Raw genomic sequence first — 144,179 nt, 5'->3', positions numbered from 1 at the left:
AAATGAAGTGGTCTGGGTGCCAGGTCCATCTAGGGTTAACCGTGCAGCTGTAAACATAGCAGTTTTAGAGAAACTGCTCACTGTTTAATAGACATGCCCCTACTCGCGGTCAGTGAGTAGGGGCACAATTTACTAATACTAAGTAATTTTTACATAGTATTAGTAAATTTGGCTGAAAGACCAATTTAGGTCTTTCAGCCTTTAGGTAGATAACTTCCTAATACCGTTGGAATTAGGGAGTTATCTACCGAGCGGCTGCAAGAGAAGTTCCGAAATTCCGAAGTGCCGAATTGCCGAGGTCCCGAAATTACCGAATTTCCAAAGTGTTGAAGTGCCGAAGTTCCGAATTTCGGAATGCTGAACCGAACCGAAATTTTTTCCCATGCACATGCCTACTTAGTATTAGTAAATTTGGCTGAAAGAACAATTTAGGTCTTTCAGCCTTTTGGTAGATAACTCCCTAATACCGTGGGAATTAGGGAGTTATCTACCAAGCGGCTGCAAGAGAAGTCCCAAAATGCTGGAGTCCCGAAGTTCTGAAGAGGCGAAGTGTTGAAGTTCCGAAGTGGCCGAAGTGATGAATTGACAAAGTGCCGAATTGATGAATTCCCGAATTTCGGAACGCCAAATCGAGCCGAATATTTTCCCCATGCACATGCCTAGTGTCAGTCTCATGTCCTGCTTTCTACTTCTGTATTTCTTATTACGTAGATAAAGTATTACTGTATACATAGCTTGAAAGACCGAATGGTCAGTAGGCCTGATTATAATACAAGATACTCATGCTTTGAAACGGTTTAACTCGCATTTTTAAGCATACAATATTTTTCTGTTCTTGTGCCTGACACCAGCTTTTGCTTTCTTTTATAAACATCCTGCACTTAAAAAAGGCAGGTGTAGGCGCTTGCTATAATGTGAACAGGCAGCAGTAAATTTACAAGGATTCCCAAACCCTGCGTAAGATACAGAAATGTGACAAAACAGCAGATGATAAACCAAGCCAAACAGAACTGAAAAAAATCAAACATTCTTATGACTCCAACATTCTTGTGTTTTGGGGAGGGGTACAGAAAGAAAAGAGGGGGGGGGGGAGGGGGGAGGGGGAGAGGGGGAGCCCTGTCTTGATACAACCAATAGGTCACCTTTTTATCCATCACATCGGTGCTTGTATGATGTTGCAATGGTGGAAACGCTTTGGGTATTAATGCAACATTGTGGTGCTTGTGGTAAGATGTCTCTATTCTTCCCATGTGTTGCTCTGTGGAGAGTGTTATTGGCGTCCTGTGGTTGAGCTGTGGTGTGTGGCAGTTTCTTGTTGGGCTGGGGTAGGGGGAAGGTTTTTTTGTGGGTTAGTGAGGCATTGGCGGGGCGGTTGGTGATGGACGGGACCTTGCTTAACCTCTACTGGGAGAGGTGTGGATCTGCATTGCGGCATTTGCCTGTGTTCTCTATGGAATTGGTCTGTGTTAGTGTAATATGTTTTAATTGGTATTACAGACAGTTAAGTATATAGGTGTCTCACTCACACTTTTATGAGCTACTGAGAGCTCTGCTGTTTGGCGCTTTGACGGTCCAATCCCCATCTTGGGATATATGTAGATCCACAATTTTATGTGTCCAGTACAACTCCAGCATATAAAATAAAGCAGACTCTACACATAAATAGGCTCTAAACACATACAACACTGGTTACAGTGATAGTTATAACCATCTCTACACATGATCGCAAGTTTCTCCATTCTCCACACATGATCAATGAAGCTCACACAGAATGACTATAGGGTTCTTGGTCACCTCTCTCACAACGTCCCTTCTCCCCCGACTGCTCACTTTAGCTGGATGACCAGCTCTAGGAAGAGGTTGTTCTAAACTTCTCCATTTAAGAATTATGGAGGCCACAGTGTACTTTGGAACTGCCAGGTGTTGTAGGCTGTAGATCTGTAACTCAACATAATCCAGTCTCTGAGCTGTTCAGGCAGTTCCTTTGACCTCATGGCTTGGTTTTTGTTCTAATATACATTTGCAACTCTAAAGATGTGTGCCTTTCCAATCAATTGAATTTCTAACAAGTCCAATCAAAGAGTAGACACATCTCAAAGAGGATCCACACAAATGGGATGCAGCTGAGCTGAAATTCAAGTGTCATAGCAAAGGTTCTGAATACTTAAAGGGTCACTACAAGCACCCAGACCACTTCAGCTAATTGAAGTAGTCTGTGTGCTGTGTCCCTTTTGCACTTAGTGTTGCAATGTAAAATAGACACGTGCAATTCGTTTCGTTCTGAATATTAATTTGGACGCATTTTGGGAAATTCGGACATTCGGCTACTTCCGAATGTCCGAATAGCTGAATTACCGAATTGCCAAAGTGCCGAAGTTCCGTAGCACAGTATTGCCGAAGTACTAATATACCTATTCAGTGGAAGAATGAAGAATGTATACAAGTTTAAATAAAAAGTATTCAAACATAGCCAGGATTCAGCTGTAAGCATTTGCAACACTTACAACAATCAAGTAACACACATTCATATAAAATGTAAATTACTGAGCCAGTCAATGGAATGACAGGAATGAATAAGTAGATAACTCCCTAATTTCCACGGTATTAGGGAGTTATCTACTAAAAGGCTGAAAGACTTAAATTGGTCTTTCAGACAAATTTACTAATACTAAGTAAAGATTACTTAATATTAGTAAATTATGCCCCTACTCGCTATACCGCGATAGGGGCATGTCTAGTAAACAGTGAGCAGCCTGTGGGTGGGGGCCCTAAATTAGAATAAGGGGAGGGGGGACCTATTGTCCCCCTCTCTGCCCCCACCCATGAGCGGCGGTTGGGGGCCCTAAATACCAATAAGGGGGGGGACCTATTGTCCTCCCGCCTGGCCCCCACCTCTGAGCGGTGGGTGGGGTCCCTAAATTAGAATAAGGGGGGGACCTATTGTCCTGCCCCCGGCCCCCACCCCTGAGGGGTAGGTGGGGTCCTAAATTAGAATAAGGGGTGGCCTATTGTCCTCTGCCTGGCCCCCACCCCTGAGCAGTGGGTGGGGGCCCTAAGTTAGAATAAGGGGGGGCCCTATAGTCCTCCCCCCGATTCCCACCCCTGAGCAGCGGGTGGGGGCCCTAAATACCAATAAGGGGGGGACCTAATGTCCTCCCCCCTGGCCCCCACCCCTGAGCGGTGGGTGGGGGCCCAAAATTAGAATAAGAGGGGGGACCTATTGTCCTCCCCCCTGGCCCCCACCCCTGAGCAGTGGGTGGGGGCCCTAAATACCAATAAGGAGGGGGGACCTGTTGTCCTCCCCCCCCCCCCCCCCCGGCCCAGTTTGTGCATAAAGCAGTCTGTATGCGTGATAGATGTATTGGGCAGTGTGTATGTTTTATGTATTAGGCAGTGTGCCTGTATGTATAAGACAGTTTGTGCATATGTATTAGGCAGTGTATGAATGTATGTATTATGCAGTTTATGGTAATGTGTGTGTGTGTATATTATTTTCTGAAATCTGAGGCTGTTGCATTTCAGACAGCAGCAGGCCAGATATCACGGCCACACAGGTGCTGCCTCAAAACCGCTCTCACAGCCAGGCCTGACAGCAGCTCATACCCACCGGAATGGTCCGGGAGCAACCCGAGCCTCAGGTAACACTATAATGAAAAACTAATGGCAGGTGAACTTTAAATTAAACTGTTGTGCTGCCTAACAGCTGGAGGACTGGAAAAAAGACTGCTTGTTCTGGGGATATATATATCCCTTATATACCATTTTAAAATTTAGATTCCTGTCCTATCAGCTGATGCTGACACGGATTGGCCAGGAAAAGACATTTAAATATTAGAGCTCTCCTTACAGGAAGAGTTTAGGAAGGCTTCGCAAGTTACAGACAGAAAGCTGTGACTAGGATTCATAAACAAAGTGATTTAACGTCTAAATAGCAGATAATTAAGCAGTGAGACTGTAGATGCATGATCTATTCACCAAGACTGCTTCCTTAAGCTAAAATTGTTTTGGTGTCTATAGTGTCCCTTTAAGTCATTTAGATATTTGAATAGTATTCAAAAATACGTTTTTTTTTGCTTTGCCATTATAGGCTATTGTGTGTAGATTGCTATGGAAAAAAAATTAAGGGGTCTGAATAATTCCTGAAAGTACCATAATTATTAAGGAGTAGCCTGTAATTGTGGGAGGGGTTACCCAGCTATAAAACTCAGGCCCCCTCCATTACAGGACTGTCACTGCTGGGTTCATTCAGAACCTTTTACTTCCAGTTAAACTCACCAGGACATCGGTCCCATGTGGTCTTGCTACAGGACAAGTTCTGCTTGCTCCGGTCCACAGCCCCCCTACTGCGGCAGACCTCCGTACCTTACCCCTGTTGGGGCTTCTCCTCCCGCTGGCAGTGCTTGGCTTCAGGTGCCTCACGCTTGCCCAGACTCCTTGCGGCACTAACTCCCATCCTGCCCAGCCTTCCTCGCCGCCACACTGCTTCCGAGTTCTGTTTCCTGGGTTACGAATCGTGAGTTTTCCCAAAAGGGTCTCATACACACCACATTCGGCCGGTGCATGGCGTTCGTTCACACAAATCGACTCATTCATACCATTCATTCATACTTACTTCTTTGTTCGGTGCTATGCATAGTGGTCGGTAGCCGGGCGTTTGGCTGAATCACTATACCCAGCATTACTACCACTCTGCCCTCTAGCGGTGACATTCACTATTATTCAGTACTGTTCTATGTTACAGGTTATGTTACCAGATTCCCTTCCACTTATTCTTAGATTCTACTGAGCCAGTTGGTGCACGCGCTGATCACAAGTACTCATTATACTCCAATTTATGTTATTAGCATGTCCCGGAACTAGATTAGGGACTCTCTATGCCAGATACCCCAGCCAGGCCTTCCACCTCTGCTGGTCCTAGCACCCCAACAGAAAATCTGGAATCAACTAGCCCTTGTTCCTTACATTTCTAGACAATCCCAAGACACACAGCTGAATTGCGGCACTTAGGGATTCCATTCCCAGCCACAGCTCGCAAAGTTGAACTTTACAGACTTTTCATCGCTCATACCTGTACACCCTAGAAAGGTGTAAACCTACAACCTGATAACTACACTGAAATCAAGAGTCTGATGTCGTCCCTCCACCTCAATTTAGGGAAGAGCTAGATTTATACGTGCATAAGTTGGTGGAACTGGGGCAAAAGTACAGTGGTTTCTCATTCTTCGACTCGGGAGGCTGCGGCATGCCTTGCACAATTTAATAACCACACTGACTGGAGTAGGATCTTGTACCATATGCGCTTCTATCTCCCATTCCACCAACGTATGACTAATGGATCCGAGCCTCCCTACCACTAGTCGTTCTTCCACTGCGGAACACAGAGGCGTTAAAGACAAATTGGGTAGACCCATAGTGTACCTGGGCAAGGCTCAAATCTGCAACAATTGTCATTTTGGCAGTTGCAGGGTTAGCTCGTGCAGCTTGCTGCACATCTGCTCCATTTGTTATAGGGCACACACCAAAACTATGTGTCCTAACTGTTTGTACTCAAAACAATGACTAACCAAAGTTTGCATTGACAACCTGGCGTATTACCTCCAGGCACACCCTTCCCCCCACTTAGTTTACTTCCTGGTAAAAGGTTTCACCGACGGTTTCCACACTGGCCTTGTCATACTCCCCACTGGTATTCACGAGTGTCCAAACTTACAGTCTGTCCCTACTTGACTCCATCAGCACAGATGCATTACTCATGAAGGAGTTGGACAACGGGTTCATCATAGGCCCTTTAGCACAACCCCTCTTTTCATGCTGGGGTTCCAATCCCTAGGTGTAGCCACGGGAAAGGTCAATAATAGAAACAGGCTCCACATTCATTATGGAATATTTTCCTTGCATTATGCCACAGTAGATAATGCCATTCATGCCATACTGAAGGCAGGCGTTGGAGCCTGGTTGGGGAAAACTGACATTTCCAACACCTTTAAATATTTACCTATACATCCATCCCTGTGGCATGTGCATGACATGCTATGGAGGAACAGGTATTACTTTGTCACACGTTTGACTGTTGGAGCTAAGTGTAGTCCAAAACTATTCAACGTGTTTGCCAACATGTCATATTGGCTACTCCTCAACATTTGTTTTACATTACCAGATGACTTTCTCACAATAGAAAAACCTCAGTCCACACCTATCAGCATTCACAAGGCAATGGGTCTATTTTCAGCTATAGGGGTTCCGCTTTCTCAGGACAAAACAGTAAGCCCTTCCACAAACCTAATTTTCCTAGGTATTCAAATAGACACAGTCTTGTTACAAGCTAGTTTACCCATGGAGAAGGTACAGTATATCATAGAGTCTGTTGAATTTTTTTTAGCTTAAGGCACGTGTACTAGGGTGGAACTACAATACTTACTGGGCATGCTGAACCTTGAGATGAGAATAATTCCACACGGCCGTGCTTTTATTTCCAGACTGATGCGCCTTCTTCCTCTTCTTCATATGGACAATGGTACCGTGTCCGAATATACACACCAAGGCAGATATGTGGCTCAGATTCCTGTCCCATTGGCATGGGAAGGCCATCGTTATTCCCCCCCCCAACATCTCTGAATTTTCCCCCCTAGTATGGACCGATGCTGCAGCCCATACAGGGTTTGCAACTATCTTCGGTGACTCCTGGTTCAGAGATTCTTGGCCAGTCGACCCTCTTTCCACATTACATCTGCACTATTTGAAGTCTACCCTATCGTGGCCGCCTCTAAAGCCTGGGGGTATCTATGAAAGGGGAAAGTAGTTAAATGCTTCTCCAACAATAAAAGCAGATCCTCATCTTTCACCATCATGAGACTAATTAGACAACTGACATGGATAGCAGCTACATTACAATTTCACATCACTTGCATACACATTGCGAGTCACATCAATACAGCTGCTGACACATTATTTCATTCTAATTTTCAGGATTTCTTCAAAGCACACCCAACAGCTGACATCAGTCCAGTCAACATGCCCTCATAACAAGACTTAATCCTGGACTAATTAGCCTCATGGCATACAACAGATATCTGGCCAGCTCTGCCCTCTCTACTAATACATCATAGGCATACAATAGAGCATTCACTCTCTATTCTAAATTCACTTCCGATTACCAGATCCGCCACACACACACACACTAGACTCTATAGTGGTGTTCATCTCTTTTTGCCACCTAAAACTATCACTAAACACCATCAAACTCCACCCCACCGGTATAAAACATCATATCCTAAGTGCCTTCCGTAGCACGTATCCTGTCATGTCAGCCTATCCTGTCAAGAGTATATTCAAAGACATACAACGTTTGGACAAACTCACTAACACTACTAGACAACCTATTGACGGGCCTACATTTTGCGCCCTATCAGACATTTTAGACTCTAATCCATTTGAAAACAGCACAAATCTTCCAATTAAAACTGCAGCATTCCTAGCCTTTTATGGCTTCTTACATCCAAGCAAATTCACTACTGAAAACATCACATCCACCCGTCGACACCTCCAAATCATGAGTTTATGTAAAAACACTGATCATTATGTACTAACCATTGATCACATCAAGACAAACCAGTTAGGTCCACCTACTGAAGTGAGACAAAACAAAACAGAGCATGTAGGAGCATGCTTCCTGGAGATATAAATAATAGTATTGCTAAATTAAATAAATAATAATTAACCTGTAGCAAAGTAAATGTCCACTGAGACTCTGCAGTACAGTATAATAAGAAAAAATAAATAAAATACAATACAAAACCACCTTGTACGGTAAACCTCCTATCTTGAAATAAGTATTGTACAAAGTCTCACAATAAAAAGGAGCTTTATTAAATATGGCTCTATATATAAACACAAGTCAGCCCCTGTGAGAACAATTGATTGCTGCGATAAGAGAGGCTAAGTAGACTGGCAAAAAGTTAAACTGTCAAAGCCTCTCTCCCTGTTAAGCTTTCTAGACAGGCATAGGAGGAAACATCAAAAGTAAAAATCAAAGTAAGGGAATTATCAAAGCAACATGCTAACCGTTAGTGAAAAATAAAGTGCCCACTGGGAAAGAGGCTTTGACAGTTTAACTTTTTGCCAATCTTTTATTGGTAATAACATTTTCTTTCTCTTATCTGCTATATTGTATATACCTATTTGGCCACTTGACCACCCAACAGGGTTTATTTGACTCATTTAATTAGCCCTTCATGCCTCATACAGGCTGACATGTTGACTGTTAGGTCCTTTTGGTGCTATGTATACCGACTGACTACAGAGCCTCTATTTCCTTGCAGCAATCAATTGTTCTCACAGGGGCTGACTTGTGTTTATATATATATATATATATATATATATATAGAGAGAGAGAGAGAGAGAGAGACATATTTAATGAAGCTCCTTTTTATTGTGAGACTTTGTACAATACTTATTTCGAGATTCATATTATACATTAGAACACTTTTCATAACCCCTCGTTTTTAACCCCTTGGCCTTTTCAGGTCAGTCCTTCAGAATTGGAGCCCCTTCTGCGGCTTCAAGTCACAATGTACCTGCTCATATCATTAAACGATTAGGGTGCTGGAAGTCAGCCGCCTGTTCCAGATATATAACACAGCCAGAACAGGAATTGAGACTAGCATTAGTATATGTATGTATACATCAACTTTTTGACTGTAATTGTGTGAGGGGTTACCCAGCTATAAAGACTCAGGCCCCCTACATTGCAGGTCTATCAACGCTGGGTTCATCCCTACCATCTCTCTCCTTTATTACAATTTAATGGGTGGGCCCTCTTTTATTACAGGCAGTGGTGTATCCTGGTTTTGTGCTGCCCTAGGCAGAACAAAACTCAGGCGCCCCTCTCCCACCTCCCCCCCGCGACACCCCCACCCAACCCTTCCCCCCCCCGTCCCGCCTTCTAAATACACACACACACACAAATTCACTGACAGATACGCATACACTAGCTAACAGACACACACACACAGTCAGACACACACACTCACTAGCAGACACACACACACTCACTCACTAGCAGACACACACACACTCACTCACTAGCAGACACACACACACTCACTAGCAGACACACACACACTCACTAGCAGACACAAACACACTCACTAGCAGACACACACACACTCACTAGCAGACACACACACACTCACTAACAGACACACACCTCACTAACAGACACACACACTCACTGTCAGACACACACACTCTCTGATATATAATATATTATAATATAATATATAATAAAATATATAATATAATGTAATATAATATATATATAATATAATAATATAATATATATATATAATATAATAATATAATATATATATATAATATAATATATATATATAATATAATAATATAATATATATATATAATATAATATAATATATATATAATATAATAATATAATATATATATAATATAATAATATAATATATATAATATAATAATATAATATATAATATAATAATATAATATATAATATAATATATAATATAATAATATATTATAATATAATATATAATATAATAATATATTATAATATAATAATATATAATATATTATTATATATAATATAATAATATATATAATATAATAATTATAATATAATATATAATATAATAATTATATATATTATATATATTATTATATTATATATATTATTATATTATATTATATTATATATATTATATTATATTATATTATATATATTATTATATTATATTATATATATTATTATATTATATATAATATAATAATATATTATATATAATATAATAATATATATTATATTATTATATTATATATATTATATATTATTATATTATATATATTTAATATATATAATATATAATTAATTTAACCTACCCCCCAGCCTCCTTACCTTTGGGAATGCTGGGGGGGGGGTTCTCTATCTCCCTGGGGTCTAGTGGGGCTGCCGGTCGGGCTGCTGGGCTGGTTGCTGGGCGGGCGGCTGGCGAGGGAGCTCTTCCTCTGAGCTCTCTGCTCAGCTCCCTCGCGCGCCGCAGAGTGAGGCTGGGAGCCGGAAGATGACATCATATTCCGGCTCCCAGCCTCACTCTGCGGCGCGCGAGGGAGCTGAGCAGAGAGCTCAGAGGAAGAGCTCCCTCGCCAGCCGCCCGACCAGCCCATCAGCCCGACCGGCAGCCCAGTTAGCCGCAAGGCTAACAAGGCACTTGCCCTGGGCATTTGGGGGCGGCGTTTTTTGCCGCCCCCTGGAAAATGCCGCCCAAGGCAAATGCCTTGTTTGCCTTGCGGCTAAAACGCCCCTGATTACAGGCCTACCTGATACGTCTGTTCAGGCACACCACAACCAACTTGTGCTTACTACTACTTGCTCATTATTACAGCTTATGTCCCCGACTACATAAATATATCATTCTAAATGCTAAATCTAAATATGCCTGGCAACATATAGACTTCATTTGGATTATTTTTTTCTAAAAGTGTGACTGATACCGGGTATGTATTATAACAACAGTAATAGCTTACCTTAATGAAGGCAGACGGGCCACAGGTGATGTGTGCATAATCTGATGTATTGCAAAAGAGGTGGCTAGCCCTGTGAATATCCACAAGACGAGAAATAATGGCAAAATGGCTTAACCTTCACATGCCATTTTCAAAAATCACAGAATGCAAATAGCTCTCTGGAAACAAAACAGCCTCAAAAACAACTACTGTCTGCGGCAGAGCTCTCACTAGACATGCAATGTGTATATCTACCAGGTAATATTTTGTTTCAAATGTTGTGATGTCATTGGAATTGTGACAGTGAAGCATGGTGCCTTGCTTAACCCGTGCCCTAACAATATACTGAAGATTTGTTGTGGCAAAATTATATAAGATATTTATGTATCAGTCAATCAATACTAAATTCAGGGTTTTTTTTTCCCAGTATGGACATGCACTGCCTGGTCAAAAAAAAAGTTGCCACCTGGATTTAACTAAGCAAATAGGTAAGAGCCTCCTATTGGATAGTTACTGCATGGGAGATTATCTTTCAGCTGGCAACAAGTTATTTAACCTCAACTGATGCAATGAGAAGCTTCTCATTTCTTAAACAACCATGTCGAAAGACACATCCCGTGATCGTGGAAAAGATGTTAGTCTGTTTGAGAAGGGTCAAATCATTGGCATGCATCAAGCAGAGAAAACCTCTAAGGAGATTGCAGAAACTACTGAAATTGGGTTAAGAACTGTCCAACACATTATTAAAAACTGTAAGGATAGTGGGAAACCATCGTCTTCGAGGAAGAAATGTGGTCGGAAAAAAATCCTAATTGATAGTGATCAAACCGTAGATAAACAGTAGAACTCGGGACTATGTTTAATAGTGAAAGTAAGAGCATTTCCACACACACAATGCGAAGGGAACTTAAGGTATTGGGACTGAACAGCTGTGTAGCCTTAAGAAAACCACTAATCAGTGAGACTAATCAGAAAAAAAAAGGCTTCAATTTGCTAGGGAGCATAAAGATTGGACTCTGGAGCAATGGAAAGCATGTGGTCTGATGAGTCCAGATATACTCTGTTCCAGAGTGATTGGCGCATCAGGGTAAGAAGAGAGGCAGATAAAGTGATGCACCCATCATGCCTAGTGCCTACTGTACAAGCCTGTGGGGGCAGTGCCATGATCTGGGGTTGCTGCAGTTGGCCAGATCTAGGTTCAGCAACATTATGTGCCCAAAGAATGAGGTCAGCTGACTACCGGAATATACTGAATGACCAGGTTATATCATCAATGGATTTTTTCTTGCCTGATGGCACGGGCATATTCCAACATGACAACACCAGGATTCATCGGGCTCAAATTGTGAGAGTGGTTCAGGGAGCATGATACATTATTTTCACACATGGTTGGCCACCACAGAGCCCAGACCTTAACCCCATTGAGAATCTTTGGGATGTGCTGGAGAAGTTTGTCCAGTGGTCCGACTCTCCCATCATCAATACAAGATCTTGGTGAAAAATTAATGCAACATTGGATGGAAATAAATCTTGTGACATGGGGCGGGGTCAGACCGTCGAGCTGAAAGGAAGCCATCTCATGCAGCTCTGGTCCTGAGCCCGAATAAACATTGATTTCCTGCTCACAAACCGACCATCTGCCCCTCAAATGAATGTATTTGAATGGGGGAACAAGCAAGCATTACGGGGGACCAGTTGTTGGCTGAAGACCCCACAAATATGAGGACTCCTACGCATCGGGTCTACTTGATGGTATGAGCCTGTGGCCTACTGCTGAAGCTGGAGAAACTCTGTTCATGCTCAGTGAATCATCATGATTTGAAGGTGCCTGTCTCTCTCACTTTGCGAGGGCAACCGGAGAGATCACGCTGCGGCCCTGCTTCCCCCCCCGGGGGGGGGGGGGGGGAGGTCATCCCGGTCACTTGTTTTCCTGTTTTTCAGTTTTAAAATGCAAGTCTATAGTTCTCAGCCTTCTTTTGCTGGACTTTGATTATAACTTCGATCCTATGTACCCAACCCTGGCATAGGAGGCAGCGCTAACACTGCGGAAGCACCATTCATGCTTTGCCAGGGAACAGAGGAGAAGACTCTCAACATACTTATCCAGGGGAATGCCCACGCATCACTCAGGTGCCTAGGAGGGACTGCCGACAAGCAATGGCAACATGTGAACCATGCTGTCTCGGGTCGGATAGCAGTGGCCTCTACCTCTAGGTGATCTGGAGGCCTGGAGGAAGTTGCTCTTCATTGTTGTGAGCCTGGCCGGGCTGGACTAGGGGGGCCTGTGGCAGACTGGTGGCCGCGGGGCCCATACTTTGGAGGAATGACTGGAGATAGAGGGGGCACATAGGGCACCATGTCTGACTTGCCAGCACTCTGACGGGACAGTGGAGGTACAGAGTCCGTCCGGTTGGTGGACTCTATGGGAGGGGGGTCTCATAGAATGGGGGGTACCTCGAGTGCCCGCTGTACCGAGGAGCCCATGTTGGGGGACTTTACCTAGTATCGGGTGACAGTAGAGAGGTCGCCACCATCGGGGGCACATGGTGGTGCACCGGGTATGACCCCACAGAGGCTTTACACTACTCCTCTATCTTACCTGGGATAGGTACGAGATACATACCTATGCAGAGGTGGTTTCAATGTATAGCAGTCAGCTATCACCCTGTTAATAATCCCACCTTGCTTAAGTAATACTTAAACATTTATCTCTTAACTGATTAATTTCCCTTTTGTGGGGGAACCTTTTTACACATTTTAAAATTAATTTTTTATGTTGTGTGTATATATAACCTGGCCGTACGTGTTTGGACCAAGGTCCCTCGAGTCCATGAGGGGACTTGGCTAGGGATCTTCACGTTGGGCCCTATCCCACAAACCCTTTTTCATTCTTGGGGGCACCCCCTTTCCTTTTTACCTTTTAAAAATGTTATCTCGTTATATCCTTTCAGATCCCTATGGGGAGATATACATACTACAGTCCTGACACACAAGCTAAGCTGTAGACCCACGACCTCAGCTGCGGCATAGGGTAGCTTATATAACCTATTTAATGTCACCTCTTCTGTCACACAATAAACTACCAGCAACCAACTGTGCACAGGTGTCAACTAACATGCAGCATGCCCATGCACTCTACCCCTTTTCTTGCCTATTTAGGCTCAGTGCTCACAACTGCCCATCTGCCTAGACACTGGGTAATCTAGTATATTGATTTAGTTTAGTATTTTACCTTTTTATTGGTTCGTTTACACGTAACAAAATTGAGGCACCGTTATTTTTAAGTTCGGTAACTTCACCCATGCATTTGCGAATATTGTTGTGTGCCATGATATACTGCAATATGTTTGCATTTCTGACTGCACATGTACTCAAATCGATGTGATCTTAGTATTTCACTTTTATTGGCTTGATTGCGCATAACAAAACTGAGGCAAGGTTAGTGTTAAGTTCTGTAATTACGCCCAGGCATTCGCAACCATCCACAATACATTGTCATACTGCAATATTATTGTGTGCCATTATATACTGCAATTTGATGTGAATAAAAGTTCTTGAATAAAAAATATTGCAGAAGCTTATCGAAACAATGCAACAGCGAATGCGTGCTGTAATCAAAGCTAAAGGCGGTCCAATGAAATATTAGAGTGTGTGACCTTTCTTTGTGGTGTATTATCCTATGCAACATGTAAATTAAAGGAGTTTTTTGAAGCTACATTTTTAACGGCAGTTAATTTAACGGCAGTTAATTTAACGGCAGTTAATTTAACGGCAGTTAATGACCAGGGACAAACCCTGCACGGCTGCGGCTAAAATAACCCGGGTACTCACCTGGACCGGCGATCCCGGTCGTGGGGGACTACCCGAGACCCCAGCAGTCCCCCTGCAGCAGCTCCGCCCTCCAGGGACATGTGATCACCATGATCACAAGGCCACAATAGCAGTCTATGGAGCTGCCAGCAGGGGGACTGCCTGAGCTCTCAGACAGTCCCCCAGACACCTAAAAGTGTAAAACAAAATAAAAAATTATCAAATAAATATATTACATATATTATATAACACAAATATGATTGTATCACAACAATAATTTTGTCAGTGAAAGTGCTGTTTGTGTGTGAAAAATGCAAAAAACTTCACTTTCACTGACAATATCATCAATGTGATATGTTTTATGGTTTTTAAACACTAATATTTGTGTTCAGCGGAGTCTCCCAAGTAAAACAGCACCCCCCATGTACAGGTTTTAGGGTGTTTTGAAAAGTTACAGGGTCCATATAGGGCTTGCCCATTTAAGTTTGCCAGATTGGTTTGCTGGGTCTATGTTGCCTTTTGAAACCATATGGTAGCCCAGGAATGTGAATTAACCCCATCATGGCATACTATTTGCATATGTAGACAACCCAGGGTATGCAAAATGGGGTGTGTCCAGTCTTTTGTAGTAGCCACTTAGTCACGAACGCTGGCCAGAGTTAGCGTTTTTATTAGTTTTTTGCATTTTTACTGACGGTATCATTGTTGTGATACGTTTTACTGTTTTGAAACACTCATATTTGTGTTCAGCGAAGTCTCCCGAGTATAACAGTACCCCCCCATATACTGGTTTTATAGTGGGATTTTTTAAGTTACAGGGTCAAATATAAGGCTTGCCCATTTCATTTTTTTCAATAAAATTTGCCAAATTAGTTATGTTGCCATTGAGACTGTATGGTAGCCTAAGAATAAGAATTACCCCTATGATGGCATACCATTTGCAAAAGTAGACAACGCAAGTTATTGCAAATAGGGTATATCCAGTTTTTTTTCTAGTAGCCACTCAGTCACAAACACTGGCCAAAGTTAGTGTTCATAATAGGTTTTTGCACTTTTCACACACAAACAAATATAAAGGCTAACTTTGGTCAGTGTTTGTGACTAAGTGGCTACTACAAAAGACTGGACATTACCCATTTTGAATACCGTGGTTCAAAAATGTCCCAAATAGGAAATGGGTGCATGATGAAAATTCCATATTGGAAAACTGGAATGCGCACCCTCCAAATAATTTCGGGTAGTCATTTTGTTGTGTTATTTCTTTCTCACATTGTACTTTTTGTAGGCATGGATTCTCAGTTCCTGCAGGGCTGGTGCAAGGATTTATGCCGCCCTAGGCAAAGATCCATTTTGCCGCCCCTTCATGTCACTCACTTACTGACACACACACACACACACTCGCTGACAGATATTCACTCACTGACACACACACATACACTTACGCAGACACACACACACACAGACATTCACTGACAGACATACACACACTCACTGACAGACATATACTCACTCACTGACAGACACACACACACAGACAGACATGCACTTACTCACTGACAGACACACACACACACACTCACTGACATACATACACTCACTGACAAACACTCAAACACTCACCTCCCTGGGATCCAGTGTGGGGCAGCTCCTCACTCCTCCCGCCCGCTGTTTAGTATGCCGGGGCCCGAATGACGTCATATTCCGTCTCCAGGAATCACAGAGGGTGCAAGAGGGAGGATTGAGAGACTGCAAGAAGAGCCTCCCTCTCCCCCTGCCTGCTCCATCCTTCTCGCCTCCGGACACCGGCATTTAGTGGCAGAGCAAGCACCTGTCATCAAGGTAAGAAGGTGCCTGCTCTTCCATACTGTGACAGGGTTCCTATGAGGACCACCTGTATATGTATAATATATATATATATTTTTTTTTTACTTTTTAGCAGCCTGTGGGACTTACTGACAGCTCAGACAGTCCCCCTGCTGGCAACTCCTATAGTCCTATTGCGGGCAATATGATCATGGTGATCACATGGCCCAGGAGGGCCTGGGTGGCCGGAGCAGCTGCAGGGGGACTGTTGGGGTCTCCGGCAGTCCTCCCCAACCATGATTGTCATGGATCGCCGGTCCAGGTAAGTCCAGGGCTCCTATTTGCCACGGACGTACTAGGTACATCCATGGTCCTTAACAACTGCTTTTTTGTTGGACGTACCTAGTACGTCCACGGTCGTTGAGGGGATTGTGACGCACCGTCTGGCACCCCGACCGAGTACCTCCGTCAATTGCTGCTTCCTAGTAATCCTTGAGTATCAGAAGCACCGCACTGGACACCACAGCCACCGTGAACTCCCCAAACCGCTGCAGCTCGGTTGGGGTCTCGCTGTTCTCCACCCACCCTTGACCCAAGACCAGGATCCAGCTTCCAGTGGGTAGACCTCTCCTAGTCCAGAGAGCAAAGCAGGCTGCTCTTACAAGAGCAAGTGTTGTGATCCAAGGGAGTATAGTGATTATAGCAATCCCCAGAGTGTGAATACAGCTCTTCAATCCCCCAAACATGAGCCTAGACTTCATGAAGGGTAAAACAAATGTGTTTAATAACAGCCAGGGGGAGCGTTCACTCGTGTGCCCAGGAGTGAGGGAGGGTATTCCATGATGCCTCGACATCGAGGCATCGTGTAATACCCACAGAGCAACTGGAAGCGATCATGATCGCTTCTATTGCTCAAATTTACTACGGACATGTGAGGTATAACCCCGGATGGACCGCTGACGTAGGAAGTACGTCCTACAAAAAACTGTCTTGAAGGACCGCTGACGTACCTCCTACGTCAGCGGTCCATCCGGGGTTATACCTCGACTATAAAATGTATGCTAAAATTTTGGCAACTTGTTTATCTTCTTTACTTCTAATATTGTTAAAAATCGATCAGATGGGATTTATAGGAGGACATCAAGCTACAGATGCCACTCGTAAAATCATAAATATGATTTTGGTGCCTGGGAATTCTAGGGCCGAATGCCTTCTTGTGTCACTTGACACAGAGAAGGATTTCGATCATCGTAATTGGGGCTTTCAGTTGCAAGTTTTGGAGAAATTGGGTCTACCATTTAGATTTATAAAAGCTGTTATGGCTTTATATTCTAACCCTATGGCAGTTTTACTTCTCTCTGGCTCAGTGTCACAATCATTTACAATCAGTAATGGCACTAGACAGAGGTGCCCTTTGTCTCCCATGTTGTATATTTTGGATTTAGAACATTTGGTATATAGGATTAGAACGGATATAGCAATTAATGGAATTTCAATGCCCAATTTTATCTTGCAAAAGTTAGTTCTTTTTGCGGATGACATTCTCATAGCCGTAACTAATGCTACTCAGTCTTTACCCTATCTTAAGGAAGGACATATTTTTTATGGGAAGGTCTCCTATCATAAAGTGAACTAAAAAAAAAATCACAGGCCCTTTCCAATATATCAGAACCACAATTATCTCAACTTTAAATGTGATATACAAGTTTGATTGGAAGTTGACGTTTATTCAATATCTTGGGGTAAGATTGTATACAGACTCGGCTTTAACAATTTTAAATCTGAAACATATGTGGGAGCAGGTTATAGGGGATAATCAAAGGTGAGGAAAAATTGAACTATCCTAGTTTGGTCACATTTAAAATGATGGCACTTCCACAGTTCCTGTATCTATTTAAAACCACCCGCCTTTTCTCCCCCCCTCTTTGTTAAAAGATATCCAGTCATATATAATTAAATTCATACATGCTCATAAAAAAACTGAGTTACTTTAACTACGTTACATAGTTCTAGACAAAAAGGAGGTATGGGGGTTCCAAATCCGACTCATTATTGTACCACTTCCTTTATATCACAAACCTTGTTGGATTGCTCAAAAGCGGAATCTGTGTCATGTGTTGATCTAGAGGATACTTATCTGAAAAGGGGAAGGGTATGCTGGTTCTTATGGTCAACATCTGAGCTACCCAAATTTCCGGCTTTACGTCCGACTACTAGTTATAGCTTAAAAACATGGAATAATTTGCGAAGAAAGATACCCCAACTTCAACCAATCTCAACATATGGTCCGTTAGAGATTTTAGAAACCATTATTCCCGAATTAGATATCTCAGGCTGGATGATGGCTGGTGTGAAAACTATGGATCATATGCTAAGAGACACCATATTGCCCTTCACGTCTTTACAGTCACAATATAACATTCTATATTGTGATGTTTATAAATATCTTAGGATTCGGCATTGTCTGGCATCTTTAACGCTATCTAGAGGATCAGCGGCAGATGCCGTTTTTTCGAATTTATTAAAAAATTAGCCTAAACACTGCAACACACACACACACGCTGCACTCATACACACACGCTGCACTCATACACACACGCTGCACTCATACACACACGCTGCACTTATACACACACACGCTGCACTCATATACACACACACGCTGCACTCATACACACACACGCTGCACTCATACACACACGCTGCACTCATACACACACACACTGCATTCATACACACACACACTGCATACACACACTGTAAATAAATATTCAATTAATATAATTTTTTTAGGATCTAATTTTATTTAGAAATTTACCAGTAGCTGCTGCATTTCCCACCCTAGTCTTATACTCGAGTCAATAAGTTTTCCCAGTTTTTGGGGGTAAAATTAGGGGCCTCGGCTTATATTCGGGTCGGCTTATACTCGAGTATATATGGTTGGTCAAATGGAATATATTTCATATTCAGCTACTAATTCTTTGTTCAAGTTCTGGAAAATCTGGGGTTCTATATTAGAGGAAAGGGTAAGAGAAGAGGATGGCTGGCTGAGAATAAAACAAAGAATAAACTTGGATAATGACACAGAGGCAGATATTAACATATAGGGAATTTGGAAATAAAATGGATTTGGCTTATAATGTACTATAATCAGTTAAACCAGAAAGTCACAGGTTTTTAATCTCTACTCATGATCTCTACTCTTAACATTAATTGAAATTATGTGTGTGTGTGTATATATATATATATATATATATATATATATATATATATATAATTTTTTTTTTCTGTATTATATTTCTATATTATTTTGATGTAGTATCTTGTTTTTTTTTTAATTTATTTTGGTATATACTCTAATATGTGGCATATTTGTCATCTATACTAAATGACTTGCTTTTCCCTCCCTGTTAATACTCAGCTAATGACTCTCAGAACCATCTTCCATATTCCTACTGTTCTGCTCTGGATTCCCACATAGCTTTGTAGAATGAAGGATGAGGGGATAATAATCACAGTTGCTTAGTTATTATTTGATACTTATTGCTAAACAGTGTATAAAGATATGAACAGAACAAATAACTAGGAAAACTTTATTGGGATTGACCCCTATGGCAGAAAGTCTATTTCAGTTCAGTCATAATTAGTTAAATGCCATTCTTCTTTATATATCAAGCGCCTAGTCTAAGTGGTGATGATATTCCCTTCCTCATTTTCCTTTATGTTTAATTTTTGGCTGGTTATTAAAGTCTTTGTGGGTCATAACCAGCATTAGGGAAGCATAAGGTAGCTCCTTAAATTTATTTTGAAAGTTCTTAAAAAAAAAAAAAGCGGTTTGCAAAAAAAACCTCCCAAAAAACACCTGAATTTCCAGATTTTGGGTGCCCTGGGAAGTAATGTTTAAGTGTATTTTTCATTTTAGTAATAGTATGCATAGATAGCACATTATTAAATCGAAATAAAAATAAAATTTTGGTTGGATGGAAAACTAATAATAATTTACCTAATAATTAAGTTACAGACAAGGAAACTGTGTTTTAAATAAATATATAAGCATTGTAGAATTAGAATATATGTTATCATATTGCCATGATGTTGCCTGGAACATATCACCCTCATTGCAGCCATGTTGCTTCTTTGGACACCCACATACAAATCCATGCACACACACATACATGGCCAGATTAAGAGCCCAGTGGGCCTGGTGCTGACAATTATGATGGGCCTAATTACAAAGTCTTATTAACCAAAAACACTAAAACAGTCCTACCTCCTTAGCGTCATGTATCTGATGGAGATGGTGCTGGAGGGAAACGCAGCTATGAGAAAACACATACTCTATGCTAATCAGAGGCGGCTCTAGACTTTATGAGGCCTTAGGCGAAACGCAAACATGAGGCCCCACTAACAAAAAAGTGTCACATATACACATTGACGCACTGCACGGACGTATTAGCCGCGAGGCAAAGAAGGCATTTGCCTTGGGCGACATTTTCCAGGGGGCGGCAAAAAACGCCGCCCCCAAATGCCCAGGCAAATACCTTGTTAGCCTTGGGGCTAACTGACAATCCGGGCAGGCTGCTGATCGGGCGGCGCTGGCGAGGGAGCACTTCCCCTGAGCTCTCTGCTCAGCTCCCTCGCGCGCCGCCTGCAGAGTGATACCGGGAGCCGGAAGATGACGTCATCTTCCGGCTCCCGGTATCACTCTGCAGGCGGTGCGCGAGGGAGCTGAGCAGAGAGCTCAGAGGAAGTGCTCCCTCGCCAGCGCCGCCCGCCCGACTGTCCAGCAGCCCTCAGGGAAAAGGAGACCCCCCCCCCCCAGCATTCCCAAAGGTAAGGAGGCTGGGGGGGTTGAATTTTTAAAAGAAATAGTGTGTGTGTGTCAGTGTGTGTGTATGTTAGTGTGTGTCAGTGTGTGTCAGTGTGTGTGTATGTTAGTGAGTGTGTGTGTCTGTTAGTGTGTGTGTCTGTATGTCTGTTAGTGTGTGTGTGTATGTTAGTGGTTTGTCTGTTAGTGTGAGTGTATGTTAGTGTGAGTGTGTGTCTGTGTCTGTTAGTGTGTCGTTTAGTGTGTCTGTTAGTGTGTGTGAGTGTGTGTGTGTCTGTTAGTGTGAGTGTGTGTCAGTGTGTGTATGTTAGTGTGAGTGCGTGTCTGTATGTCTGTTAGTGTGTGTGTGTCTGTGAGTGTGTGTTTGTCTGTTAGTGTGTGTCTGTTAGTGGTTTGTCTGTTAGTGTGAGTGTATGTTAGTGTGTGGTTTAGTGTGTCTGTTAGTGTGTGTGAGTGTGTGTGTCTGTTAGTGTGTGAGTGTGTGTCTGTGTGTGTATGTTAGTGTGAGTGTGTGTCTGTATGTCTGTGAGTGTGTGTCTGTTAGACACACACTCACTCACAGACACACTAACAGACACACACACTAACAGACACTCACACTAACAGACATACAGACACACACTCACACTAACATACACACACAGACACACACTCACACACACTCACTCACAGACACACACGCAGACACACACACTGTTAGTTTGTGTCTGTTAGTGAGTGTGTGTGTCTGTTAGCTAGTGTATGCGTATCTGTCAGTGAATGTATGTATTTGGAAGGCGGGGGAGGGGGTAGGGTGGCGGGGAGGGGGGTCGGGGGGGGGTGTCTGAGTTTTGTCCTGCCTAGGGCAGCACAAAACCAGGATACACCACTGACGCACTGTCTACCTGTGTATGTGCCTGAGAGTGTGTCTGACAGAGAGTATCCTTGTGTGTGCGAATGTATGTCTCTGTGAGTATGTTTGTGTTTTTGTCTGAGACCCTATGTGTATGGGGTAGCTGATGGTGAGAGGGAGCGGGGGGCGTGATGGTGAGAGGGAGTGGACGGTGATGGTGAAAGGGAGCGGGGGGGGTGATGGTAATGTGAGAGGGAGCAGGGGGTGATAGTAATGTGAGAGTGAGAGGGGGTAATGTGAGAGTGAGGGGGTTAATGTGAGAGTGAGGGGGGGTTAATGTGAGAGTGAGAGGGGGGTAATGTGAGAGTGAGGGGGGTAATGTGAGAGTGAGGGGGGTAATGTGAGAGTGAGGGGGGTTAATGTGAGAGTGAGGGGGTTAATGTGAGAGTGAGGGGGGTTAATGTGAGAGTGAGGGGGGTTAATGTGAGAGTGAGAGGGGTTAATGTGAGAGTGAGAGGGGGTAATGTGAGAGTGAGAGGGGGGTAATGTGAGAGTGAGAGGGGGGTAATGTGAGAGTGAGAGGGGGGTAATGTGAGAGTGAGAGGGGGTAATGTGAGAGTGAAGGGGGGTAATGTGAGAGTGGGGGGGTAATGTGAGAGTGAGAGGGGGTAATGTGAGAGTGAGAGGGGGTAATGTGAGAGTGAGAGGGGGTAATGTGAGTAGAAGGGGGTGATGTGAGAAGGAGGGGGTGATGGTGAGTGGGGGGAAGCTGAGGGTGGTGATGGAGGGTTATGCTGAGGGTGGTGATGCTGAGGGTGGTGAGGGGTGATGCTGAGGGTGGTGATGCTGAGGGTGGTGGGGGTGATGCTGAAGGTGGTGGGGGGAGTGATGCTGAGGGGTGGTGAAGCTGAGGGTGGGGTGAGGCTGAGGGTGGTTGGGGGTGAGGCTGAGGGTGGTTGGGGTGAAGCTGAAGGTGGGCAGGGGTGAAGCTGAGGGTGGTGGGGGGTGAACCTGAGGGTGGGGGGGGGTGAAGCTGGGGGTGATGGTGACAGTGGTGGTGGGTGTAGCTGAGGGTGGTGGGGGTGAGGCTGAGGGTGGTGGGGGTGATGGTGAGGGTGGTGAGGGGTGATGGTGGTGGGGGTTAAGCTGAGGGTGGTGGGGGGTGAGGCTGAGGGTGGTGATGGTGGGTGATGGTGGTGGGGAATGAGGCTGAGGTTGGTGGGGGGTGATGGTGACGGTGGTGGGGGGGTGAAGCTGATGGTGGTGGTGGGTGTAGCTGAGGGTGGTGGGGGTGAGGCTGAGGGTGGTGGGGGTGATGGTGAGGGTGGTGGGGGTGATGGTGGTGGGTGGTGAGGCTGAGGGTGGCGGGGGTGAGGCTGAGGGTGGGGAGATGGTGGTGGGGGTGAGGCTGAGGGTGGGGTGATGGTGGTGGGGTGAGGTGAGGCTGAGGGTGGTGGGGGTGATGGTGGTGGGGGTGATGGTGGTGGGGGTTACGCTGAGGGTGGTGGGGGTGATGGGGGTGGGGGTTAAGCTGAGGGTGGTGGGGGGTGAGGCTGAGGGTGGTGATGGTGGGTGATGGTGGTGGGGAATGAGGCTGAGGTTGGTGGGGGGTGATGGTGACGGTGGTGGGGGGGTGAAGCTGATGGTGGTGGTGGGTGTAGCTGAGGGTGGTGGGGGTGAGGCTGAGGGTGGTGGGGGTTACGCTGAGGGTGGTGGGGGTGATGGTGGTGGGTGGTGAGGCTGAGGGTGGCGGGGGGTGAGGCTGAGGGTGGGGAGATGGTGGTGGGGGTGAGGCTGAGGGTGGGGTGATGGTGGTGGGGTGAGGCTGAGGGTGGTGGGGGTGATGGTGGTGGGGGTGATGGTGGTGGGGGTTACGCTGAGGGTGGTGGGGTTGATGGTGGTGGGGGGTGAAGCTGAGGGTGGTGGGGGTGATGGTGGTGGGGGTGAGGCTGAGGGTGATGGTGGTGGTGAGGCTGAGGGTGGGGTGGTGGGGGTGAGGCTGAGGGTGGTGGGAGTGATGGTGGTGGGGGTTGAAGCTGAGGGTGGTGGGGGGTGATGGTGTTGGTGGGGGGTGAAGCTGAGGGTGGTGGGGGGTGATGGTGGTGGTGGGGGTGAGGCTGAGGGTGTTGGGGGTGATGTTTGTGGGTGAGGCTAAGGGTGGTGGGGGGTGGTGATGGTGGTCGGGGGTGAGCCTGAGTGTGGTGGGGGGTGATGGGGAGGGAGAGCCTACCTTTCCCTGGTGGTCCAGTGGGCTCCCTGGTGGTCCGGTGGCCCCTGCTCCCGGTCTGCAGCTCCACAGAGCTGCAGACCGTGTAATCTCGCGAGATTCAGAGCGTTGCCGTGGTAGCCCGCGGCAACGCTCTGATTGGCCAATTCTTGCGAGTCACATGGTCTGCAGCTCTGCACACTGCGGAGCTGCAGACCAGTGTCTGCGGTGGCCGGCCTGGCAGCAAGGAGGGGCCTCGCACCCGGCGGCATACCGAGCAAGTCGCCGGGCCCCCTCCTGGTGTCAGGTCCTCGGTCACTGACCGAGGACCTGACACACTCTGCCAACAGGCGGTTTAGGCGGCCGCGAGGCCCCAGCCAGCGCGAGGCCTTAGGCGGCCGCCTAAACCGCCTAATTAGAGAGCCGCCTCTGATGCTAATCTCATGCTTTCATTTTTCAAGTAAACTCATACCCCCTAACAGCAGTGTCCAGTAAAGCAGGAAGTCTAGGGATGGGGTAAAAGGGTGGGCCTCTGACACAAATCACACAACCAGAACTACCGAAAGGGATGAACATACACAAAAAGGGGGCATGTCTGTGTCCCCATGTCTTCCAGTCCCTTAGTGTCTGTGACACCGTGTCCCCATGACACTAGGGGACACTGGGAGACATGGGGACACTGGGAGACATGGGAACAGTGGGAGACCTGGGGAGACAGACTCTTGGGGACACTGGGAGACATGGGGACACTGGGTGACTTGGAGACACGAGGGAACACTGGGAGACATGGGGCACTAAGACACTGTGATACAGAGGGGACACTGGAGACTTAATAAAGACCTGGGCACAGGTCAAAATGTTGCGGTGTCCAATAAACCTGCTTTAATCTATCACAGTGAGTGCCTGAGATTTTTTCTTTTATACTAGGGGACACTAAGACACTAGGAGACTTGGGGACACTGGGAGACATTGAGACACTGGGAGACTAGGGGACTTTGGGAGACTAGGAAACACTGAGACACTGGCACACTACAGACCTTGAGAGACACCAGGGACACTGGGAGACATGGGGATACAGAGATACTAGGGACACTGGCAGGGAGACATGGGGGCACTGGGGGTGCCCCGCGTCCACCAGTGTCCCCATGTCTCTCAGTGTCCCCTAGTATCTCCATGTCCCCATGTTGCCCAGTGTTTGTATCCCCGCGTCTCCCAGTGTCCCTTAGAGTCTTGTCCCCATGTCTCCCAGTGTCCCGATGTCACTAGGACACTAGGGGACACTTAGAGACATTGGGACACTGTGAGACACAGACACTGGGAGAGACATGGGGACACAGATACATAGGGACACTGAGAGACTAGGGGACTCTGGGAGACTAGGGACACAGACACTAGGGACACAGACACCAGGGACACTGGGAGACATGGGGACACTGGCTGGGGGACATGGGGACACTGAGCAAGTAGGGGTCACTGGGAGACATTGGGCCACGGTGCCCCTAGTGTCTCAGGGTTCCCATGTGTCCCTATGTCTCCCAGTGTTCCAATGTCTCAACGTCCCCAAGTCACTCCCCATCCCCATGTCTCGCAGGCTCGGAGCTGCTGTCTGGACTGTGAAGCTTCTCTGTGTGAAACCCACCTGAGGGTCCACAGCCAGTCAGCAGAACATGTCCTTATTGAACCTACAACTTCACTTGGGAACAGAAAATGCTCCGTCCACAAGGAAACCCTGAAATATTACTGCTCTGAGGATGCTGTCTGTATCTGTGTGTCCTGCAGTCTGACCGGAGAACACAGGGGACACCAGGTGGATACTCTGAATGAGCTGCTCCCCCACGGATCAGTTAGTAGAGAGAGGCTGGGAGGGAGATGCTGTAACTTCTTACCCCTGCAAACAGCGACCCCTACTGGCCCGCGCTGGTATTGCAGAAAAATCTCTGTTTATACTGAGACAGACATTTGTATTGCCGGTATTACTGCAATACCGCCACTGGCTAGGCAGCCTCAAATACCTGAGAAATACTTCTGAGAAATACCTGGCAACCATAAGAAATACATGAGAAATACTTGGCAACCCTAAGAGTAGTGTGTGTAAAAAAAAAAAAAAAAGTTTTAAATCAATGGGCCTGGGCCTGGAGCTGCAGCTCCATCAGCACGTATGTTAATCCGGCCCTGCACACATATATACACTGATGCATGCATGTATATACACACTGATACATGAATACACATACACACGTTTTTGCGCAAACATACACAGATATTCAAACACACTGATACAAACCGAGTGACTTGTAAAAGGCTTATAAAAAGAAGGCTATCTTACCCTCTTTCAAATGTGGTAAGATTGTTTAGTCAAAATAAAAGCATATGAAAGATAAAAACAGAATACCAAATATAGTGCAGATGGTAATAGTATACAAAGAAAGCATTATTGTGCAATAACATGCAAAAATAGTGCAAAGGTGGAGCGCTTAAAAATAAAACACTTACTCCTGTAGAATTCAGGAGATAATATAAATGATGTTGAGGTCCTTTTTAGGTATTCGAAGAATGCAGAGAGACCTCGAAATGGAGACAAAAAATAGAGAGAACAGCGAAGCAACGCTGACCCTGGTGTAGAAATCCTTGGGCTCCAAGTGTGCAGGTATACTGTCAATTATAGGGTGGCAGTTCCCTTCTTTGTAGCAGCATAAGTATATCACTAGTCCACTTGGTAAAATAAATTAACATTTATTGTAAATCATACATAAAAACAATAAAATAAATTCGGTATACTCAAGTGCCAGTGCTGTGTCCAAGACGCGTTTCGCCGATATGTTTCGGCTTTTTCAATTGGTATACATAGTGCTGCTAGGTACAAGTTTAAATATCCTTCACTGGGAGTTCATTGGAGAATAGCGTCCGTGATACATCCAATCACGGCGCTCGTACTAGTGGGAGTTTGCAGCCGCAGCTGCTGATTATTTCTTCCGATATCGCGACGTCATCGCGCACGACGTCCCGTGCGTGTGACGTCATATGCGGAAGTAGATCAGGGGCGTGTATGCGTCCAGTGTTAAATCAAATGGAGGAGTGTTGTATTCATTCGGAATGTCCCTTCCAGCCTCCAGTGATGACGCAAACGCTTCATTTCGGCCATGTTTCTTGATGGCAAATACGATCAGTGTCCAACAAGAGTCCATTATATGTCCAATACCACGGAATATTTATATATCCAAAAAGCATAGTGGTGGTAGAGGGAGACAATAGAAAATACAGTATCAGAGAGAATAAATATAAATATAAATGTATACTGGATAACTAATAAATACATACAATGCAAATCACATGGTTAACAGAATGACTAAAAGATGGAAACATAAAAATGGGGCATACTAAAAAATATAAAATGTGTGTATATATATATATATATATATATATATATAAATAAAAGGTATTTATCAAAAATATACATATGTAAATATTATAAATACTATAAAAAGTGGCAGGTTGTCACAGTACATCGACAAGTGCTTACAGCCTATAGTATATACCTGCCCCAGTTACTTAAAAGATACCATTAACATTTTACAGATCATTCAACAAATTACCTGGAAGACAGATTATTATCTAGTGACATCCGATGTAAGCTCGTTATATACAATTATTTCCCATACCCAGGGATGCAGAGCCACTAAGCACTTTCTGGAACAATCAAACACATTTTCTGTTAATCAGGTCAATTTTATTGTTGATGGGATCAAGTGGATCCTAATGAACAATTACTTTTGGTTTGGTAATCAGTTTTACCTCCAGGTATGTGGAACGGCGATGGGTACGAGGTTTGCGCCCAGCTATGCGAACCTGTTCATGTCACACTGGGAACAGGAGTTCATTTACAGCAACCATAGTTGGGACGCGAACCTCGTTACCTATCGCCGTTACATAGACGACATTTTTTTATTTTTATTTGGAGGGGTGATGAACTGTCCCTTAATACCTTTTTGACACATTTGAACAACAATGATCGAGGCATTGTACTTACCAGTCACTATAGTAAGACCTCGGTCGAGTTTTTGGACCTGAACATATATGTAGAAGATGATACTCTAAAATCCTGCACCTTTTTTAAAAAGGTGGACGTCAACAGCTATATAGGGGAGAAGAGTTGCCACTTCTCCCCCTGGCTGTTGAACGCTCCCAAGGCACAATTATTACGAATTAAGCGCAATTGTACGGTTAATACTAAATTTCAGGAACAATCTGCAAAGATCCTTGGGGATTTTAAAGAAAAGGGTTATAATGACGTACTACTATCACGGTGTTGCGGTCACCGGCCCGCCGAGCCTCACGGCCGTGCCCGACCGGCACGGCCACGCCGACAACACGAGCTTACCTGCTCGTCGGCGAGCCGGGAACCACTCCTTCCGTTCTTCCGGGCATCACGCCTGAATCAAACATGGCGCCGACCACGTGGTCGCGCCTAAGAGTAGCTCCGCCCCCGAAAATTATACCAACGTGTGCGTGACGTCACGACGTCAACGCACACGCACGTTTTGGGGTCAGAGGTCGCCCTCTGACCAATCATAGCCTAGAGAGGGGTATTTAAACCCCTAGCTTTTCCCATTACTTTGCCATGTCGTGGTTTCAGTTTCCTGATTTCCTGAGAGTGCTATTTCCGTGATTCTGATTTCCTGGTATCCTGATCCTTGGCGTTTCCCTGGTTATTCTGATCTCTGGTTTCCCTGACTTGGCTTGTTTTATCGGTATTGAGTATTTTCTGGCTTCCTTGACCTCGGCTTTCCCTTTGACCATTCTCTGTCTCTAGCGTATTAGTCCGGCCATTCTAAGGTCCGGTTTACGCTCTATCCTGTTATTTTCCTTTTCTTACCTATGTATATGTTTACATAGTTTCTGCGTGCTGGACCACATTACTAGTCGTGACACACGGGCATATGAGGAGGTAGAGAAGAAGGATAGGGACGACTTACTTGTATATAAGGACAAGAAGGTTGACACACAACATCAGAACTTTAATTTTATTTGTGACTACAATTGTAAAAATGTGCAACTCAAGAAGATAATCAACAGGTATTGGCCGATATTGAGGAATGATCCTGTTCTTCATTCCTTGTTGCCCGATAGGCCTATGATCACCTATAGGGGTGCTAACAATTTAAGCAGGAGCCTAATACGTAACCATTTATCAACCAAAAACACTGCCATGAAATCATCCTTTTTTAATGAAACCAATGGATTCTATGGATGCGGCTCTTGTGGAGCCTGCAAAAAAACACAGAGTTCTAAACGAATAATTAAAGAGTTCACCCACCCTATGGAAGATGACAAGAGTTTTAAAATTTAAGAATTAATCACTTGCCATTCTACAAGAGTAATATATAAAATTACATGCCCATGCAAATTAACATACCTAGGAAGAACGATTAGAACACTTAACACACGTATCCAGGAACACATACGAAATATAAAAAACGGTTTTGAGAAACACAGCGTCTCCATGCATTTTAAAGATAAGCATAACTGTGACCCTTGTTTAATGGAATTTATGGGAATCCAGAGAATTTCTGTTAATTGGAGGGGGGAGATTTAATGAGAAATATAGGTCAATCCGAGATGAACTGGATTTTTAACCTCAATACAATGCAACCACATGGATTAAACGATGACTTTGAAATCTGCCACTTTTTATAGTATTTATAATATTTACATATGTATATTTTTGATAAATACCTTTTATATATATATATATAAATTTTATATTTTTTAGTATGCCCCATTTTTATGTTTCCATCTTTTAGTCATTCTGTTAACCATGTGATTTGCATTGTATGTATTTATTAGTTATCCAGTATCAGGGCCGCCATCAGGGGGTGACAACCATAACGGTTGTCACGGGCCCGGCGGCCCTGGGGGGCCCGGCGGCCCGGGCCCCACGTGTACCGGCGCCCGCTCGCTGATGGGGCTCATCGGGTGGCCCATGCATATCTTCAGGGGCCCGGTCAGCGATGCGGCCGTGGTATAGCGCGACCGGGCCCCTTTAAAAAAAAAAAAAAATGCAGCCGCAGCGCAAGTGCTGCTGGGAGGAAGTCTTCCTCCCAGCTCACTCCGCGCGGGAGGAGCGCCCGCCCGCCCGCCCGCCCGACAGACAATGAAGAGGGAATATTTCCTAGCAAGTGGTACCCATTATAAATCAGCAGCCATCAGTTAAAAGTAGGACATTATTAATCCAATATTATTTCACATTTATATACTTTGTGTTAGGTAGGTAGAATTGTTACTAGCCTTGTAATGTGTATATGTAATAAGAGTGTTCTAAGTATCTAATAAAGATGTCTTTGGATCATAATGCAGGGGTGTCACATAGTCCACTTCACTTTACAGTTGTTGTTTGAATTAATATCCTATATCTATCTTTTTGGAGTGAAAGAGATTTGTGGGAGTTGGAGTCCAGTTAGATCTAGGAGAGATGCTTTTCCAGTTAACCTGTCATAAGGTTCCACCTCATAAAATCTCACGGATCAGACCACATATAAAATAATGAAATATTGCAGTTTCTTATAATCCCTTTTTATTGGGCTAACAGTAATTTGTAGTGACAAGCTTTCGGGAGTTCCTCACTCTGCATGTCATTATGAATGTGTGTCTGTCTGTCTGTCTGTATGCATGTATGTATGTCTATCTGTATGCATGTCATTATGTGTGTATGAATGTCAGTGTATGTATGTCTGCATGTCATTATGAATGTGTGTATGTATGGATGTCAGTGTCTGTATGAATGTTTGTATGCCAGTATAAATGTATGTATGTAACTATGTATATCTGTATGTATATCTGTATGTATGTCTGTATGTCTGTATGCATGTATGTCTATCTGTATGCATGTCATTATGTGTGTATGAATGTCAGTGTATGTATGTCTACATGTCATTATGCATGTGTGTATGTCTGTCTGTATGAATGTATGTATGCGAGTATGAATGTATATCTGTATGTCATTATGAATGTGTGTATGTATGGATGTCAGTGTCTGTATGAATGTGTGTGTGTCAGTATGTATGCCTATATGTGTATCAGTATGTGTGTGTGTCTGTGTGTGTATTCCTGTGGGCGGTATTTGGAGCCGGTCTCTGTGGGCGGTTTTGGAGGCGGGCACCCAGGGGCCCAGACCCTGAGCTCAGTTAGGGGCCCCAAAATTTCTGGTGGCGGCCCTGTCCAGTATACATTTATATTTATTCTCTCTGATACTGTATTTTCTATTGTCTCCCTCTACCACCACTATGCTTTTTGGATATATAAATATTCCGTGGTATTGGACATATAATGGACTCTTGTTGGACACTGATCGTATTTGCCATCAAGAAACATGGCCGAAATGAAGCGTTTGCATCATCACTGGAGGCTGGAAGGGACATTCCGAATGAATACAACACTCCTCCATTTGATTTAACACCGGACGCATACACGCCCCTGATCTACTTCCGCATATGACGTCACACGCACGGGACGTCGTGCGCGATGACGTCACGATATCGGAAGAAATAATCAGCAGCTGCGGCTGCAAACTCCCACTAGTACGAGCGCCGTGATTGGATGTATCACGGACGCTATTCTCCAATGAACTCCCAGTGAAGGATATTTAAACTTGTACCTAGCAGCACTATATATACCAATTGAAAAAGCCGAAACATATCGGCGAAACGCGTCTTGGATACAGCACTGGCACTTGAGTATACCAAATTTATTTTATTGTTTTTATGTATGATTTACAATAAATGTTAATTTCTTTTACCAAGTGGACTAGTGATATACTTATGCTGCTACAAAGAAGGGAACTGCCACCCTATAATTGACAGTATACCTGCACACTTGAGCCCAGTTATAGGCTCCTAATAAGGTGAGAAGGCAATTGTTATTTATACCTTATTATTCACCTTACCAAGGATTTCTACACCAGGGTCAGCGTTGCTTCCCTGTTCTCTCTATTTTTTGTCTCCATTTCGAGGTCTCTCTGCATTCTTCGAATACCTAAAAGGACCTCAACATCATTTATATTATCTCCTGAATTCTACAGGAGTAAGTGTTTTATTTTTAAGCGCTCCACCTTTGCACTATTTTTGCATTTTTTTTTTTTCTACATCGACAAGTTTTATTGGTCAGTAAATAAGACAGGATGAATTGCATGGCGACTCAGGAATGTAAAACCAGCACAATGAGAGAACATACAGTCAGATCAAGCAGTTAAGATTTAAGCAGGGGAACAGTGGCTGGGAGATCAATCATCTCCACCGCACAGGTTTAGGAGGGCACGCTGGTAATCACCCTTTGTGTCTTGCCCGATATAGTAATGCAAGGATTTGCCATATTTCTTTTTGAATTCTGCTCTGATTTTTAGCATGTCTATTTCACTTCGGGAAACCATGATTCTGATCAATATTTTGTCTTTCGTTCCTTTGCCCTTCATAGAGTCGTGCAATTTGTTTGCAAAATACAGCGGTTTGTTCTGGATGCACTGAACAAGGTTGAGGAAGGCGTTTTCCAGGTCACCTTTAACTTCTTTCCGGATACTTTCCTCCATGTCGTATGGACTGTAACTCTTATACCTTTCGAAAACTTTCTGGAGGTGAGAAACGCTTCTTTCTGACATGATTGCAATCCATTTGCCAACATCTGTTCCCTTTCTCTTTACTCCAGCTTCATAGAGCTCCTGAGCATCCTGATCAATCTTTTCATAATCGATGACTGAGCTCTCCTCCTGCCGCTTTCCCTTAGCCAGGGCTACCATTAGTTTCCGGAAGTCACCAGACGTGTCGGAGACAATGTCTTTCTCAAGTTCTGTCTTGTATAGCTCTCGGTATACATCCAGAATTGACCTGATCTCTTGGTTTGTTCAAGAGGAGAGAATCTCAATAAGGGCTTCTTCATCTGTACCGAGACCCTTCATGGCAGATTTCAGTTCAGAAGCATCATATTGGGGTCTGGTTTTTATTAATCCAATCATCAGTGTCTCCAAATTACCAGAGAGAGCGCTTTTCAGCGCTGACGAAAGATCCTTTTTTGTTATCCTCTGGTAAGCAAATGCTATATCTTGTCTCTGGTCACTGCTGCAGTTTGTTAAGATGTTGATAATTGTTAACTCATCCACTCCAGTAAAAGCAGGAAGACCTGGTTTCCTCCTGTGGATTATAGCTGATGTGGTTTGGCTTGTCCACGTTCTCCACGGGACTGAGCATTTGCTAGAGAAGGAGAGGCCAAATTAGCCTGCAAGCATTGTTCTCAGCTGCGGCTGCAAACTCCCACTAGTACGAGCGCCGTGATTGGATGTATCATGGACGCTATTCTCCAATGAACTCCCAGTGAAGGATATTTAAACTTGTACCTAGCAGCACTATGTATACCAATTGAAAAAGCCGAAACATATCGGCGAAACGCGTCTTGGACACAGCACTGGCACTTGAGTATACCGAATTTATTTTATTGTTTTTATGTATGATTTACAATAAATGTTAATTTCTTTTACCAAGTGGACTAGTGATATACTTATGCTGCTACAAAGAAGGGAACTGCCACCCTATAATTGACAGTATACATGCACACTTGGAGCCCAGTTATAGGCTCCTAATAAGGTGAGAAGCCAATTGTTATTTATACCTTATTATTCACCTTACCAAGGATTTCTACACCAGGGTCAGCGGTGCTTCCCTGTTCTCTCTATTTTTTGTCTCCATTTCGAGGTCTCTCTGCATTCTTCGAATACCTAAAAGGACCTCAACATCATTTATATTATCTCCTGAATTCTACAGGAGTAAGTGTTTTATTTTTAAGCGCTCCACCGTTGCACTATTTTTGCATGTTATTGCACAATAATGCTTTCTTTGTATACCATTCATTGTTAGTAGGTGTAAGAGTTCCTACTTTTGGTGTGTTAGCTGCTATCACTATACTGTACATTATTTATCTCTTCTAAGCGCCTTTGAACACAGAACCCATACTTTTTTCACTTTGCAGATGGTAATAGGACTGGGGTGACATGGAAAACTGTGCAATGGTTTCACTCATGTGGTTCGGAGATGTAAAATTGGGCTCACTTTTCATCCCACCTTGCTTCATATGGAATATTCCACTCTCAAGGTGGAAAACAAAGATCATAAGCATATTGCACTATTATAATAAAATATAATTAAGGTATTGCATTAAGCTCACCTTGATTAGAGCCTTAGAAATCTCTGGCTTTAAGGTTTAAACGTTTTGTGTCACTTTGTGGAGTGACACTTCCCCAGTTGTATACCTGAAACCTGGATACCAATACTACAGTCTCAGAATAGCAGACATATATATATATATATATATATAGGGAGTGCAGAATTATTAGGCAAGTTGTATTTTTGAGGATTAATTTTATTATTGAACAACAACCATGTTCTCAATGAACCCAAAAAACTCAATATCAAAGCTGAATATTTTTGGAAGTAGTTTTTAGTTTGTTTTTAGTTATAGCTATTTTAGGGGGATATATGTGTGTGCAGGTGACTATTACTGTGCATAATTATTAGGCAACTTAACAAAAAACAAATATATACCCATTTCAATTTATTTATTTTTACCAGTGAAACCAATATAACATCTCAACATTCACAAATATACATTTCTGACATTCAAAAACAAATCAGTGACCAATATAGCCACCTTTCTTTGCAAGGACACTCAAAAGCCTGCCATCCATGGATTCTGTCAGTGTTTTGATCTGTTCACCATCAACATTGCGTGCAGCAGCAACCACAGCCTCCCAGACACTGTTCAGAGAGGTGTATTGTTTTCCCTCCTTGTAAATCTCACATTTGATGATGGACCACAGGTTCTCAATGGGGTTCAGATCAGGTGAACAAGGAGGCCATGTCATTAGATTTTCTTCTTTTATACCCTTTCTTGCCAGCCACGCTGTGGAGTACTTGGACTCGTGTGATGGAGCATTGTCCTGCATGAAAATCATGTTTTTCTTGAAGGATGCAGACTTCTTCCTGTACCACTGCTTGAAGAAGGTGTCTTCCAGAAACTGGCAGTAGGACTGGGAGTTGAGCTTGACTCCATCCTCAACCCGAAAAGGCCCCACAAGCTCATCTTTGATGATACCAGCCCAAACCAGTACTCCACCCCCACCTTGCTGGCGTCTGAGTCGGACTGGAGCTCTCTGCCCTTTACCAATCCATCCATCTGGCCCATCAAGACTCACTCTCATTTCATCAGTCCATAAAACCTTAGAAAAATCAGTCTTGAGATATTTCTTGGCCCAGTCTTGACGTTTCAGCTTGTGTGTCTTGTTCAGTGGTGGTCGTCTTTCAGCCTTTCTTACCTTGGCCATGTCTCTGAGTATTGCACACCTTGTGCTTTTGGGCACTCCAGTGATCTTGCAGCTCTGAAATATGGCCAAACTGGTGGCAAGTGGCATCTTGGCAGCTGCACGCTTGACTTTTCTCAGTTCATGGGCAGTTATTTTGCGCCTTGGTGTTTCCACACACTTCTTGCGAACCTGTTGACTATTTTGAATGAAACGCTTGATTGTTCGATGATCACGCTTCAGAAGCTTTGCAATTTTAAGAGTGCTGCATCCCTCTGCAAGATATCTCACTATTTTTTACTTTCTGAGCCTGTCAAGTCCTTCTTTTGATCCATTTTGCCAAAGGAAAGGAAGTTGCCTAATAATTATGCACACCTGATATAGGGTGTTGATGTCATTAGACCACACCCCTTCTCATTACAGAGATGCACATCACCTAATATGCTTAATTGATAGTAGGCTTTCGAGCCTATACAGCTTGGAGTAAGACAACATGCATAAAGAGGATGATGTGGTCAAAATACTCATTTGCCTAATAATTCTGCACTCCCTGTATATATATATATATAGACACTCACAAAGACACCCCTCCCCCCAAAAAACAACAACAAAAGTCACACACACACTGCCAGTAACACACACTATCAGACACTCAAACAGATATACATGATGACAGACACACCCACTCAAGCACAAATTTAGAAACACACACATCTATATTGATATTTATGTATACTGAACAAAATTATAAACACACTTTTGTTTTTGCCCCCATTTTTCATGAGCTGAATTCAAATATCTAAGACTTTTTCTATGTACACAAAAGGCCTATTTCTTTCAAATATTGTTCACAAATCTGTCTAAATCTGTGTTAGTAAGCACTTCTCCTTTACCGAGATAATCCATCCACCTCACAGGTGGGGCATATCAAGATGCTGATTAGACAGCATGATTATTTCACAGGTGTACCTTAGGCCACTTCATCTGCCTCTCTTCTTACCATGAGAACCACAGTTCTTTACCCAATTTTAATAGTTTCTGCAATCTCCTTAGAGGTTTTGTTTGCTTGATGCATGCCTATGACTTGACCCTTCACAAAACATCTTTTCCACGACCACGGGATGTGTCTTTCGACATGGTTGTTTAAGCTACTCATTGCATCAGTTGGGGTTAAATGGCATGTGCCAGCTGCAAGATAATCACCCATGCAGTAAATATCCAATAGGAGGCTCTTACCTATTTGCTTAGTTAATCCAGATGGCGACTTATTTGGGCCAGGCAGTGTATATACTCCCTTGTGGTGTAGTGGTGGCCATTGGTAGGATTTATAGCACACTGTGCCAGCTCCCCCCAGCATCCTCAGCCAACCTCCAATTACCTGCTTCTCCTAGAAAGCTTTTATACAGCAGCTCCCCTGTTCCATGTGAAGACAGGAAGAGGGGGAAAATGAGCTGTGCCATTAATCACGCCTCTCAATGTTATAAGCAAGCTCAGACGACCCAACGACCTCCTCGGGTGTAGCTCTCCTTCTTCCCAGCAGCATTATCTGAGAGGGTAGGCAGCACGCTCCTCCATACAGCAGCATTCAAAAGTCAGTGTGAAATCGAAAGAGAGAGGCTGCTGCTGAATTCTGTCCACGCTATCCCTCCTTTTGGGAAATCACAGCTCTAAGTAGAAGAGCTGAACAGTTAGTCTGTGTTCAGCTTCCTGAAGGTTACTGCTTGATGGCGTTCGGTGCCGCCGAGCTATGACATTCAAGACTTGCAATAAACAAATTTAATTACAATTATGCAAGTCATGTTTACACAATTGCAGGGTAAGAATGCATACTCTGACAATTGTGTATACACAAGTGCTGAGGTGAAGGGGTTAATACATAGTGCTACCTTCCACTATGCAAACACACACTGATAAAGGACCCCCCCCCAGCTGTCTGTTATGAGTTGTTTCTAAGTGGATTTTTAGAAAGTGTTGACTTAAGCTTGTTTAAATGGTTACTCCAAGCACCATGATCACTCTGTATGCGCAGTATTTCACTATATATTTTTTTTATATAAATTGGAATGTTCTTTAAGGAGGGAGGCAACATGTTAAAAATATACCATATTTGAGTATAAATAAGTTCCAGACTCGGTAGGTTCCAAATCCCTGAGTGTTACATACACTATAGTGTTGAATATATCTATTATTATTATTCATTTTGTTGGTATTTACATGGCGCCAGTTTATTCCGCAGCGTTTTACAATAAGAGGGGAATTTACCAAATGAGACAATACATCTACTTCTGCATTACAATTGTGGAATATGGAGAGGGCTCTGAAGGGAGTCTCTCGAATGCACATGTGAAAATCCTACTGCACCACATCACCATCTTGTTTAAGTACATTTGTGCCTGAAAAGGCAGAATGGCACATATTTGGTGGATATGACCACTCGTGCAAGGACTGTGTAAAAAAAGACATGATCATTTATCACTGATCTGTTGGGTTCAAGATTTTCCATATCACCAGAGGTGGCACTATTTAAAAATATGCACAGCTTTGTTATCTAAGCTATATATGAGGTTATAATTATGCACATATTGATAGTCAAACGTTCCTTGACTATCTAGAAACCGGAAATCTCTGAAAAGTGTTAACACTGAAATAATTCAGCTTTTAAAGCACAACACGGTTAATGAATGAATGCCTGTAAGTGCATCACAATCTTCCATAAAGTGCTTAGATGCAGTATGATTGGGATAGGTATCTGAAACAAAGATCGAGGAAACAGAGGTAAGGCTCATGACCTCAATATGTGGCTTGTGTACTACTAAAGAGTCATTATAACTATTGTATGGAGAATATACATGATCATACATGTGCGTAATACTTCTGCTTCTGAATCACGTTTCAAACCATGGTCCTGCAAATGTTTTTGACTACCATTTCCAACAGATGGTCATCTAAGGATTTACCTGTTTCATCAAGAACGGAGGTGGCCAATAGAAAGATCTGTACTAGAACAATTACTTCCAAATTGCAGTAAAGTAAGTGTCATGGGTGCAGAGGCTACCCAGCATGCAGTTCTTCAGCCAACACCTTCCCCAGAATAACAGATATACAGGATAGGAGGCATAGTAATTGATCCTTAGAGTTAAAAAAAAAAAGTATTCAATAGGAAATTACAGATTGATAGAAACAGTGGAGTCAGTTCTAGAATCTTAGAACAGTTCTTTAAGAACAGACATTTTGGGTTTCTTCTCCAATATGACATGCTACGAGTACGCGTCATGCAGAACAAGAAAAAGCTCATAGTTTTTGCATTGTTAAGGGGAAGTCTCTGTCCTCTTCATACTGCAATGTAAAACATTTTTAAGAAACTGCAATGTTTACATTGCAGGGTTAACTTCTCCTCTAGTGTCCATCATACTGAAAGGTGGTGATTTCACAGCACAGACGGAGAAAAACTGTCACATGATGCGGAGCCCCATAGGAAAGCACTGACTCAATACTTTCCAATAGAGAACTTTAAAAGTGCAGACAGTGCTTGCTGTGCATGTACTTTAGCTCCCCAATGCTCCTCTATGAGGAGCATTGGATTAGACCATCACTGAGCAGACCATGCCTCAACCATGAAAAAGCCCCGGGAGGACAAATCAGCAGTGCCAAGGAAGCCGCAGAGATGGATCATGATAAGTAAAAAAGGATTTTCAAACCTTTCAATGTTGAACGAGGGATGGGGTCCTAACACTACTAGGGACAGGAATGCAATCACGTTAGAAATACAGATTTGTATTCCTAACATTATAGTGTACCTTTAAGATAACAATTATCTGCTAAATACAAAGGTCAACTTGGGCTCAACTCTAGGAACCCAACACTTCAACACAGCAGTGTCAAAAAACACATGTAACCCTGACAGGGCCACAGGGAAAACCCTCTGACTGATATAAAGTGGAGTTGTCAAATCTACCATCTCTATCTCTAGATAAGGAGTTGGTTCACTTTGTCCAAGTTCAATTCATACACAAACTATGAAAAATTTACTTAGTTTAGAACTTAATACTTTTACTGCATAGACTTTTACAGTGTTTTTTTTTTTTTTTTTTTTAAATTCTTTATTTTTCGTGCCATAGAAATACAACATTGGCTTCAATTATGTCAAAATGCAATTAGTAGTTTTGTACTTTAGTTTGTCTTATGACGTGAGAAAATGGCTTTACATTTTTATATTAAACAGGGTTATACAACGTACATTAGGAAGAGGTTTCAACAAGTTGTGTACTGAGAGTTGTGCGTTGTGGGGTGTTACAAGAGGGTAGGTAGATGTTCGAGAGGTAAGGCTCAGTGTTGGTAGGTAGGTATTCAGTTTACTGTAGGTTTGTCACTGAGGGGAATAGGGGCCAAGTGATTAAGGGGTTTAGTAAGCCCTGTTAGTCTAGGGGGTTAGTACCCTGATGGATCCGTGTGTTCCCACTTGTGTATGCACTTGGTTCGATTAGTACCCCTAACCTATGGGGGGTAGCGGGGGGGGGGAAGGGGTATCTCGCCTGGTAGTGTTACTACTAGTGCTAAAGGAGCTTGTGTGATGGGCTCCTGGCTTGGTTTATGAGGTGTTGGTAAAGTAACAAGTAAACAAACATTAACATCATATGTGTATACATCATAGGTATTGATAACTGGGGCAGTAGCTGCCACGGTAAGTTTCAGGTGTCAGTCCGTGTCGATATGGCCCTCCCGACCGTCAGGTCGTGGGTTGATTTTCGTTTGCCGCTCTTGGGGTGAATGGTCTGGTTGTGGCTGGATCCCCGAACTTTGTAGAGGTGGGTCTCGTTGGAGCGGAAGATGGTGTCTGTAGTCCCAGGACTGTGGTGGTGCCTCGGAGAGAGAGGTGAGGGTGTGAGTTTGTCCTTGGTGGGACACCATGAGAGTTCCTGGAGCTCCCCATCGGTACTGTACGCCAGCTGCTCTCAGTTGTGTGGTGAGCGGTGCTAGGGTTTTGCGCCATTGTAGGGTCGATCTTGTCAGATCTTGGTAAAAGGTCAGTTGTGCTTCTTCGAATGGCAGTGGCGTTTTGCCCTTTAGCGCGGCCATGATGCGACCCCTGTCCTGGGATGTAGTGCAGCGCAGTATGACGTCTCGGTCTGTATTTTGTGAGGCCCTGGACGGGGCTGAGATTCTATACACTCCGTCCATTGCTACCTTCTTTGCAACGGCCTGAGGTAGGATGCTTGCCAACAACCGTCTCACATAATGAGGCAATTCGTCGGGTGAGATAGTGGCTGGTATGCCACGGATTTTTACGTTGTTGCGTCTGTGTTTGTCCTCTAGTGAGGTGAGCTGCAGGGCTAGTGCTTGGTGGGATTTGGTAAGCTGTTGCACCTCTGTATGTACCTGGGAGAGGTCAGCTTTGATGTCCACTATGTCCTCTTCAGTGGCCCTCACTCTGTCAGTCGTGTTTTGCATGTCAGCTCTCAATATTGCTAGTTCAGCTGCTAGTACCTTGTGGAAGTCTTGAAGCAGAATTTTCAGGTCGTGTTTGGTTGTGGGACTGGTGTCCTCTGCAGTGTCTGTGGGCATTTGAGGTGTGGGGAGTGTTTTGCCCCTCTCCAGTTGGTCCCGTTGTTCGGGTGCATCGGCCTGTGTGTCGACCTGGGTGCTTACCGTGGGCGCCATCTTTGGCGGCGCTTGTTTCTGGAGCAGGGCTCCTATGTCTTGGTGAGCAGCCGGGGGGTGTTGTTTCTGAGAGCGTCGGCCCATGGCTGGCATCTGAGCTACCGGTTCGGGTTCCGGTGGTGAGCCGGGCAGGTAAGCTTCGTCCCAGCTGTCGTATGTGCCGCTTAGGAGGGTCCCCCAGTCCGGGGTCTCACGCGTGGTGTAGGCCCCGTGCCTGCGTCTCCGCCTCGGCGCGTTTTTGTGGAGGAAGAAGGGCATTAATCGGTGCGGGTGTATCTTCTGTGCTTGTTGCCGGTTGTTAGGTGTGCGGATGGGGTGTATGGGCTTTGATTTAGGCGAGATTTTAGTAAGTCAGCCGGAGCTGTCTGAATTTGCGTCCATGCAGCTCCGCTGCTGGCTCCGCCCCGACTTTTACAGTGTTAATAACACAAGAGGCAAATAGCTACTCCTTTAAAAAAGTCTTCAAACATCACCCAACATTTTGGGTTGGTTTAACACTGACCTCTCCGGATGTGCCAGTAAATTACACGTGTTCCTTTACAACAAGAAGTCCGCTAACAAATTAGACAGTCATGTATTCCTGATTTAATATGTATATATTTGATACACACACATATTTAGCCTTAATTTAACGAATGTATTACTTTCAACACATTCCAGCATTGTCTGACTCCCAAGTTTTAAATACATTTGTTCCAGCTTGTGTTTATGAATACACTAAGATGGCATGTAGAAGAAATTTACTAAACAGTGATAAAAAGTTGCTATGTTTAAAAAAAAAAAATGGTCTTTTTCCTTTCCCATACTCTAATACGACTCTCCTTCCCCTGGTAATTAACATGTAAAAAAAAAAAAAAAAAAAAGTTCACTTCAATTTAGGATGTTCGTGGATCATGGTTATACAAATTCCAGTGATTACATGCCACCTATGTTCTTAGATATCTGTATATTTGAACAAATAGTTTTGTTTTTTTAACAAAAAGTCAAAAAAGTCAAATCTTAAACCATATGAGGGGCAAAACAACTTTAATCGAAGTATTTATATGATGGAAGAGTTTCTGAAAAAATTTAAATAAAACGAATTACAATAATTTTTTTGCATAAAACACCATTACATATTTATTTATTTTTAAATTTAAATCTCTTGACGTACCCACTGTAACAAGTCTATTTAAGATGCAGAAATACTGGGATGTGTAGTGTCTAGATACTAGTGCATGCCCATTGAAAACAGCACACAGAATAGATATAGTAAAGACTGCTTTAGAAGGCTATATTTAAAACATAGAAATGCCATGGATTTAATGTAGCAGCCGGAATAACGAATGGTCAAGGTAGGTTTGCCATTCGATTTTCCTCTGCCATCATCAAAGTCTATGTTTCTACACGTACAGAAGATAAGTTGCACCTTTAAAGAGATTTTTTTTTTTTTTGGAGCTGGCAGTTTATATAAAGACAATTATTAAAACAAAAGGATTCCTATTTTTACTTGTTTTATTCTATCTACGTTGACAAAAATTGCAGGGGAAATTCACAGCACTCTATTCAATGCAGTTTTAAAAAGCATATGATATTCAACATACAATTTGCTATATTTTTATATGACTAACTAAATACTTTAGATCAAAAATAATATACTGTAGAATTAGAATATTTAAAGGATAAGATTCTATCACCGCCTAATGGTGGAACATTAAAATGACGGATTACTGGCCACTGAACTTCTCTATAAACAGGCAAGCAGCTGCCCTCTTGTGGCGGGAAGCTGGAACTGCACTCCATTAAGCTAGAATGATAACGTCTCACATACGGATCGCAGATTCAGACACAAGAAAAACAAAGTATAATAAAATATATATATAAATAATCTGAACACAAAAAAGTGGTGAAAGAGTTACAATATGGTAGTGTTTGAACACACACGCACACACACACACAGAAATCAATTTTGTGTGGATTTATAGAACATTCATTATCATGCGGACAAAGTTACAGGCATTCTGGTGGGTAGATTATAGAAATGTTTGAAAAAAATCCACTACAGTACAAAGTCACCTGTGTATTCCAGAGAACACCTTGTTCAACATATTACATTGCAAGGCTCTGTAAAAAATATAAATATATGTGCAGATCTGGTAATTTTTGCCATTGAAAACAAGAGATACTTGCAGTTGTTACAAACGACACAGTTTCTTTGAGCAACATTAATATATAGTATATACCTATGCACACAGCGGAGGATACGCCAGATCATAAATAACATGCATACTTCATCCTTTAACAGACTTTTCCATTGCTTATGTGTGATTCCAAATGCTCTGACAATAAAGGTCAGCACATTATAGCCTTCTTGCACCCCTTCTATTGTCATAACGTATACACTAAAACACAGGGTGCAATATTCAAAACTTAATTCTGATTTTGCTTTGTACAGGGAATCTCCATTCACAGAGAGCTTGACAATATACGAACACACTTTAAAATATAAAACAAAGTCAAGCTACTCTCAAAAGAAAAAGAAAAACTTGAATATTAAAAGTAGGAATTTCTCCAAGCATTTCTCTACAGGGATATCCACTAAGCCATGAACTGATGCGAATTCACAAGTTATTTAAAGACTCTAGGCTCCTGGTGAATTCTTGACAATTCACAGATAAGTGATTAACCCTGCTGGTGTACCCACTCAGTGCTGTAACTCTCTCTTACATATACATACCTATAGATATATAATTTATATGTATATAATTTTTTTTTAAATAATTTTTTTTCCAACCACTCAATATTAACTCTTTCTTTGCTACATATATTCTAACTAAAAAGGTTGTAACAGATAAAGAGTCATCTCCAGACGATATGCAGAATTCAAGGTCAGTGAAGTCGCCACTCTACGGGAGGTAGGGATATGGACGTGGAACTGTGTGTGTGTTTATGAGGGGAGGTGGCTTTCTCTAGCAGGCACAGTCCTGGTGTGGTGGGGCCTGCTGGTCAGTGAGTTGGGGTCCTTGTTTAGCTCCAGTGACTGCTGGGTCAGCTGTGTCCAAGCTTTCTGACATCTTTTCACAAATGATGTCCACCAAACGCTCAAAAGTCTGCTTCACGTTGATGTTGTCTTTGGCACTGGCTTCGAAGAATTCGAAACCTGCAAAGTAAAGGAGGAGGAGTTAGGCACAAGAAGAAAGGAGGCATATCTAACAAATGTGATTGAAGGACAAACAAGTACCTCAGTTTTCTGTCCTGGGTGTAATTATTTAATGTGTTTTAAAAGACAACTGTCATCAAAACTTCACTTCTGTGTTTTAAAAGTTTATTACATTTAAACAAACGCAAGGATTGTTTAAAAGTCAAGTAACCAAACTCCTATATGTTGATGTAATGTTTTGTAGTGCAATCAGTCTGTAAACGTAATTTCCTGCTTCCTGATCAAAATTTTGGTTGTTGTTTTGACCAAAACTGGATGTCTTTGAGGCACCAGAGGTCTGGTCAGCTGCTCATCTATTGCTAAATTCCACTTCTTGCAATACCTATCAAGTGCATCCTTATTGTAAAGCCATTCATTGGCTGAGCATGTCAGCCAATCACTGAACTTCATACAACATGAGGAAAGGAAGAATCAGTATGTGAGTAGATTGCAATCTCATTTTTAATAAGTATGACCGCATCCAATGTTGCATTATTTTTATTTAGAAAATGTACAGTGGTGCAGAATGTTGGCTACACGTAGATGAAATAACCAACTGATAACAAATGTAAAGGACCACTATAGGCACCCAGACCACTTCAGCTCAATGAAGTGGTCCGGGTGCCAGGTCCATCTAGGATTAACCCTTTCTGCTGTAAACATAGCAGTTTCAGAGCAACTGCTATGTTTACCTATGGGTTAATCCAGCCTCTAGTGGCTGTCTCATTGACAGCCGCTAGAGGCGATTCCACTGTGATTTTCACAGTGAGAAGACGCCAGCGTCCGTAGGAAAGCATTGATAATGCTTTCCTATGGACTGGCTGAATGCGCCCGCGGCACTTGCTGCGCATGCGCATTCAGCCAATGACGGAAGAAGAGGGAGGAGAGAACCAAAAAAAAAAAGTAAGTGATTAACCCCTTACTCCCCCCCTTGAGCGCCACAGGAGTGGGACCCTGAGGGTGGGGGCACTCTCAGGGCACTATTGTGCCAGAAAAACGAGTATGTTTCCTGGCACTATAGTGGTCCTTTAAGCAAACATGAACAGAAAGCTAAAAGGCCCCACACAAAGTTATAAAGGATCCTGAATGGAAGATACATTGCCAGGTATGCACTATTCGAAAGCTAAAAGGCCCCACACAAAGTTATAAAGGATCCTGAATGGAAGATACATTGCCAGGTATGCACTATTCGAATACATTGTAAGACGTATACAGAGCTATTGTGCAAGCAAGGTTTATAGAAATTAGTGGGCTTATTTGTTCCCCACATGGATTATAGGTCAATTTTAAAGGAACACGCATTACTTGACAATTTTATTTTAAACCATCAAGAACCTAAACAAATATACAAACTGGAATAAAGAAAGAAAAACTTTGAAAAGCATGTAATAAACATTTAGAAACTTGGTCAGATTGCACTGTTGGGTACACTTCTCAGCTACAGGAGTTTCTTCACCCATCCCCCCCACCCCTCTTAGCCACCCATCTCAGTTTCAGATCAGCCCACTAATGACAGAAAAAGGCCATCATTGGACAGCAGCAGGAAAGAGAAACCTGACACTGGAGTTTGCTCTGCATCCATATCATCTCCCCCTGTCAGGATGTTGCAAGGTGTATAAACCTTCCACCTGCACATGTGTAAATCTGGCAGGCATGCTCAATGTACTTTTCCATCATTCCTAGGAATAGGACACTGATTGGTTAGATCAGCGCCCCCCGCCAACCCTCCGGAGTGGGTGTGGAAAGCATTAAAAAAAAAAAAGAAGCAGGTAAATATAAAAAGAAAAAAAAAACATTTACCTGCTTTTTTATCAGCATGCAGAGTGAAGCAACTGTCTCATTCAGAACCAAAACATTTTAATTAGACTGCTGCCTTAAAGTGATACAAGTCCCTTTGATTGTCATTGAAGCCATTACCTAATGGCATGTAATGGGATAATGGAAGCACACAACGCCCCTTTATATTACCCCTGCATCACATGTTACATCTATACCCCATTAAAATGAATCTCACAGAATATATAGTTTTTTTTACAAACAAGCACCTTCTTACAATTGGTGTAGTTTCTCTCTACAAAGTGTAATGAGCCAAATATGAATGCATTCTGTACTCACTTTGGCTACCAGTTTGTCCTTCAGCAATGAATACACAATGTTTCAAATGGACAAATAATGTATTTTAATTTGAGGGGCTTGAGGAGTATGATCAGGGGCAGGGCTGTTCTGAGAAATGATAAGTGTCTAACAACTGACAATTTAAGGAGCTAGCTTATTAACAAAGACTGCTTTCTAAACACATTTATTGTAGTTAAAACACACATTACTTTGAATATCACTATTTTCAATACAGAATGTTGCAGTAACATTCATATTATTTCATGTGCACACAAAGGATCAGTTGAATGAATAGTTGGCCATGAAAACTTGGGGCATTGCCTAAAACAGTGCAACTTACCCAGGTGTTCTGCCAGTTGCCTTCCTCGCTCAGAAGACACCACCCTCTCATCTTCCATGTCACATTTGTTTCCAACAAGTAAAACTTGTGCATTATCCCAAGAATATGTTTTGATCTGAGTTGACCTGTGTAATGAATTACAGTGAAAGTTATAAATTACAGACAAAATTTGTTTTACACGAAGACTGCATAAATTAGTGTTTAAGAATGCATGTTGATACTGGTTCAATTAATAAATAAAACCCCAACTGAATTATGTTGACAGATTGTTTTGGTGTTTTTTTTTTGATGAATTAATTTAATGATTTCTTACACTCCAAATCTATAAAGCGCTCCACCTTGCTGAAGTGCTTTATGTGAAAAATGACTGACCCCCATGGTCTTTTTTTATAAAAGTGCCGATTTCAAGAGAAATCGGAATTCTTATAAAAGTAATAAGTTGCACGCATTGTTAATAAAAATCATGGGATTCACTCCCTGAGCAGAATGGCTTATGATGGTGTGCAAGTTGATCGATGGCTTGGTCAGCCAACAGTCAAGAACTGGATACATTTGGGAATAGAGGTACTAATAAAAAATATATCTTCATTATGCTAAAAACAAGGGCATGAAAGCACCTTAAATTTAAAGCGTTTTTGTCTATAGGAAAGGCCCGTCTTTAGAGTGTTACTTCAACAATCATAACCATTACAGCCGGCTGTAGTAGTTATGGTGGTTGGAATACCTTGGCATCATTCCCCAGTAACGGGGCAAACTGTTTTCCTCATACATGGGTATCTGCTGGGTGTCTGGTCTCTTCTCAAGCAGGTTAACAACATTGGCCTTCTGCAGTGACGTATAAGCCAGATGCCAGTGCTGCTGCTCCCTCATTGTCCGAGATTGTCAGCTGACTGCTTTCAGCCAATGAATGCAACTTTGTGAAAGAAATGTGCATTGAATTAACATTCAAATCATTGACGTGATGCCTGGAGTCTGTGCATGCAGCATTTCGCTATGAAAGGCTGCACATACCTGTTTAACCCCTTTGTTACTGGAGGTGTGACTCTACATCTGGCAGTGTCACTAGTCAGCCTGGAACTAGAGTTCTGGGTTGGCAAAATAGAATTCAGTGCATATTTTTTTGCATGTAGGAGAAACATCATCTTTTTGGGAGATTGCACATATTTCACAGACAATCTGCAGTATTATCTTTCTTGTTTCTTGAAGGAACATCGCTTAGTGGACCATCTGTTAATTGACGCTCCCCCTGAATCTAAAATGCTAATTTTCAGAAGCCATTATAATCAAGTGTCATTCACAATCTCAGCACTATATGTGACATACATAAAACATGATGCCGTTTTCTATTTTATACTTTTTTTTTTTACACCTTTGTCACCGTGCACCATATTTACAAGGTGTTTATGTCAAGTATGATAGGTGGCTAGTCAGAGCTTACAGTTCCTGTTAATTTATTTAGAGAGGTTATTAGTTATAAAAGTGCTATATGGTATCTGCAGTGTGAATGCAGAACATGAAACATGATCAATATTGTCAGCAACAGTAAAAGACCTGGAAAAATCTAAACAATAATAAATTATAAAATGCAAGAATGACATGTATAGAAATTAACTGGTATCATGGGAAATGGGATGTTGTAATTTAGCACTATGTAGAGGTCATTCTCTTTATACTTTTCAAAAAGAGACCATTTTTGGCATGGTGGAATCTGACCCTGCTCTATATTTGTAATTAACTTTGTCTATGGCCAAATCCAATAAGAGCATTTACAGCTAAATAACATAGAACATTAGGTTTCAACTGCAGCAAACACATTATAGACGTGAGAAAAGTATATTAGAGCAGAAGGATTCAAAAATAATTCACCCACAGAACCCAGGGCTGAAAACATATTGTAGCAGTTGGAAACTGTTCCACTATCAACTACAGCCACTGGTATGCCATTGTTGCTGAAGGGTTCGAACATATAAACAGGAACCCAGATTTTGTGCATCTTGCCTACATGGCTTTTAACAGAACACCAATAGTTAGGTGCAGTTTTTTCTTTACACAATGTCATAGTAAGTATGGCCACAATCAACAGTAGTGTTTGTTTCCCTACTCTCTGGCCCACATATTGGCTCTCACAGACTAGGCTTCCTGAGCTAGAATCAGTATTAGGGCTAAAATCAAGATTAGAATCACTCTTGGGGTTAGTGGGGTCAGAATTTGTTTAGGTTGTTGTTATTCATATAATCATATTTTCAAAGTGAGATCTGCACAAAACACAATATACACACAACACTACAAACAGCCCACATATATACACACAGCCCACCACACACACCTACATTTTACAAGCAATCCTCACCACACTTAACATCACAGACAGTCCACACACAAAACTACATATTGCTTAAGTACATAACACCAAAGATTGCCCCTTGTACACACACAAAATACTATAAGGAACAACTATAACATCATTGACAGAACACACACCCACACAGACAAAACCCCAGACACACATACTTTACCACAAACAGCCTGTGTACACACATACAACACCACAGACATTCCACACGAAACAAAAATGCTACCTGCAACTCACATAACAGTACACACACACAAACCGCAGACATACATACCAGAAACAGCCTGCACACATACTTTAAACATCAGGCTGTCAACATACTTGCACACAACCACAAATACCATGAACAGTCCACATACACACACAGATATCACAGAGCGCACATACATAAATATCACAAAAAGGCCCCCCACACACACAAAATAAAACCCACACATACACAATCCTAAAAGCAGCTCCAGCCACACACAAACAGGCACACAATTCCACAAACAGCTGGCATTCATAATTCAGACACAAAATGATACAAGCACGCACACACACAATACCATAAACACACACCCCATATATACACTTACAAAACACCACAGACAACCCACATTACACACACATAATATACAAAGTATCTCCCGCACCAGTATATAACACATGCAGAATTCTTCAACATACATAAATGTTACTTGAGGAAAAAAAATAGGGCTGGCTCACTTAGGGATTTTAAAGTTTTACTTTGGCATAGCACTACCAAAAGGTTAACTGCCCCTAGCATAGATCCAAAGTGCTGACTATTGTAGCTGTATGGTTACTATAAAGGAGAAACTCACAGGAGGCCCGAACTGTAAACTACAGAAGGAGAAAATGAAAGAGGGATAACATAAGAATATAAAAGAACAAGAGTAAGATGAGAGAGAATGTACAAATTGTGATGCTGAAGGAATACAAATATGAGTGTATAGCCACGTTTTAGGCTTATTACGCAGACAACTCTCAAAGTATTTACAGAACTCACCAGTCCTGCACAGCATTGAATGACTCCTCGTTGGTGATGTCATACATCAGGATGAAGCCCATGGCCCCCCTGTAGTAGGCAGTGGTGATTGTCCTGTATCGCTCTTGTCCTGCAGTGTCCTGCAAAACAAATATTCCAGGGTAAGCAGAATGTATGTCTATGCAGATATGCGTAGGCCTTTCATTACACTTATACAAATACATATTTTTTTGGGGGGTGGGGGCAACTTCATTTTAAAGAGTAGGTTACACTTTGTTTCATATTAAAGATAATAAAAATAGCAATGCATTTACATTTAAAAAGTGACAAGTTAATATTTCATTAGAAGAATCACTTCCTGAAGTTCAAAGGATCACTATAGGGTCAGGCACACAAACATGTATTCCTCACCCTATATAGTGTTAAACCCACCATCTAGGTGTCTTGCCCCCCCTTAACATGTAATAATAATAATAATAAAGTATGTCCTAGGGATGTTACTTTAGCCCAACATCCAGGGGTTATTTAAAAAACATTTTCCAGTGCTGCGCAAGTCTACTGGCGCTGGCCCGCCCCCGATCCGCTTACATCATCAGAATGTATTATTGCTAGCCAATACAATGCTTTCCCAAGGGGGCTGGACAGGGGGATGGAGCTAAACGCCAGCTTGGCCAATCAGCAACTCCTCAGAGGAAAATTCAGTGTCTCCATGCACAGCGTGGAGACGCTGAATGGCAGTGCTGCGCACATCTGAGGAATGGCCACTGGAGGTGTCCCTAGGGGGGCAATGTAAAAACTGCCTTTTCTATGGCTGTGAGAGGGCATAGGCCACATATTTCCTGAATGTGTATTTAGCCATTGATAAAAGAAATAAAAATATCTAGGCAAAGTAAAAATCTTCCAAGATAGACTGCCAGTGGCATTTCATACAACTGTGCAGAAAGGTAACTCAGATTATTCAAAAACTTGGTGAAAACTTGCGAGCTGCAAAAAAAAAATGATGTCCGTTCTAGTCTGATTTGACCCTACCCCCCTCATTGTCTATATATATTTTTTTAATTGTATGTTGCATATTCATCCCTGGAAACATAATGAGGAGATTTATCAAAGTGTTAAATATTTTTGAAAAATGGTGAAAAGTGTTAACAGTGCACATTCTGTTGATGACTACTCCTACATAGTACATGGTTTTGTCAGACAGCAAGTGACGGCACACTAGATTCCATTTGAATAACTCACGTTGACCATGATTCCTCTAGTTGACCAACATACATATATATTCCCATAGTTTGAATTTTCAGCAATTCAAAATTGCAAGGAAATTCCAAACTTAAACTGCCTCCATCTATAAAATGCCTCCATCCTGGGTGCTCATCAAGACGTCATCACCATCTTTTCAGTGTCTCTCACACACATCATCTCATCAATCTTGCACAGACATACCTTTCAACAAGCCAGATTCTAGTGGGACAGTCCTGACTTTCTGGTCAAGTCTTGCAATCCTGACACCAGGGAATCGACCCAGACAAGCTCAGCACAAGTCCATCAGGTTAAGGGCACTTGGACCCTGAAAGGGGCACTAAATGTACTGCCTGTAGCGTCTGCCCTCAGTGGGCAAGCCTTAAAAGATAGGCAGGCATCCGGGTGTGTATTCATGCCAGACTTACCTGCCTCTAGAGTGTGCCGATCCACCCTTTCCCAGACATGTCTACCACTTTTGGGGAAGAGCCATGGGTGCAAACTCCTGATTCTATGGCACTATGGTTCTAACACAGCCTTTCTCATTCTTAATTTTTCTCACACACTACGACTTCCCTTCTTTCATCTCACTATTCCTTATACATCATTCTTTGCTTACTATTCTCAGATTCAACGTTCTTTACACCGCATTCACTCACCCTTCTCCATGACATATAGCATCCTTTTATACCTCTCTATCACATACAATCCATCCTCGCCATAAAAGCCTGCAGTTAACACAATCAATGAAATCATGTAAACATCGCATATAACATAACATATCTCACACTTCTTTTTGTCCATTTCTACACATTGCTACATATTGCTGTATATACTTATCTATGTATGGTTTCTCTCATGTGTATGTGAGAATAGTGGTGCCATTGATTATGTCATAGGTGATGTCATCAACAGTGTCATGTGTGATGTAATGTGAGATACCACAGTAATATTTTGTTTTCATATGTCATAGGTGATGTCATTAACGGAGGTCGCTACTCAGGTCGTCAACAATGGCATGTGTGATGTAACCATTGATATAATTAATTATATCATGTAAAAATGTCCTTGCCTTTTAACAATTGACTATGTGACACAATGCACACACACTTTTTAATTAAAAAAAATAAAATAAATCTGTTTTCAAACATGACAATTTCTGTTTACAATATTTGTAATCTAAGTATCTGTGTAGTGTATGCCCTTCTTCCAGCAGAATTTCAACACTGTCTGACGTTGGGTAATTACTAATCTATGGTAACTGATCTCTAATGGAAATTGTCAAAACAGCTTTTGCTGTTGATTGACAGCAATTTTTACTGCAGGTGGCTGATTCTCTGTAGATCTTCCCACAACTATTTTATGTCAAACCAAAACATTACATAGCACTAAATTAATTAAAGGATATATTATATCATATAACCAGGGCCACTGCTACCATAAGTGGCACAGACGTAGGGCACACTGGCCAAAGGATCACAACATGTTGGTACCAGGCAGGAGCAGGGTTCACAAAGTTACCCTCTCTCTCTGACCATTCTGTGCAGGGGCAGACTGGCCCACAGTGATACTGAGATATTTTCCAATGGGCTGCTATTACCTGAGGCTGGCTGTGGCCTTCTTGATTGCAGCCAGGTCAGCAATGGAAGCGACAACAGCCAGTCGCTCCTTGCAATGCACAGAGCTAAGGCTTGCTGGGATACTTTATGTCAGTGTTAAAAGTAGGGAAATCACCATGCAAACCAATGGAACCAACATGCAGATGTTGATGACTCCTCCTCAATATATCTCAGACAGCAACTAACTGCAGACTAGATGTTCTATATAGGAACAGCCAATTAAATAACTCTTGTTGCCCTTTGTCTGCAGTATACGTAAAGCTTTATTTTCCCATGATACATCTAGTTCAGCCAAAGTTGTATCAACATTTATTTTAAAAGGGACTCTGTTCTAGGATGATGGATAGACAGACAGTTAAAGCTTCTGAAGATCCAGGTGTACGGACATCTGGTAAACATATTTGTAGATTTACAAGATGTGTGTGTATGTGTGTACACACACACACTAAGGATTTACCCATTCTATATGAATAGATCCATCATCAATGGATCAATTACTTTATTCTGAGTTGTTCCCAAAATTCCTTGCCTTTCTCACCAAGGCCTTGTTGGCACTTTTACTATGTGTTTGTTCCACTGTAATTTTCTGAAACCATGCTCCCTGCAATGTCAGGTATCAGTTGGCAGGCTATAATGATTGGCAGGCAGCCTTTTGTGTTTTCACACTACGCTGACCTGCCATTAATGTGGGAGTCGAAGCCCCCTTCCATAGACTCTTTTGTGTGGAGCCAGTGACACAATTGCATCACTGGTTCACCTCCTTAACTCCCCAACCACTGGCAACCCAATTCTGGGACGGTCAATGTCGTTGGAAGGTATGCCATATGGTTGAACTTAAATAGCACTGAAAAATTTACAACTGTATTTTTGTGTGTGCTCGGTTTCTGGAATTTGTATAAATTTTGGTCTTTACGGCAGCATCACTGCTGAGAAATGTATATTTCAGGTGTGCCCCCAATTGCCATTTGTCAGTGAATGTATTTATGAGTGTGTGTCAGTGTTTGTGCATCAGAGTGTGTGTCAGTATGTGTGCCAGTGACTTTGTGTCAGTGAGTCAGTGAGTGTGTGTCTTTAAAATATCAAAGAAAAAAAATATATTGGTATTACTTGGTAAATATGAGCAAAGAAGGCTCTGAAAAATTGTCTTTACTGTTTAACCCCTTAAGGACGGCGGGCGTTTTATGCCGTCCTTTTAGGGGTGGCTCTAAAGGCCGTCTGGCAGCATAGAACGTCCCTGCCGTCCTTTTTAATTAGAAATATGGGAGAATATGGGAGATAATGGTTTAAATGCTGATTTTGATTTGTTTAACTTTTTATAAATATTTATCATTTTATTTTTTTGTAAAAATAGTATTCCTGTTCTTATATTGTTCATATTCTATACCTACCATTGCTATTATGTTACTAGTTTTTATAATTTATCTTCTATTGATCGTCATAATTATATGATGGGTTATGTGCTTTTAGCTATACCTTTTATATATTGTTTTTATTACTACCCCTCCCCTAGCAGTTATATAAGGTAACTCTTTCATCCCTAAATATGGCACCATGCTCTGCGACACTTTTCAGTGTGTCAGGCGTACTCCCATATTCTGACGTCGGACGCAACTCTGTGCGTGCCGACGTTCTATATTTTTTTTAAACACATGCTCACTCTCCATGACGATGGTCGCAGCTTCATGCGTGCCGTCGTCTTACAGATACACGCCTACTTTCCATGATGACGGCCGCAACTTTGTGCGTGCCGTCGTCTTATAGATACGCACCTTCTCTTCCTGACGCCGGCCGCAACTATATGCATGCCGACACCTACACTCCGCCAACTGGTTTCGACGTTGGCGGCTGCCTAGTGCGCGCCGACGTCAATTAGCAATTATAATGTACTACATATCCCAGTACACCATGCGGTTTCCATGCCGGTCACGTGACCGCATTAGATAGTAATATCTACACACAATAACCAAACAAGGTCTATATAGCCTATCATGTTGTATATATACCAAGAAAATTTTTATATGTTTAAACTTGATTGTTTACAACTAAGATTCTGATTGTCTGTCCCTAATTTTGGCAAAGAATTAAAAAAAAAGCCCATTTCCACCATTAGGGCAATAATTATGAAGTTCTAATCAACTGGAAATATATGAATCAACCTCGAAAAGGACGTGTGTCTAAATTGTCACAACACCCTGTGAAGATTATGGTTCGAGTGGCCAAAAAAGAAGTTAGTTGCGTCTTGGGATGAGAAATCTATAAAATTACAATAGGACGTCACCTACACAACCACATGTTGTTTGGAAGGGTTTGAAGAAAAAAGCCTCTCCTCTCATCCAAGAACAAACTCAAGTGTCTTCAGTTTGGGAGCTTTCTGACATTGGGTTTGGTGCACACAGAGAGGTAGTTTTATGGAAAAGTACCTCAGGGCCACAGTTAAATATGGTGGTGTCTCTTAATGTTTTGGGGCTGTTTTTCAGCCAGAGACATTTTGTTACGATACACGGCATCATGAACTCTATTAAATATCAACATATATGACTGCTACTGCCAGAAAGCTTAAAATTTTCCTCACTGGATCTTCCAACAGGACAACATAGATAACAATCAGCACGTAAAATGTACTGCCATGGACATCTCAACAGAAAACCTGTAGGGTGAACTTAAGAGGAGAGTCCACCAGCATAGACCTCAAACTTTGAAGGATCTGGAGAAATTCCGTATGTATGAATGGTCTCAGATCCTTTGCGATGTATTTTCCAACCTCATCAGGCATTGTAGGAAAAGACTAAAAGCGGTTATCTTGGCAAAGGGAGGTAGCACAAACTATTGATAAACTTGTGTTGTGTTTCCAATTGTATCCATGAGAGATGAGTATCTTTTTTTAGCAAAAGGTTAAATAATAAAGCCAATTTTTCACACACAAAAATATATGGATTGATCTGACTGGGAGCACAAACTCACAACCTTTCCTGATTTCCAGGTAGAATGGGGGAGCAAGCCCATGCCAATTGCATCATTCTTAAAGGGAAACTACAATTTTGTATTCCTAGCATTATAGTACCCTCCCTCCCCATGGCAGACATCAGCTGGAGGGGAACATAATGCACATGTGCAGCAAACACCGCATTAGGATTACCCTATAGTAAAGCATTGAATCAATGCTTTCCTATGGGGTTTTAGCTGACATTGGATGTCCTCATGCAGAGCGTGAGGACGTTCGGCGTCAGTTAGGCGATTAAAAGTCGCCTAACCACCAGGAATGGCCTCTAGTCTGGTTATCAATAACTGCAATAATTACTACTGCAGGGTTAAACTGACAGGGATAATGAGCTGAAGTGGTCTGGACGCCTATAGTGTCCCTTTTATGGTTTTATTGTCTGGAGAACAGCTGCTCAAATGGCAGCCTTCCAGACTCTCATTGTGCCTCACTGGCTGACAGACATATTATAATATATTATCTTTGTTATGTAGCGTATTTATGGTGAAGGACAAAATCCAGCACGATGCATGCATAATGGTGTTAAACAAAGTCAGAAGGCCACCTGCAGTTCATGTTGCTCTTTACAGTGACATGTATTTTTTTTTTTTTGTCCTTTCAGTGTAAATGCAATCCAATTCTTATCAAAATCTGTCTAAAACACATAATTCCAATGCTAGCAGACAAGCCTAGGATTATTACCTACCCAGCCAACGCAAGTATTCCTAAGGTTGTTCAACGTCATTTGTTGTGCTAATCAGTTGGCACTATAAGAAACATTACAAGATAATAACATAAATAGCTACATTTCAATTCACAGGGTTACTTACTAAAGTGAGAATTCAAAGCAAAACCAAAGCAAATTCCAAATGTATGGTCAAAATTGTCGAACTGGAAAAAGTAAAATATGATTTCAGGTCGTCTCCTCTGGCATTAACATTCCCACTTTAGTAAATAACGCTGTCAGTGTATGATGCCGTCAATTGGTCCCCTGTTCCAGGAGCTGTTTAGTTGACAACGTTTGGTGCAGCACTCCCGCAGAGCTGCAGCAGTGGACCAGTTTGCTGTTCACTCTGCAGGATGTAACTAGCACAGGAAAAATTGGAAACGTTAAAATAGGGGATATAAGAAAATTATTAAAGGGACACTATAGTCACCAAAACAACTTTAGCTTAATGAAGCAGTTTTGGTATATAGAACATATCTCTGCAGCCTCACTGCTCAATTCTCTGCCGTTTAGAAGTTAAATCACTTTGTTTGTGAACCCTAGTCACACCTCCCTGCATGTGGCTTGCACAGCCTTCCATAAACACTTCCTGTAAAGAGTCATCTAAAGTTTATCCTTCCTTTACTGCAAGCTCTGTTTAATTTAGATTTTCTAATCCCCTTCTATCTTAATAGTTTGCTAGACCCTGCAAGAGCCTCCTGTATGTGATTAAAGTTCAATTTACAGAGCAAGAGATACAGTTGTTTAAGGTAAATTATATCCTATTGAAAGTGAAACCAGTTTTTTTTTCATGCAGGCTGTGTCAATCATAGCCAGGGGAGGTGTGGCTAGGGCTGCATAAACAGAAACAAAATGATTTAACTCCTAAATGGCAGTGCATTGAGAAGTGAAACCTGAGAGGCATGATCTATACACTAAAACTGCTTCATTCAGCTGAAGTTGTTTAGGTGACTATAGTGTCCCTTTAAGGGATCAGTATGATCACGTTTATTAAAGTAGCTTTTTTTTTTTAATTCTTTTTTCCAAGTTTTTCAAATTCTATCATCAGTGAAATAATCAGTTGTCATATTATGCTTACACTTACTGTAAAGTAGGTATAAGCATAATAAAATGACATTTACAATTGGAGATACAAATGTGATGATACAGCATATCCATGAGATCTTTTTTTTCTTTTTCTTTTGTTTAATGTAGGATGCATTATAAGTGCCTTAAAAGAGACACTCTAGGCACCTACTGACTTGTTATGGTGTCTGTAGGTCCTGGGCGTTGTCTTACCTTAAAGGGCACCTGTCATGTCCCAAACAATCTTATGCTCATTACATTGAGCATAAGATTGTAATTATACATTTGCTAGCAAATGTAAAGATTAGGAGAAAAAAAAAGTCTGAAAATAGTTTTTTCTCCCGGCTGTCAATCAATGCCTCGGCGTGCAAAGGGACTGACAAGGGACAGCAGAAAAGACCACAGGAGGTCCCTCCGCTCTCCACCCAGAGCAACCATAATGCATGTGCTGTGGTTGCCATGGAAACTCTTTAGCCAGCACTGGCAAAAACTAGTGGGCACGCTGGCTTCTTACATCACTGACAAGATTTGCCCTGCTTGGTGAAGCATTCCGGGTGCAGTCAAACACTCGATAGATTGCTACTAGGGAGTAAAGTCAGGGTTTCTGCCAAAAAATAAAACCTAGGAACAAAGGAATCATAACCAGACACCCAAGGATGGTTAGAAGACTATACCTTCCACAATACACAATAACTGTACACTAGATCACATTACCATTTTCCTTATTACAGGATTACCGTATTTATCGGCGTATAACACGCACAGGCGTATAACACGCACCTCATTTTTAGAAAGAAATTCCAGGAAATTTCCCCCCTCATCCCATAGTATTCTCCCCCCCTCCCCTCCCATAGTATTCTCCCCCCCTCCCCTCCCATAGTATTCTCCCCCCCTCCCCTCCCATAGTATTTCCCCCCCCTCCCCTCCCATAGTGTACTTCCCCCCAGGGGCGGACTGAGCACTCGGGCATATCGGTCATGGACCGAGGGCCCGAGGCTCTGGGGGGCCCGCCTGTGGTGCAGAATGTAATAGCAGCTGGGGAGTTCAGCAAGCTCCCCAACCAGCCTGCACTCAGTAAGGGGCCGCATGAACTTCTGCGGGCCCCTGCTGTTAGAGAAGCTTCCCCCCCATGGTCGGCCGTGCTGTACTCACAGTTTGTAGCACACTGAGAGACAGCCCAGGGGCCTTATCAAAGACCCTCCAGGCTGCCTCTCACTGTGCCTGTCTAGGCTGGAAGAAAAAAGAAGTAGAGCCTCTGCCCTGAGTTGAGCCCTCCATGCAGGCTGCCTGTAACTGATCAGAGCAGCCCCTGCGGAGCTGCTTTATCAGCGTTTCAGGCAGCCTGCCCGCAGTTCCATGTCCGGCCAGGGAGGGAGCTCTTCTAGACACTCACATGGCAGGATGGAGGTTGGACTCTCTGCACCACCGTGGGTAAGGATTACCCCCTTCCTGGACAAAGGTAAGGTTTAGGGAGGGGGGATACATTATTTAACTTTTTTTAACCTATCCATCCATTCCCCTTTATTCACCAAGCCCCAACACACACACTACAACCCCTATCACTCCCTACACACACTAAAAACCGCTATCACACCCATACACAATCCTACAACCCCTGTCACCCCCATACACATCCTACAACCCCTATCACTCCCTACACACACTACAACCCCTATCACTCCCTACACAGTACAACCCCTATCACCCCCATACACATCCTACAACCCCTATCACTCCCTACACACACTAAAAACCGCTATCACACCCATACACAATCCTACAACCCCTGTCACCCCCATACACATCCTACAACCCCTATCACTCCCTACACACACTACAACCCCTATCACTCCCTACACAGTACAACCCCTATCACCCCCATACACATCCTACAACCCCTATCACTCCCTACACACACCACAACCCCTAGCACTCCCTACACACACCACAACCCCTATCACCCCCATACACATCCTACAACCCCTATCACTCCCTACACCCCCTATCACTCCCTACACACACCACAACCCCTATCACTCCCTACACACACTAAAAACCCCTATCACCCCCATACACATCCTACAACCCCTATCACTCCCTACACACACCACAACCCCTATCACTCCCTACACACACCACAACCCCTATCACCCCATACACATCCTACAACCCCTATCACTCCCTACACACACTACAACCCCTATCACCCCCATACACATCCTACAACCCCTATCACTCCCTACACACACCACAACCCCTATCACTCCCTACACCCTACAACCCCTATCACCCCCATACACATCCTACAGCCCTTATCACTCCCTACACACACCACAACCCCTATCACTCCCTACACACACCACAACCCCTATCACTCCCTACACACACCACAACCCCTATCACTCCCTACACACACCACAACCCCTATCACTCCCTACACACACTACAACCCCTATCACCCCATACACATCCTACAACCCCTATTACCCACTACAACCCCTATCACCCCATACACATCCTACAACCCCTATTACCCACTACAACCCCTATCACCCCATACACATCCTACAACCCCTATTACCCACAACAACCCTTATCACCCCTTACACATCCTACACCCCTATTATCCACTACAGCCCCTATTATCCCTACACATCCTACAACCCCTATTACCCACTACAACCCTTATCACCCCTTACACATCCTACACCCCTATTATCCACTACAACCCCTACTATCCCTACACATGCTACAACCCCTATTATCCACTACAACCCCTATCACCCCTTACACATCCTACAACCCCTATTATCCACTACAACTCATATCACCCCTTACACATCCTACAACCCCTATTATCCACTACAACCCCTATTACCCCTTACACATGCTACAACCCCTATCACCCCCTACATATTCTACACCTGTTACCCACTTCAGCCTCTATTCCTCCCTTGCACCCTCAATAGCTTATATTACCTCCTGCTTCCCTCTATTACCCCTTCCCCACTACAGCACTTATAACAACTACATGCCCCTGTGTTCACACACACGGATGTTCCACACATGCAAACCTGAGTTCACACACAAACTACATCCAAATATGGCCTTGCATGCAGACCCTCAATATAAATATGTCCCTGCACACACACACTGATGTCATAGAGTATTCCTGACCATATAGTGTAAAAAAAGATACACCATTTAGGTTACCGGCATCCCCTTGCCCCTCCTAAAAAGGTAATAAATTTACCTTTATTTCAGGGCCACACGGGTCCGCCGGAGTTGGCTCAGCCCATGCTCTGGCCAGTGCACTGAGATAATCAGAATTATGAGACACTGAACATCAGTGCTGCACATTGTCTATCACTGACCCGAGAAGCACCTCTAGTGGCCGTCTGAGTGACTGCCATGAGAGGTGTCCCTATGCAGCAATGTAAACACTGCCCTTTTCTGAAAAGGCAGGGTTTACATTAAAATGCCTGTAAGGACTGGCTATACATACCAGAACAACTCCATTAATCTGAAGTTGTTCTGGTGACTATAGTGTCCCTTTAAGGTGGCTCGTAACTTTTAGCACATGGTTAGTACTTTGGATGCCTGCATTGCTCATATAAACACATTGCCATGATTCACATACACACTTAAAAGGACCACTATAGGCACCCAGACCACTTCAGCTCAATGAAGTGGTCTGGGTGCCAGGTCCATCTAGGGTTATCCCTGCAGCCTCTAGTGGCTGTCTCATTGACAGCCGCTAGAGGCGATTCCACCCTTCTCACTGTGAAAATCACAGTGAGAAGACGCTGCCGTCCATAGGAAAGCATTGAGAAATGCTTTCCTATGGACTGAATGCGCGCGCGGCTCTTGCTGCGCATGCGCATTCAGCGCTGACGTCAGAAGAGGAGAGTTTAACCCCTTCCTCACCCTTCAGCCCAGTAAGAGTGGGACCCAGAGGGTGCGGGGCACACAAAGACCCTATAGTGCCAGGAAAATTAGTTTGTTTTCCTGGCACTCTAGTGGTCCTATAAATACTACCCTATTTAAAAAAAAAAAAATTGTTGTATTACTCTGAATCCACACATCGTGGCACTAGACAAGAACATACATCTATTCACTTAAACCAAGGCTCACAGTGAATATACACACAAAACATACATTTACTTTACATGTACATATATATAACCAAATACACCGTACATACACCATCTTATATACCAGCATATTATTATTATTGCCTTTTTATAGCGGCAACAGATTCCGTAGCGCATATATATTGGTCTGCCGGGGGCCCAGGTCCTAATTTTGCCCGGGGGCCCAGGCCACTGTCAGTCCGTCCCTGCTTCCCCCCCTCCCCTCCCATAGTGTACTTTCCTCCCCCTCCCCTCCCATAGTGTACTTTCCTCCCCCTCCCCTCCCATAGTGTACTTTCCTCCCCCTCCCCTCCCATAGTGTACTTTCCTCCCCCTCCCCCTCACCCTCCCCTCCCCTCCCCTAATTACTTACCTGTCCTGAAGCATGGGCCGGCTTCACAGCGCGCACCGCGGTACAGGAACTTTAATTTAAGGTTCCGGTTTCCGGCGGGACTGAAAGGAAGTGTGCACACTATTGTGCACACTTCCTTTCAGTCCCGCCGAAAACCGGAACCTTAAATTAAAGTTCCTGTACCGCGGTGCGCGCTGTGAAGCCGGCCCACGCTTCAGGACAGGTAAGTAATTATGGGATATCGGCGTATAACACGCACCCACGATTTTCCCCCTATTTTCAGGGGAAAAAAGTGCGTGTTATACGCCGATAAATACGGTACTTGTTAGAAGGCATTAAATAGGCTAATATTATTGGAATATTCTTTAGAAATGTAACATTTAGTGCTGGAGATATATTATTCTCTCTCGCAATATTATCCACAGTATAATTTGAGACGCATTAATAAACGCAGAGTCTAATTTAATTAGATTGAAATCAAATTATGTTTTTCAGTAGCAGAAAACTGCAGCTCAATCTGCGTTTATGAAAAACATACTGCAAAAGTGCCGAGTAACAGATTGGAGGGAGGATTAAAAACAAAATACAGACGGATAAGTAATCACTATTTTCAAAACCCATGGTTTTATAAATGTATTTTTTAAATATACAATGTTTAATATTAGCGCAACTAAAAGCAACTTCACCAGCGCTCATCTCCTGATCTTTCTAAATTACATTTGCACAGCAGACAATAAGCAGCACACATATAATTATTGAAGGGGTGGGTAGACACAAAGTCCTACTCTACTTGTGTGGCTGCGGTCATCTTGAGAACGCAGAAGTAATCTTCATGTTTGTATATATTGTAATTATTTCTTTACTGATGATTTTTTCCAGCACAATGTATCCCTAAATGTATGGTTTCGTGAATGGGATATTTTAATCAACATTTTTGGAGGAAAGCAGAGTTATTTTCAAATTGCATACATGTATAAAAAAAATAAAAAAAAAATAGCAGACTATAGAGCAGGGGTAGGCAACCTTTTAACAGCACTGTGCCGAAATAGGATTGTGATGTCCCACAGCGTGCCCGTCCTATTTGTTTTTAAATTGAGATGTGTATGTTGCCGTACTCTGCTGGTGTTATTTATAGTGCAGTTGCTTTGTATCATTGTATTTGTGCAGATATGAGCTATTATATTGTATATGTTCAGGAGTAGTTTGTGGTATCATGTATGATACCTGTGAATGTGGGCTGTGTATGGAGGCTGTTTGTGGAATTGTGTGTGTGGATGGACAGGTCACATTGTGTGTTTGTTGGGGTGCGTATGTGTGGGGCTGCTTAAGGTATTTCATGTGAGAGACTGCATGTGGGGTTGTGTGCATGTATGTGGATTGTCAGTGGTGTTTCGTTTGTGCGGATTGTATGTGCATTTGTGGGTGGGCTGTTCGTATTATTTGTGTGAGGGGAGGGTTATTCTGCATCTCTGTGTATATCTAGCAGTGTGGGTGGCTTCCCTGGGTTCCAGTGGAGACCAGGCTGGCCAGGTACAGGTTAATCACAGGATCTGCAACAGCAGCCGCGGACTGCTCTACTCCAGTGTGGATTCCCATTCACAAGTGCTGGGAGGAAGTGATCTGAGATCAGTTCCTCTATGTCGTGCAATGCATAAATTGAGGATTGTCCTTCACCACCTTTTCATATTAGCAGATATCTGAAGTGTCACTGGGACTCCTGATAGGCCAGAGCCTGTTTGGCTCTAGCAGCCTTGAGTGCCATGCAAAGACACCTCAAGTGTCGTGCATGGCACACGTGCTATAGGTTGCCTACCCCTGCTATAGGATGTCAGCAGAAAAAACGTTTTAGAATACAAAAAGATGTGAGAATTTCGCCAAAATGGATGGATCTAGAGTAACAAGGGACGACCAATTCCCAAACCCCATCGAGAGAAACAAATATGGTTACAGTTTGCTGTTATTAAGGGGAACACAGCTTAAAAAAAATAGTTTGCACATGTCTCCTTTCAATCATATTTCTTTAAGATATTTTTTTTTTTATGAACGGACCAAATCTTCGGAAATTATTCATTTCAAGATTACCATTTCATTGAGACATTTTTTGTAAAAAAATGTGCACATGTCTAACTAAAAGCTGAATAGAGAACCAACACTGAAAATGCTGCCACAGAACAGATGTAATGTTATACTTTTAAATATAGAAACCAAAATATTTGAAATTCATTTTGATTCTTACTTTAGTATTTAATACTGAGATGAACATATCTCACAGGGTTATGTACTAAAGTGAGTGAATGTGCGTTTAGCTATGTGTATGTGTAGTGGTGTGTGTGTGTATACTGCCTGAATACGTGTGTGTTAGTGTGTGTATTTAGAAATGAGAATAATAGAGGTGGATTCTGGGTTTATTTTCCTCACTTAACTCCCAGAGTTAATTTAGAGAAAAATACAGGCCTTTGTATTGCCGGTATATCTGGACATGGATAAAAACTAGAGAAATCTCAATGTATCCTTCCTGGTAAAATATTTTATAAATAAATAACATTTGCAATACTGGCCTCAAATACCGACCAGGTGGCACACCTAATCTGGGTCTGCTGTTCGCCAAGGGTCCTATGCAGCTTTGTTTGATGGCATTCGGCTTCTGCGGAGCTGGAGATTGCCAATCCCCACTGCCATTCATTGGCTGAGGGTGTTCACTCTCAGCCAATGAGTTACATTCTGTGCATAGGAATATGCACAGAATTGACATTAGCAAGCCCGAATGACATTGCAGTAGACAGTGTTTCAACTCCAGCGACAAAGGGATGAAACTCTGCATGTGCAGCTTTTCAGAACAAAACGCTGCACGCAGAGACTCCAGGAACCATAACTGATATAGAAAGAGTTAATATAGAGAAACTAATTTGTGGTGTAAAAAAAGGGTGAAAAGAGAATATTTTAGTATATTAAAAAAAAAAAAATGAAGTTTGCTACTTTCTATTCTGATCTACAACAATGACCCCTTCAAGTCACTGTAAGAGTGGAGTTACCTTTTATTACAATCTGATATTTCAAAGTAAAATATTTGTTCAGAATGGCAATACATTTTTTTTTTTTTTTTTAAACATACGGACTAACATTATAATGGTAGGCATACCTTTGCTATTGCTAAATTCACTTGGCATGATCTAGGTGAGGCCAAATGTCTTCTATTGTAAATTATCATTATATTTATATAGCGCCAACAAATTTCATAGCGCTTACAACGGGTGGACTAACAAACATGTAATTGTAACCAGACAAGTTTGATGCACAGAAACATAGGGGTTCAGGGGCCTGCTCAATGAGCTTAGATGCTATAGGGAGTGTGGTAAAGTGACACTAAAGGTAAGGGAAGTACTGGTGAAATAGGTTGGGTAAATAGTATTTAATGAAGACTTTGTGAGAGTTTTTTCGCCATTAACAGTTTAATTGATATGCTTTTGTGAAAAAGTGAGTTTTTAATGATTTTTTTGAAGGAGTGGAGACTGGGTGAGCGTCTAATAGAAAAGGGAAGGGAGCTCCATAGGAACGGTGCAGCCCTAGAGAAGTCTTGAATGCGAGGTGGTAGTATGAACAGAGGATAGACGCAGGTCTTCGGCAGAGCGTAGGGGCCTAGACAGGACATACTTGTGTTATAGGGAGGATAGATAGGTGGGAGTAGCATTATGTAGAGATTGAAAGCAAGAACCAGAATTGTATATTGAGCCCTATATCTTACGGGAATCCAATGCAGGGACTGACAGAGGGGTGAGGCGTGGGAGGTGCGGGCGGACAGGAAGATGAGCCTCGCTGCATTCATTATAGACTGCAATGGGGTAAGTTGTAAATATGTAAGACCACTGAGAAGCAGATTGCAGTAGTCAAGGCGAGAGAGGACAGTGGCATGGACCAGCACCATAGCCGCACCTGGAGTTAAATAGCGGCGGATGCACACAATGTTTTTTTGAGATGGAAGCGGTAGGATTTAGCGATAGACTGAACATGAGGCGTAAAGGAGAGGTCGGAGTCAAAGATAACACCTAGGCAGCGGGCCTGCATGGTGGAGCCGATGGTAGCACCATTAACGTGGAGGGAGACAGAGACGGGAGTAGCAACACTTAAGGTAGGTTATGGACAAGTTGAGCTTAAGGAAGTGGGCAGCCATCTAGTTAGAAATAGCTGAGAGGCAGTCAGAGACACTAGTCAAGACGGGTGGGGAGAGATCAGGGGAAGAGAGATAGATTTGTGTGTCATCCACATAGAAGTGATATTGGAAGCCAAAAAAGCTGATGCGTTTACCAATGGAGGCCGTATAGATTGAGAACAGTAGGGTATCAAAGACAGACCCTTGGGAAACATGAACAGAGAGAGGTGGGAGGAAGAGGCAGAGCCAGAGAAAGGGATTAGGGTGAGATAGGAGGAGCACCAGGAGAGAGCAATATCTTAGACAGAGATTACAGAGGATGAGAAGAAGTGTCATCAACATTGTCAAAGGCAGCAGAAAGAGCAAGGGATATCAGGATAGAGAAGTGACCATGAGATTTTGCAGAAAGTAGATTGTTTGATACTTTGGTCAGAGCCGTTTCCACAGAGTGCGGAGTGCGGAAACCAGACTGAAGTGGTCGAGCTAAGAGTTGGACTCGAAATCTGTCAATCTCATATACACAAGTCTTTCAAGGATCTTGGACGCAAAAGGCAGTAGCGAGATAGGGTGGTAATTGGACGGGGAATCAGGGTCAGGCTTTTTTTTTTAATTCGGGGGTTACAGTTGCATGCTTGAAGGGTAATGGAAATATACCAGAGGAGAGGGAGAGATTAAGAATTTTGATGAGAGGCAAAGCAAGAGAAGGAGACAGAGTACGGATGAGATGCGAGGGAATAGGATCAAGGGAGCAGGTGGTGGGGTAGGAGGACCGGAGCAGATCAGAAACCGTGTCCGCTGTAGCGGGTGTGAATGAACATAGAATAGCAGAGGGAGTGAGGTTGGGGGAAGTATTGTAAGGGGAAGGAGAGAGAGGAGAGATCTCTTCCCTGATTGTAGAGATCTTCCCAGTGAAGTGAGCTGCAAATTTGGTGGCGGTTAAGTTGGTAGGAGGAGGAGGAGCAACAGGCGAAGAAGAGAGTTAAAAGTGTGAAATAGTTGTTTGGTTTCACGGGAGAGTGTGGTTATGAGGTTATTGAAGTAATTTACTTTTGCAGAGGAAAGAGCCAAGCTGTAATGCTGATAACGTGTTTCTACATTACATAACCATTTCATATATCTGCATCAAAATCGGATCTGGCAATCAAGCTTGCCAAATAAATCCCAGAACATCCCACTGACATGCTGCTTTTAAATTAATTTCTAAAGGACATGTTTTACTGCAGAGCTGTGGGTATCTTATAGCAGGGCTTGACAAATTAGCTATCAATCTAGGAGCCAGCTAAAAAAGTTAGGAGCCAGATTTTTCCAATTACAAAAATAAAATTCTTAAAGGGACACTATACTCGCCAGAACTACTACAGTTTAATGTAGTGGTCTGGTGTCCATAGATTGTCCCTGCAGGCCTTTTAAAGTAAACTCTGCCTTTTCAGAGAAAAGGCAGTGTTTACATTGTTGCCTAGTAACACCTCTAGAGGCCGTCACTCAAACGGTCTCCTACCTACATTCAGCGCCTTCACGCTCTGCATGGAGGCACTGAACATTCCCCATAGAGATGCATTGATTTATTGCATCTCTATGAGGAAATGCTGATTGGTAATCAGTAATCTTAGCTATGGAGGCTGGCCAGCTGCAAAAGACCAGCATAGCGTTGGAAAAAAGCAGAGTAAGAACAACCCCCCCCCCGACAGACACTCACACCCCCCCATAAAGACAATCACACCCCCTCCTACCCAGACAGACACTCACACCCCCCCACCCCCCCCCGAGACAGACTCTCACACCACCCCAGACAAACACTAACACCACACCCCCGAGAGACAGACACTCACACCCCCCCCGAGAGACAGACACTCACACACCCCCTCGAGAGACAGACACTCACCCCCCCCCGAGAGACAGACACTCACACACACCCCCAGGCAGACAGACACTCACACACACCCCCAGGCAGACAGACAGACACACTTTAACACAGTCACAAAGTATTATTTGACACACTCAAATGGATGCAATGGATACACACACACAAAGATTCGTAGATACACACACAAATAAAAAAAACATGTTTTAGCCACCCTCCTGTTTCCTACCTTATGGGCTCAGGCGGGTGGCTTCCCTGGGGTCCAGTGGGACTGGGCAGGTGCAAATGACAGTAGGTTGGTGGGGGCTGGCTGCGGCTGACAGTAGCCGCTGTTCCAGACTCCCCCTCCTCTGGTCTCCTCAGCCCCGTGCAGATCTCTGTGCGCCAGGAGGAAGTGAAGGGAACTGTGATAACTTCCTCCCAGCGCGCAGGGGAAAGGGCGGACAGCCGGCTCTGCTTAAAGGGGCAGAGTGGAGGGTCGGCTCTGAGGAGATTGTCAGGGCTGGCTCTGTGTGACAGTGGGTGGACCAGCTTTGCGCAATGTGGGTGGGGTCAGTTGAGCTCGGGCGGGCAGCAAGCTGGCCGTCTTTAAATGCTGCCCTTCAAGCTTACAATTCCCATGCGGGAGGAGGGAGGAAACGGGCCGACCAATTCCAGGCGCCAAGGGAAAATTCTTACTCGCCATGGCGACCTGGCGTCTGGGATTTGTCGAGCCCTGGTACAACCTATACATAGAAGAAAATACATTCTGTCAACCAATAGTTTCCTAGTATGAGTGTCTCCTATATACCTTTATACTACTGCAACATCAAGTTCTGACCACTTGAGGGCCACCAGCCAAATCACCCTGAGCTAGGAAACTATAGCAACGTATGGAGAGTATTTGCTAAGCTTTCGTGAGCACAGGCGTAAATGTTTTAGAATCGTTTAGCTACGGATAGCAGAACCTAGGGAAATGACTGAATCCCCCTTACTAAGCGAATGAGTGGGAAAAGGACACGAACGGTAGGAGAGCCCACGAGTCAGTTTACCATGATTACGTGCGAACGCTGTCGTGCGCCTAAATATATATATATATATATATATATATATATATATATATGTATTAAGGCAATTTGCCTGGATTTGTGGGAGGGGCTGGTTTGCTACCTCTAGCCTACTTAAGGCACTCCCCTTACCTTGCTCATTACGATTCGAGGTCAGAGTTGAATGAGGATCCACTTCCACGCCACTTTGAAAAAAAAGTGGACTTAAAAGCAAGACAGCAGCAGGATGGGAGTGTGATCTGAGGAAGCCGATTCTGTGGCGAAACGCGTCATCACGCACGTCCCGTGGTTACGTCATTAGGCTCCGCCTCCAGGAAGTGTTTGCGGTATTGTGCTAGCCGGCAGCCATACCGAACGGAATACGTTCCAGAGAAGGACTGAGGGAGCTAAGTGACACCACTTTGGAGATTTTTAAATTGTGAAGATTTGCTGGAATTAAAGAGTATTTTTCCCGATTTGCTGCCGTCTTGTGATCCTTGGCTTTAAGCATACATAAAGCGGATACAGTTAGAGCAGACTCATCTGCTCTCCACTTGTGAGTGCATCTAAATATATTGTCTCCATATTATAATTTGTAATACTGTATTACACTATGTATCTCTTTTTGCTTTTCATACATATGTACATATAATTTGGAGAAACCTGATCCAGGGTATATACAGCTGGGTATTGTATGTGCTCCGTTTATTTAATTTATTCTATTTCCCTATTTATTTTTTTTTTTTTTTTTTCACTATAGCACTGGGATATCTTTGCACTTTTTTGTATTTACACCAGTGTATGTAATAATATTACTTATAAGACAGAGACTGTGAATGGACAGAAGCAGAGTGTTTTAAAGAAATATTGCAATTTTTTTGTCTTAAAGACACAGTGCACCCTTTTTCTGTATTATTGTATTGACTGGTGTGTGTATTTGTATTTAGCAATATATTAACTATCCACTTACTTCAGGTGGAAGGGGTTTTCATTCACACTTTTTTCCCCACCACAAATCTTTTGAGAAATATATATATATATGTTGTTCAGTGATGCAAGCGCCAGAGTGACGTCATAACCTGGCACCCGGCATCACCGCAGGGCGTGTGAGGGAGCAGTGCTGGAAGATAATGCAGAGTACAGCTCCATTGTACCCTCCATTCTTCCCAAGTCGGCTGCATTCTGGGGGACAAATAGGTGGACAGCAGTCCACTTCATGGCATACTTCCTGCCTTCGGTGCACGTACCACAGTTTGATGAACTAAGTACTACTCTGTCTGCATTACAATTACATATTTTATTGTATATAAACCTATGTTGATTACAATAAGCCAGTATTTGATGCACTAAATTGTATCTGTGGGTAATGGGGGGGAAAAAAAGTTACTACATGATCATTAGTGATGGTGTTGACAATTTGCCTATTAAGAAGATACTTCTTGGGCACTAGTGCTTCCTAGTTCTGTTCAGAGACAAACAGCAAAGCAGAACCGAGACCAGATCCCACAGCAGATGTAGTTTAGGCTGTATACGACATCTGCTTCGTTTGAGGTTTTGTGACATTAAAAAAAAATTAAATGTAACACACAAAGCCACATCTGTTTAGGCTGCAGCTGGGCGCCTCCATCTTGGGTCTTTGTTAATTAGCTCTGTCCTTTCCACATAGCAGTTGGCAGGGCCGGACTGGGAAAAAAATTCAGCCCGGGCATTTTTTGTTCACAGCGGCCCACTGAAAAGGGGGCGGGGCCAGATAGGGTGTGTTTTGTCATCCCCAATGACAAGCACGCCCCATCTCAAAGTGAGCATGTTGGTTCAATGCTCTTCCAGGGCATGAGAAAAAGGCCCTGTATTTGTTCTGCACAGTGCAAGCAAATTTAATAACATGCTTGCATTGTTTGCTTGAAACTTGTCTCAGGGGTTTCCATAATTGGGATACTCACTGTATCCCATTTATGGAGACGCTATGTGTTTGCTTACATGGAATCTAGTGTGTGCATAGGGGATCCAGAGTGTGTGTGTAGGTGGTGCAGCGTCTGTGTGTAGGGGATCTAGTGTGTGTTTGAAGGACTCACGAGTGTATATAGGAGATCTAGTGAGTGTGTGTGTGCGTGTATAGAGTATTCAGAGTGTATATAGAGATTTAGTGTGTGTATATCTGTAGATATCCAGAGTTGGGTAGGAATCTATTGTTTGGCTGGAATTTAATGTGTTTAGGGGTGCAGTATGTGTGTGAGGGGTTCTGTAGTATATATACATATATGTTTGGTGTGTAGTATTGTGTGTGTGTGGTGCAGCGTGTTTGGGGGCTGCTGTGTGTGTGAGGTGTGCAGTGTGTGTGTGTGTGCTAGGATGCTGTGTGAGGGCGATGTGTGTGTGTGTTAGGGTGCTGTGCGAGGGTGATGTGTGTGTGTCTGTTTTAGGGTGCTGTGTGAAGGTTCTGTGTGTGTGAGTGAGGGTGCTGTGTGTTGGAGCGCTGTGTTAGGGTGGTGTGTGTGTGTTAGGGTGCTGAGTGTGTTAGGGTGCTGAGTGTGTTAGGGTGCTGAGTGTGTTAGGGCGCTGAGTGTGTTAGGGCGCTGAGTGTGTTAGGGCGCTGAGTGTGTTAGGGCGCTGAGTGTGTTAGGGCGCTGAGTGTGTTAGGGCGCTGAGTGTGTTAGGGCGCTGAGTGTGTTAGGGCGCTGTGTGTGTTAGCGTGATTTGTGAGGGCGCTGTGTGTGTGTTAGGGTGCTGTATGAGGGTGATGTGTGTTAGGGTGCTGTATGAGGGTGATGTGTGTTAGGGTGCTGTATGAGGGTGAAGTGTGTTAGGGTGATGTGATGTGTGTTAGGATGCTGTATGAGGGTGATGTGTGTTAGGGTGATGTATGAGAGTGATGTGTGTTAGTATGCTGTATGAGGGTGATGTGTGTTAGGATGCTGTATGAGGGTGGTGTGTGTTAGGATGCTGTATGAGGGTGGTGTGTGTTAGGGTGATGTATGAGGGTGATGTGTGTTAGGATGCTGTATGAGGGTGGTGTGTGTTAGGATGCTGTATGAGGGTGGTGTGTGTTAGGGTGATGTATGATGGTGATGTGTGTTAGGGTGATGTATGATGGTGATGTGTGTTAGGGTGATGTATGAGGGTGATGTGTGTTAGGATGCTGTATGATGGTGATGTGTGTTAGGGTGATGTATGAGGGTGATGTGTGTTAGAGCGCTGAGTGTGTTAGCGTGCTGTGTGTGGGCGCTGTGTGTGTGTTAGGGTGATGTATGAGGGTGATGTGTGTTAGGGTGCTGTATGAGGGTGATGTGTGTTAGGGTGATGTATGAGAGTGATGTGTGTTAGTATGCTGTATGAGGGTGATGTGTGTTAGGATGCTGTATGAGGGTGGTGTGTGTTAGGATGCTGTATGAGGGTGGTGTGTGTTAGGGTGATGTATGAGGGTGATGTGTGTTAGGATGCTGTATGAGGGTGGTGTGTGTTAGGATGCTGTATGAGGGTGGTGTGTGTTAGGGTGATGTATGATGGTGATGTGTGTTAGGGTGATGTATGATGGTGATGTGTGTTAGGATGCTGTATGATGGTGATGTGTGTTAGGGTGATGTATGAGGGTGATGTGTGTTAGAGCGCTGAGTGTGTTAGGGCGCTGAGTGTGTTAGCGTGCTGTGTGTGGGCGCTGTGTGTGTGTTAGGGTGATGTATGAGGGTGATGTGTGTTAGGGTGCTGTATGAGGGTGATGTGTGTTAGGATGCTGTATGAGGGTGGTGTGTGTTAGGGTGATGTATGATGGTGATGTGTGTTAGGGTGATGTATGATGGTGATGTGTGTTAGGGTGATGTATGAGGGTGATGTGTGTTAGGATGCTGTATGATGGTGATGTGTGTTAGGGTGATGTATGAGGGTGATGTGTGTTAGAGCGCTGAGTGTGTTAGGGCGCTGAGTGTGTTAGCGTGCTGTGTGTGGGCGCTGTGTGTGTGTTAGGGTGATGTATGAGGGTGATGTGTGTTAGGGTGCTGTATGAGGGTGATGTGTGTTAGGATGCTGTATGAGGGTGGTGTGTGTTAGGGTGATGTATGATGGTGATGTGTGTTAGGGTGATGTATGATGGTGATGTGTGTTAGGGTGATGTATGAGGGTGATGTGTGTTAGGATGCTGTATGATGGTGATGTGTGTTAGGGTGATGTATGAGGGTGATGTGTGTTAGAGCGCTGAGTGTGTTAGGGCGCTGAGTGTGTTAGCGTGCTGTGTGTGGGCGCTGTGTGTGTGTTAGGGTGATGTATGAGGGTGATGTGTGTTAGGGTGCTGTATGAGGGTGATGTGTGTTAGGGTGATGTATGAGAGTGATGTGTGTTAGTATGCTGTATGAGGGTGATGTGTGTTAGGATGCTGTATGAGGGTGGTGTGTGTTAGGATGCTGTATGAGGGTGGTGTGTGTTAGGGTGATGTATGAGGGTGATGTGTGTTAGGATGCTGTATGAGGGTGGTGTGTGTTAGGATGCTGTATGAGGGTGGTGTGTGTTAGGGTGATGTATGATGGTGATGTGTGTTAGGGTGATGTATGATGGTGATGTGTGTTAGGATGCTGTATGATGGTGATGTGTGTTAGGGTGATGTATGAGGGTGATGTGTGTTAGAGCGCTGAGTGTGTTAGGGCGCTGAGTGTGTTAGCGTGCTGTGTGTGGGCGCTGTGTGTGTGTTAGGGTGATGTATGAGGGTGATGTGTGTTAGGGTGCTGTATGAGGGTGATGTGTGTTAGGGTGCTGTATGAGGGTGAAGTGTGTTAGGGTGATGTATGATGGTGATGTGTGTTAGGATGCTGTATGAGCGTGATGTGTGTTAGGGTGATGTGTGCTAGGATGCTGTATGAGGGTGGTGTGTGTTAGGGTGATGTATGAGGGTGATGTGTGTTAGGGTGATGTGTGTTAGGATGCTGTATGAGGGTGGTGTGTGTTAGGATGCTGTATGAGGGTGGTGTGTGTTAGGATGCTGTATGAGGGTGGTGTGTGTTAGGGTGATGTATGATGGTGATGTGTGTTAGGGTGATGTATGAGGGTGATGTGTGTTAGGATGCTGTATGAGGATGGTGTACCCTAAATAATACCCTAACACACATCACCCTCATACAATGATAATAATAAACATATATTTTAACCCCTCCAGTAGTAAGGGGAGGCAGGTAAATGCCAATATTAATGTTTTTTTTTTTTTAATAATACATTTTTTTTTTTAAATGGACATTATACCCCCCCCCCCCCTCTTAATTTCTTACCTATAGCCTGGAGGGGAGGGGGGGCTGCTGACATCCATCCCTGGTGGTCCTCGTGGTAAGTGAACTCTAGCCCTTTGGGGCTAGAGTTCACTCTCGCGAGACCGGGCCGGCTCCCTCCCTCTCTCCCCCGCCGGCGGTCGCGTTTGATTGCATGTGGGCCGGTGAGGGAGATCTTTGATCTCCCCACCGGCCCTTAATGCAACACAGCGGGGCCGGCGCTCGAATAGCGCCGGCCCTGCATAGACCGGCTGGATCTCCCCGGCCCGTGGCCATCGCGGCCCACCGGGCATTTGCCCGGTTTGCCCGATGGCCAGTCCGGGCCTGGCAGTTGGCATAGAGAAGGCGTACAGAAATGTTTCAATTTCTCCTCCTTATTTATATTTAGGTGTGTCTGGACTGAACTTCATTGTGACATAACTTGCTAAATCTTTAATATAAAGAAAACGGAGCATCACATGTCACAAGCCTTACGGTTACAATATAGGTGGTTATCAATGTTACTCTATGGTGCTAGCTACCTAGTCAAAAATCTTTATTTTAGTGTGACTGTTCCTATTTCAGTGTCCTGTCCCACCGTCCCATAATTGTTCCCTGGTGTTCCATTTTTTCCAGTGTGTCCACCCCCTTTGGACTGTGCAACTGGTGCAATTTGCATCACAGGCAGACTCCCTTTTGTGTCAATCGTATTTTATTGAGAATTTTCACAGGTATCAATAATAACACATAGCTCAGAGATTTGTGCATAACATTTGCTAACAGTGTAACGTCTAACCTGGTCTTGAGTCATTGTTAAGGTACATTTCTCATGGTTCCCGAGTTAGCTAAGTTTTCTGTTACTTAGTCACGTGTCTGCTTCCACCTGGGTTTACCTGGTCCCAACTGCGTGCCTCTGTAATTAGTGTTACACGTTTACCTCCCCCCTAAGATTGGCAGCGTAATTCCTGTGTCCCTACAGCGGGGGCATCTCAATAGTACCCTGGTGCTTTTGTCGTATTGGGTCAGTGAAGCTCTGTACATGCGTGGGTACCGCGTGAGGTACCAGCTTCAGTAGTTTGTGGTGCGAGTTTTAGTCGTAGGCGTCTTAACAGGGAGGGGGAAGAGGATATTCGTCGCCCCTTGTGATTCCTTTCTCGGTGGGGTGCCTTGTCAGGGCTGCTAGCCGTGTCAAAAGGGATAGGATTTGTCCGTGGGTTCGTGTCTCAGTGACTTTTGGCTCCTGTGTCTACGTGTGTGCTTACATCTGAATCAGTCGTGTAGGTCTGCAGTATCCGGTCTTGTATCATGTGGTCGGGTTTCGGCTCTAGTCCATGATTGCACTTGGCGTCACCTGTCTGTCTGGGTAGCGTCTTGTCGGGTTAGGGCCAGCTTTGCCTGGTGCCCTGTGATGTAGAGAGGTTGTCGGGTAAGGGCTGGGTACGAGGGAAGTGGGGAGGGGGGGGAGCAGGGCAGGAACAGGTAGGGTCGGGGGTCAAGAGCCCGGGTGAGGTCTCCCCAATCTCTGCAGTTCCCATGTCCCGTCTATACGGGGTGTGTTTCGGCTTGTCTATGTAACTCCAGTGGCCACTCTGAGCCCCATGCCTGTCCCGGAAATTTTAGGCGATCCCCCTGGAGACAAAAAGCCTCCAGGGGTACCACTGTAGTGCGCACTTGTCCGAGCGTCCCTGCAGGGAGGCTGTCAGTATCTCCATATCATAAATGCTCTCCACCTGGTCTACCCATTGTCTGAAGGAGGGTGTGGACGTGTGTTTCCAATGCAGGGGTATCAACGCCTTTGCAGCGTTTAACAGATGGATGGTGAGGGAGTGTTTATATTTCTGCGTGGGTGTGGGCGTGTGGTGTAAAAGCATCGTCATAGGTTGTAAGGGGATGGCGTCCCCGGTAATTTCTCTAATTTTTGTGTTTATCAGCTGCCAGTACGTCGCTATACGTGGACAAGACCACCATATGTGTAGGCTCGTTCCCAGGGCCGTGCCACACCTCCAGCAGTCACCCGCACCGGCTCCACCAAAGTGTATAAGGGTATCCGGTGTTCGATACCATAGTGATAGCAATTTATATCCGGTCTCTTGAATCTTCGAGCTGATCGAGCATTTGTGGGTTAGGTGGACTATCTTGTCCCATTCTTGGTCCGAGAGTTGTGTGCCGGTCCGTGGTAGCTCTGCAAGCGTGGTGCCCCCCAGCCAAAGTCTCGAGGGGATCTTTCCCTTCGTTTGCTGTATTTCCATGGCCACCCAACATTTTGGGCTTTGCGTTTGCCAGTCCGTGATCCTGTGTAGGTGCGTGGCTCTGTAGTACGTGGATGCCGACGGCAGCCCCAGGCCCCCGGCTAGTTTGGGTCGCTCCATTGTTAACCTGCGGACGCGTGATGGTCTATGCTTCCATACGAACCCGCGTACAGCTTTGTCTAATGATTTGAAGAATGATTGTGGGATTGAGATTGGCAGGGTGGCAAAGAGATACAGCAACCGTGGTAGCACATTCATCTTGATCGCATTAATACGTCCGAACCAGGTGATGTAGTATGTCGTCCAGCGTTGGAGGTCCGATTGTATTTTCCGGAGGAGGGGTAGGAAGTTTAGTTGGTAAGTTTGTGATAGGTCTTTCGGCAGCCAGGTACCGAGGTACCGTATCTTCCCCGTGCACCACGAAAAGGTGCATTGGGCACTGAGTCTTTGGACATCGTCCTCGTTCCGCATTGCTTCCGACTTGTCGAGGTTCAGCCTCAGATTTGATACTTGACGGAAGCCGTCAAAAGCCTTTAGCAGGTTGGGCACTGAGACCAGGGGTTGTTCCATGAAGAACAACATATCATCGGCGTAGGCCGCTACCCTATGTTCCTCCGTACCCATGCGAACCCCCGTTATACCCCCGTCCCGTCTGACCGCCTCCAAGAAGGGTTCCAGGGTGAGGGCAAACAGGAGGGGGGACAGGGGACAGCCCTGTCGCGTCCCATTGCATATCGGAAAATGTTTTGTTAGGGCTCCATTTATTCGTATCCGGGCTGTCGGTGTAGTGTACAGGGCCGAAATCCATGCGCGCATATATGTGCCGAAGCCCAGATGCCGCAACGTTTCTTTCAGGTATACCCAGTCCACCCGATCAAACGCCTTTTCGGCGTCTGTCGAGAGGAGGACGACGTCCCGTTTCCTGTTTTTTGCACTATGGATTATGTTCAGTGCTCGTATGGTGTCATCTCTGGCTTCCCTACCTGGGATGAAGCCCACCTGATCCGGGTGGATCAGGCCCGGCAGCATCCGGGATATCCTCAGTGAGAGGGCCTTCGTGAACAATTTTAGATCGGCATTTAGTAGCGAAATTGGCCTGTAGCTGGCACAGTTAGATGGATCCTTCCCTTCCTTGGGGATCACCGTGACTATGGCCGCTAGAGTGTCTGTGGGAAACGCACCTCCATCCCGTAAGGCGTTTAGGCTTGCCAGAAGTCTCGGCAGAAGCTCTTCCCGGAATGTCTGTAGGTACATCAGGGGGAAGCCGTCTGGGCCTGGTGCTCGGTGTGGTTTCGATTTTTTCATTGCGGCCGCAAATTCCTCCAGGGTTAGGGGACTGTCGAGTTCCTCTGCGAGTTCCGGTGTGAGTTTACGGGTGACATGCTGAGCCAGGTAGTCCGTGACGCGTCGATAATGGGTTTGTGCTGCAGCTCCCTGTTGGGTCCGAGATTGAGTGTACAGATCCATGTAGTAGGTCCTAAAAGCGTCCAGAATGCCCTCTGGCATCCCTGTGGTTCGTCCGTTTTGTGTGTTTATCTTGTGTACGTGTTGGGATCTTCGTTTCTCCTGGAGCATTGTTGCCAAGAGTTTGCCACTCTTGTTGGAGTGCTCGTAGAAGAACCTTGCGGATTTCCGCATGGTGTGCAGCAGGCCCTGGGAAAGGAGGTTCGTGAGTGCCCTACGAGCTTCTGTGAGCCGTAGATGTACATTGTGGTCCAGCGTGTGCTTGTGTGAATTTTCTAGGTCGGCTATCTGTTTCGTGAGGTCAGTGAGTTCGCGTGCTCTGTCCTTCCTGCGTTGTGTGCTAATTGATATGAAGTGCCCTCGAACTACACACTTATGGGCTTTTGGCCTCTCGGAGAAGAGACAGGCTTTCCTGGGGCATGAATAAGTAGTCTATTCTGCTGTACTGTTTGTGTACCGGTGAATAGTAGGAGAAGTCTTTATCCTAAGGGTGTGCCACTCTCCAACAATCCACTAACCCAGCTTTGGTCAGGGATCTTCGGATCGATCTCAGGCAGTGCGCCGGGACCGTGCTTGCGCCCCGCGAGGAGTCCAACAGTGGATCCAGAGGGACATTGAGGTCTCCGGCCAGCACCAAGAGGCCTTCTCTGAAACTGTCCAGTTTGGTTAGGGTCCTGGCTATGAATGTGTGCTGTCTTCGGTTGGGGCTGTATATGCAAGCGAAAGTGTGGGGCACTTCCATTATGGAGCCCTTGAGGAAGATATATCATCCCCCTGGGTCAATGAGTGTTGCCTTGTGTTGGAACTGTACAGTGTGTGCGAATAGGATCGCCACCCCTGCCTTCTTCACTTCCGGGTGGTTGGCAAAGTAACCTTGCGGGAAGCGCCTATTCTCCAGTTTCGGGGCGTCACTACCTCTGAAATGCGTCTCCTGCAGGAACGCTACGGACACTCTTTCGGCCCAAAGCCTACACAAAATTTGAGCACGTTTCTCGGGGAGATTAAGACCCCTAACATTGTGGGACCATAGATTAAGCTGCGCCGGTTTAAAAGTCTCCATGACAGCCCCAGGAGTGTCCCCCGCCCGGGCGGCAGACTCCCTTTTATCCCACAAACTGGGGCATGGTTTTAAAATATGTTGGAAAGCTGACCAGGGGATGCCTATTGAATGCAGCTTTTGAGAATGGCTTAGCAATGGCACCAACTGCCTTTAAACTGAAAAATAAAGCTAATGAAAGAGGGAAGATAATTTGAGCTTCTCCATGGAGGGCCAAAACCACCTACTTAGAAGGTAGCTATGCAAAAAAAATAGATGCAAACTATACAATAGTGTGATATATACCGATGGAAGTAGACAAAAAAGTGTAAAGAAACCAAAATACCGTATATACTCGAGTATAAGCCGACCCGAATATAAACCGAGGCCCCTAATTTTACCCCAAAAAACTGGGAAAACTTATTGACTCGAGTATAAGACTAGGGTGGGAAATGCAGCAGCTACTGGTAAATTTCTAAATAAAATTAGATCCTAAAAAAATATATTAATTGAATATTTATTTACAGTGTGTGTATAATGAATGCAGTGTGTGTGTATGAATGCAGTGTGTGTGTATGATTGCAGTGTGTGTGTGTATGAATGCAGTGTGTGTGTATGAGTGCAGTTTGTGTGTGTGTATGAGTGCAGTGTGTGTGTGTACGAGTGCAGTGTGTGTGTGTGTACGAGTGCAGTGTGTGTGTGTATGAATGCAGTGTGTATGAGTGCAGTGTGTGTATGAATGCAGTGTGTGTATGAGTGCAGTGTGTGTGTGTGTGTGTGTGTTGCAGAGCCTTGGTGGGGGGTGGGCAATTTTTTTTTATTTTATTTTTTTTGATTATTATTTATTATTATTATTTTTATTTAATTGCATTATTATTATTTTTATTATTATTATTTAATTTAATTATTATTATTATTAACATATATTTTTTTCGTCCCCCCTCCCTGCTTGATATATGGCAGGGAGGGGGGCTCTCCTTCCCTGGTGGTCCAGCATTGGCAGTTCAGTGGGGGCTGTGAGAGAGCGTTACTTACCTCTCCTGCAGCTCCTGTCAGCTCTCTCCTCCTCCGCGCCGTCCGGTCAGCTCTTCAGTCAGCTCACACTGTAAGTCTCGCGAGAGCCGCGGCTCTCGCGAGACTTACACTGGGAGCTGACCGAGGTGCTGAACGGACGGCGCGGAGGAGGAGAGAGCTGACAGGAGCTGCAGGAGAGGTAAGTAACGCTCTCTCACAGCTCCCACAGCCCCAGTCTGTATTATGGCAATGTAAATTGCCATAATACAGACTATTGACTCGAGTATAAGCCGAGTTGGGGTTTTTCAGCACAAAAAATGTGCTGAAAAACTCGGCTTATACTCGAGTATATACGGTACACGGAATACAAAAGGAAATGAGTTGAAATACATGAAACAGAAAACAAAACCTTATATAATTCCAAGCACATCTATAGGATAATAATTCTAGATTTGTTTGGACCTACATAAAGTATTTTCTCTTTCATTTATTACAACTCATTTCATTTTATATTCCGTGTATTTTTGGAGTTTTGGTTTCCTTTTTTACTTTTTTGTCTACTTTGTTGTTTTGGGGTGTTTTTTGGTGAGGTAACACCTTGATAGGTACCACCCCATTCACTTATATTATTTTTGTTACTCACTATAGTGATTTATTTTTTTCATATCACCATGGAAACCCGAAATGTCCCTGCAGATTTCTCCACTTTTAGAACATAAACTATTTTTCTCCCACTAACACTTCCCATTAAAATTATAACAAAAATTGTGACGTGTTTTCAATATAACAGAGAGCATGATGAAAAATGTATTTTAAATGTTATATTAAAAGTTATCCTATTTATTATTCTAAAGATCCTTGGTCCATATATTTTTTTCATAGCAGGTATAGAAACTATTCCATTGGATTTTAGAGAAAGTTATAAGATTATTTAAAGATTCTGAATACTCATTAAGAATATACTTCAGTAGAGGGTGACAGGCGACTTTGGGAAAGAATGGAGTTCCCTAGCCATTTCCTCTTACAGCAATATGTTCAACATGAGATCGCACAAACATAGCCACGACTTTGCTCATCTAATCAGCATTACCAAATCTATATATAGAGCAGCACTAGTTAATGGAAGGAATATGGTTTTCATATCCACCAGCACATGCAATATTATCTAAAATTAACAATTATTCATACCCATTTTATTAGTTCAACATTTTCTTTTCTTGAAGACTGTGGCACTTGTAATTCAGAGAGTCACGTTTCACTCTCCTCAGATCCTGACTAATTGGTATATTCTCAGTAGAGAAAGAGGAGGGGAACATGGGCCTTTTAACAGCTGCTGCCTCTTTAGACTTTATCAGAGCTGTTTGATATCTGTAATTAAAACGGTCATCCCTATTGTTGAAAAGATGTACCCTAGTACGTATGCAAAAATAAAAAAAGTTCAATTAAGTTTAGAGATTTTTTTGTTTAATTAAGCACCATCTTTACTGCAACCTATTGTATTGAAGGAGTCTTTGGATGTAGACCTTCTGTCTAGTCCAACCGAGAGCTGCTTTTGTCCAACTGAGAGAATGAAGCAGAGTTATATATATTTATTTATTCATATGTGTTTTAGTGCTGTTAGTGTTCGTGTTTCATTAAAGTGGCTCAGCTGCTTTCAGGGTCTTTCCATTTTTTCTGCAAAGACCACAAAGGTAACATCTGTACTGTGTGTACATCAATCTAAGGATGAGGCTTAAAGGGACACTATAGTCACCTGAACAACTTTAGCTTAATGAAGCAGTTTTGGTGTATAGAACATGCCCCTGCAGCCTCACTGCTCAATCCTCTGCCATTTAGGAGTTAAATCCCTTTGTTTATGAACCCTAGTCACACCTCCCTGCATGTGACTTGCACAGCCTTCCATAAACACTTCCTGTAAAGAGAGTCCTATTTAGGCTTTCTTTATTGTTCTGTTTAATTAAGATTTTCTTATCCTCTGCTATGTTAATAGCTTGCTAGACCCTGCAAGAGCATCCTGTATGTGATTAAAGTTCAATTTAGAGATTGAGATACAATTATTTAAGGTAAATTACATCTGTTTGAAAGTGAAACCAGTTTTTTCATGCAGGCTCTGTCAATCATAGCCAGGGGAGGTGTGGCTAGGGCTGCATAAACAGAAACAAAGTGATTTAACTCCTAAATGACAGTGAATTGGGCAGTGCAATTGCAGGGGAATGATCTATACACTAAAACAGCTTTATTTAGCTAAAGTAATTTAGGTGACTATAGTGTTCCTTTAATATAGGTATATTTACCTGAAGCTTTAGCCCACAGGCACAGACATCTTTTTTTTTTCCTCAGGTCTCAGCACAATAAGACACCAGCTTCCCCCCCCCCCCCCCCCCCCCCACACACACACACGTCACTAGAGATGGCTATGGAAATTGATAAAAGTTGACAGCTGGAACTTGTCTTTTATCATGTTTTATCAACCTAGACTTTGCCTAATTACTACTTTGTCTTCTTCTGTTTTGGAATTTCAATGAAATTCCAAAGCAGTATTTCACTGTATCTTTATCAAATACAGAAAAGGGACAGAGCTGCTTTAAGGCCTTACCTGCAAATATTATTTGAAAACAATTAACCATAATGGCAATTACGTTTTTACAAAAGATAATTCGGGTTGGAATTTGGCCATCCCAACCGAATCAGAACCCTAGATGGATTCGGTTGAGTCTGGTTTAAGAACTGTGCGTTTCGCTTCTAAACCCTATTCAAATTATAGTATAAAGTACTAATATGTATACAAAGTACTAATTTTTAACTAAATAAAGACAAAATGCAAACAGCAGGATGCATATTTGCAAATAATCTCTCACTTGCTATTGAAAATATTCCCTTTTCACTTCCCTTTTGAAAATATTTTATTTATGTTAAGAATAGAGGTGAAGAGGGTACAGAAAATACAGAAAAGGGGGAGTAGAGCACTTTTTGTGCAGTAAAGTGCACAGTACAAAACAAAAATCAACATATTTTAAGAATTACAAAATTGTCACACATATGCATGTATGTATCAGAATGTTCTTACACATTCATTAAGGTGGGTAATACAATAAATAAGGGAGAGCATAGGAGATACAAGGGGGGTAAAAAAAAAAACAATCCTATCCCAGTAGCACCTCCATCATAACCTGTTACAAAAAGGTACTAAAATAGTAAAGGAGTAAGTACCTTGTAATAGATTTAAGTGACTTTATGCTGTTATGTTTACATTTATAGAGACCCCGTTGGACATATTTGCGTACTGGTTCCTGTCATAATGGCTTCACCCCATGTATATATTTCTAAGAACCTTGTTCCTTGTAGGCCTAGAACATAATGTGGGTAATCCAAAATCTCTCTGGAGCAGATCAGTAAAGTCTATATTGGTATATAAATATAGCCATATACACACATTATTTACAATAAATGAGGATTGACCAATCTCCATGTGCTCCAGAGTTCCAATGCCTTCATATAAATTGCAGCGGGGGGAAAAAGAGACGTATAGGCTCGTTCATAGGTACATTGTTTATATAAAGCTGTTAGAACATCTGTTAATCTTGGAGGTATTTGGGATTTCCATTTTCTCGCTATATTCTGCTGTGCCTTTAAAGTAATTTGCATGATCAGTTTTAATTTGTAACGAGGGATTAGCTCTGGTAAGACAAGCAGAAGGTAAATGCTAGGTAGTAAGGTCAGATTGGAGCCTGTACTATTTTTAATTAGAGAGTTGATCTCTTTCCAGTATTGCTGCAAAAGGTCCCATGTCCACCATATGTGCAGCATTGTACCCTCAGCATTGCTGCTTCTCCAGCAGATAGGAGTGCTTGAGAAAATCTTATGAAGTCTGATTGGTACCAAGTACCATCTATAAAGTATTTTGTGGTGTTGTTCAAGGTGTGTAGAGGATTTAATTAGCCGAATAGGAGTCGAAGGAGCCAATTCCCATTGTATCTTAGTACGTGAGCACGTGATCATTTTCTCGTTGCCTTGCATATTTAGAGGCAATAAAGGGTACATAATCTGCTATCAATTGATTGGTTGGCGTACATGCAAAGGTTGGCGTACATGCAAACAGATATTTCATATTAATGCAAATTTGTTCCCAAGTGGAGACAGAAGTTGTAGAGACCTGTAAACACGACGACTGAGCCTTAGTTAGGCAAGATCTTAATTGACGGTAAGAATAAAAGGACGGAGTGAGTATGGAATATTTAGTTGTTAGTACAGTGTATTCCAACAGTTTATTTTTGTATATAAATTGTACAGATGCGTTGCACCTAAAATAAGGATGTGCCATTGCCGGGGTTGCTAAGGAAAGGACTGGTGAAATGCTCGTTTTGTGTCTGTATTTGTCCCAAGTCTGCAGCAGTAGTTGAATCTGGGGAGGTAGTGAGTGGATTTAGGGTCTATGTTTCTGGGGCACCCAGATTATATTGGTTATACTGTGTCCATTCAGCAGATATGCTTCTATAGTCATCCATTGTGGTTGTGTGTCTTTGAGGAAGTAAGGTATAGCAGTCACTAGAAAGTCTTACTACCATGCAGCCAATGTTCAGTAAGGCTAAGCCGCCAAGTTTTTGGAAGCTTGTAGCACTTTCAATATAACTCATGGTTTTCCTCCAGCACAGATGAAGCTCGTAAGGTCAGTCTGTATGGCCTTAAAATATGATGTTAGAGTAGGTAGAGGAAGTGTACGAAACACATATTGAAGCCTCGGCAGGCTGCCAACACGGTCATCCCCACCCACACATTGCCATGCCCCTCACACACGGTCACTCCCCCTCACGCAGTCACCCTCATACACACATACACTGTCACCCCCACACACTTTAACCTTCCACACACAGTGTCAACCCCATCATATAAAGTGTAACCCCCCACCACACACTGTCATCATGCTCACACAGTCACCCCTACCACACTGTCACCCTCAAATACAAGCTGTCACTTCCCCACACACATACAGTCACACACCCACAGTCACAGTCACTCCCTCAAGCACACACAGTGTCACACTCACAGTGTCACACACACACACTGTAAACACCTCTCACACACATCACCCACACACCGTCAACCCAATAATACAATTATTAGGGATAAAATAATAAAAGGAGGGGGTAAAAAGTGAGAGTAATGGAATGAGGAGAGAGAAACAGTAAGCAGTCAAAGAATGAAATAATAAAAAAAAAAGATACATAGTAAGAAGTAAAACCATGAACGGAAATGTCATGCTAAAGCATGAGTTGGCATTTTAAATATGTTATGAGTGGTTTTGGTACATGTTGGGATAACAATCTATTGTAGGCTTTAATCTAACACCAGGCCTAAGCCATAAAACTTCTAGATAACCATCACCAGAGCTGGACATAGGATGTTGTAAAAGGTATTGATGCATATTGCTCTGACTTTGGGTTACTCACAGGACAACATAATTTAAGGAAATATGGAGTGGGCAATAAACTGCCAGGCCAAACCCCTCTGATCCACCCAGGGGTCTGCCCACTTAGAAACAACTAGTTTGAGATATATAATGAGGATGTTGGACTATCCAGGGAGAGATTTCTTCTTTTTTTAACAACTACTTGGAGACCTGTAACATCTGAATCTCCCACAAGAATTATAAACAAGGGGTAAATATATGTAGAAATATCTTGTGTTTTCTCCTATTTTATTTTATGGACTGTTTTGCAATTCGTTATCTGTGTTTCTGTATACAGCACTGTTCTGTATACAGCACTTTTGTCACATTAAATATTTACTTAATCAGCTTGTGTCTTTGTTCTCTATGAGGTAACTCTTCTGAGGAAAGCTCAGGTAAACACATTACCAAAATTGTTAATTATATATGTCTGATCAGTAAAGTAAGGTTGTGGTACTATAATTCTACTGTGTGTGGGGTAACCTAAGATGCCCAGATAGAAAATGGTGGCAGTAAAGTGTATACTAGGGTGTTAGTGTAGAAGGGATTGCATGGGTTAATTTAGTGGTTGCTGGGACTGCAACAGGTAACCAGGGGTTTGGTGTCATTAACCCTTTCACTTCCACACTCTCCCCACCATCTCGGCTGGGCCAATAGCCCATACTCGTGACAGGAAATGATACCCAGTAAATAAAATTAAAAGGGGGATATACTGTGTAGAGGGTAAAAGAATTAAAGGGAAGTATATATAGTAAGGAGAAAACAATTAAATAAGAGGACAAACACACATTAAAAACATATCTGCGACCCCACCTGCCAAGTTGTGCAGGTCGGTCCTAGATGATTTTATGGGTACTGACCAAGTGCCAGAATCAGCTCATGCAAGAGACCGGGACACTGAAATTCTCCATAAAAAGGCCTTCTAGACAGGCCCGTCGCTACCCGACAGGCAAACCAAGCAACTGCTTGGGGCCCCGAGCTGGCCCGGGGCCCCAAGCAGAGCCGGCAGGTCGTCCGGACCCCACATTCAGTGGGTACATACCGGGTCGCAGGGGGCCCTGCGACCCCGGTATGTACCCACTGGGCCAGCCTCTTCTCCTGGGGGGCCCAGCAGCCGGTCACCTCAGGGCCCCCCAGAGGCTGGCCCTGCTGACACCCGGCAGGCGCGCGAGGGAGCACTCTCCTCTGAGTGCTTCCTCTTCAGCTCCCTCGCGCACCGTACTGATGCCGGAGCCGGAAGATGACGCCATCTTCCGGCTCCGGCATCAGTACGCGGCGCGCGAGGGAGCTGAAGAGGAAGTACTCAGCCAGGGAGAGTGCTCCCTCGCGCGCCCGCCGGGTGTCAGGGAGAAATTTGAGTGAGTGGGGGTGGGGGAGAGGGAGGGAGAAATTTGAGTGAGTGGGGGTGGGGGAGAGGGAGGGAGAAATTTGAGTGAGTGGGGGTGGGGGAGAGGGAGGGAGAAATTTGAGTGAGTGGGGAGGGGGAAAGGGAGGACATTTGAGTGGGTGGGGGGGAGAGGGAGGAAATTTGAGTGGGTGGGGGGGAGAGGGAGGAAATTTGAGTGGGTGGGGGGGAGGGAGGGAGGAAATTTGAGTGAGTGGGGTGGGGGAGAGGGAGGGAGAAATTTGAGTGAGTGGGGGGGAGAGGGAGGAAATTTGAGTGGGTGGGGGGAGAGGGAGGAAATTTGAGTGGGTGGGGGGGAGAGGGAAGGAGGAAATTTGAGTGGGTGGGGGGGAAAGGGAGGGAGGAAATTTGAGGGAGTGGGGGGGAGAGGGAGGGAGGAAATTTGAGGGAGTGGGGGGGAGAGGGAGGGAGGAAATTTGAGTGGGTGGGGGGGAGAGGGAAGGAGGAAATTTGAGGGAGTGGGGGGGAGAGGGAGGAAATTTGAGTGGGTGGGGGGGAGAGGGAGGAAATTTGAGTGGGTGGGGGGGGAGAGGGAGGGAGGAAATTTGAGGGAGTGGGGGGAGAGGGAGGGAGGAAATTTGAGGGAGTGGGGGGGAGAGGGAGGGAGGAAATTTGAGGGAGTGGGGTGGGGGAGAGGGAGGGAGAAATTTGAGGGAGTGGGGGTGGGGGAGAGGGAGGGAGAAATTTGAGTGAGTGGGGTGGGGGAGAGTGAGGGAGAAATTTGAGTGAGTGGGGGGGAGAGGGAGGAAATTTGAGTGGGTGGGGGGAGAGGGAGGAAATTTGAGTGGGTGGGGGGGAGTGGGAGGGAGGAAATTTGAGTGGGTGGGGGGGGAGAGGGAAGGAGTAAATTTGAGGGAGTGGGGGGGAGAGGGAGGAAATTTGAGTGGGTGGGGGGGAGAGGGAGGAAATTTGAGTGGGGGGGAGGGAGGGAGGAAATTTGAGGGAGTGGGGGGGAGAGGGAGGGAGGACATTTGAGTGGGTGGGGGGAGAGGGAAGGAGGAAATTTGAGGGAGTGGGGGGGGGGAGGAGGGAGGAAATTTGAGTGGGTGGGGGGGAGAGGGAGGAAATTTGAGTGGGTGGGGGGAGAGGGAGGAAATTTGAGTGGGTGGGGGGGAGTGGGAGGGAGGAAATTTGAGTGGGTGGGGGGGGAGAGGGAAGGAGTAAATTTGAGGGAGTGGGGGGGAGAGGGAGGAAATTTGAGTGGGTGGGGGGGAGAGGGAGGAAATTTGAGTGGGGGGGAGGGAGGGAGGAAATTTGAGGGAGTGGGGGGGAGAGGGAGGGAGGACATTTGAGTGGGTGGGGGAGAGGGAAGGAGGAAATTTGAGGGAGTGGGGGGGGGGAGGAGGGAGGAAATTTGAGTGGGTGGGGGGGAGAGGGAGGGAGGAAATTTGGGGGGTAGAGGAAGGGAGGAAATTTGGCGGGGGGAGAGGAAGGGAGGAAATTTGAAGGGGGGTAGAGGAAGGAAATTTTTTGTGGGGAGAGGAAGGAAATGTGGGGGGGGGAGGAAGGGAGGAAATTTGAAGGGGGGAGAGGAAGGAATTTGAGGGGGGAGAGGAAGGGAGGAAATTTGAGGGAGGGGGGAGAGGAAGGGAGGAAATTTGAGGGAGGGGGAGAGGAAGGAAATTTGAGGGGGGAGAGGAAGGAAATTTGAGGGGGGAGAGGAAGGAAATTTGAGGGAGGGGGAGAGGAAGGAAATTTGAGGGGGGGAAGGAAATTGGAGGGGGAGGAAGGAAATTGGAGGGGGAGGAAGGAAATTGGAGGGGGAGGAAGGAAATTGGAGGGGGGAGGAAGGAAATTGGGGGGGGAGAAGGAAGGCAATGAGAGGGAGGGGGAGAAGAAGGAAATTGGAGGGGGGAGAAGGCAATGAGAGGGAGGGGGAGAAGAAGGAAATTGGAGAGGGGAGGAGAAGAAGGAAATGAGAGGGAGGGGGAAGAAGGAAATTGACGGGGATAGGGGGAGAGATTGACATCCATCACACACACACACAATGCACCCATTGCACACAGAAAAACACACAATGCATTACACACAGACACACATACACAAGCAATGCACCCCTTCCACACACTCAGTGCATCCCTTACAGCAGTGTTTCCCAACCCAGTCCTCAAGGCACACCTACCAGTCCAGGATTTAGGGGTGACCCAGTTGTGTCTAAGGGTTTTTTTCCTTTTTTTTCTAAAAACACCTTAGACAAAACTGGGTAATCCTTAAATCCTGGACTGGTAGGTGTGCCTTGAGGACTGGGTTGGGAAACACTGCCTTACAGACACACACACTGCATCCCATACATACACAAACTCACCTTGCAGCCCTTACACATACAAACACAGATTCACACAATGCATTCCTTACACACATCAGGACATCCCCCCCCCCCCCCACACACACACACACCCCTGTGAACAAACTCATTGGTGGAACATGAAGGTGGACCCTGGGACCCAGACCTTGAGCTGTGTAAATGGCCCTCAAAAAATGGAGCTGCTTCCCGTTCTCCCAGAACATTGATTTTTTGTGACCACAGTTACAAACCGCCTCCAGAGAGCCTGTTCTACACCAGACCAGTGGAGCCAGACGGCAGCTGAAGCCCATCATCATCCTCATCTGGTTATAAGTAGGCAATCTACTATATTATTCGTGGCACTAATCTCTAATTTACCTCACATTAAAGAAACGCTATAGTCCCCAGAACCACTGCAGCTTAATGTAGTGGTTCTGGTGTCTATAGCCTGTCCCTGCAGGCCTTTTATTGTAAACACGGCGGCAGTGCAGCACTGTGTTAGTTAACATGGCAGATCATATGGGTGGGGCACTGCGATGTCACATGGGGGGCGGCAAACTTTACTTTTGCCTAGGGCGGCAAAAATCCTTGCACCGGCCCTGCAGACACTGCATCCCTGTGGGCGGACTCGGGGGGGGGGGGGAGGGGGAGGGGGGAAGGACCCGGGTGCAGGCGCCCTGTAGGCCTTGCGTGCATATGGGGGGTGGGGTCGGAGTTTGGGGGGGCCTCCATGTCCGTTTTGCTTGGGGCCCCCAAATTTCTTCAAACGGCCCTGCTTCTAGATATATACACTTGACATGTTATCTCCACAGTGTCTTAACAAAATTAACCCTTCAAATCTTCAGAATCTTACACTGACTGTAAACCATCTTTTGCAATACTTTTTGCATTACAGACATGCTTAGTATTACTAGACATCACATAAACTTCTGATTGCTACACGTTTGTATGTCTGCTCCCTCGTTTCACACGGCTTCTGCATGTTTTGCTCTATGCGTGGCTATTTACAGCAATTTATTTAATATTGTCTTACTTTGTATGTAATTTATTGGCCCTCATATAGTTTATCTGCCACTGAGAAAATACAGTGTTTACATTGAAAGCTATGAACACTTCTAGTTGCAGTCATTCAGAGTGAACCAGAGGGACTTCGGAGTTAATGGAGGGATAACATGCCTCCACCCACTCAGATCTGCTGTCAGTAGAACACAGGAGAGCACTGTGCACAGCATCCCGTGATTCAGTATCTCCTCCCTCTGCATGTAGACACTGAACTTTCCTCATAGAGATTATCTCTATGAGGAGATGCTGATTGGCCAGGGCTGTGTTTAAATCATGCTGGCTCTGTCCCTGATCTGCCTCTTTGTCAGTCTCAGCCAATCCTATGGGGAAGCACTAGGATTGGATCAGGCTACCACATGTCAGCAGACTGCTTGTTTTTCTGAGTCTAACGGCATGCAGATTTACAGCCTCCTTAGCCTGTCTATGCTCCCAAAAGTAGAGTTATTTCTCCCAGGTCGATCAAATCTGCCATGCAACTGGGCACGAGCAAAAAGAGGTGTTTCATGCAAACCCATAGTAAACTAGTTGAAGAACTGCAATGAGCTTAGGCACTGCTCATTTATCAAGGCTATCACATGAGTAAATCTACTTTTCATCTCTATGTTAGCTGGCTGCCAGGCAGCAATCCAAGTTCGCGCTGAAGAGCCAGGAGCAGAGGAGGACCCGTCAGAGAAAGATGGCAGCGCCTGCGAGGGACAGGTTCAAGGAATTAAATCTCACCTTTATCTGGCCCCCCCGTCCGCTATCGGCGAGGTCACCAGAAAGTGCCTCTTTAATATTTTTGGGTAAGCGTTAAAAATCAGTTGATATTTTGAAAAATATTTTAGTATTTTAATATAATTTTTTTTTCTATTTTAACATTTTGAAAAAAAAATATTTTAAAAGTGTAGCTAAAAATATTCAATATTTTGAAATATTCATCCAAAAATGTAATCAAGACCATAATGAATGTATCAGTGACATGACAGTTGTGTTTTACCTGAGCATAACCAGCCCTATAAATGTTTTATGTGCATTTCAACTAAATGTGAACTACATTAATTATAATATGAATAAGAAAGCTATGGAATTTAGCATTTCCACAATGGTTACGACTGTACAAAGGCTCATTAATGCACAGCTACTCAGGATGAGCAGTTACAGATGTTCCTTGTCTAATTATATCCTTACCCAAATCTGCAGCTTGATTCTTTTGTCATTCCTGTAAATGGTTTTCACTTTGAAATCTATTCCCACCGTGCTGACGAATGCCGGGGTGAAGGAGTCGTCCGCATATCGGAAGAGAAAGGAGGTTTTGCCCACGCTGCTGTTCCCGATAATTAAGATCTTGAACATGTAATCAAAGTTCTGGTCGGAGGACTCTTTCTGCCCGTAACGAGAATCTGTAGCTGATGCCATCTGTAGGGAGAGAAAGACATAGTGATGAGTGGGAGTGTTTAGGAAAAAGCTGTTCAAGAGAATTGAATGTTCAATGCCATGGCAACCAGACCTTGTAATTTGATATACACATTGGAATACGCAATATGACGCAAAGGAATAACATTCTAACATTTTAATTTTATACTGCTCTGCAATTTAAGTCTGCATATTACTGGAACATATCTAGGTCACCTTTGCTTCTGATAGAGGTCTAACTTCTTTCCTCAAAGGAAGCAGACACAACAAGATCACAGAATGATGCCGAACGTTGCTTTGTGGAGCATGATGTACACTTTATCGCATATTAATGTTTTGGTAACATTCTTTAGAAAAATGAAAAACACTCCCAACCAAGGGTGGACAAATGTGCATTCAGAAAAATTTGGGGGCCAAGAGCTACATTTATTGAATCCAATTTGTGGGGGAAAAAAAATAATAAATAGAATTAGTTTGAGCAAGAGCCATGACTCCTGGGTTTTTGAGCTCTTTCTTACCTTCTGCCAGCTATGCTGAAAAGCTGCTCCATTAATTATCCAATCTTCTGTTCTGTAATATTCCTTCTGTTTACCTAGCCTGACATGTATGAGAAAATGAAATGCTGGGGCTGGAGTACAGTGGACCAGGAGGGAACAGGCAGGGAGTGACTACTTTGTATACTCAAGTCAGCTGCAAAACTCAAAATGCCTTTGCAACATTTAAAGGAACACTATATAATTAACAACAAAAGTATGTATTCCTAGTGCTATAAGGTCACCCTACCTATTTAGGATTTAAAAGGTAGTTTTTACTTCTTCTTACTCCCTTCTCTTTGTTGGTCTTGCTGTGGCCTTTCCCAAGGTTGATGATCTCATCTAATACAATGCTTCCCCGTAAGGAAGCATTGAGAGGCTGGTGCACACGTGTGGCAAAACAATCAAAAGCGCTCTATGAACAGAAGTGGTCTGGGTGCTTTCAGTGAACATTAAAGCTGTCCGATGTTTTAATGGCAATAAAAGATAGAGACATTACGGTATGTTTGTATGCCTGCGCAATAAAATTCAAACCCCAGCAGTGTATGTACCATCCTTATCAAAAAGGCACAAAACAAGGGATATGATATATTTCTAACAAACATAATGTAGTACCAAAGATTTAAATAAATGTAGTCTTAGAAAAAAAAACAAAAAAAACACATCCTGATAATATATACCGATCCAGTATACATACAAATGATTCATTCTCTTGCTACAACAGTGTATAATAAGACTTTGCAAGCCATACAGGACATAGCATGGTTTAGAACTACTTTAGTGGCATTAATAGTGGATTAATCAAAGCATTGATTCCAGAGTAAAATTACAAGCCCCCTTAATCTGGAATAAAAGGGAATCATGACATGTCACACATGTCATGTGTCCTTAAGGGGTTAAACAGTCCCGCAAATAACGAAGTTGACACTAATCTCTGGGTGTTGTCCCTTCGATTCTCATCAGCACCCAGAGAACACCAATCCTTGGCAACATTCATAATGTTCTCAACCAATCACTGCCATTTGTTGGACAAAATCAACACTGTTAAGTTATAGTAGTTATGGTGCTTGCAGTGTTTTTTGTCATGACAAAAAAAAAAAAGTGTGTAGACAGGGCTCAACATTTCTACTTGCCCACTAACCACAAACAAGTGAAAATTAAGCACAGGCGAGTAGAAATTCACCCCTTCCAAGTGTTCCATTGATTCTCCAGGCTTGCAGTGACCGTTAACATTTAGCCTTGACGGGGGCGGAGCCTGAGAGCCATCCTGTTCAGACGCCATTTCAGCTTGCTCTCCTGTAACCTGATACAATCTATGAAATATCTCACTAACAGGGGCTCATCCAAACAAATAAAGCACTCACCCAGATTGATTCCTTTCTTTCAAGCTCCCAAGCAGCCTAGGCAAACGCGCAAATCCACGGCCTACCGCGCATCGCCACTCCTGGGCCTTGAGGCGATTCTCAGAGTACCGGGAGAAAGAAGCAGGTATCCAGATTACTCCCCGCCTAATACAGCCACAGGTACACCTACAGATGGGGGAACACTGGCTCCCTACTCGTCCATGGCAACGGGACTGCCCACAATTTCACATCTATGACTGGAGCATAAGCCTTTCTGACAGCATTAGGACTTACTCCTCCACCAGCTCCTACTACAGCTGGTAATTGCCTGGAAAATGAGGTCCCTGACGGCAGCACCCCTCTTGGTCCGATGACAAGAAGCCCACAGGCTCTTGACACCTGAAACCACTCAGGGACTACGGCACCCAAATATGTTGCCGGCAACATAACTCTTACCAACAAGTTTACAACTCAGTTCCTTTTCATGTATTTTATATTTTATGTTTTGTTTATCTTTACTTGCTTTAGTTTGGCAAATGGGCCAGAAAGTGCTTACTATCCTCATGTACATGTTTATCTTGCTGAAAACCACAACGTTTTGCATGAAAAAGTGTTAACATTGTAATACTTTTACCTTGTGAAATGTAAGATGTTATTGAAACAAGAAAGCACAAAAAAATAAAGAATTTAAAAATATATATATATATATATATATAGCCTTGACTGGGGGCATAGGCCTTGAAAGTTTGACCTTTGCTGCAGATCGAGGGAATATCACCGAGGTCTGTTCTGTTAACACTCATACAACACGATGAAGGTATCACTAAAGTGTGTTTACAGCTTAAAAGTAAAATAAATAAATACATTTAGTTTTATTTGGTATATGTTATTACAATATCACATACATCATATAGTATTTTCAGGAAAAAACTGGAGGGTACAAAATCTATTTTAGAAATAAAATTACTAAAGCTAAATGAGGTATAAGAAGAACAACACTGGCATCCTCCGAAAGACAAGCACAGAGAAAATTATTATAGAAGTAAACTAGAAGTGGTTACAATTACATGTATGTTAGTCCACCCATTGTACCGCGCTACGGAATTTGATGGCGCTATATAAATAATAATATTATTATTATTATTATTAAGTGCCAGGTTACAAGGTAGATGAAATACACCATTATTCAAACATTTCAGGAAATCGCTAGTAGAGAAAGAAAGAAAATAATGCGGGAAACACCAGTGATAAAGATAGAGTCCCTCACAGAGGCTTATGATGTAAGCAGTGAAATTCCAACAGTAGAGAGGACTTCTCCGGCCTAACTACTGGTGAATCAAGCACCACTACTAGTGACTGATGTAGACAAAGAAATTCAAACTATAGAGAGGACTTCTCCGGCCTAACTACTGGTGAATCAAGCACCACTACTAGTGACTGATGTAGACAAAGAAATTCAAACTGTAGAGAGGACTTCTCCGGCCTAACTACTGGTGAATCCGGCACCACAACTAGTGACTGATCTAGACAGAGAAATTCAATCTGTAGAGAGGAACTCTCCGACCCAACTTCTGTAACGTCTGTTTTTCTACTGCAAATCTAAAGTAGATAAGGACGCCACACAATGTCCTTAAGAAGGTATTAAAATTCAAGCAATTAAATTTTGACCTGTATTTGAGACAGTACAAAAACAAAACGGGTACATGAGAATTCTCTTGAACAGTTAGGGGTGATCAGGAGAGGTAAATGGAACATCCTGGTCACCATGTTTGCATAACTTTGAGAAATGTTCTGGAATTACTGCCATTTCAGGCATAGCTTGCTTCATTAGTTTCCAATATATAAAGGCTTTATGCTTGAGACTCAGCTATTTCTGTGCACACAGTCATCTTGGGTTAAAGTCAAGTAAATGGATTGAACTTGGCGAGTAAAAAGACTCAATAAAAATGTTAATACCAGCAATACTAGCAATTCTTCCGATATGGTGTACAGTATCTTTTACTTTAGCTGAAGTTGCATTTCTATACACTTTAGAGTCTGCATATAAAACAGATAAGCTAGCATTTTGAAAGCATTTTATGTTTACTGGCTGCTAGTTCGTGTTTATTTCTGATTTCATTTAAGAAGAGCTTACATTGTCAGAGTCCCTAATTCACATCCTCTTAGATTTAACAACTCTGCAAAGTCACTGAAAATGGGAGCAACTTAACATGGAATAAAGCATGGAAAAGACACAGCAAAAGTGGTTTCATTAGTAGTTTAATAAAGCCCCTAAACTATTAGACTGCATTCAGGGCCAATTGTACTGCAAATCCAGGCATAGTTAATGGAATTCATCAATGTCCAGTTTTTCATTGAGGCCCTGAACAAGCATGAATTTGTTTCTGTCAGTCGGACTGAACACCGCCAGACGGTTTAAAGCTAGACCAAATACTGCAAATCCGGACAAGATTTTAAAAAAATAAATAAAAACATGCTATTTGCACAGCGGGCAAATTGTAAAAAAAAAAAAACCTGCAGCAGTGCAAAGGTAAATTATGTGCCAGCAGCCTAGCACTTGTTAGCCAGTTGCCACATTGAAATTTAAAGCAATATAAATAAATAAAAATCCTACGGGTTAATAAGACCACCATATTACTATAATGGATGTACTGTACCTCCATATGCCTCTACCTGCCATGCAGCAGTTGGGGGCATGTCTCCAAGATGTTTGGAAAAAGTGATTGGCCAACAAGACATGACCCCATCCCATGGGGATGTGGTCTGTGAAATAATGGGACACATCCCTCTGTGTCCCCACCCAAAGCTGATTTAAACATTCATGGTGCAGGACCTAGTGTGTGTCCACGGATACCATGGGCAACGGGTGCGGGCCCCAACATGGGTGGCTTAAGATGAATAATAAAGGGGAGCCTATTAGGCAAAGGGTGGGGGCCCTAATTAAAGTCACTAAAGCAGGTGGGGATGACCTACAGTTTTTTCCCCTAGCCCCAACCCATGGATGGCGGGTGGGGGGGCCTAATTAATTATAAACTAGGGATGTGGACATGCCATTGTCCACCACCCTAAATAATAGCATGACACCCCAGGTGGCCATGGGTCAAATCAAAATCCAGGATCAGAATAACTAATTTAAAAAAATAAAATAAAAAAGCCTAAATGGAACCAAAAAAAGAGAAACAAAAAATAAAAACAGCACTGCAATAAAAAAAAAAATTACAAGAAAAAAAACAATTTTTAAGTCCATCTTCACCCATGGAGGGCTTGCCACATAATGAGTGCTGGGAGTGGAGAAAGTTCTTAAATAGGCTTTTCCACGCTATGAAAGCCATCACAAAGCGTGGAAAAATTTCCTCAACTTTGTAATATAACCAATTTGTAATATAATATAATACAACTTTGTAATATAACCGATTGGTAGGCTAGCAAGAGCTCTGACAGTCAAGTCTAAAGAGAAGTCCCACAACAGAATTACTAAATATTGACTTAGAAACCATCCAACAATATGTGAATTAACAAAGAAAATTTGGGTTTGCAAACAGAGGACAGCAAAATACCTTTATGTAATAAGTGATATAGACCGTGCATTCGCCCTGGTGGTGTTTTAGTAACAGCTTGTTGCTCATGAACACTACCAGTTTTTTTCTTTATTTTATGACCTTCAGTATTTGGCAACAAGTAATATGGCGGAGCTGTACATCCTTGACTGAAGGCCGGTTGCTTGATGGGTGGTAAATACTGACAAGTCAGATCTGGATTATAGAACCACTTAATAAAAACCAGTTTAATTTGTTTGGAAGGATCTCAAATGGTTGTCTCTATGTAGGAAAGGGCAGTTTGTGTAAACGCCTCTGGAGAATTTAAGTTCACCACCAGGCACCATAACTACTACAGCAAGTGATAGTGGTTATGGGAATTGGAGTGTTCATTTAAAACCCTAATGCTGGTTTTGTTGAGACTTTGTTAAAGGCACATACATTTAATATTTCTGATGGGGAATAAAAGGTCTAACATATACCTGTTAAGTCAAAGCATTTACAGTATGCTACTTGACCATAAGATGATTAGTGTAGGCATTGCACTCTTTGTAGAAAATATGTTATTTCTGAGGACAATGGATTGGATGTGGATGTCTGTCTAATGAAGGTGTTGATACGCACTGCCTGTAAACAACTGATGTAGTTCAGGTCTAGTACACGACTAGGTGTACAAGTGGGTTTTTTGATTAGCTGGGTAAAACCCACCATTCTCATTACTTTACGGTAAGCTTTTTTCAGGGCTACTGTACAAGCCTCAATGCTCTCAAAAAATAAGAATCTACTATACATGTGCAATCGTGACATCACAGGCCCTGCATTATGAACAAGAAGGATTGGACTGGAGAGTTATAGCTTCAATTCCGCATTACTAAAAGATTTTAATAGTGTCCACATGACATCACTACCATGTACACTCTCGCTGACTGCTACTCTCACGCTTGTATGGGAGATCATTGATTTTCTGGCAGTTACTTAGCTACTTTCTTGTTTCAAGTAATAGAGTCTAGATATGCAAATGTTTATTTTATTAAATTTTTACTCTTTTTTGTGTGTGTTTTACATTTTTTACATGTAAGGCATTAAAGCGGGGTAGGGGTAATTTCTAGTAGGAATAAATGAAAATCACAATTAATTTTCACCGTAAATGTTCAGAGAGACGCCAAAACCCCACTTTGTATTTAATTCCATTTAACACTTCCTGTTTCTCACGTTCTTCCTGACAAATTCTCCCCTATCTATATGCATCAAAAGGTGTGATAAGAGTGGTGAGAATTAATAGGACTTCTGGTTATGCAGAGAAATGGTGTGATACATGGGATTCCATTAATAAAATAGAGGGAAAAAGGAGAGAGAAAATATCTAAATTTAGAAGAAAAAAAAAACAACTTATGTAGCAGAATTAAAAAAAAACAACAACAACAAAAAAAAAAAACTCTGATCGGTAATGTTTTTATGCTATTATTTTTATGGTGATCAAGCCCACCATTTTTCCCCCCAAAACATAATGCCGTATTAGTATTTTTTATTGAAATACAAAAAAAGACATTGGTGCAATACTGTGAAGAAAATTGTTAAGTATTGTTTCATGTAAAGTGAAATATATACAAAATACAAAGCAATAGTACTATAAAATAATACAACCTTCGTTAATTAAAGACAATGAATGAACCGAGGTAGCCTGCATAAAAGGGGGAAACACATACCTTTTGGCTTATTCCAGCAAAGCAAATATTCTAAGTTCTCTGCATTTCGTAAAGACATTCTACAGCGACATTACGTCATTATCCTCTCCTGCAACGGTCATCAAAACAAAGCACTAAGCCCTCAGTGAATACTAGCCTAGCAACCTACTTTTCAACCCTATCCTTACCTTTTGTGTCACTATACCCCACTCCCTCTAGCATGTGAACTCATTGAGCAGGGTCCTCAACCCCTCTGTTCCTGTGTGTCCAACATGTTTGGTTACAAATACTTTATGGCGCTTTATAAATAATAATACTAACATTAATCTCTTTCTTACGGCACTAATTTGGTCAGGACTTATCCTACAGAAGTCCTGGTGGGTCCAATAGACCCAGGTGGCACCTTAAATGAGAATATAAGCTGGAAACAACCAAATGCTAATCATTAAGCTTAGTCCCAGGTGCATAATCCACAACATTTGGAGGTACGTAACCAGCATGTCAGTCTGGCATCAAGCACACAAGGCGGCCAGCCCCCTACTTTCTGAACCATACAGTCAGCTGAAGCACTCTCTGTATGGTCTTAGTTCCTTTTTCACAGTGCGAGCCCATCCAATGATGATCTTGCACTGTGCTGCCCAAGGACAGTTCCCTGGTGTCCCTTAACTAAATATAGATGATGAGACTTGACCCCAAAATCTGGAAGGTCCCACCAAAAGCGGGAATGTTGGGAGCAGCTACACTATTGCTCACAAATACTAAGGTCCTTTTGAGAGGTCATCTGTGAGCACTAACTGTGAGTGACGTGTGCCAGGACCAAGCAAACGGGTAATAATCAGTGTGCATGTGTTCATGTTAGGGATCGGACGATTATTGACCCAGATGCCATGAGGAGGCAGAGTTTAGGGCAGCACACAGGGTGGTCCCCATACTGCCAATTGTTTCATGGTCTCCAAGATTTTCTGCATGCTGACGAAGGATGTCTTTTATACACAGCACTGAGACTAGCAGCATTAAACACTCGTTCTAGGTTGCTAATGACCTTGTCAGAGGTGGTGTTACCCCTCTGGCATTAACGTTCTGTCTTGCTTTTATTATTGAAACGCTGTACGGAATCCAACCACTTCAAAGCACTGCAGTGGCCATGGTACTTTAACTCCTTAAGGACCAAACTTCTGGAATAAAAGGGAATCATGTCACACATGTCATGTATCCTTAAGGGGTTAAGTAACTTTTTAAAGAAACACATGCACATATCAATGTCAACTTAAAACACAGCAGGTCAATGAAGCGTCATCTTTTATTATAACCAAAAGAGGTCAAACAGGTCAGACCTTTTCAAAATTGATCTATTTTGTTTGTTTCTTGTGGAGCTCTTTGACTCTGACCTTTCCTTCACCTATTATATTATATCTATAATTAAATCCGGTCAGTCACTTTACCATTAAAAACATTTCTCCCTTTTGCCCCTTTCACATTCAGGATGCAACCAAAATGCTTGTTCAAGCTCACATTGTTTCCCACCTTGGTTATTGTAACCCTCTGCTTAAAAACCTGAACACTGCTCAAACTGTTCCTCTACAGTCCATAATGAACACCTCTGCCAGACTCATCTTCCTTACATCACCCAACTCTCTAACATCACCCTCTGTCAGTCTCTACACTGGCTTCATTTTTTACTTCGAATCCCGCCCAAAGTTCTTGCCCTTACTTCCAAAGCTCTCCATAACTGTGTCCCTGCTTATATCTCCTCCCTCATTAGTAGATTATCTTCACTTCTCCACCAACCTATTACTGTCCTTTTCTTGTAACTGCTCTCCAGAGTCATATCTGCAGGACTTCTCCAGGGCTGCCCCTTACTTACGGAATGCCCTCTCGCACCTCATTAGATTCTCCCATCTCTCCAGTGCTTAAAAAAAAAAAAAAAAATTCTATAAAAACACACTTTCTAGAGAAAGTTACAGGCTCTTCCCTTAACTCCTCACCCCACGACAACCTTCTACTACTATCTCCCATCCACTGTGCTCTCTTTACCCAAACACCCCTACCATCCTTTCAAGCATATCCTGATCATATGATTCTATGATTTCCCTCTGTGTGTTTGTCCATCTTCCTTTTAGATTGTAACTAATTTGGAGAGGGGCCCTTTTTGAACCGAATGACAAACATGTTTTGTTAGAATTGTCGGACTTATTATAGGTTTTGCCTATTGTACAGTGCTGTGGAATATGTTGGCACTACATAAATAATTGCAATTGTGCTCCTGGGGATCAATGAATAAGACATCTGCTGGTAGGTGGTATGAAACGCTTCTGCAGAGATGTGTGCGGATAAGAGATTAGTGCGGATAAGCCCAGATCCCTGGCAAATCCTGATGCAAGGGGTTCATGTGGATAAAGAGTGGCATGTCACTTCCCATGTAAAGAAAGGGTACAGGTTGGGACTATTATCATTAAAACCTAAGTACGCCTGGAGATCAGAGAATTTCTTAGTCTAGTCAATTGAGATTTATTTTCATCCGAAATCAACAAAAACTTGGGCACCAAACACAGTTGTGCAACATGCATGGCCAGTCACTTGAGTTACTTGTGGGGTTCCATGCAGCATTAACATTGTTCTGTTGCACTGGTGACAGAAGGAGAGAGTAAAGAGTGGACAATGGGGATAAAATAGGTAGAGAAGTGGGATAGGGAGACACATGGATGGCTGGTATGGGCATGGTGAGAGAAAATCAGGTGAGCAGTGAGGACATAGAAATACATAATGTAGTGGTTTGTATGGGCATAATAGAGCACACGGAAAAGTGGAACGCCAATAGGCATGGAAAAACAACAGCGGGCAGTTGGTATGTGCTAGAACTAGGGGGCAAGAGGGCAAAAGTAAAAGGATGCACAGATGAAGAAAGGATAAACACAGTTGTTAGGGAATGAATCACAGTATTGAGATAAAGACAAGTATAATAGGACATAACAGGAGACTCGAGGGAAAGAAGAGTGGACAGGACACAAAGTGAGTATATACAATTAGACAAAATAAAGGTATAAGGCAAAAGAAGGCACAGGGTGAGAGGAAGAAAAGGGAGAGGTCATGTATTTATAGGGAGAGACTGAGGTGGAAAAGGGGACGTGAAGAAAGCAAGTGAATGAATTGTTAGAAAATGGCAGCGGAGGTGCTACTAGTTTTTGTGAGTGGGTGCTGATCAGAAACTCATAGTCAAGCTATCTTTAGCTCTCCTACATTAAAAACCCCAACCCTAGTCCTCCTAACCACAACTTCAGAACCTGAAGCATGAATGTGGGCTGATGTGCTATAACAATATAAAACATTTTGTCACATTTTGTCACAGCACTGCCAAGGTAAGTTTTTAAGAGCATGGGAAGAGACAGATCGTTTAACATAGGAAGAGGAAATGGGTGAAAATATGCCCCCTGTAGTCATGCATAATGTTTCCCCATGCATACAATTCAATGTTAGATTTGATTGTTTCGAATTTCATAAATCCTTTTCACACACCACATAGTAGTTGAAAAATATCCATGTCACATTTTCACGCATTGCTGCCATTTACGATGCTGTGCAGTGTCCGATTTAACTGTATAGCGTAAGTAAATGTGATTCTGCATTAGCAACTATACCTAAAGGGTGGTGGGTGTGTGAGCTTGAACTAACACAAGCAGTTACAAAACACTAAGCAAGCAATTATTCTGTAAAGTTTGTTTGTAAAGCACTTCACCCTGGTTCCAATGCAATCCTGTTTTTCCACCAGCGTAAAGAGAGTACATATAAATGGGTGACATAAAAAATACCGTATGTGCAGTGCAGCATGAAGAGGTCTTTCATAGTTTTGCTCCAAACCGGTTTTCTGTATATATGTTTTTGTTAAATTCAATTGCAAAGAAGTTACTGCTCCGAGTTTTTATCTATGATTCCAGTATTGCATACGCTGGCTGCTGGGTGTTCAGCACCAACCTTCTGCCATATAATGCAATCATCAGTGGTACTTCTGAACATAGATGCCCAACACAAAACTGCGGAGACAGTTAACATTACAGGACATCGGGAGGCCAAAAAGTCATGGACCCTGCCGTGATGCCTCAGTTTTCACCACAAGTAGCTTAATCATGCTAAATAGGTACGGTCACTCCTCTGGATTTGACACAATTTACTACAACATTGAAAATCCCCTGTTACTTGTGAGGGGTTTTTTTTTGTTTTGTTTTTTTTAATACATAATTCATATTTCATATTTTGCAATAGGATGCCTAAGGTGCATGGGGTGGTGAGACACATTCTCTGCACACATGCTATGGTGCCCTAGTGATCTTAATTGAGATAGATACATTTATTTTGACATAAATGTAAGCCACAATCATAATAACTATGGCACAGTAGCATGTGTGCAGAGAACGGGCCCCACCACGTCTTGAACCCCTGAGATCACCTTTCAAAATATTTGCTTCCTGTCATGATTATACTACTGGAACACTAAAGCTTACATAATCTACAATTACAGAAAACATTTTTCAAATGACATCATAATCCAGTTCAAACAAGCCAAAGCAAACATTGGAAATTAAGAAATAGAAACATTGTTTCCTTTCTCCTCTTCTTTCACTCTTTCACTATGCTGATTGCCAGGAGTTTAGAACAGTGATTGACAGGGAGCTAAGATGGAGGTATATATATATATATATATATATATATATATATATATATATATATATATATATATATATATGCCTAATATTCAAAATTCAGGGACAATGAAAGTGAGCCTTTAAATTAACCAAGTTTTTGGGGGCAGGGCTTGACCGCCATGTCGAACGGTCGCAAGAGACACGAACTCCACAATTATATGCAGTAAATATCGATTATTGTGTTACCCCTCCTGCCACAAAAAGTTTTTTAAATTACGAGGTAGATCTGGTCTCTACAGAAGTACCGGGGGGCTTTACTTCCCACGACTGATTCTCTGCCTGTTCGACTTGCAGCCTGCTGTGGGACAAGCCAGGAGCTGCGGCCGACCTCCCAAGTGAGAACCAGCGGGCTGATTGGTGGCAGAGTCCCGGCCCCCTCCCCCCGAACCGGTGTGGGTCATCTCGGTCCTTGCTACCACACCAACTGTTATCCCAACGCTACTTACCTGACCCGACTCCTGCATGATGCTACCACACCCACAAACTTAGAGTATACCCAGGATGGCGGATGCGCTCAATTTTCTGACCAGCACCACTCCGCAGCATGAGGGGGCCCACCACTACTACTTTGAACGATCCCTACAGCATTTGGATGCCATATTTGCACAGTTCATAACAGATCTATAGAGACGTGCAGCAAAAGTATCACATCAGTCACAGAGGGAGGTTTGGAGGAGGGGTGGCCAGGGGGTGAGCAGCTTTCCTTCGGGAATAGCCAAACCTGCGAATCCTGCTTCTACCCATTCTAGCCCACCTGGGCCATGACCCCAAGGCATCGCCCGCATCTGTGGAGGGCTGCCATCCGTGTCTCCCTGAAGAAGGACTGGGACTCTTGCAGGAAACTAGTCCACGGCTTGAAGATGCTGGCCTCAAGATTGCTGTTGCCTAGGTTTTAAAATGTGTCTAAAGTGAGACATAGCATTATCATGAACATGTTTGTGGCATGACTTACAGCAGCTTCATCAGGGTAATATTTTCCCTTCAGATTAGAGGCAGTGCTTTACCAATGGGATTTCTAATCTGGAGGGAAAAATAGGCAGGCAATTCTCCAACTTTTTTAAGACTCTCCCCTTAACTAAATACATTCCTTTAAATAACAGCTCACCTCAAACAACCCCAGTTCTTTGCCTGCCTTCGGCAGGGGAGGATGTGCAGTTTTTTTCTCTACAGGAAGCAGGTGAGAAGGGCTGAGGCTCGGGATGCTCTGCTTCCTTTTAAGGAAAGTATAGTGTGGAACGCCGGACGGCAGGTTCAGCCGTTTTTTATGCCGTCTCGTCCGCGCCAGGTGCTGGTCAGACGAAGGACGCAGGCGTGCAACGGCTGGGAGGTCCTGCGGTGGAACGCACGTACAGGTTACGTTGCGTTCCACCAGGGATTCGCGGAGCGCTATGCACATGCGAACCTGGATTCAGGCGCCAAATCTGAACTTGCCGTTTTTTCGTTCAGTGGCTACAGGACTTAAAGGAGCAACTTCCAGCAGCAACCTCTGTTTGCCAGGAGCTCTCAGATCTGTTGCAAGTGTGTTTCTCACCTGCCCTCCAACACACTGTGAGGCCATTTAAGGTAAGACATTTAGCTTTTATTTTAAATGGCTCTAGCCTGAATTTTATTTTTTATTTTCTCTTTCTTTCCTCAGTATGTCTAATCCAGAGATTCCGGAGAAAGCTACAGAAAAGGGGAAATGCTCTACAAAATCCAAGCATTTAAGTTGCTCGATATGTTTCCAACCTATGCCGGATGGATATAAAAAGTAACTTTGTTCTCTATGTTCCAAAGAGGCTTCGGAGGAAGCTAAAAAATCTGAAATGTCCACATTTTTTAGCTGGTTACAGCAGAGTATGCAGCAAACATTTGTGGATATGCAGACGGCAGCTATGCAATCAGCCCAGGCTTCAGTTTCTCAGGATTTACAGGTAGTAAAACATTCAAAGAAAAGGCAGAGAACCTGGGAAGATTCAGATACAAGCTCAGGTACTGGTGCTTCTGATTCTGGAGAGGATTCAGCTAGTGATTCATCTGAGGAGGAATTTGCTTTTCCAGAAGAAGCCATAGGGAAATTAGTAAAGGAAGTGCAGAACATTATGGACAATGGGGTGTCTGGAAAAAGAACTAAAGTTTTCCCTTTACATCCACAACTTAAGGAGTTGGTTTTAAGAGAATGGAAATTCCCAGGTCACAAACCTTTTATTTCAAAACACTTTAAAACTCTTTTTCCATAGAAGCGGACCAGGACTGCCTGCTGGATATATATATATATATATATATATATATATATATATATATATATATAGCTCAGATTGGGAAGAAAACGGCGTTACCTATTGGTGACTCAAGTGGTTTAAGGGATGTGATGGAGAAGCGTATGGACTCGTCCTTAAAGAAGATGTTTGTTTCTTCAGCGGCCCAAGCGAAAGCTCTTATCGCAGGAACATCCGTGGCTAAAGCCCAAAAACATTGGCTAGAAGAACTAGAGAAGGTTTATGCAAAGGAAGATCCAGTGAAGCAATTAAAAAATATCAAAATGTCTGCATATTTTTTTTGGTAGATGCTTCCTCAGAAAGTCTTAAATTGTCTGCAAAGAATTTGGGTCTAACGACAGTATCTAGAAGAGCACTTTGGCTTAGAAACTGGTCAGCTGACGCGGCATCAAAAAATTCATTGTGTGACTTACCCTTTGAATCTGGAAGACTATTCGGGTCTAAACTAGATGATCTGTTAAAACAGATGAAGGAAGGCAGGAAGGCCTTGCCTGAATCCCATAAGAGACAAGTTTGGAACCGTAAAGTGGGGATTCAGCCCTCATTTAGAATTTCCTCTCGCAGGAACTACTATAGGGGTCAACAAAAGAAAGTCTTCGATTATAGAAAGAAAGAAAGACTCACGGACAAGAGAAATAAAATGTTGTGACGCCAGGCCAGTGAGAGGAAGATTGTCTCACTTCCTACATCACTGGGAAAGTACGACATCGGATCGCTGGGTTCTCTCAGTAATAAAGCGTACAGTCTGGAACTGACGAATACCCAGAGAAAATTTTTTTTTATGTTCCAAGGTTCATTCTCAGGAAACAGAGTTAGCTTTGATGCAAGAAGTGTCAAGACTCCTGCAGACGAGAGTTGTGGAAGAAGTACCCCTAAGAGAAAGACATCAGGGCAAATATTCAAGACTATTTTTGGTACCAAAGCCAGATGGTTCTTGCAGACCCATACTAGACCTAAAGGCCGTAAACAAGTATGTTGTAAAAAAGAGGTTCCGTATGGAATCAATAAAATCTGCTTCTCTTCTGGTTCAGCCAAGAAATTGGTTTGCGTCTCTGGATTAAAAGGACGCTTATCTTCATGTGCCCATGGCAGAATCCAGCAAAAGGCCACTAAGATTTGCGATCTGCATCCAATCGGTGACCAAGCATTACCAATTCAAAGCCCTCCCCCATTTGGCCTTTCATCTGCGCCCAGGGTGTTCACAAAACTGCTAGTGGTCATCTCAGCGTATCTAAGAAGTTTTGGGGATTTATGTCATTCCTTATTTGGACGACTGGCTTTTGATTGCAGAGTCAAAGGAGCAACTAAAATTAGACCTTCTTACAGCTTTACAAGCTCTACAAGCTCATGGTTGGCTAATACATTTCAGCAAGTCGGAATTGGTTCCGGTTCAAAGGATTCAGTTCTTGGGTCTAATCTTAGACTCAATCTCTATGAAGATTTTCCTGCCAGAGGAGAAGAAGCTAAAGAAAAAGGTGTTTTTTCAGTCAGAGAAGCAATGAGTTTACTGGGTCTCTTTACGGCTTCTATCCCTGCCGTCGGTTGGGCAAAAGCCAGAATGAGGCCTCTTCAGAGAAACATTCTACAAGTATGGAATCGACGGGCTGATGAAATTCAACAATCAAACTTTGAGGAGTCTTCATTGGTGGACCTCGTCTCGGTTCCTGCAAGCAGGTCTTTCATTCCAAATGAAATCCTTCAGAATTTTAGCAACAGACGCCTCGGCACTGGGCTGGGGTGCCCATTTGGGGGACCTGAAGAAGCAGGGGCTTTGGCAAAAAAAGGATGTGAGAACTTCCTCAAATTTCAAAGAATTGAAGGCAGTGTGGATGGCTCTCCTTGCTTTTCAGTTCCAGATAAAAGGTCAGCATATTCAGATACGTTCGGACAATCGAACAACAGTGGTGTTTTTAAACAAACAAGGAGGTACAAGGTCGACAAAATTGGAAAATCTATGTTCAAAGATCATGCTGTGGTCGGAAGTGCACCTCCTATCGATCTCGGCAGTTCACATACTGGGAAAATTCAACATATTAGCAGATGCCCTGAGTCATCATCACTTAAAACAAACAGATTGGTCCCTTTCGTGCAGAATTTTCAGGCTTATTTCAGACCGTTTCGGTTGTCCAGAAATAGACCTTATGGCCTCCAGGACAAACAGGAAGACAAGACGGTTTGCATCTCTGAACCCTGCAGACAAGCCCGATATTATAGATGCTCTGTCAGTACCATGGAAGTTCAACCTTGCATATGTATTCCCACCAGTAGTTCTTATTCCCAAAGTGCTTCAAAAGATCAAGTAAATATTCCAGGGGCCACTTTTTGGAAGCTTCCACTGTCAGAAGAAATTCTAGATCACTCCATGGTTCCTCTTCCAACCCTTCAGAGATTCCAGTTGACGGCTTGGTGTCTGAACTCCAGATTTTAAAGAGTCAAGGCCTAGATCCTGAGGTCATAAAAATTTTATTGGCTACTAACAAAGAGTCTACGTCTAAAGTTTACTCCAAGATTTGGAAGAAATTTTGTCAGTGGTGTTGTAGATTTAAAGAGGACCCTGTTTCCGCCTCCATCCAAAAGATTCTCAAATTCCTTCAGATGGGATTAGCAAAGGGATTGAAGCCAGCATCTTTAAAATTACAAGTTTCAGCTATCAGTTTCTTTTCTTTCAGGTGTTTAGCCTCAAACATTCTGATATCTAGATTCTTCAGGGCTCTGGGCCGTTTAGTTCCCAACATTAGGGAAACCTGTCCGCCCTGGGATCTAAATTTAGTTTTATCCGCTCTTTGAGAGCCGCCCTTTGAACCTCTAGCAGAGGCATCTCTGAAGATTTTATCTTTAAAAAACGTTTTTTTGGTGGCAATCACATCGGCCAAAAGGGTGGGAGAAATCCAAGCTCTACGGGCGAATTTTCCGTTTTTGTTTTTTCATCAAACAAGGTGGTTTTAAAGCTCGACCCTTCGTTTATTCCTAAGGTTTTGAATTCTTCTAACATCAACCAAGAAGTGGTATTGCCTACTTTCTGCCAAAATCCTTCAAATGCCTTGGAAAGAAAGTTTCACTGCCTAGACGTGAAGATATGTCTTATGCAATATCTTGAATCTACTGAATCTTTTAGAAAGGATAACAGCATTTTTGTCTTGATCAATGGCACAAGGAAAGGTATGAAAGCTTCAAAGAGTTCTCTGGCTAGATGGCTCAAGGGTTGTATTCTTTTGGCTTATTCCTCAAGCAATGCGGAAATTTCAGGCCCCATAAAGGCCCATTCAACTAGGGCTATATCTACGTCTTGGGCTCTGCGTGCGGCAGCTACTCCTCAGATTTGTTCAGCGGCTACTTGGTCTTCTCTGCATACATTCTCGAAGCATTACAGGTTAGACATACTGGCCTCAAAAGATGCAACTTTTGGGCGAAAGGTGCTACAAGCAGTGGTGAAATAAATCCCGCCCTTTGGAATTGCTTTGTCATATCCCATTGGTAAAGCACTGCCTCTAATCTGAAGGGAAAAACATACATTTTTACTTACCGTAAATTTCTTTTTACTGAAGATTAGAGGCAGTGCTATAATTCCAACCCCCCCCCCCCTTTTTTCTAATAAACTCGGAATTGTGCATGTATCGGCTTGTGTATTTTCTGGGGTTGTTTGAGGTGAGCTGTTATTTAAAGGAATGTATTTAGTTAAGGGGAGGGTCTTAAAAAAGTTGGAGAATTGCCTGCCTATTTTTCCCTCCAGATTAGAAATCCCATTGGTAAAGCACTGCCTCTAATCTTCAGGGAAAATAAATTTACGGTAAGTAAAAATGTATGTTTTTTCAAAAAAAAATTGTACTTTAACCCACTTCGCACATATTTCTTTGATTAGTGCACTAGGAATATTTTTACTTCCCTCCTCCTCCTCTGAAGACAATTCCTCAGGTGCCCTCTTTTGCTTCTTCCTCTGAAAGTCTTGCAGTTCTTCTGTGGTGAGTTTGTTCTGGTGATCCTCCACATCTTCATCATTCACATCCAAGCCCATTGATTTCCCCAGAGACACAATTACCTCAATCTTCAATACCCTCATAGACTGTTTCAGGGAAAGCCTCTGGACATAATTTATTGTAGGCTGAGTTCATGGTCCTAGAAGACACCCCCTCTCCCTCCCCCCCCCCCCCCATGCTTCATCTATGAGGTGTAAACAATGTAGGATATTAAAAGGATTTTTCCAGAACTCTCTAAAAGTGTTAGCTTAGTGTCTGAGGTTACTTCAAAGCACCTTTGGAACAGTGCTTTGGTGTAAAGCTTCTTGAAGTTTGAAATTACTTGCTGGTCCATGGTCTGGATAAAAGGAGTTGTATTAGGGGGACAAAAACTTCACAGTAATAAAACTGAACTCCATTAATTCGTCCTCTAATCCTGGAGAGTGAGCAGGAGCATTATCCATAAGAAGCAGAGCATTGACAGGTAGGTTTTTTTCCTGTATGTATTTTTTAACACTTGGCCCAAACACCTTATGAACCCACTCAAAAAATTGCCTGGTTACCCAAGCTTTGCTGTTAGCCCTCCACATCCCCTGCAATTTGCTTTTCAGGACATGTTTTTTCTTAAATACCCTCAGGTTCTCAGAGTGGTTAACTAACAAAGGCTTCAATTTAAAATCCCCACTTGCATTTCTGTCCTTCATTGGCTTGTGTCATGGCAATGATTTCTCCTCCTTTGTTATGTAGGTCCTCTTTGGCATTTTCTTCCAAAACGGCCTGTCTCAACAGTTAAATACTTTTGGGGGAACTAATTCCTCAGCCTCTACATAGACTTTAAATTCCACAACAAATTTCGCCACGTCTTTGTTAGCATTGGAGGCTTCACCAAATCTCACCACACTGTGTATGCCACTTCTCTTTTTAACCCCTTAAGGACCAAACTTCTGGAATAAAAGGGAATCATGACATGTCACACATGTCATGTGTTCTTAAGGGGTTAAACTTTTCAAACCACCCTCTACTTGCCTTGAAAACCTCACTATCAGCACTCGTTTCTGGGGTGTTTTTCACTAGATCAGCATGCACGTCTTGCTTTTTTCACAAATTATTGCCTCTGATTTGCTATCACCAGCTAACTGTTCTTCATTTATCCATATCACTAACAATTTTTCTACTTCTTCTAGTGTCTGGCGTCTTTGTTTCATAATCGCTTTCACCCCTCTAGCAACATTGGTTCCTTTGATGGCATCTTTATTTTTTAATATGGTACAAATTGTAGATTTGGCCATACCAAAGAAACTGTGTTGCTAGATCACAGACATGAACACCGCTTTCATGTTTTAAAATTAACTCTTTCTTCAACAACTATTGACACAGTTTTCCTCTTGGGTTGGCTAATATCATTTTATTCAATTATTATATCCAATTATTTAAAATAGGGAAGGCAGACAGGTGGAATTGTTTCACAGGAAAGATGACTGTTCATTGATCCTGATTGAACATTTATTAAAGCAGAGTCTAGAGCAGGGGTGCCCATAAGGTAAATCCCCAGATGTTTTAAAACTACAACTCTCATGATGCTTTGTCATTCTAAAGCCATGCAAATCATCATGGGAGTTGTAGTTCTATGACATTTGGGATTCTACCTTTTATGGCACCACTGGCCTAGAGGTTTGCTGCACAATATGTCAGTAAACTGACATACAGGAAAATTTTATTTATCACAGATTGTGGTCATTTAATACCTTCTCGAAAAGAATTAAACGGAGACCAAAGCTAGTAAAATATATCAAGCAGTGGAAAAGAGAATGTAAACTGCAGGGCTCCTAACACATCATGAACACACTAATTTACAAATTAATGATGCGTAGTACATTTCCGCAGGTTGTTATGTTAATAAATAATTTCTATCAGCTGGGATGAAAGCATCTCACTTCTTTAAACATTCTTACTGGATGTAAACATTTACTTTGAAAAGATTCATTGATTCTGGAACAAAGATCTTTGTGTGTCAGTAATATGACTGCAAGGTGTCAGCTCAGCCATGTGACATTCTATCCCTATCTCAATGGAACACCCCAGGGAAGATTTCTCTTTAGTTTGTATGCATTAAACATTAAGAAGAATTAAAAGAAAAATGTCACTCCTGCACTGCCTGGTTCTTCATCACAAAAAAAAAAAATATGGATGCAACATACCACGCCATTGTATGGGTGTGCACTGTAAATTAGTAACCAATGACGAAAGAGAGAAGGGGATTGGAGGCGGTCTGCCCATTGTGAGAAGAGGCAAAGGGGTGTGTCCGCTTTTCGCCCGAGCAAGTCCACTTCTACCGTATCCTTGTTCGCAGGTGTACCAAGCAATAGGTGCCTGCTCTGGTGCCGTGCTGCGTATGTCTCTGGCACAGGCGGTAGGGGGGCTGCTGGGAGCTCTCTGCATTCAATTTCCCAGCTCCCTTGTGCATCCTGTACTGATGCTGGAGTCTGGGTAGGACGGCACCCTAGTCATACATCAGTACAGAGGTGCTTTGAAGGTAAGAAAAGAGAGGCAGGGAGACCTCACTTTAAAAAATAAATAAAATACAAAAATTAAGAGAATGTATGTTTGTATATGGATACATGTACATGTTTTTCTCTGTTAATTACAACTACAAGATTGTAAAAGAACTATGCCTGCCTCTATGCTGTGTTGGTGTCAAAATGAAAAAAAATAAAGCAGACGGATGTGCGTTCTGGCCTTCATTGTGCAAATGGGCAGCCTTTAAAAATAAAAAAAATTAAAAATTAAAAACACCAGAAACAGGCACATGTGAGATGGAGTGATATATTTATACCAAAAAATAAATTAAATAAGTAAATTGCAAAACAGTAATAGATTCATAGCAATAATAAAACACATACATTAAGATACCAAACATAAAACAAATGACAGCATAAATGAGGTTTAGGTGCACCATGTACAGGCTCCATTCTTGACTATTGCCTAAAAATGTGTTCTGTTGAGTATCACTAAGTATATTTCAAATGTTTTAGGAGGAGTTAAAATTTGATAGGAAGGAAAGGAAGGAGTGGGCAGAGGTGTAAAATACATTAAATAGGTCATAGAGTCTGGAAAAGGCTGGATTTAGAGTTGATTCTTTGTTTTGTTGGATAGAAGATGGAGAAGCAATATTGGTGAACTCCATGCCATCTTTGCTTATATATGATCTATATTTGTACTGGAAACATCAGTAAGAAGTATAGACTTTGAGCATTTCAGTGTTAAACACATTAATGGTCCAGCTTGGTTTGTGAAAGGCAGAAAAACCATGACCTAGACCAGTGGATAGGCAACCTTCGGCACTCCAGATGTTGTGGACAACATCTCCCATGACACTTTGCCAGCATTATGGTTGTAAGAGCATTATGGAAGAAGTAGTCCAAAACATCTGAAGTGTTGCGGTCACCGGCCCGCCGCGTGGCACAGCCGTGCCCGACCGGGACGGTCTCGCCGACCTCACGAGCTTATCTGCTCGTCGGCGAGCCGGAAACCGCTCTCCAAGTCTTCTGGGCGTCCCGCCCAAATCAAAGATGGCGCTGACCACGTGGTCGCGTCCATCTCTAGCTCCGTCCCCGAAAATTATACTAACGTGCGCGTGACGTCACGACATCAACGCACGCGCACGTTCTGGGGTCAGAGGTCGCCCTCTGACCAATCAGAGCACAGAGAGGGATATTTAAATATTGCCCTGTCGTGGTTTCCTGAGAGTGCGTTTATCTTTGTGAATCTGATTTCCTGGCATACTGATCTTGGCTTGTGTAAACGGTATTGTGTATTTCTGGCTTCCTTGACCTCGGCTTTCCCTTTGACCATTCTCTGTCTCTAGCGTATTAGTCCGGCCATTCTAAGGTCCAGTTTACGCTCTGTCCTTCCATTTCCTTTCCTTTCTTATGTATATGTTTACATAGTTTCTGCGTGCTGGACCACGAAGGTTGTCTACCTCTGACCTAGACAAAGCTGTGAGTATTTGGGACTGCCATTTTGATACAGCCTAAGGCCTCGATTTAAGCTTTCCAAGTGATTCAATCCCGTTTGAAAATAATTCCAAATAATAAATCTACAGAAGTCAACATTAGAATGAATGGGAAGTTTTGTATACAAATCATTTGGAAAGTTTTTTCAAATAGTATTGAATCATTTGCAAAGCGTATTAAATCAAGGTCTAAGTTAAATCTCATTCACTTTTCTTTTTTTTCTCTGGACAATCTTTAGTTATGCAAAGATTTGACAAATGGGAGATGCAACAGAAAAAGTGAGGGACAGACATTAAGGCCATTGGAGAAACAGTATAAAAGCTTAAATTAATAAAAATTAAAATAGAATATAGAACAAGATTGAAATGAGAAAACAAGCAATTGGAGGGAAAAAGCATGTGAGGAGAGAGCAGGGGAGTTCACCACATCAGCAGTGATAGTAAATTATCCACATGTGTGGGGGGGGGGGGAAGCAAAAATCAATGCTTAAAGACTTACGTGTGCCCACCCTAGCAATATATACCAACCAAGAGAACTATAATTCTAAAAATTTATCTGAACAGTTCTACAATTCAGCGGTAAGAGCTTCCATTTTATACATCTTCTCTGCGGAGGACAGGAGCAGTCTCGGATTTCCAGTGATGGGGAATAAGAATTTTAGTCACATTTAGTAGATGCTAAGTTACAGAGTTTTTTTTTTTTATTGAGAGCAATATTGAATGAGGTAAAATATGTTCCAGCACTCCAAAAAGTGACCATGCAAGGTCTAGTCCACTATATATGCAAAGCCATGCCAACCTCCCTATGACACCACCAACATGTATCCGGTATCTCATGAGGAATACTCTGAAAAAGCGAAGGAAACCCGTACCACTGTGTAAGAAGCTTACATTTGATTTCCTGTATTTCAGCATTAATGAAGCTGTGGTGAGCAAGATAAATATTCTAGATCACTGTTGTTCAAGAAGAGATTTACCAAGCTCTGCTGTTCCGCTAGAAACAAATGTAAGGGGGCTATGGTGATAAATGTGTGCAACAGTTAACATAAACCAGACATGCTCCTTACCAGGAATTGTCCATTGAAAAACAGTAAGCCTCTAGCTCGGACTCATCCAAAGTCCTGTAATAGTATGTTGACCAAATAGGAATTGTTGCAAAGCCCGGCAGGCGAAACATGAGAAAACACACACACACACACACGTCCTCTTCTTAAGAAAGCGTAGTGACGCTGAATACAAGAAAAATTAGGGTTATACGTCAACAAAACCATGGGACCTGGGATGAACATGTCTTTACTGAGTGCCAAATCGAAAGAATGGCCCCGATCATGGGGAGAGTCTGTAAGTAAGGTGTGTGCCTGGGATCCAACCTAGGTTGGGCTGGGAGAAATCCCTCAGTTTATTCCAATTTAAGCAAGATCCTCTGCACGTTAAGATTGGGGATGTGCCAATCTACCAAGTGGAGAATATGCACGGCTCGATAAGTTAAAACAGATGGGAAACCAATCCCTCCATGACACTTAAGAGTCAAATTGTCCTTTTTAGGTACACGCTCTGCCAAAAAGAATTTTAAAAAGAGGAGGACAAAAAAAAAAAAAACACAACTGCTTTGAAATCTTAATCATAACTAATTACTATTTTTATTGTGAAGGAGGTGGTTTCAGTCACAAATTAGAACAAGATTCTTACAAAGATTAGGGGATTCATTTTTTTCTTATGCTGTAAGCAAATGAAAAGATGGGCATTTATTAACCCTTTTCACATAGGTATATATTAATGTAAGCTGAGAAGGTGCTTAAGTCCACCAAGTTAGCCTTTCACATTCCTGCATTATAGAGTTACCTCCAAAAGAAGGTGAAAAATATGAACAGAGTTTAAATTTGAAAACTTAATTCTTGACTACAAAAATGCTGCCAGATTTCTCCTTGCATCAACAAGCAATTACCCCACATTTTAACTAGTTTACCCTCAAATATTCTGGATTTCCAAAGAAGCACCTAGATATTGTTCGGAAACCTGTAGAGAATTTGATAAAACCACTTTAGGCAGAGAATTCCACTTTTATATTATCCTTACAGTAAAGTACCCTTTTTTCTGCTGCAAGGTGAAATCTCCACTCTTCAAGTCTAAATGGGTAACCTATTGTTTTTTAGGCTGTCCTATTAACGAACAGATTACCAGGATGGTGGTGGCCACACTACATTAGTGGGAAAGCAGCTAATGGACCTAATAATAGACTGTCTGGAAAGACATCAGCCGCTGCCATGTGCCCAACCTAACAGTCCTGTAATTGAGAGGTCGGCAGCTTCCCCTCCAACAAATGGCCAAGCTAGTCATTAGTTTAGAGACCCCAACTCTAAGGAATCACTGAAGAGAATAACTTGTGTTGAGGTTCCTTTAAAAACCTCCACCACCACTTGGGGAGAAAAACTCAAATATTCCCCTAAAACAAAACGGAGCAAATATGGGTGTGTTTACATTAAAAAGCCTGCAAGGAACGCTGTAGTCACCAGAATCACTACATTAAGCTGTAGTAGTTCTGGTGACTATAGTGTCTCTTTTAAAACGTCACAATTGGATGTTATTTGAAGGCTTTTCCCACATTAGTTTAATTTTCCTATAAAATAAAGTTTTCGTAAAAAACTAGTAAATAAAGTGTTTACATTGCTGCCTAGGAACACTTCTAGTGGCAGTCAACCAGACATCCACTAGAGGTACTTTCAAGTCCATGGAGGCACTGAACATTCCCCATTGATACAATGCATCTCTATGAGGATATGGTGGTTGACACAGTGCAGCTCTTTGCTGTGCATGCAAAATAGCCTCCCAATACTTTACTATGAAAAACCATTGGATTGGTTGAGATCATCAGGTTTGATTATCTCAGCAATGGAAGCAAAACCAGGTAGGTCGAGCCATGGTGAGACCGGCATGGCGTGGGGAAAAAAGGCGAGCTTAACCTTTTTACCGCACAGAGGGGGTAGCTGGACAACTAAAAATAGATATTTTAACATTGTAGTGTCAGGAATACAGGTTTGTGTTTCTGACACTATAGTAGTCCTTTAAAAACATATCTTGAACCGCTGTATCCAATGAAATAATTCTTTTTAGTTGAGCTTTAAAAAAAATATATATATACCTAGTTTAATACCTTTACAACATCTTAATATACTTGGAAATGCATCTACAAACACACAGATATTAGCACTTTAAGATCTTATAAATTGCTAGAGAAATATCAACAGTGTCCCTTCTAAGGAATCACTCTTCACTTGTAATTGATTCCATTACAAAGAAAAATAGCCAGAAAATGAAAAGTTTGCAGAGGTTCGTGGATTGCAAAAGATTTTTTGGAAATTGTAATATCTGGGAGGTCAGAGTTTGACAAATCTTTTAGTCCACCCGGATTCATTAAAAGAGACTTTCAAGTTTCTTTCACACTTCATTAAGTGTGGCAATATGCAGAACTTACTTGAAATAAGGTTAATGTATGCAACTGAAATAGCCCTCATACTTCATAAGAGATTCATATATATCAGTAGTATACTAAGGAACACCAAGTATCAAAAACTACAGCACACTGAAGTGGTTATGAGGCAAAAGTCTTTGAGTAACATCCTTTAGTTTATGTCAAACCTTCGCAGTAGTTTTACAAAAACTACTATTAGCTCATCCAGATTTGGATGCCATTAAAAGCCTGAGACCACTGAGGTCAGATTATGCCAAGGCTCTCCGACTTTGGTTGCCACACAAATTTGGAAGGGGTAATGCAGAAGTTCAATGTATGTGCTCAGACACTGCCTTATCTCCTCCTCTCCTATACCAGGCTGCTAAGTTAAACCATGAGGTTTTACCTCAAAAACAATACTGTACTCACACTCCCTGCAAAAATAGCTGAAGTATTTCAAACCTACTTCACCTTATACAATCACACCCTAACTTCCAGACGACAGCCGACACACACACTACAATCAATTGAACTACGAATCAGAAGGGAGGAATAGAAGGTGGCAGGCTATGCAGACAACCTACTCCTCACCCTTGCGGACCCAAAGCACTCACTACCATCATTACTTAGCGCACTAGCACAATGCTCCACAGTCTCAAGCTACCGACTGAATCTAGACAAAACAGAGGCACTACCTCTACAGAGGTAAAAACCCTGCACGAACCAGCCGGGCTCAAGAGATGGGTGGACCTGCAGCATGACCTGTTCGGCAGGTACTTCCCCTCCCTATACATCTGGCTCCCAAAACAAGCATGGCCCACACCCCCACAGACAACCCCGGCCCTCACAACATCTATCAAAATATGGGACAAACTCGCACAACAAACTCGTCCCCACTATCCCCAATTCTGCGAAATGCACACTTCGCACCGGGAATGAACCTGTGCAATTTTAACCATTATGAAGACAATGACTGACCACGAATATACCAGTTCTACTGAAACCACCAACTCATCCTATTCACAGACCTGTCACATAACACACCACTTACTACCCACGATTACTTTTGTTACATACAAATCAGAAACTTCCTGGACACCACCACCTACAAAACAGCAGAACAAACCACCCCATGACATTCGAAAAAGTATGCATTCAAAATCAGGTACAAAGATGACAGATCTCATCGATCTACTCCCTCTTGGTCTGGACAGCCCCGGACACACCACTGTCATATGTCTTGGCTTTGTAGAGGGATCTGGGACCCCCAGAAGACCCCACAGACTGCAGGGCTATTTGGGAAGCCACAGCAACTGTCACAATCTGCATCACCCATAAAGAGCAGGCGTATAAAACATTTATGCGGTGGTACCACACACCCCTAAAATTGAAACAGGTGGGCGTATCTACAACTGACCTTTGCTGGAAGGGTTGCGGACAAAAAAAGTGAGGTGGGAATGCCATCAAATAGCAAACCTAGCTTCCAAAATCTTACACACAACCATAATTAAGGACCCCTGGACGTGGCTATTATCCAAACCTCTGAAAGACACACCACGAGCACAAAACAAACTAATAGCCAAAATGTCTCTGGCCACCAGAAGAGCCATAGCATCACAGTGGGGGGTGGCGACAATCCTGAGTATAGGAGACGTAAAAAAGAAAATAGACAAGAGTAGGAAAATGGATAGTCTCTCAGCCCTACTCCATGACACGACCAAACACTGTGACAAAATTTGGAACCCATGGCTGTTTGAGTTCCCCATTCCAACTTAGTGCCCGGGGTCCAGCTGGGGTTGTGGCGTCTGCTACTCACGCTACTAACCTAACAAACCAGCGATATCTACTGAGCTTACCAACAATGACTAATGGATCGCCCACACATTTCCCCCCCCCCCCAACTCCACACACTTCCCACCCAGACCTCTCCAAACCCCAAGGTAAAAGTACTCCACTTAACTAAACACTACTATAGACACAAGTCTCTAATGCCATGACAGCACCCAGAAACAAGGGCATCCTGTGGATCTCCAAGGCAACATCCTCACCGCATCATGGCATGACCCCCCAAGGACCCTTCCCGCCCTCCTCATAAATCAACCAAATATCCACATACAACACCAGAACGAAAATACACTAACACCACAGAATACATGGCCAATCATCGCACCCAAAATGGAGCCCAGCACAGAAATACCGGATACCAGATGAACGGTAGCAAGTACTCTGTACGGTAGCAAGTAACACCGTCCTCAAGTTGACAAGGCAAATACACAAAGACAATCAACCCTAGTTATACCTATACCAGTTTAATTGTTCTACAATATATTAAACAAACCAAGCTGCACAGTCCTGTAATAAAGTTGTACACGTTCATTAGAACCAAAACCGACATAATACAAGGATTGATTGCACTCTTACCTCGAAATGACTAAGCAACTGTATTGTATTCTATACTGTTACATTATGTTATGCTGTCACATTATTACAAACCCTCCCTGTTTATCCAATTTTTTAACAAATGGTTTACTCGGTGCACATACACCGACCAACTGTATTGTCTTTCAAAACACAAAAATATTTTTTTTTTTTTTTAGAAAATACTGAACAGTGTGGAGAATGGATGAAGATGTTGATTATTTACAGTCCCTTTGCAGAAATGCAGAGACAAAATGGAGTCTTGGCAAAAACAAAAAAAAAACAGAATATGTTTGGGAGGCAAGGGATTAAACCAGGAGGCCTACCACCACAAAATAAAAATGAGGAAATACGTGACTTCAATTCTTCTCCTACATCTCCCCAAAACAGAGGAAAGGGTCTGAAAAAAAAAAGTTTTGGAGTTTGAAAGCATGCAAATTCTTTGGCCCAATAATAACACTAAAGAAGTTGATCTTTAACCCGGCTAAGACCCAATGACCTCTTCTTTGCAAATGAAATACATTAGTAGAACTAAATGGAACACTATTATTGGCTAGAATATTAGATCTTGAGCAATTACTATGCTCTCTACTGGCTGTTGTCATTATGAAGGAAAAAAATGTCTCTGTGCATCATGAAATCTTCCCTTCTAACACAGTTATGTGAAATAATTGTAATGTTGACAAGCACACATCCAGTTGCTTTACTGGGAGAAAGAAAAAGAATGGATAATCTGGCGTTTGGGATGTGGCAACCGCAACATTTCTATTTTTGACACATACCAAAGACAATTCAGCAGAATAATGCTTCAGTGGGTAATTGCAGCCTAAGGAGAATCTTTAGGGAGACAAATTATATTTCACTGGCAAGAGAAGAAAGGTCAAGAGGTAGAAACGTGCCAGCTATTAGCATGCATGGAGTCACTGATTTGCCTTTTACAATATTAAAATTCAGTAACGTTCGTCAATAGAATGAATGGCACCATATGGTTTAAACCTTTGGGTATTAGAGCAATGCATTGCTCATTCCTCCAGCACTATAAACAGTTAAAAGATGGAAGACGTTTGTTGGCTCCACGAAAATTTTTAATGGTACCCCAATTCCTCATCTTCTCAAATACCATCATTTGGCTAACAGAAACACAAATTAAATTAATGTCTTCTAGGTGAAGAAGAAAAAGATGGTGACCTGCTAAAGAGGAGCTTGAAGTCATCGGACCACTACCACCAATTTATGCATCTTACATATCATGTCTGGATGTCTCCTATATAATGACAGTGTATTAAAGTGTAAAAAATGGTGCAAGAGGGAATCCAGTCAAAATTAATAACAAAAAAGAAACACACAACCCACCATTGTAGTTAAAGAAAAAAAAATGCACTGATGGTACGGATTAAAAAACAAAACAAAAAAAAAAAAAATTCACTTGCAAAATGTAGATGACAGTGAATAAGTTACCTCAATGCTTAGAGATGGAGCAAGGAAGAAAGTAGAAAAGCAAACAAGAGAATGATACGTTAATCACATTCAACATGAAAATGCTGGCCAAGGACCAAAAGGAGAAGTACATTCAATATTCTGCAGAATCTAATGATATGCTTTCCCTGAAGAATTGAGCCTTGTGTAATAAGATGGACCACTTTGGGACTGGCCACTCGGCAGTCCTCATATTGTGTCTCTTCCATCTTTTAGAAATTATAATAAATGTTAATCTTCATAACTATATTGTTTATCCAGAATGAAATAAAACATGATGAGAATTTGTAGATCAGCAAAGCAATACGCATATTTAACCCTGTGCTGCAAGGCTGTAACAGAGACTAATTAGCAGAAGCAACATAGGCAGCAGGGTGCGTTAGGAAAGATAATGAATTTTGAGTGGTGGAGTAGTGGTAATGACTTTTTAAAAATTGACTGGGAGCTATAGGGTATTGGGGTGTTCATCTACAAAAAAAAAATGCAACTTGCAGACATCACATAATTTTGTGTTCAGAAATAGAAGGGAAATAAATAGATTATGTCTCGCTCGCTGCAGCAGAGATGGGAAGCAAGAAAAAGAATTGAAGAGATATTGATCATCTGAGGAATGACGGTGGTCCTGATAATAAATGCATACCATAACATGCTAAAGACATGTTTTGCAAAGATGGTCATGAATTTGCAGTGGAACAACAGATGTATTGCGCAATCACATGGGATTTTGAAGCATATATTAGGCAGACACAGTGTGATATCAAGCCAACTGGCGTGACATCACAAAGAAGGAGAACGGGAGAGTGCAATTTAAAGATTGTATACGTGCATAGTAGAAGGGACACTAAAAAGAGATATATGATTGATTACCACTGAGATAACGGGCATATATATATATTTATTATTGTCAAAATAGTCACAATATATTGAAATACAATTCAGAAACCTTGCTTTGACAGAATTGAAAACATGTACATTGTGCTATACAATGGAATGAGAGACTGGTTGTACTGGAGAGATATTTGCATGAAAGGATGAAAGATGTCAAATCCAATTTTTTAATACAGCAGCATTTTCTTTGAAAGCAGATTAACGTGTTCGCTTTTATTTATTTTGTCTGTGTTCTGGGAACCCCTAAAGTCATCTAGCATTAAGGCAACTTAATCCATTAAAATAAATTTAAAGAAAATGTATATAACCTGCATCGCAAAAAAGAACTGCTTTAAAATTGTGAATTTTGTATAAAAAATTATTATAATTAACAGTTTCATAAACCAATTTAGTATTCGTAGCTCAGAAACCCCACTTTCATTCTAGATTTCTGTATTAAACCTTAAAGACTTTAAATGATAATTTTAATAAAAGCCATTAATTCCAAAAGGCAACATATAAGAATAAATTATATGGCAGGGAAAGGTCAAGTTGATTTTAAAAGGAATTTGATTCAAAAGATGAATGAAAATCTCATATATACAAGAATGTGCAGCAAGGTCATATCTGGGGCATAAATTAACCCGTGATATGTATATATCTATATTGTATGAAGTGCTGCCAATTGGATATTCATAGTGTAACTTACATAAATAGCAAAGCTTATCATGGAATCCACCTCAAGCAAGGAATACCAAAGAGTATTGGTTAATGATACGAAACAGGAAGACATCTTTACTGCAACTCATAAATTCTACACCATACAGTTAGAATTCACAAGGATATAATGAAAAAAAATCAAAATTACAAAAAAAAAAAGTAAGGGTTTTAAGCACTTCCTCTCCAGCACCACAAATATAAAAACCACAGAATTGGTTTATTTTTAATACAAAACAGAAAACAGACATCCAGAATTTTGATTAATATCCATCCATGTCAGCATTTTACATTGAAACTCAACAGCAAATTTTTTTTGAAAAATGTAAAAAATTATAAAATGTTCAAAATGCAAACAATTACTGCAGTGCAAAAAAAAAAAAAAAAAAATACACCACAGACTACAAGTATTTTTATGTGTGGGCCCTGACAGCTGGAAATAGCCCTGCTACACATGAGATGCCTTCAATGGCAAAACAAATGTAACATGTTCCTTTAAAATGGCAATTCAGCAAACAAGATAAAATGTAGCTATGCAACCAATACGTAAAATAAACAAGAAAAAAAATGCATAGTCTATTCTTTTAACAGCATCAATAATTCAGTTCCCTTATTTTAACACCTATGTTTAAAAATAGATCGAAGTATATTTGATACCATACATTCTTAGGGGAATCACAAAGAAAGGTTGAAAACAGACAAGGGACACATTTCTCACAGCTCCCCATTTGCTGCTGTGATAAGCAGTCTCCCACTAAAACATAGATATATATCCTGGGCTGATTAGTGCAATTCTTCAGGGTATTATTGTACGAATTCTGCTTTAATCTAACCAGTTAAATATTTTACTGAAACAATTCAAAACGACACACACACACACACACTGTATATATCTTAAGCTCAGAGATGCAAAATACATTTAACTAATCGAATATGCACTTCCACCCACAGTGATAAACAACAACACACACACACACGTTACCACCATCTATACTTAAAGACAAAATGTAAAATGATGAAGGCATACATCTCATCTATAGGTAAATAGCATTTTATTCCTTGTTTTTTGGGGCTGAGGGTTTACATCTTGCGGTGACCGTGCCATATAGATTATGGAGTGAGGGTCACACAGATGGTTTGCAGAAAAAAAAAACTGGTTTAGATGGATGCTGATCAATGAATCAACATTTTCTTTCCCTCCCCCATCATCCTTCATCACAGCAAAAAAAATAAAAACATTAAAAAAAAAGAAGCCACACAGTAAATATAGAGGGAGGGGGGGGCTTCATTATTATCAAGCCTGTGTATATTTCAGCAAATAAAAAAAGCTTTAATAGCTGGATAGTAAATGCTGATTTTCAGACACAGAATGCAGCAGCCAGCATCTTTTCAGACAAATGAAGGTTAGACCATTCCAGTAAATGCAGATGGAGCCATACATAGATTAATATATAAACAGGTCAAGGCTGGTTTCTGGTATAAATACATTGTATTGGGGGTAAATGACAGGCTGCCTGGCAGAGAGGTAAATAGATGGACTCAATGTCTTACCTCTCTGTGTTTTCTTCAGCTCTTAGTGCACCAATGCAGCAGCTCTCTCCCTGCACCTGCAGAGCACAAGCTGACGTCGTTTGATTGACAATTGGAAAGTGGTGGTGGGCGTGGCTTGTGGAATCACCATCTCGGTCCCCTCGGTGGAAAAGGACAGGAGTGATAGGCGCTCGATGTTAGCCAATCGGAAACCGCCGCCTGGGTAGAGCGAGGAGGAGGTGGGTTTTAGTTTCCATGGCGACAGTGGAACGTGAAACGCCTTGGTGTTCTTTCCTCCCTAGTTCTTCCTCCTCCAACATGGAAGTCTGTAAATAATGGATGGGTTTGGAGAGGGCTGAATTTATTTAAAGGATTGTGAAACAGCGCTGGTTAGTTAATGTGTTTCAGTCACGAAATGCAACAAGCATCCTCTCTAGGGAACGGCAGTCTTAGCACCAATGCGCATTTTACGGATTTTAGAAATTCCTACCCTGAATAGACATACAAATAATACAATGTAATATAGGGGTATGTTATTGGTAAGATGTACAATCCTCTGCAATGATGCCTGTAAGACAGAGCTTATAAGAGGTATATTATGAAACATGCCATAAAGCCACTATGCTATATATATTCTGCAGGGCTGTTGATTTGTTCTTTCCTATGCTTTATTGTGCGTCTATAAGACTAAATATGGTTCTCACACAGAATATGTCTATAGTGTCTGCCTTGGGTGCAGAGTATCACCCCCTTTTATCTAGCAGCCACATTTTTTAAAGGGACACTATAGTCACCCAGACCACTTCAGCTTCAGCTCAATGAAGTGGTCTTGTGGTGGAATCTCGGTAAAAATAAATTTAGTAGGCCGAGATTGCCACGTGGTATGTGCGCACGCATATACTGATGTATTGGTCGGTTGGTTGCACGTGGCTAAGATACAATCAGTAGTGTACGGAGCATGTGCAAGGATACAGGATATAGTATTCCCCTCCTCCATTGTGCTGGGCAAGCCATGCGGTCAAACAGGAAGTTAGTTCTTGTTCGATTGATTGGGTAAGAGTATGTGTGGGTGGAGCTGATTATGGGTGGAGTTACATGCCTATATAAGAGACCTACACTATTGTTCGGGGCTCAGATCTTGTTGTATTTTGGTGACATTAGTCCCTCTGAGTCCCGGTCGGTGAATCGAATAAAGAATCTCTTCCTTCCTGAAGAAACCTGTGTCCATCTCTCTGTGCTTGGCTTCCGTCAGTTTCTCCGGTATCATTTGGTGCATTGGCCGGGAAGCTCATCATTCAACGGTAGCTGAGAAGCAGAGGCGTGAGACGGTCTATCTTTGCCCACGCTCTCTACGGCTGCACCCCTGAACTTCTGCGTAGACCTCCCTTCGTCTCGGCGCCACTGGTCTGTTGTCCAGGAGATCATCGGCCTATACGTAGTAAGTGCTGGGGTGTCCCCGTCGATGAGTGTGAACTCAGGTTCAGGAACGAGGAGGTAAGACGACCGCTGTTTTAGACGGTGGACCCACTAGGGGTATTGGATACCGATTGTGCGATAGGCCCATAAGGGGTTATTTGGAATCTGCCCCCTCCAGTGGAGGGAAGGAGCGAAGGCGCACCGCTCAATTAAACGCCCTGTAGTCAGCCCGTTTAATTTTGGTTTGGAGTCAGGCGGGGTTCTGGTGTAAATAGCCCAAGCCGGACACCGGTGTCTTGTCTAGACTAGCGTTCTAGGGTGTATATTACGTTCGCTAGGTCGGAGGGACCGGGAGACTAAGCGGCGTCTGTGTAAATTCGGTCCGCTAGATCTCAACCTATCTTGGCTAAGTGGGAAGGCGTGTAAATTTGGAACCCACTAGATTTTTGATAGAGTATTTAGACTAAGAGGGTTCTGTGTAAATTCCGCCCTCTAGTTCTCTATATGTGGTGCTTGGGCAGTGTGGCTAACCAAAACGGATGTAGATAGTTTTAGGTAGTCCATCAAGGTACTGGCCAATAGATTAGTTGGGAATTGTAAATGTGTTAAAGATTGTTGTAGTAGCGTGTATATCTTGCTAGATAGCGTGAGCTCTGCCGTCTAGCGAGAGTGTGAATAGTGTGTAACTGTATTATAGCGCACGGTACCATAACCATGTATAATAACTACTGATATTGTAAATAACTACTAATAATTGTTGTCTATGTTGTATGTTTAACACCATAACCATTACTAATTGAACTGTGACTTTAAATTGTACTCTAACCAATGCTAACCGTACTATAACTACTGTTTGTAAAGACGATGTTACTGGGGTGTGTTATAGACGGGTAATTCAGATATAGGGAATTATAGTGTGGGTGACTGTATAGTTTCGCCAAAAGGCACAGTAATAGTTACTTAGTGACTGGTGTAACAGCTGTGTGTGTACGGGAATTCCCTGAGTGTTTTATTTTGTGCGTTTCGCTTAGTAACTGTACCACGTGGTGCTGTTGCCAAGGGAACGGGTGTGACCGTTGGAAGTGTGTTTGTTTAGTTTCTGTTGGAGACGACGCTTCATTGTTGGTATGGGTGCGTCAGATTCAACGGTGATGGATCCCTTAGGATGTATGTTGAAAAACTTTAAAAAGGGATACACTGTATATGATTTTGGGGTAAAGATGTCTCCAACACGCCTGACTACTTTATGTAGTAGGGAATGGCCTACTTTGGTTGCTGCATGGACACCACGTGGCAGTTTGGATCCTAGTCTGGTACAGCGTGTACACGTGGCTGTATCAGGTAGGCCTGAACTTTACGGACAGTTTCCGTATATTGACTGTTGGAAGCAGGCCGTAAATGACTCGCCAAAATGGATCCGGGTATGCCACGAGGAACAATGTCGCCTCATGGTGGCCAGAACTCGCTTGTCCACTAAGGCCGTAATTACGCCCATTTTGGACACGCCTCCTGAGTCCGAGATCCCCATGCCGCCCCATTACTCCTCCTCCACAGGAAGAGGAAGAGGAGGTGCTGTTGGTAACGCTACTCCCCTTGCCCCGTTGTCCCCACCTACCCCCTCCTCTAGCTCAGAGCCTAGCCCTCTTGTTTTAAACCCTCCCCTTTCAGTACCTACCTCTGTTAATTCCACCTACCCAGATTTGGCGCCATTTCTAGTTCCTGGTCAGGCTCCTCCTAGCCCGGCCCGGAATATTTTACTCACCGACCTCCCCCTCAGTAAAGCGTCCCCATCCCCTTGTCTTACTACCCCTCGACCGGAACCCCTAACTGACGTTCCTAAACGAAGCCCCATACTAACCCGACAACTGACCGGTACCCTCCAACCCCGACATTATCAAATGCCTCTTCGAATGACACCTGGCCCGACACACATTAACGGTGACGGCCAGATACAATACGCTGATCCAGTATTCGTTTATGTTCCCTTCACAACTACTGATCTATTTAATTGGAAGACCCATAACTCCTCATACACCAAAAAGCCTCAAGCCATGATGGATTTGTTTACCTCCATAGTCCAGACACATAATCTCACTTGGGCTGATTGCCAGCAACTGCTTATGACATTGTTTAATAACGAGGAAAGGACAAGGATAAACCAAGCGGCAATTAAAGCGCTGGAAGAAGTGGCCCGTACACAAAATCAGGCCAACACGGCAGCATGGGCCGCAGCACATTATCCAAACACTGATCCGGAGTGGAATATCAATGGCGCAGATATGGCCCATTTAAAAGCATACAGGGATGCTATTATTGCTGGCATGAAAGCCGGAGGGAAGAAGGCGATTAATATGTCTAAGACGGCTGAGGTATTACAGAAATGTGATGAATCGCCCAGTGTCTTTTATGACCGATTATTGGAGGCATACCGTTTGTATACCCCCTTTAATCCAGAGGCTCCTGAGAATTCCCGAATGGTTAATTCTGCCTTTGTCAGCCAAGCCTACGGAGATATAAAGCGCAAGCTACAGAAGTTAGAGGGGTTCGTAGGGATGTCTATAACCCAACTAATGGAAATAGCAAATAAAGTATATATGAATAGGGAGACAGAGACGAAGAAGGAGGAAGAGCGAAAGATGCGTAGGAAAGCAGATATGCTAGCGGTAGCTATTGCAGGCGTAGATAAAAGGGAAAAGGAAGTGTATAGGGGAACGGATAAAGGCAAGAGTAAATGGAATAGGGAACCTTTGAGTAGGAACCAATGCGCGTATTGTAGGGAAGAAGGGCATTGGAGAAGTGAGTGTCCACAAAGGGAACATTATGAGAGAGACAGACCTAGGGCAGGATATAGCAGTAATTATAGAGGTAGAGCGAGAGGTAGAGTAGGTCCTGGAGGAAATAGTGGTAATAATAGAGGAAGTGTTAGTGGAGACAGGTACTATCCAGCAGCGCAGAGACCCCGCGATAGAGATGATAGGGACTTTGTGGGTTTGGCTGAGAGTCATGGAGGACTATTGATACCGACCGGGCTCCATCCCCCTTGGCCGAGCGGAGCCTATGGTCGATGTAGCAATAGGGGGAAAAAGGAGTGCTTTCATGATAGACACTGGTGCTGAACATTCGGTGGTGACTGACCTAGTCGCTCCTCCTTCAGGAAGAACTATTACCATAATAGGAGCAACTGGAAGGAGTGCTGCTAAACCGGTTCTTAAAAGTCGACTCTGTACACTGGGAGGCCACGTAGTAAAACACCAGTTCCTTTATATGCCTGAATGTCCAGTCCAACTGCTAGGACGTGATTTGTTGTCGAAATTACAAGCACAGATAACATTTCTGCCTAACGGAACAACATCTTTGAAGTTCAATGGACCTTCAGGTATAATTACAATATCTGTACCAAAGGAAGAAGAGTGGTGACTTTATACAGTGTTGACTAGCCAAAACCCTAAGAGTGATGAATCCTTGTTCAATATACCGGGAGTGTGGGCAGAGAACAACCCACCAGGACTTGCTCGCAATATCCCACCAATTCGAATCGAACTAAAACTTGGGGTTTATCCAGTGAGCTTAAGACAATATCATATCCCACAAAAGGCCAAGAAGAATATACAATCTTATTTGGATAAGTTCATAAGGTATGGTATCCTAAAATTCTGTACTTCCCCCTGGAACACCCCATTGTTGCCTGTTCAAAAGCCCGGTACAGATGAGTATCGCCCTGTGCAGGACTTGAGAGCAGTCAATGATGCGGTCGTAAGTATACACCCAGTTGTGCCCAATCCATATAACCTGCTTGCTTTAATTCCGGGCGGGGCTACCTATTTTACTGTTTTGGATCTCAAAGATGCCTTCTTTTGCCTTCAAATCGCTGCGGAAAGCCAGTGTATCTTTGCATTCCAATGGGAAAATGCTGTAACGGGCTCGAAACGCCAGATGACTTGGACAAGACTGCCCCAAGGGTTTAAAAATTCACCTACCCTATTTGGATCAGCTTTAAGTCAAGACTTACTGGATTTCAAGTCCATCCCAGGAGAGTGTGTACTATTACAATACATAGATGATTTGTTGATAGCGGCAGTTACAAGAGAAATATGTCAGCAAACAACATATGATTTACTACACATTCTTTGGAAGGCAGGATACAAGGTGTCCAGGAAGAAAGCCCAGTTGTGTCAGCCAACTGTCAAGTATCTGGGATTCAATATCTCTGAAGGTCAAAGGATAATGGGGCCAGAGAGAAAAGAAGCTGTATGCCAAATACCAATACCCAAGAATAGAAGACAAGTGCGGGAATTCTTGGGGGCAGCAGGCTTCTGTAGGATATGGATTCCCAGTTATGCGATATTGGCGAAACCTCTTTATGCAGCTATAAAAGGTACAGAACACGATCCCTTCCTGTGGACCCCTGAACAGCAAAAGGCATTTGAAGATGTGAAGAAGGCGTTGATGAGTGCCCCAGCATTAGGTCTACCTGATCATACACGTCCATTCTACTTATATGTATACGAGCAAAGAAGAATGGCTGTGGGAGTATTGACACAGTACTTGGGATCATGGCAACGACCTGTTGCATATATGTCCAAACAACTGGATGCAGTGGCCAGTGGTCTTCCACCTTGTCTAAGAGCCGTAGCTGCCGCCGCCCTGCTGGTAGCCGAAGCTGATAAACTCACTCTGGGTCAGGAACTCTATGTGCGAGTCCCGCACGCAGTACAAACGTTGCTAGACTATAAAGGCAATCATTGGTTTAGCAATAGCCGCATGACTAAGTATCAAGCTATGTTATGTGAAAACCCGAGAGTGCACCTAGAGACTGTTAATACCTTGAATCCAGCTACCCTTTTGCCACAACCTACTGAGAGTCAACATCATTGCCTGGAGGTGATGGATGAAGTGTTCTCCAGTAGACCGGACCTTCGTGATTTTCCCATCCAGAACCCTGATGTCCAGTACTATACGGACGGCAGTAGTTATGTGAGAGAAGGGATTCGCTATGCAGGATATGCAGTGACAACTATAGACAAGGTGATAGAAGCTCGGCCATTGTCAAAAGGAACATCGGCACAGAAGGCAGAACGAATCGCACTCACACGAGCGTTACAATTGGCTGAAGGTTTAAGGGTGAACATCTACACAGACCCCAAGTATGCGTTTTTAACCACTCATGCCCACGGAGCCTTGTATAAAGAAAGAGGACTATTGAACTCAGAGGGTAAAGAAATCAAGTACGCAGCTGAGATATTACAACTACTGGAAGCTGTGTGGGAAACGAAAGAAGTTGGTATTATACATTGTCGAGCGCATCTGAAAGGTGATAGTGATGTAACAAAAGGAAATCGGATGGCAGATAATGCAGCTAAGCGTGCCGCTGAATCAGGAAAACAGGAGTATGTGGAACATATAGCTGCTCTTATACCGACCCCACTGTCTCAATGGACTCCAGTTTATACAGCTCAAGAAGAAGAGTGGTTAAAGACTGAAGCTGGGAAGTACCTGGAGAACAATTGGTATCAGTTAGAAGATGGAAGAATAGTCATTCCAGCATCACTAGCTGTAGAAATTGTCCAGAATTATCATAACGGGACACATTCTGGAAGAGATAGTATGGAAGAATCTCTCAGGAAACATTTCTACATACCAAGATTGTCCAACTTGACTCAAGCTATTGTACGGAGATGTGTGATATGTGCCAAGAATAACGCAAGGCAAGGACCAGTGAAACCACCCGGAGTCCAGTATATGAGGGGACTCCCTATGTCCGATCTTCAAATAGACTATACGGTAATGCCTAAATCCGGCGGACATCGCTACCTACTAGTAGTTGTGTGTACCTACTCAGGTTGGGTAGAAGCATGTCCCACTCGTACAGAGAAAGCAGGAGAAGTTGTGCGATTCCTGTTGCGAGAAATAATACCCTGATATGGACTACCATGTTCTATAGGATCGGATAATGGTCCAGCCTTTGTTCACCAGTGCCTACAACAACTGACTCATATGCTTGGTATTAAGTGGAAGCTTCATACGGCATATAGACCTCAGAGTTCTGGGAAAGTGGAAAGGATGAACAGAACTATTAAGAACCAATTGGCAAAGATGTGTCAAGAAACTCAACTTAAGTGGAATGTTCTTTTGCCCATAGCTCTGTTGCGCATTCGTAGTACACCTACCAGAAGGATGGGTCTCTCACCTTTTGAAATCATGTATGGGCATCCACCTCCCGTACTTGGTAACTTAAGGGGGGATTTGAGTCAGTTGGGAGAAGGAATTACCTGGCAGCAGGTTGTAGAGTTGGGTAAAACTATGGAGGAGGTACAGAAATGGGTACAAGATAGATTACCTGTGAATATTTATCCACCTGTTCATAGTTATCATCCAGGAGATCAAGTATGGATAAAAGAGTGGAACAGTGTACCGTTGGGGCCTAAGTGGAGGGGTCCTTATGTTGTTCTTTTGTCTACCCCTACAGCTATAAAGGTGGCTGAAGTGACTCTGTGAATTCATCACTCCAGGGTTAAACTAGCAGCAGTAGATTCTTGGCAAGCTACACCAGATCCAGAGAATCCCTGCAAGATCCGGTTAAAGCGCACAACTCAGTCGGAGTGACGAGGAGATATTGGGACTTCAAGCGTAATTAAGGAGATCAGCAAGTAGGTGTTTTGACGGCCATAATAAAGCCTGACCACTTACCCACGTGACATAGCCAGAGTGTCTTGAAGGGACCTCTGTGAAGGGAAGAGAGGACCTGAAGAACTCCATTTCTTGCAGCCCATACATCCTGGAAGCTGAGGTGCCATCGCATGGACGAAGAATTAGGATAAAGATGTCAGGAGAAATGTATTTGATAATGTATATATTTGTGTTTTTAATTATTCAGGAAGGTAGAGGTACCGACACACCTGGCTGTGAGGTTTGCATTAAGACTACTAAAACAGGTAATCATATTTCCCAGACCCTTATTTGGCATTCACAGTATGAGTGTAAAGGATATGTATCTAGGTGTAGATACTTAGGTATAGATTATAGTGTATGCCATTTAGGAGTAGGAGAACCTAAGTGCTTCAATCCAGAGTATCAACCCCGTACAATTTGGTTGACCCTTCGGAATGGAGACTCACAGGGGACCCTAATAAATAAGACAATACTAGAAACCGTACATTCTTCGGGTGTTCTGCTATTTGATGCATGTAAGGCGATATCAAGTGGTAGAAAACCGTGGAATGTATGCAGGGATCTTAAATGGGAAAGAGCGTATGGGTCTAATGATAAGTATATTTGCCCCAGTAGTAAGAACAAGTATATAGATCCAAAATGCCCAAATAAGGAATATAATTATTGTCCATATTGGTCTTGTGTAGGGTGGGCAACTTGGGGACAGACAGTAGATAGGGATATGATTGTTACTAAGTTGCCTACCAAACCATATTGTAAGTCTATGGAGTGTAACCCAGTCCATATACTTATTAATAATCCTGAACAGTTTATAGATAGGTTCGGAAACTTATTTGGGTTCCAGATATATGGGACGGGTTTGGATCCTGGGACAATATTATTTATAGGGATAGAGACCGATACCGTAGCATCCCAAACTCATCAGGTTTTCCATTCTTTTTATGTAGAGATGAGTGTAGAAAATAAGATCCCCCATAATGCTAAGAACCTGTTTATTGATCTAGCCGAGAGTATTGCTGGCAGTCTTAATGTAACCAACTGCTTTGTGTGTGGAGGTACTAATATGGGAGACCAATGGCCCTGGGAAGCAAGGGAGGTAATGTATCTTGGTTCTGAGACAATTGAACAAATAACATCTTCTCAAGCCGATTATCAAATGAGTGTTAGAGGTAAATCTGAATGGCGATTAAAGACCTCCATTATAGGTTATGTTTGCATAGCAAGGAAAGGAATAATGTTTAATACATCTGTAGGAGACTTAACTTGTCTAGGGCAAAAAGCTTATGATGATACAACAAAGAATACAACTTGGTGGTCGGCTTCAAATGTCTCAGAACCACCTAACCCGTTTGCAAGTTATACCAATTTAAAGGATGTGTGGTTTGACCTATCTACTACATCTAGTTGGAAAGCCCCAGCAAATTTGTACTGGATCTGTGGTAAGAAAGCCTATTCGGAGTTACCACAGGACTGGGAAGGGGCATGTGTGTTAGGTATGCTCAAACCATCCTTCTTCTTGTTGCCTATTGAAACAGGAGAGACTTTGGGAGTTAAGGTATATGATGTGAATCATAGGAAGAAAAGGGGACCCTTAGAGATAGGTACCTGGGAAGATAATGAATGGCCTCCCAAGCGTATTATAGATTATTATGGGCCAGCTACATGGGCAGAGGATGGTACTTTTGGATATAGAACCCGAATATATATGCTCAACCGTATTATAAGGTTACAGGCAGTGGTTGAGATAATTACCAACGAGACATCGCAAGCGCTCAATCTCCTAGCGAAACATAATACTAGGATGAGGACAGCCGTTTACCAAAATAGATTAGCTTTGGATTACCTATTGGCAGTAGAGGGAGGTGTATGTGGGAAGTTTAACCTAAGCAATTGCTGTCTTCAAATAGATGATGAAGGGCAAGCAATGGCTGAGCTTACTAGCCATATGGTTAAACTAGCGCATGTGCCTACTCAGGTATGGAAAGGGTATAATCCAAGTAGTTGGTTTGGTAACTGGTATGAGCAGTTTGGAGGACTTAAGGCATTGGTAGGTGGAGTCATGCTAATCTTGATGCTGTGTCTTCTCCTACCATGTCTTATTCCTTTGGTAGTTAGGTCTGTGCAGAGCATTATAGAAAATATAGCAGAGAGAAAGGCTGCTGCACAGATAATGGCTATATATAGGTATGAGGCTCTAAATCAGGGAGATCTAGTACAGGAGGAGGAATGTTGAGGGATTCATGTCTTTAGGGAGTCGCAAAGTCTGGTCTGGTTCATGGCAACCTGAGGTGTAAGCAAACTATGGTTAAGTGATGCATCTGGAATTGTGAAATATCAGAAGCATCAAAGGGGGGAATGTGGTGGAATCTCGGTAAAAATAAATTTAGTAGGCCGAGATTGCCACGTGGTATGTGCGGGCGCATATACTGATGTATACTGATGTATTGGTCTGTCTCCCTGCAGGATGGTGGGAGGAAGTGACAGGCTGTCACTTCCTCCCAGCCAGCCGACATTACAGGGGTCCGGTCATGGTCTTAAAGGACCGCAGAACTCGACAGGGCCCCTGTTCAGCAGTAATGTTTCCCCAGAGCTATTATCATAGCACCGGGGAAACATTCCGTGGCACCCCCGTGCATGTCCCAGGGCACCGCGGCACACAGTTTGGGATCATAGAGAAAAATGCTGTTCTCGCGCATGCTTGAGACTACAGCAGTGATGTTGGCTCCTGGTGTTAAAGTAGACCTACCGGGAGAAAATGGGGGGGTGTCCTTAAGGGATGGATTCAGGTAAATAGAACTCACCTTTACCTGCCTTTAGTGGCAATGTCATGAATTCTGCAAAATCCACAGACGGTGACAGTGCTGCTTTGAAGGGACACTCCAGACCCCACTGAAGTGCTTTATGCGTGAAAATTGTGCACTCTTTTTTAGAAAAGTGCAGATTTCAATTAGAATTGTCATGTTTATAAAATAACCTTGTTAAAGCAGCTGTGTTACCATTTGGGGTCTTTACCATAAATTGCAAAGCTTCTTCATCGTCACTGGGGGGTCTTGTGGCCATGGGGGGGGGGGGGGGGGGGCAGGACAAGGCAGGTTTTACTAATCTGACCCTGTCCATTGCAAGCATTACCATCTTCTTCATCCGGTCCTCTTCAGCTCCTGGTGCTTCAGCTCTCAGGAGCTGACATCAGCACTGTGCTCTTGCCCATGTGCGAGAGTACATCATTGAGATCTATAAAGAGATATTTTTTCCCCCTTCCGCTGTCTCTTCTGGTGACTGGGGGAAATGACTAGTTTAACAAAATGTTAAACATAGGAAAAAATACTGAGTCCCTACTTTGTCTCAGTATATCTTTTGACTGAAATAAAATGTGATATATAAATCACCACGAACATAAGTGACTAAACGCTTGCACAGTATGACTCTCAGTCAAGCTACATAACTGGAATATAAAAAAGGCACAAAATCCATAGACATTACAGAAATAATGTAATGTGTCCAGTTTGGGTGTACATATCCAGAAATAATAATATACCGCACATAGGGCAAAAAACTAAATAGGACAATAGCTAATATTGCACTCACAATGAACCAAAGTATTTGGGATTATCTCCCCTTAAAGGGTATTTCCGCTTTCTGATTAAATCTTCATTCCCGGATATATCCAGGGCAGCACTACAGATGGTTATAGCTCCTTCCACTCCCAACTTGGACAGGAACATCTTCTAAGTCAGGCATAGGCAACCTTCGGCACTGCAGATGTTTTGGACTACACCTTCCATGATGCTTTGCCAGCATTATGTGTGTAGAGCATTATGGGGAATGTAGTCTACAACATCTGGAGTGCCAAAGGTTGCCTATCCCTGTTCTAAGTAAACAATAGAAAGAGGTTCTATCCCCTACATCCAGGGCCGTCTTTAACGTGGGGCAAACGGGGCAGCTGCCTCAAGCCCATTTACTCTTGAGTGGCCAAAAGCAGCTACCCTGTGTGCCCCCTGGCAGTGACCCTACCTCATGTGCTTCGGCACCTGCTGAAATAAGGGGCGGCCCTTCAAGATTGCTCCGGAATGGGCCCCTGTCCTGTTGCCTGCTGGGAGGAAGTGAGGTCCTACCAAGTAACAGGGTGCCGCTGGTGAAGAGGCATACACAGGAGGAGGAGAGCGACTGAGGAAGTCAGACTCCCATCAGCCTTGGCCATCCAGCTCCCACTGGACTCCAGGGATGCCACCCTTCTGTACCCAAAAGGTAAGGAGATAGGAGGGTGGCTAAAATATGTAAATTGATATATGTGTGTGTACCTTGGTCTGGGTCAGTCTGTGTACCTGGCTGTGTGTGTGTGTGTCAGTGTGTGTATCTGACTATGTGTGTATCTGGCTGTGTGTTTCCCTGACTGTATGTGTACCCGTGGGGGGGGGGGGAGGGGGTCTATAACACAGATATGGCATACATCTGGGTTGACTGTAATATACGTTGTCCTTATCTCTATATTTTATATCTATCTTCTCTTAATCGGATAGGTTCTATCGGACCAAAAAGTGACAACTCAAAATCTGCGTTCAAACCACAAGGGTATAATGTGCCCAATTGGTAAATCCATCTCTTTTGTCTCTTTCCTAATTCATTCATGCGATCACCTCTCCAGTGTTTTTTTGACTTGGTAGGTAGCCACTAATCTTAGTAGGCTCACATCTGCATTGTGGGCTGTAGCAAAATGTGCTGAGATTGTATCATGCATACATTTTATTGTAATATTTCTCATGTGTTCTCTCACGTGGATTGCTAGCTTTCTTGTAGATCTTCCTATGTACTGTAGGCCACAAAGACATTGAAGGAAGCAGATCACATTAGAACTCTTGCGGGTAACAAAACCTTTAAGCGTGAAGGGCTCTTTGTAATGGAATGATATGACCTCCTTTATGCCTTTGCATTCCTTCCTTTTACTTGTCCTACGAGCTATACATTTATTGCATATATAGTAGCATTTCTGTAAGCTTTGAATTTTTCAGTAAAATTTAAACATGTGCAATTCGTTTTCGGTCCGAATATGAATTCGGACGACTTTCGGGCAATTCGAACATTCGGGTACTTCCGAATGTCCAAAGTGCCGAGCTCCCGAAATTACCGAATTTCCGAAGTGTCAAAGTGCCGAAGTTCCGAAGCACAGTATTGCCTAAGTACTAATATACTTACCCAGTGAAAAAAGAAGAATGTTACATTGTATACAATGTTAAATAAAAAGTATACAAACATAGCCAGGATTCACCTGTAAGCATTTGCAACACTTACAACAATCAAGTAACATACATTCATATAAAATGTAAGTTACTTGGCCAGTCAGTGTAATGACAGGAATGAATAAGTAGATAACTCCCTAATTCCCACGGTATTAGGGAGCTATCTACTAAAAGGCTGAAAGACCTAAATTGATCTTTCAGCCAAATTTACTAATACTAAGTAAAGATTACTTAGTATTAGTAAATTATGCCCCTACTCACTATTCCGCGAGTAGGGGCATGTCTATTAAACCTTAAAGCCTGTGGCTGCTCACCGTTAAAAAAAAAAAAAGTCCCCCTTCCCGAGCCCCCATCCGCGCTTTTCAACTAAAGGGGGGACCAATTGCCCCCCCGCCCCCACCCCTGAGCGGCGGGTAGGGGCCCTAAATTATAAGGGGGGGGACCTAATGTCCTCCCCCCTGGCCCCCACCCCTGAGCGGTGGGTGGGGGCCCTAAATTATAATAAGGGGGGGAAACTAATGTCCTCCCCCCTGGCCCCCACCCCTGAGCAGTGGGTGGGGGCCCTAAATACTAATAAGGGGGGGACCTAATGTCCTCCTACCTGGCCCCCACCCTTGAGCGGTGGGTGGGGGCCCTACAGTAAAAGTCACCCCCCCCAAAAAAAAATGATCCCCCTACCTACCCCCCTCACCCTAAAAATAATGAGGGGGGACCTTTAACTAAGAACCTGTAAAAAAAAAAAATAATAACTTACCATTCAATGTTTTCTTTCTTCTAAAATCTTCTTTTTTCAGCCCCAAAAAAGGGCAAATAAAAAACCATAATAACCGACGCAATACATTTTTTAAAAAAAAATAAAACGAGCGCAAAAAAAAAATCCTTCTTCAACCATGGAGGGCTCCGCGCAGACTGAGCTCTGCAGGGCGGGGGAAGACTTATAAAGCCTTGCCCCGCCCTGCAATTAGGCTCAGAGCACTCGGATTGGTGGGTTTAAGCCATCCAATCAGAGTGCTCTGACAGGTAAATGAAGAGACTGACAGGTAAGTCTCTACATTTACCTGTCACAGCACTCTTGATTGGTTAGCTTGAAATCCACCAATCAGAGTGCTCTGTGCATTTTACACAGCGTGGGAAAGCTCTTTGGAATTTTCCCACGCTGTGTAATTTGACTCATAACTCTCTGATTGGGGGAATAAGTAACCAATCAGAGAGTTATGAGTCAAATTACACAGCTTCTAAAAATACTAACTAAGAAGGCTACTATTAAACGCCTATCTGTCACTGAGTTGTAGTATGGCTAAGCAGCGCCGCCACTTAGGGATTTCATGTTCCTCTGCCGAGTCAGTAACTGAAGCTCTGAGAGGCAGTACTCTTTTAGTGGCTTGATGACATATCTTGCCCTCTCTCCACACACATCACCTGCCACTTGCTTGAAGTTTCACTGACTAGACAAAGAATCATGCATTGATGCTGACACTTGTCCCACTTGGCCATGCAACATGCTCACAGTGAGTTAGATGGGTCAGGAGAGATACAAGGGGTGAGAGGGCTTAGGAGAGACACAAAAGTGGGAAAGTTGGAAACAGTGAAACAAAGTAGAGAAACAAAAGGGGAGGAGGAGAGCGATGCTATATATCAGAAATTAATATGTCAGTTTAACTACATGTGGTTGGAATTACATAATTTAGTAACACTAACATGTAATGTGAAATAGGTTGCATTTTACATGCTTCCTGATGCTGTAATCCAAAATATGTTTCTGTCTGTTTAATTTTGTTCTGGGAAGGAGCTGTACCTTTAAGTACAATCTCTATTACACTGAAAGAAAACTGTCTCTTACTGAGAAAGTAAGATAAGAGGATTTATGCAAAGCTTTTAAATACATTTACAGAGTGTCTTACTAGGAGGAGGAGAGGAGCAATTATAATATATCATTCAGGCTTATATTTGATATTTTGTGAAGATCAAAGTTATTACTACAATAATAAAGATCTAATTAAAGACAAGTTTAACTATGTAACTATGTAATAAACAAAAAATTAACAAATTAGAGACACATATGGTTATTCACTACAGTGAGAATTAGAAGTAAATTTAAAATTAAAGGTAAAAAGGTAAGATCCTCAATTGCTATACAGCTCCTACAATGCTTTGCAAGATGTGAATCTACCATTTACCCATCTTGCACTGTGGTATTTGTCATTAAGGCCAAAGGCATGCAAGGTGCAGGTAGACAGGAAGATGAGCCTCACCGCTGCATTCATTATAGACTGTAATGGGACCAGCTGGAAATGTGTAAGACCACTGGGAAGCAGAGTGCAGTAGTCAAAGCAAGCGGCATGGACCAGGACCGTGGCCGAATCCAGCGTTAGATAGGAGCGGATACTAGCTATGTTTTTGAGATGGAAATTGCAGGATTTGGCAATTGACTGGACATGAGGTGTGAAGGAGAGGTTGGAGTCAAAAAGAACACCTGGGCAGCCAGCTGATGGTAGCGCCATTGACTTGCAGACAGACAAGGTAGTATCAATAAGACGAATAGAAAATTAACGGCCATCCAGTTGGAAATAGAAGAGAGGCAGTAAGAGACATGAGCCAAGAGGGACGCGAGAGATCAGAAGAGGAGATATAGATTTGCATGTCATCAGCATCAGAAACCAAAAAAACTGCTGAATTTACACGTGCAGCATTTCATTAAGAAAGGGAAAAGGTTAAAGTACTTAGTCTGCCCAGAATGAGCTCTCCAGGCGGGATAATGTTAACTCTGTGCATAAAAGACATCTGTTGTCAGCATAAACCATGTCACACGAGTCCTGCCCTTAGCACTGAGGCATTTTGAGGTCACGAGGCCCCTGGGAGTAAGTCCTTTATATGCCCCCCCAAACAAGTTCCATACGCCTTACAGATTGAAAAGGTTTATTACTGACTTTGGTTTTGTTGATAATAATGTAATAATAATACTTAATGTGTCTAGGTACCCATTAACTTTAATACCAAAACGTCTGCTCTATGTGAGTGGGCTAGAACGCTAAAAGGTCTCTTCACTAAAACTTGAATAGGGGCTGTAGCAGGGGTCAAGTCCTGGGGAATAAAGTGTGGGAACTCACTTGAGTTCCACCCTCACCCCACCAGCAGAAAAAGACAAAACTTGTATGCATATATAAACACGTACACACACACACTCAGGTGCACACATACACTCACAGACACACACTCACAGACAGACAGACACACATACTCTCACAGACACATACACTCACAGACACACACTCACAGACACACACACTCACAGACACACACGTACACACACACACTCACATACACTCCCAGACACACACTCCCAGACACATACACTCACAGACACACACACTCCCAGACACATAGACACACACACACACACACTCCCAGGCACATACAGACACACACACATACACTCCCAGACACACACACATACACTCCCAGACACACACACACACTCCCAGACACATACACTCACAGACACACACGCACACGCACTCCCAGACACATACACAGACACACACACATACACTCCCAGACACATACACATACACACTCCCAGACACATACACAGACACACACACATACACTCCCAGACACACACACACATACACACACTCACTCCCAGACACATACACAGACACACACACATACACTCACAGACACATACACACACATACACTCACAGACACATACACACACACACTCACAGACACATACACACACATACACTCCCAGACACACACACATACACACACACGCACGCACTCCCAGACACACACATACACTCACAGACACACACACATACACTCACAGACACACACATACACATACACAAAAATTATTTGTATATATTTTTTTAAATTTAAAAATGTCCACCCAGCCTCCCTACCTGGAGAGCTGGCGTGGACCTGTCCCTGGGGTCCAGTGGGGCTTCAGTGCGGCCGGCTCTTGTCTCGCTGTCAGACGCGGCGAGGGAGCTGTGTTCTCTCTGCTCCCTCTCGCCGCGTGGGCTGTCTGCTGATGCCAGGAGCCGGAAATGACGTCATATTCCGGCTCCCAGCATCAGCAAACGGCGCGGCGAGAGGGAGCAGAGAGTACACAGCTCCCTCGCCGCGTCTGACAGCGAGACAAGAGCCGGCCGGGGGGGTCCTTCAGGTGGCCATTAGGCCACCTCTTGGGCCCCCCATGACAGGGGGAACACGGGGACATTTGGGGCGGCATATTTTGCCGCCCCTTGAGTGCCTGCAGGACCATAAACGGGAACGGCGTTCCTGCACTAAAAAAAGTGCAGGAACGCCGTTCCCATGCGTTCCTGCAGGACTCGAGCCCTGGGCTGTAGTGTAGGGGGAATAGAAGCTGTAGTGTAGGGGGCGTGGGGGCTCTAGTGTAGGGGACGTGGGGGCTCTGGTGTAGGGGGTCTAGTGTAAGGGGAGTAGAGGCTGTAGTTGTCACAGCTTACCTTAGTTGGAGTCCGAAGGGCAGAGATGTTTGCTCACCCTTGCAGATAAACACAGCCCATGGTAACCATAAAAGAAGCTACCTGGGCTGCAAATCTGTGCACGGGGGCTTAGGCAGGAACAGTAACCGGGTACGAGGAAACAGACAAGGGCAAATCCAGAAGAGTAGTCAGACATGGTTCCAAAGGCCAGGATTTGGATGGCACGGGGAGAACCGTGACAGTAGTGTAGTGTTAGGGGGTAAAAGAGCTGTGGTCTAAGGGGAATAGGGGCTATGGTGTAGGGGGGATATGGCCTTATATGTAGAGGAGTACAGGGGCTGTAGTGTAGAGGGGAATAGGAGCTGTAGTGTAGGGTGGATAGTGGCCAGCGAGATGCTCCATCAGAGCAGCTCCCGGTGGCCGTTGACGTGCTCTGCCCACCACTACTAGTTTGATTTAGATGTTCCTTCCTACTTCCAGGAAGAGTGAAATATACAGATTAGGACCTGGCTGCTCAGTGTGTGAATGCAGGTAAGTTAATCCTTGCATTCTGGGAAGACATGGCTGTGATGGCAGGCTGCCTACAAAAGGTGCTGTAACGATTAACCCAACATGCAGAGTGAAAACCCAACAGAGACAGATAGAAAGTCCCTTAGCCGGTCCTAAGATATCCACCAACAAAGAGAAGTGTACAGGCCCTCTTCCATCTAATAGGTGCTGGATATCTGGGTAACCCACTCCTGGTACCTCAAAATAATATATACAACATCAAATGATACCGCACTCTATATCAAGTAATAATGTAGAGCAAATTCTTGCAAATATAAATTTATTAAATATGTAGAGATAATAGAATATCTCAAAAATATTAATAATGAAAAAGCGTATCTACAATCTCACCATGAACACCTAAACAGTAATAAATATATTAAACAATACACAATAAGCCCCCAATTTAATCCGAAAATGACAATAAAGCAACGTGCACAAAGGCACTAAATGATAGAGATATATAAGATATCCACCTTTATAACACTGTCTCTTCCTAAGAAACGAAGCCGAATCAGGGGAACCAGAAAACAGAATAGTCGATAACAAGCCAGGTCAAATACCAAAATGACAGAAGAACGCTCTATTGGGATACTAGAGACACTAGGAACCACAACCTTGGGCAAATAGAGTTTTTATATGTTTGGGGGCGAGCGAGTGAGCTTGCGCCGTGTCATAAAAAGGGGCAGACGCATAGCGTTCGGCGTCCGAGATGCTGACTGGAGCCTCTGACAGCGTGGGAGCGGCGGTATATCGGCGGACCGCCAGGGTGAGTACAGGAGATCTTACAGATGTCAATATCACTTGCCGCAGATAAGATGATTTGGTGAAGGAGGTTACGTCCACAAACCCCTAGTCACCCCCTCCCCCCCCCAATAAATAGAGAGTTATGAGTCAAATTACACAGCGTGGGAAAATTCCAAAGAACTTTCCCACGCTGTGTAAAATGACACAGAGCACTCTGATTGGTGGATTTCAAACCAACCAATCAGAGTGCTGTGACAGGTAACTGTGACTCTTCATTCACCTGTCAGAGCACTCTGTTTGGATGGCTTAAACCCACCAATCAGAGTGCTCTGAGCCTAATTGCAGGGCATCGAAAGCTAAGTTTTTTTTGTTTTTTTTTACAGGTACTTAGTTAAAGGTCCCCCCCTCATTATTTTTAGGGTGAGAGGGGTAGGTAGGAGGATAATTTTTATTGGGGGGGAGGGGGTGACTAGGGGTTTGGGTGACCCCTAGTCACCTGGGGGGACACACATTTTTTTTAGGGCCCCCACCCGCCGCTCAGGGGTGGGGGCCGGGGGTAGGACATTAGATCCCCCCTTTATTCCAATTTAGGGCCCCCACCTGCCGCTCAGGGGTGGGGGCCAGGACATTAGGTCCCCCCCTTATTAGTATTAAGCGCCCCCACCCGCCGCTGAGGGGTGGGGGCCGGGGGGGACACTAGGCCCCCCCCTTTTTCCAATTTAGGTCCCCCACCCGCCGCTCAGGGGTGGGGGACAGGGGGGAGGACATTAGGTCCCCCCCCTTATTTTACTGTAGGGCCCCCACCCACCGCTCAGAGGTGGGGGCCAGAGGGGAGGACATTAGGTCCCCCCCCTTATTAGTATTTAGGGCCCCCACCCACTGCTCAGGGGTGGGGGCCAGAGGGAAGGACATTAGGTCCCCCCCCTTATTT

General features: G+C 43.2%; 1 protein-coding gene and 1 pseudogene across 1 annotated transcript; both read right to left on the bottom strand.

Moving 5' to 3' along the window:
* Positions 1-32,126: 32,126 nt before the first annotated feature.
* Positions 32,127-36,422, bottom strand: LOC134610505 (annexin A2-A-like; annotated as a pseudogene).
* Positions 36,423-42,481: 6,059 nt separating this feature from the next.
* On the bottom strand, positions 42,482-124,302 carry RAB3A (RAB3A, member RAS oncogene family). The gene is made up of 5 exons (XM_063455590.1): positions 124,196-124,302; positions 91,477-91,704; positions 50,001-50,119; positions 46,639-46,763; positions 42,482-44,144 (listed from the first exon to the last, which is right to left on the bottom strand). Exons 2-5 carry the CDS (start codon positions 91,702-91,704, stop codon positions 43,954-43,956), a joined length of 663 nt encoding a protein of 220 aa, XP_063311660.1. The 5' UTR covers positions 124,196-124,302; the 3' UTR covers positions 42,482-43,953.
* Positions 124,303-144,179: the final 19,877 nt, after the last annotated feature.

The sequence above is a fragment of the Pelobates fuscus genome, chromosome 5, assembly GCF_036172605.1.
Source record: "Pelobates fuscus isolate aPelFus1 chromosome 5, aPelFus1.pri, whole genome shotgun sequence".
In the NCBI taxonomy this organism is placed as follows: Eukaryota; Metazoa; Chordata; class Amphibia; order Anura; family Pelobatidae; genus Pelobates; species Pelobates fuscus.
The sequence above is the reverse complement of the archived record's forward strand: the minus strand, read 5'-3'. Positions and strand labels throughout refer to the sequence as shown.

Bases quoted from the DNA above. Each gene is read 5' to 3' on its own strand.
- RAB3A (XM_063455590.1), bottom strand. From the start codon at position 91,704: ATGGCATCAGCTACAGATTCTCGTTACGGGCAGAAAGAGTCCTCCGAC. The intron at 50,120-91,476 runs GTAAGGATATAA...TTTGTTTTGCAG, and splicing joins GAATCAAGCTGCAGATTTGG to GACACTGCAGGACAAGAGCG. The intron at 44,145-46,638 runs GTAAGTTGCACT...TTTACTTTGCAG, and splicing joins GCAACTGGCAGAACACCTGG to GTTTCGAATTCTTCGAAGCC.